Source organism: Melopsittacus undulatus, chromosome 3 (genome assembly GCF_012275295.1).
Source record: "Melopsittacus undulatus isolate bMelUnd1 chromosome 3, bMelUnd1.mat.Z, whole genome shotgun sequence".
In the NCBI taxonomy this organism is placed as follows: domain Eukaryota; kingdom Metazoa; phylum Chordata; class Aves; order Psittaciformes; family Psittaculidae; genus Melopsittacus; species Melopsittacus undulatus.
The window spans coordinates 109,184,615-109,328,793 of record NC_047529.1 but is presented as its reverse complement, the minus strand read 5'-3'; the positions used below and the strand labels follow the sequence as shown (position 1 = coordinate 109,328,793).

Here is a 144,179-nt window from a genome sequence, read left to right as displayed (position 1 = left end):
TTTTGTACTTCTCATTCCTGAAGCATTTCCCTGTCTCATGTTGATGAAGCCATTGCACACGACGATTTCTGTATCAGAAGTCTTGTCTGAAGGCTCTGTATTTTGGAGTCATCAGTGGAGATGGAGATCGTGGCACTGTACAAAAGAGATGATACTTGTCACAAAGAACTTACTCTCCAAAGAGAGACGACAGAGGAAGAATAGGGGGAGGATTCGAAATGAGTTGACTACTTCAGGGTTGCACAGTTTGGTGACAAGACCAGAGGCAGAAGAGTGGTTATTCTGATTTCCAGCCCAGCAATCTGCTCTTTCTCCTGGGCAACCTTTTGCTGTTGCAATGCTTACGGGGTGTTAATGGTATTGAAGCTAACTATGGGACTTGGCATTTTTAACTAGTGGGAGCTTTACATGTAGGCACACACCCCACTGAATTCAGTCATCCCCAGCGGCATTTCCCCCCTCCCAGCCCTAAGACAGCTTGGAGGGCACCCAGCTAGTGAGTGTAAGGTGACCTTCACAGCAGAAACGTGATATAAGCAATGGGAAAGGAGGTGGGCCCAGCTCTTGTGAAATCCGGCTGTTGGAAACACCTTCACGTCTTGCAACACAAAATCAAAAAACTCTTTGTCTTAAAGATTTAAGACTTAGCCATAGGAAGAACTGTATTTATCTCATGTTAATCACCTAGGCAACTGGGAAAGCAGAAGAGAGCTTCGTTTTCTGGTGGGTTTTATAATCTGCCAGTTCTTTCAAACGCCTTTTTCCGGCACATCAGAAACACACGTGGTTCTGCTGCAAATTTGCATTCTTTAAGAAGAACAAATTATATCCATAAACCCTCAGTTTGGGCTTCTAGCTTTTCCTTTCCCTTAGGCACTGTGTGCCTGTGTGTCCAGGTAGTTATCTAATGGCCCAGGATCCGCATTAGAAATAAAGCCTCCCTCTTCGTTTTAGTTTCTCCTCCCTAGGATCCTGCCATTGTGGGAGCAAGGATTTGATAGAGACCATAGTCAAGGAATGGGCTGGGAACTGCTCTTTTCTTTCCCAGTGAGCAGGGAACAGCTAAAAGCCCCTTGCTCCAAGTCTGAAAGGTGTTGTGCAGGATATACCCTGAGAAACGAAATAACACCGTGCATACACAAACCTGAAGCTTGTGCTATAACCCTGCAACCCAGTAAGTGAAAACCAATCCAGCCTGCCACGGGGTCTTGGAAGATACGGGTCTCACCTTGTACCTTTCTCATGGGCTCCATCAGGAAGGAGGCAGGAAGGCTGTGTCTCTTAGCAAGGTTGTGTTTTTCCAAGCTGGAATCCAGGCTTATTTTTGTAAATACACGTTAGCATTAGCATCTGCTGTTTTGCAGAAGCATCTGAAAAAGCAGAGATTGAAAATTCTGTTGAAACTGATCTTTTGTCAGAAAATGAGACCTTTAGAAGAGGAAATAATTCACAGACAGCTCCCACAATCCTAAGAAAAAAAAGATTCATTTTCATTTGATTGTTCCTATTCTCGTCCAGATTGCTTTGCTTCTGATAGATTTTGATAGCTTTTCAGAGGTTTCTTTATTTCCTAAATGGAAAAAACCCTCCATCTTGGATGGTCCTTTCCTAGAAGAAAAACATGTTTTTGGTAACGTCTTTATTTACATTGTTTCGAAACCTATTTTCCCTGAAAGGAAATGTTTATGAGGTTTGGCTTTTCTCCCTATATTTCCTAGGCAGCATCGCTGGTGCTTTGCTTTGCCTGCCGAAGCCCAACATGAACTCCGAATTATTGGTCTTATTAGAATCAGCTCAACAAATCTGGGTTTTCTGGCCCATTCACAGCTGTGCCAAGGGGGTGTGAAACCCTCCTATTCCATTTGGGCAACATTTCTAAGAACTTCCCACTGACTTCGCAAAGTTATAAATAATTATGCAAAAGGCACAGAGATCTGGAGAAAGGAGCCAAGTTTATGAGGCCCAGAAACCGAGGGAATTAGGAATTTTTCCACCCACTTGGATGCGTTTTGGTTTAAACACTCAAAAGTCAGACTCATCTGAACACGCTGAACGAATGGAAAAGTTATGAAGACCACATGATACACTTCACTCTACAGAGGGTACTGAAGGAGGCAGAGAGAAGGAAAAGCATGGTCGGGTTCACTACCAACCTCTTTTGCAAAGGAGCACAAACCAAGCAAGAACAAGAAGGAAATGAGCAACCTCTATAACCCTTTTAAATGGGATAAATTCATGGTGAAGGTGAAGGGGAAGCGGTGTCTCCCTCAGCTCCCAAGGCAGAAGAGAGCAGAGAGCACAACCTGAAGAGTGTAGTGGTGTGGGGGGTGCCAGAACCTGCCTCAATATATATGGACAGAAAGCAAACCCTCATAGATCCAACAGGCAGGCTGCAAGGAGAGTTTTTGTCCAAGGTCATGCAGCAGCAGTAAAGGGGGAAAACCTGAAAACTTGGAAAAATAAGAAAGTGAAATGAAGTAGTTTTAATGTTTCATATATTTACAATGACTAGAAGGTAGAGATATACTGCTTACACACTAAGATGGAATTGAAGATGAAACATTAAAGGCTCACTATTGGTTATTATCAATAATTAGAATTAATGAATGAAATTCCTAATCACACTGCATCTGCCTTTCAATTATAACAAGGATCGTGACACAGGATAAAGCCATGTGATTGCCAGCACATGACAGCTCTAGGAAGTACTGGAATCCAATTATTTGCCTGTGGAACCATTCACTAGTATTTTAAAACAGATAAATAAGAATGCCATCTATTCATAGAATCCCAGAATGGTTTGGGTTGGAGGGCACCTTTAAGCTCATCTAGATCCAACTCATGGGCAGGGACACCTTCCACCAGACCAGCTTGCTCCAAGCCCCATCCAGCCTGGCCTTGAACACTGCCAGGGATGGGGCAGCCACAGCTTCTCTGGGCACCCTGTGCCAGGGCCTCAGCACCCTCAGAGGGAAGAATTTCTTCCTCATGTCTCATCTCAATCTCCCCTCTGTCAGGTTAAAGCCATTCCCCCTTGTGCTGTCCCTACAGGCTCTTGTCAGAAACCCCTCTCCAGATTTCTTGCAGCCCCTTGAGGCACTGGAAGCTGCTCTAAGCTCTCCCTGGAGCCTTCTCTTCTCCAGGCTGAACCAGTCCAGCTTTCTCAGCCTGCTTTCATTAAAAAGGATGAGCTCTCAGGAGCCTGATATAAGCCTCAGGACTATGAATATGAAAGGAAGTTGTGTGCTCAGAGCAACTATCATCTCCAAACAGACTTGCTGAACCTGGGCCCAGAAATTATGAATAATCGTGAAGTTGTATGTGCAAAGAAAGACAGTGACAATAGCAGACAGAAAGTGTTAAGGTGGTGGAATAAAGGAAAAGGAAGTTTGAATAAAAGGGGGGAATTTGGCAAGGAGAAAGTTTCTGTGGCATTGGGAGCTAGCAGCACTGGGGCATCTCTCAGGCTTTGAAGGAATAAAAGAAGCTAAATGGATGCAATATGAGACAGAAGCCATATGTTGTTATTTCCGCTCCCCCCCGCAAAAGACATACTCTCTAAAGTCCTGATTGGGGAATGGGTTGTAAATCACAGAAGAGGCAGGATGCAAAATTCAGTAATTTCCATTAACTGACTCTAGGCTAAAACCTAATTGATAAAAAAGGTGGTTTGGGGCAGTCTGTTAGCTTCTGCTCTGCTGTTCGTCAGTCTCACAAGTTCGTAACAGAGTACAAGGCAGTAAGATACCCAGCTGTCTATTAATAATTGATTTAACGTAACACATGAAGTGTGTGTTATCTGTTTCCTTGCCCTTCCATTTAATATAATCCATGAATCACAATGACCAGTAAAGAGGCTGATTGACCGCACCAGGCTAACTATTTTCCTAACTCCAGCTGCTGACTTGCATTTAAGAAACCTAAATGTCTACTAAATACTTTGTGGTTATAACAGGGATGCTGTGGGATACAATTAGTCAGCTGAGTAAGGTAATGTTTGCTTTTGGATCAGAGCTTGTAACTCTTCATTCTACTATTTCAAGTAGTCCCAAGGCTGCCCAACATTATATACCAAAATAATTGTTGTCAAACATAGAACTCTCTGGTTTTGGCCCAGTGTCTGGTTCCTTCCAGAACAAAGGAAAGGTTTAACTTGCAAGCAGAAGCTCATTTTACTCTCAACAATCTGCTATAGGTATCAGAACCATGGTATCTATCTACCCCACAATCACAAAATACATCCTATTTTCAGTACCTTTTCAAGGTAAGAAACTACTACTCTTTCTCTTTTACTAACAGGGAAATAAGGCACTGAGAGTGTATGGAGAACCTGGCTTTGCTAGGGGGTTTAATTGTACCATTTCAGGCACTTCTGCTTGTGAACATATGTGTGTTTTTCACCAATGCCAAGATTTTCACACAGTGAGTGTCACTTCCTTTGTTAGCTCCAAATGTGCAAAGGTTGAAAGGGCATCTTTCCTAGTGAAAACTCCTTCAAGAACTTCAATAAATCATTCAAACTTCTGGTTGAAAATGTTTCCTTTCACACACTTCTAAGTGCCAAACACAGGCCCGTCTGGAATCATTATTAATTCTGTTGAACTGTTTAATTCCAAGTGTTGGGTTGTGGGTTTTTTTTTAAGGAAAGACTTGATTCAGTATTTCATAACCATAATTGGAACAGTGCATTAATACTCAACAGCTCATTTCTTTATTCCAGGAAATGGCAAGCAACTCATCTTGTACTCAATCCGTTTAAGCAGTTACATTAGTAGAGTGATGCTGAGAAATCCTGTTCCTGGTAGCTATTCCCTCAAGTTTAATTCTTCTTATACATTTATTCTCCATACAATAAAATAGTCTTTGGGGGCTTAAGAAAGCTTCTTAAACAGTTTGGAGGACCTTTCGATGCATGCTTCTTTGGGCACATCAGTCAGAGAATTAGAAGAATAGATGCCCAAGCGAAGTGCAAAGTATATTCCTTCAGGGACAAGATCACATCAAAATGGTTTTCTGGTTCTTCATCAGGAATGAACTACTAAATTCAGCTTGCAAGTGACATCCCATTCACATTTCAAAAAAGAAAACCAAAAAAACCAGTTGGTGCTTTTGTGTAAATCTGCCTACCTACCTTATTTTTGCATTAAACATTACCTCTAGCATTTATATGCACATGTTTAATGGAGGGGAACTGATAAATCTTGCTGTCATTGATATCAATGGCACAATTCCCATTGACTCAAATTTAGGTCAGCTTGGAGCTTCTCTGAGTACTTCTCCATATGTAAGTGGTGTGGCACATAATTAGACTGTATGTTTGGCTCTTTGACAGTTGCACTGAAGAGCAGTCATGTCTTCATATGTATGTGGGGCTGCATAGTCCATTCAGTACAGCCAGGTAGACCCCATGCAGATTAAAGCATCAGGTCTACATCCCTAGAAGCAGATGATTCATGTTCAGCTGCAGAGATCTGTAGGTATGGAACCAGCTACTTTTTAGAGTGCTGCAATTATAAATTCATAGCCAGACTGTCATGATACAAATTGGTCTCAGCACTCATTTCTTTGGCAAAACTCCCATTCTTTGGATGCCTTTCTGTTGGAATTTACTGAGACATGAAAGATATCCAAAATACAGATAAGAGGAGTACTTTTCCAAGTGCAAAATTCACTAGAAGTTTTCATCATAAAACAAGCCAGAAGGGACCTTTCATGTCTCTGGTCCATACCCCTGCTCAAAGTAGTGTCAGCTTTGGGGTGAGGTGAGTGACCCCTGAGGAACACCCCTAGTAACAACCACTCACTAGATAGATTTAGACCTGGTGCATGCTATTGTTTGAGCCCTGTGGTCCAGCCTAGTAACAATCACTCACTACTTCAACTTGGACCTGCTGCATGCTGTTCTTTGAGCCCTATGGTCCAGCCAACTTTCCGTTCATCTTGCCATTCTCCTGCTTGGTCCTCATGTCTCCAGCTCAGCACCCAGAATACTACTGAAAACAGCCAAAAACCTTGTTAAAGTCCAGGTAAATGACACCCAGTATTCCTCACTGCCTGCTGAGACAGCCATTTCCCACTGGGACTGCACATGGGCATCATTGCCCATAGTGGTGTCCAGTGTTTGTCACAGAGACCATGTGAAAGGATCCTAAGGAAACTGGTTTCCTGCATCAGCTGATATAGCTATGAGGACTTGATTGAATACCAATGCCAAGAGATAACAGCAAAATAAATTCTGTTTGAAAATACTGCTGCAAAGTTATCATATCCATAGAGAAAGGTTTGATGTATTACTAATCAGCTTCCCTGGAATATTCCTATAATTGTTACGGTTCCTTAGGCACAAGGAAATAATTTTCTGGATTTGGATCACTATGTTAGTTAGTCTGACAAGCCCCAAATAAAGTAAAATTTCACACATCAATGATTAGCATATTTGCCTATGAAACAGTGTGCAGAATTCATGCAAAATCAACAGCTTATTCAAGTAAATACATATTCATAATTATTCTATGTGAAATATTGCTTTCTGAGTTTATTCACTGAATACTAACTACATTCCTAACAAATACATACCAAAATAACAGCTCTCCTGTTACTATGGAGAGCGAGAGGAGAAAGTACAGCGCTTGAAGACTAATTGTAAAATCTTTGGAGTAAGAACAAAATAGTGTGATTCCTCATATACAGCAATAGTAATATAGCAGCCCAATTCAAAGTTTTTGAGAGACAATGGAAAGCTGCTGATAAGTTGGTCAGAGATATACCAAAATGTTGTTTTATGGGAGGGACATTTCCCATGATTCTGAGATAAAAGAAGGGAAAGTGTAATTCTCTGCTGAAGTTAAACAAAAGGAGGATGGCCAGCGGGTAAAGGGAGGTGATCCATTCCCTCTTCTGTGCTCTTGTGAGAGCCCCCTGAAGTCCTGCATCCAGCTCTGGGGCCCCCAACACACGAGGGACATGGAGCTGTTGGAGCAAGTCCAGAGGAGGCCACAGAGATGCTCTGAGGGCTGGAGCACCTCTGCTACAGAGACAGGCTGAGAGAGCTGGGCCTGTTCAGCCTGGAGAAGAGAAAGCTCCAGGGAGATCTTAGAGCAGCTTCCAGTGCCTAAAGCGGCTACAAGAAATCTGGAGAGGGGCTTTTGACAAGGGCCTGTAGGGACAGGACTAGGGGGAATGGCTTTAACCTGACAGAGGGGAGACTGAGATGAGACATTAGGGAGAAATTCTTCCCTGTGAGGGTGCTGAGGCACTGGCACAGGGTGCCCAGAGAAGCTGTGGCTGCCCCATCCCTGGCAGTGTTCAAGGCCAGGTTGGATGGGGCTTGGGACAACCTGGTCTAGTGGAAGGTGTCTGTGCCTGTGGCAGGAGGCTGGAACAGGATGAGCCTTAAGGTCCCTCCCAACCCAACCCAGTCTGGGGTTCTGTCAGTCTATAAGTATGCTACATCTTAATTGATACTAGCTTGCTGGAAACAACCATTGCTGTCATAGCCAATCCTTTTACTTCTCCTGCAGCCCAGCTAGCACAACCAAGCATGAATACATAACCTTGACAGCATCAGTATGCACATGTGTGCATATACACACCTGCAGACACACAGCCATTTGACTCCTTATCTCCATAATGCGATTTGCTTGTAGCAAGCAGAATCGCTCCATTCCACCCCTCTGATGCACTGGAAAGAACCTGCATTTCATGTTTTATTACCAGGGATGTAGAAAATCTAGACTGTAAATCACATTGATCAGAGAGCCAATAAGGCAAAGAGCGCTCCCTGCAATATGGAGCCTGCAGAAGCGTTGCCAAGTAGTGACTGCAGCACTGCCAAGTGTCACTGCAGCGAGGCACAGAGAGACTCAATACTGCGTTAAATCAAGCATGGGGCATGCTGCATTTCATAATGCAGCTAAAAATAATATTTTATAGTTTAGCATCCTTTTTGCCAAAGATTGCTAAGCACTTTGCACAAATTAATGATGTTCAGGTTGCAAGCACCCATATGTGGTAGTTTTCCATATGGCAAAGGGGCTTTTTGATTCCTAATAGTGAGCTGCGCTCATTATTATGCAGCAGACTTTTTGTTTCTGTACACCAGGCTTGGGTTCTTACAAGGATGTGATTATACTTGCCTAAATGGAGATTCTGGTGACAAGATAATTTACAATGCTCTGTTGAATAATCATGGAGCCAAGGTCAGGGAAACCATTGATGTAGCATAGTCAGGGCAGTTGTAAATAAACCACGCATCACAGAAGGGTTCACTCTCAGTGAGAGCAGACAGACAAGAAAGAACTGAAAGGAAAGAACCTCCAGCACTCTCATCACGGTAAAATCTTATTTCCCATCCTTGTCTCCATAGATCCTGTGGTTGCCTCATTAAAGAAGGAGGTGTAACTATCAATCTAATCTCACTTGTTCTCCAATTTACCATAATTTCCACACTTGAGAGGCCGGTGAAATGGAACAGTACTACTACAGTTTGCCATTCATCAGCATGAAGCAGAACAACTCAGGGAATTGGGCTAAAAATAACTAAGAAGCAGGATCAGGTGCTGTGCACATGCATCTGTGTCTTTAGACAGGCATGCAGGCATATGAGCATTTACTGGAGATAGCAACAGTAGCATAGGGGAAGATGAGCACCACCAGTAATTCATACGCACCTCAGCATATGAGTGCTTGCAGATGTACTCCCAGTATACTTATTAAAGAGGGGGAAAAGCCCAAGAAAAGTGCATTAAAATTATGCTATCAACAAAATCAGATTTTTAAACAAATACAAGCACCAAAATGATACAATCTGCAGTGTTGCAGGAACCACTCAGGAGCTGCCAGGGCAACTCCAGAATCCCAGACTGGTTTGGGTTGGAAGGGACCTAAAGCTCCTCTTGTTCCAACCCCCTGCCATGGGCAGGGACACCTTCCACCAGACCAGGTTGCTCCAAGCCCCATCCAGCCTGGCCTTGAACACTGCCAGGGATGGGGTATTCATTTGTATTTCCATTACTTTGCACTTGTGCATTAACACCAGAGCTTTTCAGAAAGTATCAGAGCAACTTTTGTACCTTTTCCATACAAGCGTGCTGGGAATGAAGCACAGGGCTGCTGCTGGGGTAGCTGCTTGGCATAGCATGGATGCAGCTGGTCCAGAACCTCCTGGGAAAGACAGACTGCTCAGGCACACAGATATCCTGGATCATCAGAGCTGTTTCACTCAGATGAGATAGCTGAGAAGGAAGATGTACCTGGGGGGCAGGTGTAGGATGAAGGATTGAACTAAATAAGTGACTAAATAAGTGACTATTCCTTGAGGAACCAGCTATCCAGCAGAACAATTTCTGAGAAAGATTTCCCAACATTACTACTAGTTAGACTAAACATACAGTTTCTTGCTGTGTTCCAGGAGCTATCCTTAGCTCCTCTAAAAAGGATATAGAGAAGTGATAACGGCCCAAATCCTCAAGCCAGTGTAAATGAGTGCTATTTGCTTGACTCTGCTGGAAAACCCACTCTTTATTTCAGTTAAAAGAACTAACTCACAGTATCTTAATATGCATTTATGTTAACATTTGCACCTTGCAGGGCTAGGTAGATTGCACTGTTGGTAGAAGTCAAACTAAATATCACTTCCAAAATCCAAGGGACTTAACTGGAAACTGCATTCAGATTGACCAGCTGACAACATGTGGAACCTCTCTAGAGAAGCCTTCCCACCTTAAGCACCTCCTTGCAATTAATCTTGAGAAACTGAACATGAGCTGGCTTCAGTGTGTCCTCACAGCCCAGAAAGCCAATTGTATCCTGGGCTGCCTCAAAAGGAATGTGACCAGCAGGTTGAAGGAGGTGATCCTGCCCCTCTACTCTGCTCTCGTGAGACCTCACTTGGAGTATTGTGTGCAGTTCTAGTGTCCTCAACATAAAAAGGACATGGAACTGTTGGAACAAGTCCAGAGGAGGCCATGAGGATGATCAGGGGACTGGAGCACCTCCTGTATGGAGACAGGCTGAGAAAGTTGGGGCTGTTCAGCCTGGAGAAGGCTGCATGGAGACCTCATAGCAGCCTTCCAGTATCTGAAGGGGGCCTACAGGGATGCTGGGGAGGGGTCTTCATGTGGGGCTGTAGTGATAGGACAAGGGGTAATGGGTTAAAACTTAAACAGCAGAGGTTTAGATTGGATATAAGGAAGAAATTCTTTCCTGTTAGGGTGGTGAGGCACTGGAATGGGTTGCCCAGGGAGGTAGTGAATGCTCCATCCCTGGCAGTGTTCAAGACCAGGTTGGATGAAGCCTTGGGTGATATGGTTTAGTGGGAGGTGTCCCTGCCCATGGCAGAGGGCTGGAACTAGATGATCTTAAGGTCCTTTCCAACCCTAACTATTCTGATTCTATTATTCTAATCTTTCAGAGAGACAACATACATATCTATTTTTAAAAGCTGCATTTTTAAGCACATATACGTTAATGAACAGAGGAAAATGAACAAACCAGCATCTTCAAGCACTGCAAGCACAGGGAAAGAAAACATAGGGAAGCCAAGACCCTTCAAAGACCACGGCTATAGCCCCTCTCTGCCACATTGCCTCCTGGCAACAAGAGTGAATCCAGCCCCAGCATCCAGCCTCCATGCCAATCACTCTGGAGTGTTATTAAGATGCATAGCACCATGGCAGGATTCAAATCAATGTTTCTTTCCTGCACGTTGGAGTGGGATAAGGTAGCAAAGGTTCATACAAAAAGTGAGTGAGCTGCCTAGTAATGATGGGGTTTTGCATCACACAAGCTTAAAATATAGTCTGGAATGAAGAATGTGTGCATTATTGCCTTTCACACTGTATCTGATCTTGCACTGCTATATGACTTGAGTATCTGGCAGAATTTGAGATCATTTCACAAAGACTTGTCATCCTCCTTCACCAGATCACTCTCTGTAAGACATGATGGAGGGGGAGTTGGAATATATCATATTAGAATGAATATAAATGGTAATGATCATGCTCCTCCACAACACTTCCACTCTAAGGAATCAGTTAATTAACCCTGAAATGAGCAGGCTTGCCAGTCAGGAATACAGCAGTTGAATTGATAACAGCTTCCTGACCCCTCCTTCTCAAGGACAAGATTCAGTAACCCTTATTTATGTTAAACATTAGCTTATCCTGTGAGGAAGCTCCAGAAATCAATAGGGATTGCACTACACAAGTACGACTGGCAGAACCTGATACCAATTATAAACTTAGATTGGCCCTCAGCTGGCTATTTCTGTCTGATTCTTTCCTTTTTACTTTGTCTTTCCACATTCCTCCTCCTCCATGTCTGCACTTCTTATAGAAAGCATTTGAATGGTTACTTTCCATCTCTTTAATCCAGAAAGTATGAATCTTGCTTGTTAAGGGAAGGTAATGTTTGACAAAACTTGGCAGATTTGAGTGTATTTCTAAACCTGGAAGGAGCCCAGCCTTTTTGACAAAATGGAAGCAACAATTTGTGGCTTTTAAATGTGAAGTGGTTTATTTCTTCTTGAAGAGTGTAGCTGAAATCACTAGAGAAAGCATTAAGGGAAGCAATCTGGACTTAAATAAAAGGAGATCTAAGATCTGCACATTTTGTTTCTTGTACCAAAGTGTGTGGGGGAAGAGATGGATAGAAACAAGGGGATGTATTTTCCATTTGCATTTCCTTTTCCCCAGTATTCCCAGAAGCAGAACAGACTGTAGCTGGGTAGAGGAACCAAAAACCTAAAGATACTGGTAAAGAGAAGAATACCCGTGTGATGTAGAAGGGAGGTGGGGGAGAAAAATCCTCAAGCCTTTTATTTTGAGACAGCTCAAAGCTAAATTACATCTTGCTGGGTAGGGAAAGCTTGTCCCTGGAGAAGTGCTGCTTAGGTTTCTGTGTCTCCTTTATGATCTGGCCTCCTATGTTGGACTCCTTCTCCTATAATATCACTGCCACATGTCACCTGCAGCAATAGGCAGCAACCTCCTTGCCTCAGCCAAGACAGTAAAGCCCATTTTACTGTTGGAACAGTAGCTTGGACAGGGAAACTGGAGGGCTCCTCATTGGCCTCACAGGGAAGCTACTCAACCATCATTCTTTTGGTTAGCTCCATGCACTGAAGGACAGGAACCTGAGGTTAGGCAACCCTAAAAGCAAGCCATTTTTTAAAGTCACCTGAAGAAACAGTTGTTAAGTGTATCAAGAGTTGTTCATGTGGCAGAAACTGCATTTTTGGTCAAAAGCATTTGTTTTAATGGGAAATTTAGAAGCAAGCCTACTTTTGCTGCAAAAAAAAACCCCAAAAGGTCCAAAAACCCTCCTTACTGGGATCTCAGCAGTGAAATCACACAGAAATCATCCTTCCAATACTGACGTGCATAACAGATACCAACAGCATAATAGATACCAATGTTTTCTGCTACAGAATGACTATCGTTCACTCTTTCTCAAAGCCAAGTGACAGATTGTGCTGGAATTAGTTGGGAGGCATTGCTACCTTGAAGCGATGTTAGTGTCTGACTTTGTAACAGCGACTAGTTTTAAGTCTCTATTTACTCCCAGCTTAGTAGGTACTCTTCTGTACCAATTAGATGCTCCCAGATTTTTTCTTTTAGGTTGTTTTCACATCAGACACTGCCTGACTGCCTGGAACTATTGGATACCTAGCAAGTTAAAAGCCCCAAAGAGCTGTGTCTGGCTCTGGTGTTGTTTTCTGCTCATGTCCTAAAGCCACGTCATGTTGAAGTAAGGCACACAGCATCTCTCCCATCCTCCTTCTTCAACAGTGTCCTGGTTTCCATGGAAAAGAAAACCTGGGGCATACATTGAGAGGGAATTACAGCATGGTCAAAGAGGTCCCTAAGGCAGATGAGGGGAGCAGTAGGTCTGCAGGCACCTGCCTGGCTGTTGAGACAGAGCTAGCAAGTCAGGAGTGTCTTACTCTTTCTGTATGTACAGACAAGATTTATTGCTTAGTGGAGTATTGCCTCTGGGGTTGGAATTGGATTTCTCCCCAACTGTTACTTCATTCCACGTCCCTTTCAAGCTCCTCTTCCATGCAAAAGATTTTAGAAGGAAATGCCACTGGATTACACAGCTGCTGTCTGCCCGGGCTGTAAATGTGCCAATTTGCATCAGCCTGTAGGCAGTGCTGAGAACAGGCTGGAAGGGACTGCAGCCTTCCTCTGCTACTAGTAGCATCTTACTTGCAAATCTGAAGCAACTGAAGGGAAAAGGTACAGCAGAACTAGAGAAAGCCAGGTCTGTGCTACCAACAAAAAATGAATCCTTTTTTCTTCTGAGAAAAGCATGTGTGAAACACAGTGTTCTCGAGGGATGCCCTGAAAGGTGTCAGCATGAAGCTACCGTGATCAATGGAAGAAAAATGAAGTTCACAAAGTAAAAATGTCCTTGTTTGTGCAACTGATCAGGCTGGGATTGAAAACTGCTGAGACAAACCCGTCACTAAATACACTGAAAACATTTTGAAGATATATGGAAACAACATCAGTGTAGTATGAGAAAGCTGAATCATATCCTTGTTTTGCAGACACAAATAATTTGGACTAGAAACCAAATGCAGAAATGCTGGTCAAAAATGAAGCTCTAAAGCTTTGCAGTTACCTTTTGTGTTAATAGATAAACAGGCATATCATTATCAAGATTAGCAGAATGGTTAGAGTTGGATGTGACCTTAACACTCATCCAGTTCCAAACCCCTGCAGGGACACCTTCCACTAGAGCAGGTTGCTCCAAGCCCCATCCAACCTGGCCTTGAACACTGCCAGGGATGGGGCAGCCACAGCTTCTCTGGGCACCCTGTGCCAGGGCCTCAGCACCCTCACAGGGAAGATTTTCCTCCTAATGTCTCATCTCAATCTCCCCTCTGTCAGGTTAAACCCATTCCCCCTTGTCCTGTCCCTACAGCCCTTGTCAAAAGCCCCTTTCCAGATTTCTTGAGCCCCTTTAGGCACTGGAGCTGCTCTAAGTTCTCCCCTTAAGGAGCCTTCTCTTCTCCAGCCTGAACCAGCCCAGCTCTCTCAGCCTGTCTCCAGAGCAGAGGGGCTGTTATGGGAAGCATCACCACGTAGCATCACCATAAAATTTCCTAATATTAACTTCACAGTGTGCAAGAAGGTTTTCAACTTTTACAGAGACCTGCTATCTTGCTGTTCAGTCTTTGGGTTATGCAAGGACTTTGTACCCTGGCAGACTCAGAAGAGGAGGAGGCAACGTGAACAGCCTGAAAACTGGCTGTCTGCCTTGCTTCTCGTTAAATCAGTTCTGGTGTTAAGAGCTGTCTCTTGGGAACCAGACAGAGATGTCACAGTAGGATTCCTATATGAAGGGACTGCCTTGCATGTTGGCTGCACATCCTCATTTTGGGACTGGTATATATGTGTGAATAAGGCGACTCAAATTTAGAATACTCTCAGACTTCTTTTAGGCCCCGAAGAAAGACATAAGCATCTGCTAGTGATGCATAGAGCACACAGATGTTAGAAGACAAGTAAACAAAACCTTAATTTACTGTCATTTACCCTTCTTAGTATGAGAGACTTTAAAAGGGTAGAGTACATGAAAAACACTGTGTGTTCAGTGCTTCCTTAGAGGAAGGTAATAAACCCTTCAGCTACATCCTCTGTTAAACCAAGTTAGTAAAGTGTAAGATTATTTAGTAACCATTATTTTAGAGGTGCCAACCCTTGCTGAATGGTAACTACAATTATTTCAAGGCATTGCTAAGTACTTTTATCAACAATACCATGGTTGCAATGTTGACTGCCCAGGGGTGCCTCACTCCTCATGGTTATGTGCTTCATTTCAATTGGCACATTTGAGGAGCTCAGTGTTGAGTATCACAATCTGAGCCTAAGGCACTTAGAAGGTCTTAACTAGTAAATTAACAAAACATCCCTGTTTTCAAATGGCTGTGTAAGAGGAGAAAAAGACTCTTGAGTTAACACTTAAACACTTAAGTAAAGATCATACAGACTTTTAAAAGAAATAAACTTGGACAGCTGTGCTATGATTACCTTGTGGGATTCATCAAAAGCCTGTTTGACATTCAAGTAAGTTCTTGTTTCTGGTGGCAAGAAAGAAAGTGTGTACTTTGAAGAAATTACAGGATTTAGAAATGAAAATGAAAGATTCACAGCTATACTGTTGTGAATCCTCTGCTCCCTCTGCCCTCTTATAAACTGGAAATACTATGATAAGAGGTACAGTGGCCTCTGAGGTACTGCACAGACAGAAATGAGCAAGTTAATAGGGGAAGCACCGAATTAGAAACCTGAAAGAGAAGAATGAAAGAACGATTATTATATCACTTGTCAGCACAGCATTAGAGTCCAACTTCATCCTTTTTTCATAGGGCTACTTCTTTCACAGACCTGTGCAGCCCATTAAAGACTCCATTATTCACCCACCAACAACATGCAAGGTCTAAAAATTATTTCATGAACAATGGAAGTTCCTAAGGATTTGTATCTTACATCTCTCCCCCTCATCCTAACTGGACATAACTTTTCTCTGTAGCCCATTCTGTGAGTGGGACTGAGCAGAGTGCCACCCCTGCTGCTGAACAGCCTCATAGCTGCTTCATAGGCATTTCTGCAGCCAAGACACACCTAATCCTTGTGCTTGCTTAAATACATAAGTGAATAGGGTTTGTACCATGTAAGCTGCCCTTCTTATTGCCCTGGCTCTCCCTGCCAGTCATCCCATGATATCATGTAAGATCAGCTAGAAATGTCCACTACAGCTTTAGGAGGAGCATTTCAGCTTGGACAAAGCTCTGAAGAGAGCTTATGAGAGTCTTCCAATACCTAAAGGAGGCCTACAAAAAAACTGAAGAGGCGCTTTGGACAAGGGCCTGTAGAGACAGGACAAGGGGAATGGCTTTAAACTGACAGAGGAGAGATTGAGATAAGAAATTCTTCCCTGTGAGGGTGCTGAGGCACTGGCACAGGGAGCCCAGGGAAGCTGTGGCTGCCCCATCCCTGGCAGTGTTCAAGGCCAGGTTGGATGGGGCTTGGAGCAACCTGGTCTGGTGGAAGGTGCCCCTGCCCTCGGCAGGGGGTTGGAACTGGATGAGCTTTAAGGTCCCTTCCAACCCAAATCAGTCTGGGATTCTAGCATTTTGCTCCTCAGTTACCAATCAGCAGCATTCAGACTTACAGTGATGCCAGGTCAGAACCTGACACATCTGGAGCAAATGCTTACAAGCGTTAAAGATGTCATTAGCCATTCAGACTTATTCCTCTTGGGCTTCCATTTGTTCTCAAATATCTACCAGCAATATACAAGAGTCTCTCATTCCATATGTGGGCTGTAGGAGGTAATGCTCAAATACTATGATGAAGATAATCTAAAAATACATAGTCTGAGTAGGTTAGACTAAAACACTGATGAAGATGTTTTGGGAGATGAGCCTTTTACTTGGAACTTTCACCTTAGTGTGGCAGGGATTGAGATTTTTCATTCTCTTGGACTATTATAAATCCTGCCTTTTCCCTGGACAAAAAGATGGATTGCGAGCAGTATCTGTGGGTGAAAAATGCAAGACTGAAGGTCATGGAACATGTTCTGCTTTTTATCAGCTTATTATGCAAGTTTTATATTTAGGTTTGTGCTGGTTGTATGCCTGGGAAAGATACATTTTATAAATAAAATAATCAGAAAAAAAACCCCAACATATTGCAATAAATCTTCACCTGTTACATTCAGGCAAACTTTCTGTAGGAACAAGTAATCACATTCTCAGTGGATTTCAAGAAGCTGACTTTGACCTTTAGAACCAATTTTAGGTGTAAAGAAATGTTGAAGCTAGACACATTAAATACTGAGGTGGTCAGATATTGCAGTTACCAGACTGACTGGTACAATATATAGGTATCAGAAACCAATAGGATTTTCCCCTTTCTTTTCAGATCATACCGATTTGCATTGTCTGACTTCTTGCTCTAAAATTTAACTGGAGATGAAGCTTAGTCAAAAGCCACTCTTATCAGAATGAATTCCAAGTGGTTTAGAAGATGGTTTCATACCCAAGTACCTCCATTTCATCAAGCACTCTTTTCCAGTAGTAAGAGATTGAATTTTAAGTTAATTAAAAACATCAAACAAGATTCCAATGGGTTTGATTTTCTTTCACAAGACTTGATCTGCACTTCACAATTTCTGGCACTTCTCCCTGCAAAAGCAATGAGTCACATCCCTGTTGTCATGCTGCACTGAGGGACTGGATAAGCAAAGCCTTGTAGTTACAAAGGGGTGGTCAACTAATCTCTAGTTCTACCTGTATGATCCTACTTGATTTACCAATGGCTGCTCCCTTAGATATCTGTTCAACCTGTTTGAATCAGCTCATTGGAAACCTAATTCTTGGCACTATTAGAAACAAACTAAAACTAAACCAAAAACAAAAGGAAGAAGCAGATAAGTGGAAGAAAAGTGATCAAAGACAAAATATCTGTTCTGTACTAGTTAATCCAGTTTTATCTTGCGTTTTGTCACTGCATACCTCTCATAATTACCCCCATTTTTTTTCTTTCTTCTTCTTTTATTTTTACAGGGGCTGTGCAGATTGATCCAGAAGGTCTCTATTTTGTATGCCATTAAGAAAGTATTATCTGCTCATTCTGACAGCGGATCTATGACAAGAAATCAGCTGTTACTGTTCTTCTCTCTTCCTCTCAGGTTCAGAAGGAAATGTGTCACTTGAAACATCCTCATTTCAAATTTCAGAATTCTCCTTTACACCTGACATTATCACACACATTCTTGCCCCCCAAAAGAAAAGAATCCCAGGCTTATTTTTAACATCTTTCATCCAGCCTACGCTTCAATAAAGATGAAATATTGTCTCTTCAACTTTTATGCCTGGAACACATCTATACAACAGGAGAGTGCAGTAACAGAGGTGCTACAGCAAGGAGGTTAAATACCCACAGATGCCATAGTTAAGGCACCCAACACTTCTTTTTATGTGGGGATGTTCCAAAAGGAGTATTTTGTACTTTGGGAAGACTCTTATCTGTGTGATCTGAATTAATCCTCTCTTATACCACATCCTGTAATTTGTCTTTCCATGCTTTCCATTTCTTCTGCTGAAAGAGTTTCCTTGAGAATCACATTAAGTCTTGTTTCTTTACTGCTTATCAAGGCCACTCTCTCTCTTGGAAGCAAAATACCGCAGCAAAATTCTCCAACTCATTCACTTTTAGATCCAGGATCCACGTGGGCATCAATTTCCAAAGATAAAACCTCCTTTAAAGCACGGTTTTTAATCCCCTGGACTGACAGTGGGAAATCAAACGCTGCTCAGCACAGCCTCCTGGCTTCTCTCCAGCTCTCAGCTACATCTTGCAATTGTAGGGCCTCCAGAACAGCCACAACCATGCAGAGCTACACTTCTTCCCATCTCTAGCCCTCTGCAACAACACCACTCCATCGGGTCCTTATTCACTTCAGTGTGACATCCCTCCCTAGATGTTCTGATACCTCAAGCTTCATCTCTGTCTATCAAGAAAGACTTCAAAGCAGTGCTGGGGTCAGGGTTCAGATCCTTCTCTGGATAAACAAAAGAAGATTCTAAGTGTAGCTTAAGAGGAATGAGGCAAATCAACTGACTGCATTTTGTCAAGGAGAATGAGCTATGCACAGGCTATCCAATACACAAATCACTTTAAACAATTTGCAAGGCATATTGACTCCATGTTCTTTTAGGAGGTGCTCTGAAGGATTTTAGGTAGACACTTATAGAGGAATTGTACCTAACAGGAAACAAAGCACTCACTAATACACTAAAGGACTACAAAAGAAATATAAACACTTCCTTACTGGAGGGAATTTCCTTCATTTTCCTGAAATGCCAAAATTTCAACGTGCAAAAGGATTTCTACAGCACAAGCAAAGCCAACAACAGTAGGGTAGCTTAAATCACTACTTCAGAATCATGGAATCCATCATGGTAAGAAGTACTGTTATACAAAACAGCAGGAAAGAAAAATGTTGCAGAAAAGGAAGAAGAACACATAAAACTAAATATTAGCCATCTACATTAGTTCATTGATGAGTTCCAGCAATTAACACACAGCAATACCAGTGAGAATTCCTCCTCTATAGCCAATCTTGAGAACATAATGAGAGCTGACCAACTTCCCATACCATGACCAGACCACACAATTATCCCTTGTGCCTGGATAAGACAGAGCAAGAGCACTACAAAATATCCTGAAGGATGCCAAGATGTTCAAAGGATGTTTGCCACTTTGTCAAATGGAAAGCAGCAGAGGCAAAAGGGCAGGGGATACAAGCCAGATCTGAGATAGCTGGGAAAAAAGGCTGGTATGAAGTTTCTCAATGGTCCTTCTGATGCCATGTGCTTACAAACATAATAACCTGAATTCCTTGGAAAAAATTCCCTTGACTTCATGCCAATCTGCATTAATAACATTAAATCTTGTTTTGAAACCAAGGAGGTTATATAGGGTAAGGGCATAAACTGACTCCCCACTCAAGGAGATGTTTACAGTTCTCCAGAATAACACAAATACAGCTTTTACTCTTTAAACTTGACATTAATGCTAAACTATTCCTCTTTCCACACTATTACAACTTGTTTTGTTATTAGTAGTAACAGGGACTGCTAGTGCAGTAGTGCCTCAAGATCTTAACTGAGATCAGTCCTATTGTGCTACTTACCTCACAAACACCTAAGAATATGAAACTTGCAGACTCCTCCTACCCACTAGCTCAGCTCTCAGAAGACAAAGCAATCAAGTGATAGGAGGAGACCAGAACACCCAAAAGATGGGAAGGGAATCAGGCAAAGGTCACATCTCATAGCTGGAAAGAAAAGCAAAATGAGGCACTGGGCTGGATGCTTGCCAGTGCCAGCCTGCGTGAGCAGCAGCCGAGCCCAGGCTGATTCACAGTGGCACCCTGGTGATACTTTCCAGAGATCTGACTCTGGAAAGGTTGGCTCTTTCAAAGCAAAACTTGCACAGAATTGCCAGATTTCCTGCCCATACTTTCATTTTGTGGTGTGGGCATTTACTGGCTTCCAACAGGTAGCACACGTCACCTGAACAGCCTGATTAAATTTTTACACTGATGCCTGGTAGAACATTGCTTTTCCCCTCTATTCTGTTCTGGTGAGACACCCCTCCCCTCCCCATGGTCATGTATCCAGCTCTGGGGCCCCCAACACAAGAGGGACATGGAGCTCTTGGAGCAAGTCCTGAGGAGGCCACAGAGATGCTCTGAGGGCTGGAGCAGCTCTGCTATGGAGCCATGCTGAGAGAGCTGGACTGGTGCAGCCTGGAGAAGGCTCCTGAAGGGGAGAACTTAGAGCAGCTTCCAGTGCCTAAAGGGGCTACAAGCAAGCTCAGGAGGGACTTTTGACAAGGGCCTGTAGGGACAGGACAAGGGGGAATGGCTTTAACCTGACAGAGGGGAGATTGAGATGAGACATTAGGAGGAAAATCTTCCCTGTGAGGGTGCTGAGGCCCTGGCACAGGGTGCCCAGAGAAGCTGTGGCTGCCCCATCCCTGGCAGTGTTCAAGGCCAGGTTGGACAGGGCTTGGAGCAACCTGGTCTAGTGGAAGGTGTCCCTGCCTGTGGCAGGGGGTTGGAAATGGATGAACTTTAAGGTACCTTCCAATCCAAACCAGTCTGTGATTCTAGGAATGTGAGCCTATGGTACAGCTAATGAGAACAGCCTTGTTTGTTTTAATTCACGCATCCTCAGTTTTCTCCTGTTATAGGCAATTATTTGACACAGCCAAACAACTTGGTCTCCTAAGCTCCAGCTGAAGGCAACGAATGCCCAGTGCAAAATACAAAAGTATGCTTGATTGGAGAAGCTACAGCCCAAACATCAGTCTCTCATCTGAAGGGATTGCAAGGCACTTTCCAAGACCAGTGAAAAGCTCCACTCAGCTGTGGGAGGCTGGGAGATGGCAGCCGGGCTGACAACTGGCACATCCTCACTGCAGAAGGATGGGCAGGTGGAAATTTCAGTCAAGGATATGAAAACAAATCCTTGTTGCTACCAAGAGTCATAAAATCTGAAGCGAATCAAGGGAGAACAAACAGGGTTTGTGCTCTTTTTTTTAATCCGAGAGAATTTCAGCTGCTTCTTGCCTATAAAATACATGGAAAGAAACTCAAACACTCTGGAACAAGTTAAAATAGACACATTTCAGAGAATCTAAATGCTACAATATTGTCAATCCCTCCCCCCCCCCCAAAAAAAAGGGAAAATTGTGAAATTTTAAAGAGGAGTCAATTATTTTTCCCTTGGGTTTTCTTTGGCACACTGCACTCACAGTTTCTAACTTCTCAACTGCAGATACCAGATCTTTTTTTCCTAGAAAACAGTATTTTAACATAATTAAATGATCATTGAAGCAAGAAGCTTAACAAAAACACCAACAATGAGACACCAATACTGGTGCTGCAAAAAACACTAACCCATTCCATCTGACTGTGCAGCATAAAAACAAAGGCCTCTGAACTGCTAACAACTTAAACCACAAATAGTAGGTTTTACTATTTAATATAATATACCACAAGAAAATTTATCACAACCGATTAGAGCTGGCATGAAAGTGTGCTTGGCTTCCACGGCATAAAGCCCAAGTGCACCCCTGAGAGGGGAAATCCTTGTGCCTGTGGAAAATAACTGCGAACTTTGCCCTGTGGTGAGTTTGCAAGAGACTGACACAGGAAAAAAGAAGTGACTGGAAAGGATCTGACTGGAAACACAATAGCAGACTTAAAAGGCTTTGATAAATGGAAAGTCATTCCAAGATTAGGGTCTCATTCAAAAAAATAACAAAGACATTCTCTGGTATGTGGCTGAAAATAGATTCCATATGAAAACGCTTAGCAGAGCTTATCAATATTTTTCATTCCCAGCCCTCTTGGAATAAATGTTTCCAAGAACAAAAACGGCATTTTAAAAACTTCCTGAAATTTACATGCAAAAGCTACACAATTAATGTTTTCATTTTTCAAACCAATGATGCAGATTTTAAGCTTTTGATGCTGCGATTCCTCCATGCTTTTTTTCCTTCCATCTGACTCCATCCTGTCCTCGCTTCTCATAAAAATACTACAAGCAAGGGAAAAGAAAACAACTTTCCTTGCCTGAAAGCTGAACTGAGTTAAACTCAGCCGATTCAAGTGTTCCAGAAGCTTTGTGGAAAACTTAGACAAAGCACCAAGAATTTTCAGACCATCAATGAATGTTTAAATCTCTCTTCTCAGGACGTACCTAAGATTTTGGCCTCTGTAAAGGACTGTTGCAGAGGGAATGTGTTTTCCTTTTCTAGGAAAAATACCGACAGAATGAAGCTGAATCAATTTTAAAAAGACAAAGCAAATATGTGAAAACTCAAAGTTGTCTCAGGTGCCTAACATCTGTTCATGGTACAGCACATACAAATTCATTTAACACTAAAAACACACCTGGGAAGAAGCTATTTGTTGACACATTAGATATTAAAGCCTTGCAGCACAGAGTTAAACTGCTTGCAAGTACAGGTTTAACACCACCACCACGTTTCTTAAGAGTCCATTAAGCTGGGAGCAGAGGTGGTTATAAATGGCAGAGGCACTCTCTCACTTCACAATTCTCAGCCCCAGAACTACTACTCACTCTCTCTAGAGCAGTCTTACTCTTAAAAAGTCACTCCAGTCCAAACGGGTAAGAGATGTTGCTGTCTAAGCTTTTTAACTCCCATACTTCCCTTCCAGAATAAACACCAGTTGAAATCTTCCACTCACACCCTGGCAAGAGGAAGGTAGAAGACCATGTAAGAGAGCACCACCTAGTGACTAACACCACAACAATATCACTGGTGGAAACCACATGAAGAAAAACAAATACCTAAGTTTTAATAGCAGTGTGCCACGTCCAGTTTATTTTTCTATTTTTTCCCTTCTTTTTCCCTTGGAGATGTCTCATTTTGACCAAATGTTAAGTCAAGAGGTGATTCCATACAAGTTCAAAACACTGAGTTTTGGCAAAACGTATCTTTTATGTTTTAAACCAGGTAAGTCTTCTATTAGAATTGGCACTTCAAATATGCAGTGTAGGAAACTGGGAATCCAAAACACCAAAAACTCAATTCTGCAATCATGACTCAAGTGAATAATCATGAGACATCTGTGGGACTACTTCCAGGAGTAGGAAAAGCAGCATATGTCTCAAAGTGCTTAGAGCAGTACAATTCTGCCAATTTTATCATGACTCTCTAATCTGCTGGTTGAAGCTGCAGCTTCTGGAGTCAAGTGCTTCATGTGAATCTGAAAAACAAATTTCTAACTCTTAAGTTCAGAGAAAAAAAAAACAACTTGGGGAAGTGTAAGACACATGAACTCCCCAAACTAGAAATCATCATGAGAAATAACACAGCCTATTTATAATCTGTTTGAATGCCACTGAGAAAGCATGAGCATGGTGTCTAGAGATAATACTGAGAGCAAACTCTCTGAACCTCACCCTTGGGTCCAGCAGCTGAGGAAATCAGCCTTTCAGGAAAGGCCACCACACCCAAGCTCCACTGGCTTGCTCTTCTGCTATTTCTGAATAGCCCATGCAAGAGGCTGGAAAAATAGTTCTGCATTATTCTGGAGAGGTGAGGGGATACTGACAAATCCTATTTACCTTCACAGGTCAAGTGTGGCAACTACAGGTAATTACAGTTGTATGAACTCATACAAGTTGTAACTAATGATGCATCTTCTTCAGCAGAGATGTAGCCTAACTTCATATACAGCTGCAAGGTCACTATGTACTGTATTACTCTTTGTACTTCCATTAAAAGATGCAAACTAACAAGCAGATCTAATTATGCACCTTGTTTCTTCCCATTTCCACAATGATCCCAAGTCTTCTGGGATAATGGAATGAGGCAACCTGAACTAGCAAACATTTCCTCTCCATTGTCTGAAGTCCAGCAGGTCATACTGTTGTAATATGCGATAGGAAACTTGTTTTACTGCGTTTCTTGTTGGTTTTCACCATTATGTGAATGCTTTGTGGCGGTTTACACCAGTTTGCATTCTTCAGCTGCAATTCAGCATGGCAACTAGACTGCATCTCCAAACAAAGGACTTCAGCAAACTGATGCCCATGGCAGCTCTGGAGGTTTGCTCTTGTGGGGGGAGTCAGCAGGTCTTCCTCCTAGTTGCTTCTGAAAGAATCTTTCTTTGCTTCACTTTCCTCTGTACTCTCTTTTGTTTGCCATTAAGGTCAAGTCTGTGATTTCTGCCTGCTCTGCCTGTTGCATTAGTGGCATCTGAAAGTGAAACTTCGGCTGGGAAATGTTCTGTGAATTTTTAAATACCACTATTGATTTCACATTACTTTCCTTTACAAACCAGGAAAAGCTCTTAGGAGAGATTGTAACAGCCAAGAAATATTTGACAGGTTGTTTAAAACCTACTGCCTGTAAACAGTATGATTCTTTTCCTTGGTTCTAAGTATATTCTTTAAACATACCTTATCTTTACTGATTAGTACTGTCCACCCTGAAGTTCATGGCACAAAACTGATCACATATTATCTGTAGCAGAGATAAGACTTCTTATAGAGAAGGTCTGGATATTTTGCCCAAAGCTTTTTTTCCCCTTTCCTTCAATGGCACATAATCAGAACATACTAATTTTGCCTCTACACCAGCCAACACCACTTCTGTAGCTTCCCTCTAAAGGCATCAAACCTGCAGAAGGGCAGATTCTTTCATGCAGGCAAACTTCTTGACTGTGAAGTCAGTTCATTTCACATCCTGTAAGTCTCCTTTTGGATACAGACTGACTGCTCTTTAGTGAATAACTTTTTAGTCATTCTTTGGCCTCAGAAAATTACCTTTGAAATGTTTTATGCAAGAGTATTCATTATGAACAATTAATGTACTGAAAACGTCAGCACCTCAAGAAGGTGTTATATAAAAGATGAGTAAATTTATGTTCACACATCAAACTTCCTGTACTTTTCATTCTTCTAAAATGTATGCTTTACACTGTAGTACAATAGCTTGTATGAATTTGATGACCCGAGTGGAACAATGTCAAAACTGCCGTAACTGTGTGTTTTAGAAAAGGAAAGCAATCACGTAAGGCTTTTTCCCTACCACTATTTTTAGGTAAGGCATCTGGCACCTTGGTAGCAATTTAAAGTACTTACACTGGAACATCTCCCTACATATTTTTTAGTCAGAAGCCGAAAAATGGTTATGAGGAAGATGCGGTCTACAGAAACATTCATGCTAAGCAAGAAAAGTCTTCTGTATCAACTGGGAGGTGAAAGGGTTGCTTGTACCCACTTAGCCTGACAGTTTTATTGAGTTTTATGATGTGGAATAATCTAAATACAAACCTCTTCAACTCCTCCCCTTGACATGTGGATCTTTGATTGCTTGCCTTCATTTAGAGAGGTTTAAGTCTTAAAAATGCTTCATGTTTCATGCTACAGTGCAAAGGCTCCAGAAAGTATTTTAATGATACTGCCAGCTAATTAAATCTAGGCGAAGCAGATTCTAATCTAATTTGTAGTACATGTAAAGTAACAGCATGGGCCACTTCAGTTGGTCTGCACTGCTGGAAGGGAGATCAGAACACAGGTCACTCTACATGACTTCCTGCAGTGACAGGTAGAACATACCTCACTTGCTACATCACAGCACCACACCTAGGAGAAAACAAGCAGAGAAGTTCAATGGCTGATTCCTCCTCAGCAAGAACAAAGTCCACCAATAAACAGAAGAACCTTCAGCTCTGAGCTCTCCCAGCCATCCATCAACTTCCTCCTCTGGTTTACTGCAGTCACTCTTCCAGAACACAAGTGTCACATTTTTACTTTTTTAAGGGGAGAGGCATAAGAAGGCTTGTACTCATGAGAAAAAGGTTTGTTGATTGGGCTTAATTTTTGGCTGACATTATTGTGAAGTTTAATACTGAATTAATAGTATCAATTTTAGACAAAAGTCATTAGAGCACAGACAGATTAAAGAAATAAAATGCCAGCTGTGTTTCTCTCATACACTACAATAAGGAAAACATTGTTGGAATAGATCTGTATTTCAACTCAATTATATTTGGCAGGTCAATTAGAATTGCTCATTAACTAATACAAATATTTCTTCTTTGAGTGTACTGTAATAATGGATCTTTTCAATTTTCATCTCACAATATGAGTGATGAACAGGATGATTCTAATTAAAACCAACACCAAGAATTCCATTCCCCAATCATCATCTTCTTATGTTCCCTCACTGACTAGTCTTCCACACCCCCAAAAAATTTGACTCGTAAGTCAGACTTACCTTCTTTCTCCCATACCTCACAGGTTGAGCATAGAAATAATATTTCTACATAGTCCAGAGTGTCTTGCAATAGAACACAGCTGTCAAGACAGGCAGCCAGGCTGCAGAAAGTCTGTGATGGGGATATGCACCCAGACATGTTCAGTGCTAGATCCCAGCACTGCACTGCCAAAACCTAACACTGCCAACTATTGGCTGCTGCAACTAACATCATGTTGGCATGGAGTTTTACTACAGAAAACTGAATCTCTTCCTTCATTTACTACTAATAAAATGCTCAAATCTTTTTTCTTTTTTTTTTGTGAACAAATATGCTAATCCATACTGAAAGTTGTTCACACAAGTAGTGGTATCAACACAGACGTAAGTCTAAAAAACCCCCAATCTGCATCAAAATGAGCCTGCTTTTGCCAGGCAACAATACAAGTTATTCACTGAATTACACACAGCAATAAGATCATCCGTTTGACAAAAAAGACAAAGATCAGCTGTTAAGAAACAAAGATTATAAAATAAACAATAAAAGTTGAACTTATTAACTTGTAGACAGCTAGCCTACCTATCTGAAACATGCACTTGACAACTATCAACAGCTTAGAGCACAGAGACATTGCTTCCCTTCATCCCATTCCCAATGGGAAAATTCTCTAAAATATTAGTTTGGTCTTGTCTTCCTCAAGTTTTCCTTGTAATTGTTGGCTAAGTGAGCCTTGAAAACACATGATAATCTTCATTCTCCATTTTCCTCTTCTGCTTTGCTGTAAAGAATGTCATGAAAACTTAAGCTGAGGAGCAAGAATATGCAAGACTTTCAGTGACAGTAAAAAGGAGTTGGTAGTACTAGACACAGACAAGTGGAGAAAAAAAAGACTTATTTCATATATTTAAACTAGTTGTTTCATAATATGTCCTTACAATAAATATGTATTCACCTATGCTATATAAATTTGAGGACTAGATCACACTGATGCTCATCACAGACAGTCAGTGAAGAGGATTTTACAGTGCTATTGATTTCATTTATACACAACCTTCTGAATGGATCTGTTCTCTACCTCTGCTTGTCAGCATAAAACTGATGAGATCAAGACATTAACTTGTAGGCAACTGGGAGAGCATTTCCATACACAGCACAGTTACCCTTTATCAGTTCATTTATGTGAATTCTTGGTTTTCTGTCCTTTGCATAATGAAAAGGTCATGTATCTTTTGGTATTTATGGTCACAAACTGGGTAATACATGGTCGAGACTGGAGAATACACACCTATAGGGCATATACCACACACTTGGCTAATGCAAGCATTCAGTTCCCTTTGACTGCCAAATCCTCAAGTCTTCCTCAAGGAAGCAGCCTCTCTCCCCTTGGCAAGCATAAACACCCATCATCTCCAGATTAGCTAGTTAGTGGCAAGTACATATTGAAGACTCTTTACAAAGATTGTCATCCTGAAAGCGAAGTAAACCAATATTCCATATAAAACAGCCTTTACTCAAAGTCCTAGAGTCTCAAGATGGACAGGGGTTAGACTAGATGGACTGAGACAGACTGCTTCAACCAGCAATGCCACAGTGAAAGGCATTGAGGACAGTATGACAGCTGACCTACTGAGGACAAGAGAACAGAGTTCAGATCTCATCAGAGAAGTAGGGTCATTGTGGAGACAAAACTGTCACAACTAAGCCTTTAACTGATGTGATAATGATGGGATAGGAAAATGACCTAGAATAACCTAGGATGACAGCCAAACAAAGATTCAAAAGTAGACACCTGCAGCGTGCTACCCTGAAAATGTATTTTCTCTGTTGTCCTTGGCAAAATATTTTCTGGTACTGATTAGCTGACCCTGGTAGCTGAGGTGTAGGAATGATTGCATGTAAAATGGAGAACAAATAGCAGCAAAAATGTCCCCACCGTGTGGATAACTGGAAAAAAACATGCAGCACTGGAGACAGTAATCCATAGATATTGACCTGTAAGACATTTCTTGCCAATCTATATGTCACTTGCCTTCACTGTGGAAGTCCAAAGCTCTGTGAAGCCAACAACCAACATCACCACCACGTGGCAGTGAAGAGAAATGAACTGCTTCAAGTCATCACACACTTTAAAGTCTCTACTGGTGTGATCCCAAGTTGGTCATCTTTCAAGTACATGCTGCCACTTACTTAAATAGATAGCTCAATCAAGAAACCTAACATGGTGCCTCAGCAGCAGCAAAAACAGATACTTCAGCATAGCAGCTATTGCTGAGAACATTCCAGTAAAACATATCTAAAGATGGTTTTCACCTAAGGCCCAGGGAAATGCTGAGGGCACGCTTTCACAATCACAGTAAGCCAATCTGTATGCAAGCTTCCTTCACTACACTGGGGCAATCCTTTCCCATCACTTCTCAGTGCTAACACTTGCACATGTGCCTGAAAAATAGCTGTGCTTTCAGCTGGATTAGTCTGCAGTCGGATTACCTCCTTGATCAGCCTAACTGTACCGCTGCATAAATGCTAGCTGACACAACAGGGGACAGGGTAAAGGCAGCAAGAAGATGCCTGGGAAGAGCAGGATTGTTTCTTAATAGCACCAACAGTTTAGACCCTAAGTACAAAACACTCCTCGAGACATTCAAAAACCCTTTCTAGGGAAATCTTTCAGTCACAGGATAACTAGGCATTTCCCACACACTCATTAGATAAACCACGACTGAGAAATCTGAGACTGAGATGGAGAGAAAGGACCTAGACCCCTCTCTTCTAGCTGCCCAACCTAGAAGGAGCAAACTTGAAAAACACATGCATATGACATGCTACACTTTTTCTGCATTCATGGAAATGAGATTTCACAACGTTTCTGTATTTAAAGAATGTGTGTAGAACAGGATATAGGTTTGGAGCAGGACATTTTAAAAGGCATTAGTCTACCAGACAGCAAAGCAAAAGCACTGTAGTATTCCTCATATTTTCCCTTTTTAGCATGAACACTTTCCCACCAGTCAACACAATCAGCTGTTAGTAGGGTAAAACTGTCAAATAATACAAATAGCACCCACACCCACCTGCTCTCACAATCTGAAGTGAAGGCAATTGTACCACATGTAGTCACATGCTTATGGAGAGACTAGAGACACTTTCAGTTTCTCATCTCCAGGACTGTAAGAAATACCGCTTCTCACTGCCAACCCTCCTCTGTATGGAGATACTGAATCCCATTAAGAAGCACCCTTTGGATGCTCTACAATGCTGCCAAGTTTGACACATCGAAAATGAAGACTGGGATTTCTCATGCTCGTTTCAGATTTAGCTGCTCATAATGAAGGTAAAGCAAAGTGTCCTTATCTGCTCCTGCCAATCTAGGCCTGTCTTGGACAAGCATCAAGGAGCACGAAAGCTTTGTAAAAATGGGAAGCTCAGAATCCCACTGAGAGATTTTGAAGGAAGAACCAAAAGCTTTCCTAAAGAAGCCATTTTTCTCTCTTTCCTAGGTCTAAATCTGGATGCTGGCCCTCATACAACTCCAGCCTCTTCGTATTAAATGACTGATTTTTCCGGTTGGTGGTATTGGATGTACTTCTTGTAAACCTCTCTCACTAGGGGCCTCAATTCATTATGTTGAAAGATGGGCTCAGGCTCTATCCTCACCAAGGCAATATAAGCAACACACATCAGCCATATCTGGGGGCAGGAAGCCCCAGCTTTAAAAACAGAACTTGTCATATGGACACACTGCTGATGCAATGAGCAAAACAAAAAGTAGACTCCAAGAAACAAAAATTGAGCCCAAGACAAATTTGAAACTAGAAACTAATAGAAACTAGAAATTAACTCATGTGGGAAAATTTCCTAAATCTGAGACACAGATTTGAGAGGAACTACAAGTGTAAGCATATAGCCCAAGCTTTTTAAACCTCTGTACAGTCACATTTGAAAAGGAGTCATGAGAAACAAACCTTGAGTGAATGACAACCACTGAGCCAAAATATTTCATTATTATGTCTAGACAGTTCAGGAGAATCATGCTATTTTGCCAGGTCCCCAATAAATTGGTGTGATTTATACCTAATACATTTTAATTCATTTTAGCAATGAAGTTCTGCATCAAGGAATAGGACTTGTTTGGGCTGGAAGGGGCCTTAAAGCTCATCCAGTTCCAACTCCCTGCCATGGTCAGGGACACCTTAAAATCATAGAATAGTTAGGGTCAGAAAGGACCTTAAGATCATCCAGTTCCAGACCCCTGCCATGGGCAGGGACACCTCACACCAAATCATGTCACCCAAGGCTCTGTCTAACCCTTCACTAGACCAGGTTGTTCCAAGCCCCATCCAACCTGACCTTGAACACTGCCAGGAATGGGGCAGCCACAGCTTCTCTGGGCAACCTGTGCCAGTGCCTCATCACTCTCACAGTAAAGAATTTCTTCTTAATGTCTACTCTAAATCTCCTCTCTGTCAGTTTAAAATCATTTCCCCTTGTCCTGTCACTACACATCTAAATTCAGTACAAGAGGACCAAGCCTGACAACTTCATTGGAGGACAGTGGGTATCACTGGGAAAACAAGGCTGAAAATATACAGTTCCACCTTCACATCAAGGATGGCATCCACACATTCCTCAACATAAATTCCTGTAATTGACCATAAGTTGGTCTGCACAGTGACATCTCTGCCCCAGTGCTATCTTAAAGTTGTCATTCAGGTTTCATCTCTAGTATAAGCTGTTGCTCCCATCACTCTGAGCTCCAGCCCTCTCAACACTCCTGATTTATAACCAGGATTGAACATATCATTTTCTCAAAATTTCATTGACACAAGGGTAGCTGCTGACCCCGTTCCTCAGATGTTCCCATGTACAGCACACTAAGCTACACAAGTGAGTGTGGTACCAACCCCTGCTGCAAGCAATCTTCTGACTCTCAGGTCCCAAGGGGTTAGACCCTGTGAGACAGCCCTGCAGCATCCACAGCTCAGTGGTAACAGCCCATAAGACCATGCTCCCCTCCTTGCTAGTCACCCAACAATAAAAAACTGGGTGCTTTTCCCATCATTTAACATTCCTCAGATGGAAAGAGCTTCATATCCCCTCTCCCTCCTCTGAAGATACTCCCAAAAAATCTAGAAGGCAGGTGATGGGCATATATATCCATCTGGTTTACACCAGGACAGACAATAATGCTTTAAAACTCAGACACTGTCCCTCCAGGGCTTTTTTTAGCAGTTAGCTTCATTTAAATTAAAAAAAAAGAGAAATGAAGTACCACTTGGGCTTCCAGAGAGCTTCTGTTAAAGCAGAATCAAAATTAACATGTTAGATAAACACGCTGTAATAGTCATGTGAACTTGCAGGAAACAACACACCTCTCCCCACCCTGAGGTCTTTCTTCTTTGTGCAGAAACCAGGTTGGTAGAGCAACAGAAAACATCACAGCCACAGACATTCACCCAAAAGGCAACCCACTAGGGTCAGCTAAGCATCAAGCTAGATTTCAAGAGACATGGATCCCAGGTAAATGAAGGGAAGATTTAAGTCTTTTCTGTAAGAGTGGGAAGATTTAGCTGCATTAGATGGGATGTAAAACACAACTAAGGAAGTCAGGGTCAGAGAAATCATAACAAAATGGCATTAATATTTGTGATGCAGAGTAAGCAGGTTCAACCAGTTTTAGATATTGCTCTTTCTGAAAGGCTCACTTCTAAGCTTGAGAAACAACCCTCCAGGTTTAAGAATTTAAAGTCAGTAGTCCACATTGGATTCAGTTTCGAATCTTCAATGAAGTATTCTTAGTCCAGGGATATCTTAACAGCTTAAAAGATGGTCAGAAATATGCAAAAGTCTTATGCCTCTGAAAGCAGTAATGTGACACTGGAGAAAAGCCTTAGATAAGAACTCCTGTACTCTGAGTTCTATCCCTGGCCCTGTCAATAGCCTGTAAATGCTCTTGGGCAAGTAATTTCAGCCTTTTTTTGCTTCACTTTCGTCTTTAAGGAGAGGGAGAGACATGTGGCTCCTTTGCAAACCACTTGAACTGATCAAAAAGCATGATAAAAACTGACTTCTTCTTGGTCAAACCCATGAGCTGTAGCTAAAGGCACTGCAGTGGGCTTTGCGTAACAAAGCGTAACAATGCTCTCAAAATGTTTCTTGTTCTCTCACAAACATTAGGAAGCAAAAGTAACTTACAGTACATTTTCCACTTAACTGCAAGCCAGCAATGTGGGGTTTCTTTCTTCAGGTTCTAATTTGCAGTTTCTGACCAATTTTAAAATAGAGCTTTAGGACATTATGTACAAGTTGAAGTCTGTTCTTTCTTACCTTTTGTGAACCTCTTAGAGACAATCCACAGATCACCATTCACTGAAATCTATTATCCACACTTGTTTTGATCAACTGTTAAATACTCGCATCCTCAGGACAAGTAAGGACCACAACTTACATGAAGCTGTCCCACATTCAAAGCATTTTTAACAGTCTCTGAAGCAAGGCTTTTCAGGTTACTAGCAGATACGTACATTAAAGGGAATAAAACAGTGTGCATTCCTGGAGATTACCCTGGCCAGAAGCAGTCTTGCTAACATTACAGCTTACGCTGCCCCACACCCATTTGCCAATCCTTCTTATTCCATGGTCCCACCATCTCGTCTCTCATCTGTTCTCTACTGAGACTCTAGAAAACGAATACTTACCTGTTCCACTATCTTTATCAGATCTTCAAGTCTTTAACTGCCTTTAGAGCAAGTCAGCTCCTCTCCCCTTGGGCCTCACAAAGAGATGGGAAGCCCTGTATCAGTATTTCCTCCACTACAACTCACAGTACTTCTGTGAAGCAGCCTCACTAGTTACAGAGCTTTTATTCTATGCTAACACATAATTAATAAGTTACTGTTATTATTGCTAAACACTCTGTGGCATCCTTTCCTCCACGAAGAAGGAAGGTGATCTCTTCAAAGCAGCAGTCAACTCTCCATTTACATACAGAGAATCAAGTATGATTAGTGTTTAAATACATATACATTGAAGTTCAGTGCAGCCTAGAAGATAGTCTCAATATGATGAGCTAGCACTTGACAACTCTGCCAAAATTGCTTATGCTGTAAATGCTCCAAGCAAACTACCTTTTTGTTCATAATGTGAAGTTGTTCATGGGTCACCAAGAGGTGATTTGTGGCCAACATAACCAGTCTAGCAAGCGTTTACATTGCAAACAATTATGCAAAAAAATCACAGTATAGTTTAGATCCACTTCCCACTCCCTCTCTTCCCAACTTAAATAAGGAAAAAGCTGTCTTGACAAAGGCAAACTTATCTTGCCAGTAGGAACTGCACCCACAGTCAGGAAAGGTTCATTAGCACATCACACAGGATGGCTTAATGCATCTCCACACAATGAAGCCTGATGTTAGTTTGGACTCCCAGTGTCATTTTCGTCATAGAACAGTTCTTTTCCCCTCTGAGGCTGTACAGAAACAGAGGCACACGATGGCTAAGTATAACTTTTTAAAGACTAACTTAGGAGACAACATGTTGGACCTGTTGTTTTCTCATATATTTCTCAGTTACAGCAAGTTTTGCCAGATTCCCACCATCATGTCCTTAACACAAGTTACTACCTTAAGGAGTTAATTACAATAAGCATTTTGTTTTGGGTTGTTTTTCTTTTTTTGGCCAAGTGGTCATTTAGGTTCAAACTAGTTCAAGACTTTTTAAGCAAGTCTAAAGCCTGCTTTGATTCAAGTTCTCAATAGAACTTCATTGAAGTATTAGACGCTTCAGATTCTTACATGTTTTAGATGACAATGAGCTCACCATCCATCTTGATCCTTGAACAGGTTTTCAAAGACTTAAGTGTACTAAAAATTTGGAGTACATCAATATTGAGCAATTTCAGGTAGCCTTGTGACACTAAAAATTCATTTGCTAGATCCTGGTTAAGAGCACAACTAGAACAACTGCACAGAAATGTAGTTAAGCTACTAAAATAATGTGTTTTAAGGACTGTAGGTTTTTAATGAAAAAGTGAAGGATTTAAGTGAAAAATCCTTAGCCATGACACTAAGTTCAGCAAAGTTCTTGGGTATGGTCAGTTTCCATTCAAGAGTTAAAGCAGTTTCACAATGCTGCTATCAGAAGAAAAATATTTTTATGATATGTACTTGCATAGTTCCATTTAGCACACTGGCCTGGTAATTGTTATGGAATCATAGAATAGTTAGAGTTGGAAAGGACCTTAAGATCTTCTAGCTCCAACCCCAATGCCATGGGCAGGGATACCTCATACTAAATCATGCCACTCAAGGATCAGTTCAGCCTGGCCTTGAACACTGCCAGTGATGGAGCCTTCAAAACCTCCCTGGGCAACCCATACAGTGCCTCACCACCCTCACAGTAAAGAATTTCTTCCTTATAGCCAATCTAAACTTCCCCTGTCAAAGTTTTAACCCGTTACCCCTTGTCCTATCACTACAGTCCCTAATGAAAAGTCTCTCCCCAGCATCCTTAACTGACAGAAACTGACCCCAAGCAGTAATGACAGTCTTTTTCCCTATGAGGTTCTTTTCACAAGGACTTACCTTTATTATTTCTTCTCCTGCTGCTAGAGATGTTAAGAATTAGCTATTCTCAGGAACAGAAAATAATCCTCCACTGTTCCTCTAGTCATTCTTCAAGGAAACAAAATACTAAGCCTAAGAAATGCTCCTTAACAGCTACTGTAAGCATTTTCATACATTTATTTCTGGTCCAATATGAATTTAAAAGTACAGTCTCACTATCATTTACTTTAGAGGAACAAACATAAGTGGTTTTAAAGTGTTGTTTCTTTTTTTTAAGCTGTCATTTTCTATAGTTATGCCTTCATCAGCTTTCAACAAGCTCCTGCCTAATGTATTTTTAATTACAACTATTTATTTACATTTCATACCAGATAACACACTTTTGATTCTCAGAAGCAGACAAAGCTCTAGTTCCACATATTCCAAATGGTCATTTTAAGCAGGACTACACACAAACCCACCTTTAAAGCATTAGAAGCAGGCTCCAAAGCAAACCTGTAAAAAGACCTTCCTTAGTGCTTGGGTCTTGCCATCTATTTTATTAAGTCATTTTGGTGAAGTAAAAAGAGCACAGCTAACTTCAGCCAGTGACCTGAAAGCAGAAAAATGATTAAGCACCAATATGACAAACCTAATAAAGCAGGAAAAGCTTCAACCATCTTGCTTGCCCAAGACAGGATAACACTGACCAAAGAATAGATGGTTTCCTTGAGTGAAAAAGTTGTTACCGACCAGTGAAGAAACAAACAGTCAGTACACATACACGGAGGAGACCAGTACACCCTGCCCAAGGCGTCCCACGGCTGACCCCCACTCGAGGCCGGCTATCCGTCACACAGAGAGGCAGTGTCACCTGCCCCCCGGAGCAAACACGGCCTCACAGAGGTCTGCGACCACTCGAGGCCCACCACGCTCCCTCTGCTGCCGGCCGGCTATCCGCGGAGGTCTCGGCGGCACCCGTGGTGCAGACCCACCCGTGACAGGCACCCGAGCCACCCTCACAGAGCCCGCTCCCGCCGCCTGCCGGCCCGCCCCTCGGCCTCAGGCGGATCCGGTGGAGCGGGGCCCTACCAGGCCCAGGCCCCAGCCCCAGCTCCGCGGCTTCACCTCACGCCCCCAGCAGACACCGCCATTGCCGCCCGCCTCGCCCCACACAGCACAGCCCCCCCGCGCCCTCCGCCCCGACCCTTATATCCTGCTCCGCCACCCCACCCCGCGCCGCGCCGCTCGCCCGCCCCTCCCCACCCCGCTCCTTATAGAAGCGGCGCGGGGATTGGTAGCTCAACCGCGGGCTGGCTGTGTGGGAAGCGGTGATTGGCGGAGTGCGGCCACCAGCGGCTGCCTCCCTGTGAGTGTGTGTCTCTGGCAGTGTCAATGGCTCCTCCTGCCACGGAGCAGCGACGGGCTTGAGACGGGCAGGACCACGGGGCTCCTTTAAGAGAGGGATTTTCGGGGGGGCTGGGGACGGGGGCCGCGGCGCGATCGTGCCCCACAGCCAGCGCTCGGGAGAGCCAGCGGCCGGCGGCTCCTCTGCCTCTCGAGTGAGCCGGCGAGGAGGCGGCAGCGGCGGGACCCGCGCCTGGAGACTCCCCCCCCTCCTTCCCTGCTGCCCGCTGCTGTGAGGCGTCCGCCCCGGGGCTTCCTCCTTTCCCCCCTGTCCCCGACGAGGCACCGGTTGCCGGAGGATTCCCCCCCTCCCCTCCCGCCACCCACACGAGTCGGCAAATGAACTCGGTCCGAGCCGCCAACAGGAGACCCAGGCGAGTGTCCAGGCCGCGCCCGGTGCAGCAGCAGCAGGAGAGGAACAACGCCGCCGCCGCCGCCGGGGATCGGGGTAAGCCAGGCGCCGCCGCGCCGAGCGGGGGCCTGCGCGGGGTCTGCTGGCGGCGCGGGGCCCCGCCGCGCCCGGCCGGGCACTGGCAGGAAAAGCCCAGGCTGCTTCACCCCCTGGCTCCCGCTCAGGCCGCGCTTTGTTTGGCTTGGGCTCTGCCCCGATTCGGGGCCGCCGGGCCCTGCCGCCGAGCGGGAGGGAGGCGGGGGCTCGGCCCCTTCCCTGTCCCTGCTCCCACGCCCGCTGGGGAGGGAGGGAGGGAGCCGATCGCCACCGGCCCCCTCGGGAGCGGAAAGGGGCGAACGCCCCCCACCCTTCCCGAACTCCCCGCCCCGTCCCCGGGGGCTGCGGGGAAGTCAGCCGGTGCCTCCCTGCGGGGAGCGGCAAGCTGGGCCCCGAGGCCCGCGGTGGGGAGAGAAGGCGAGGGGGGAGCGGCGCCCGTGGGTCTGCGGGCTGGGGAGGGGGCTGCAGCCTGCGCCGGCACCTTCCTCACTGCCGTCGGCGAAATGGTGTCCGGGGGCGGCGGCCCGGGTCTCGCCGGGCCCCGCGGCCCGCCGCGCCGCGCAATGTTTGCTGCGCAGTTCAGCGCCCGGGCTTCGGTTACAGCACCCGGCGGGGGGGCTTGGGCCACGGCTGATCGGCCATTTATTTACCTCAGCAACCACCCCCGTCTCCCCTCGCCGCGGCCCCGGGGCGGCCTGAACGGAGCTGGGGGCTGCGGCCCCCGGCGCCTCAGCGCGGCCCGCCGGGTCCGCCCGCGCCGGTGGGGCTGGGGCCTAGCGTAAAAATGTTGACAATTCGGAGCTAATGGGGGAAAAGCACCATTGTCTGAGGGGATGAGGAAGCGGCGAGGTGTGATCTCTCCCCGAATGGAGCCCGGGTTGCCAGTGCTGGGGTACGGGGGGGTGGTATGCAGAGGCTGGCGGCCCCTCAGCCCTGGCTCCGATGGCTCTCGGGGGTGCGATGTGCGTGTGCTCCCTCTTGTACAGGGCTGGCTTTTTTCTTTTTTTTTTGAAGGCGAGATGGGGGTGGGATTGGAGGAGACATTTTGCATGTCTTATCTGGTGGATTGGATTTTAATTTTTCATGCATTCGCTGTCACAACTCTGGCATGATGAAGGAGACTGATCTGTGGTGCAGTTTTAAGGTGTACAAATGTCTTTTTAAAATTAAACAAAAAAAGAAAAGGAACAAAAAACCCGCCTTCATTGTCATCTGAATGTCTTTTGTTTGAGTATCTAGGATATCACATCGAGAATGAGGTATTTTAACTACGGAGATGCATCGTGACAAACGTTTTAGTGCGTTTTAAGCCATCAAAACATTTTCAGCGAATGAAGTAAAGAAAATTTAATCTGAGAAAGTATTTTTAATTCTCCATTCCTTCCCCCCCCCCGGTCCCCTCCCTCCTCTTCCTTCCCCCCCCTCCATTGGTCAGAGCAAAGAATGTTACCCAGACCAGATTGCTGTGTATATAACCAGAGGATGTGATGTCTTATGCCCAATTATGGGTCTTGTGTAAACCTTCCAAAATCTTCAGTAATTATATAATTAAAATGACTTCTCTGGTATATTGACATTTAAAAATTAAATTAAAAAAAAACAAAACCAACACACCAAAACCCACAACAAAAATAAAACCCCAAAAGAACTTCTCCCTCTCAATGACATGCACTGAGGATTTTCATCATCAGTGTTCCATATACAGAATATAGGCACTCTTTTCAACCCCCCAGTTTACTTTTAAACAGATGAAAATATAACTTCTAAAAGGCATCCGGAAAGGTGTGCTTATGGATAAAATGCTATGATTATTCAGTTTTACATTGGATGGCTTGTCTCAAGCTGTTCATATGTTACTAATTTGCTAAAGATACAGACAGAAACTTTTTTTTTCTCTCTTAAAATATGAGGCTGCAGTTTATTTGTGTTATTCTGGTGCTTTGTGGAACTCTATATTCACCTAATTTTATGATATTTTTACACTGATCATTGCCATCTACCACTCGACGGTGACAAAATATTATTACAAAATCAAGCTCCACAGATTGCAGGAATTATGGATGTTTTTTCTTGCGTTTTGAAGGTCAGTTGCATTAGGTCTGACTTGCTCAGAAACGTATCAAACAGCATGAGGATCTTTTGTCATTAGCATTACATCTGCATTTGGGGTGTCTCTAGTGCAGTTCCTATTCCTGGCTCAGAACTTCCAAGATCTGATCCACTACATCTGGAAACTAATGCCAGTTTTGCCTGTGACTTTGAGTGCTTTGTGCAGGGCTGTTACTGTAAAGGATGATGAATAATGCTACTAAATTATAAGCCAATATATTAGGATTAGACTGTACCACACAAGTCAGTGGTGACTTTTTTCACCTTTATTCCCAAGCAATGTAGGTCATCTTAAAATAAGGCTGCACAAAAATGCAGTGTAAGTTACTAGGAAATGGTTTCAATTAAACTCAGATTTAAATCTGTTAAAAAAAAAAGTTACTAGATGATGTGAGTGCAGCTGTGATTAAATGAAGAAAAAATATTATTTATTATTAATTTCTTTCCTCCATATTACGGCATAGCACTTGTAAGTACAGATGTCATTGAATGGAATTGATAATGTAGAACATAGTTAATCTTTGGAACTTCTTGTTGTTTCATATCATGGAAGTAGATTGCTTAGTAAAAGGTGTACTAGGTCTTGAGGTTTATTTATTATTTAATGCTGCATAAATACAGTGTTTTGCAACTGTGTAACAGCTGTTATGTTTTCACCACTGGGTAAAAATTGAGTTATGAGTCCTGTTATTAATAAATAGATCACTAGGAAAAAAATGATTTTATAAAAGTCATGAAAGGGCTTAAGTATTCCTTATAAGGGTTTTAAGCATAAAAAGCTGTGGTTTATACTGTCAAGCAATTCTGATTTTAATGTATTTTACATATGTAGTATGAGAAGATCTCATGAATGTATAATCATGGTATCTATATTATACATTGATAAACAGTGATTGTGTCCCTGTGATTGCAGATAACAAATTTTTCTCTCTCAAACTCACTGTGTTGTACAGGCAAGATGAGATGTCATCGGGATATACTTCCCAAGATGTTTTGCCTTATGTTCTGCTGTTCACACCTCCCTCCATCTAAATTAGCCACTCTTGCTACACTATGCCATTTCTGTTTTACCTTCTCCCTCCTGATCTCTCCCCAGTCACCAGTGGGGTTGACAGTGGTTTATTCTGTGGTTTTGGAATTCTGCATGGAGGTTGCAGAATAGATGGGTCCTTTCATTTTCTCTGGGACAATGGTCTACCCAAAAGAAATCTGGACTGCATGATGTCTGTGTTTAAATATTCCTGTGTTTGCTTATAGTGCTATTTTATTTTTCCCCTTGAGCATCCAGGTTTGGCTGCGGCTTTAGGAAGAAGACAAGGTTAGGCAGTTATTCAAATAAATAAATAAATAAAAATCCTGTCCAGAGTGCAGCTAAAACTGGCAACCTCAGAGCTGTCACACACGATTTTATTTTTTCTTGTTCCTGTTCTCAAAATAAGAACTACATAAGTGCCTGTGTGCTGCTTTTTAACATCAGAACATTACTGGATATGCTACTAATGAGGTTCTGCACTTTATGTCCAGTATTAAGTGCTTTTAGGATGGGATCCTGTGTAGTGTTAAGTACCGAATGTATAGCACCATGGCAGCTGCGTTTGTCACAATCCTGTGTGTTCCTTTTATGTGGTGTCCATGTGACAAGGCAGGGAACTGGCTCCCGAGCTGCCTGTGCCAAACACTAACTGCTTGCCTTTTTTTTTTTTTCCCAGGTTGATTTTTGGACAAGTGCCGGTTATAATGGGAGGGATAACACTGAATGCCTGTGGGTGTGGTGGGACTGGCAGCTCCAGTTTAGATTGGGTTAAGCTGGGTCAATACTTTTGGAGTTGGAGCATATTTAATACATACATAGAAACCTACCTTGCAAGTCTGTTTTTCCCCCCTAGTCTGTCTTCCAAAGAAAACAAGACTTGCACTGTCTGTCACTCTGCAGCCTCTGAACTTGCTAGCTCATTTCAACCCCATTTGACAAAGGGGTGTGAAATTTTTAAGTTTTGTGGAAATTATTGGCAGGGCATAGAAAGAAGACAATGAGAGAAAGACATTTCTAACTTACACTCTCTATCCATGCCAAGAAGCAGAGACCAGCTGGCCTGTCAGCACACAAGGTAATTGAATTAGTCATTTGTCTGTAGAGGGCTCCAAGTACTGAGAGAAAGAGTAGGTTAGGCTGTGTAAGACAAAAACATGTAGAAACTAAGCTCAAGTAGATTCCTTGCTCACAAGGCTTGAATTTTGTAATGTGGAGATAAATATCTCAGAAAAGTTAAAGAGTCTTTATTTGGCGCTATTTCAAGTACATGTGTGTAAGCATGTGCATGATTATATTTATTTTTATTATACGCAACAAAATGCTTATATTGGCATATGTTGGGCTGTAACAGTAACTGAATTAAACAACTCTTATTCTGAAGCAAATGCCCAGACTTGCATCAAAATAACTAAATTGGTTTCAGTTTTTATAGGATCATCCCTTATGGCAAGAAGTCAAAAAGTCAGGCATCAGTTGTTCCAGGTGGAAAGAAATACAATTCAGGCTTTTCTGTATTACTTAATAGAGAGTCCAGGGTTGGGAAGAGATATATTTACATACAGATGTGTAATCTCTGTTTCTGTAATGAAAAGTTTCCAAAGTCTGCCTTACAGATAAAAGTTCAAAATCTATAAACTTGGTACTTCAAGAACAACTTCTATTGATCAGAGCTGGATTCCACATCATGAGTACAAAAGAGTGTCCACGTATTTCTGTTGTCCTTCATGTAGAATAACTGCCTAAATTTATGCTAAAGCTTTCTCTTTGATTTGGAGAGATCAAAATCAAGTGTATTTATTCTTGCTACACACAGTAATGTTCATTGCCCATAGTTTTAGTATATTTTGGTAATTCATAAGACTTGGTTTTCCAGAAGTACCAAATATTTTTTATTTTTTAATTCAGTTAATGTGTTAAAAAAAAACTTTGAGCCCAATGGTTTAAGGAGAGAGGTAATGAAGCCTCATACATCTGTCTGATGGATCTGTTTGATATATATATACATACATATATATATATATATATACACAGAAGGTTATGCCCCTCTCCTGCTCAGGTGCTTCCTGGAAAGATCACAGGTAGACTGAGGCTGCCCAACGTGTGTCAGGCTTTTACTGCAGGTGTGCAGGGCATTAAGCATAATAAACATTATGTGCGCTGGGTATGCAAGATTTAATGTCTACACATAGGATTGGAGCTCTGTGAATGCTTTGTCAGCCCATCAGCTGCCTGGGAATGTCAGGCTTGTGCAGCTTGCTTTACATCGGCAGTTTCCTCACCAGCATGGTAAATCTGGTGTGGCTGGCAAGTACTGAATTGGCAGTGCCTGTGCAGAGCGACTGCTGTGTGCATGTGTATGTGTCCAGCACAATGATTCTGTACACACACATAGTGGGATCATCACAGGGGCTGGCACAACTCATTTGGCCAATCCTCCAGACTGGGTTCCTTCTAGAAGGGGAACGAGTATGCAGGTGTATTGAAATGTGGGTCACCTGTGGCAGCCCTTAAATTTCCCCTTGCAGCTTGTGGCTGTGAAGCATTTGGTTTGTTAGGGAGAGGAGGTAGTGTGGTTCTCTAAGATATCTAGATGTGCTGATTAAATGGGTTTAGCCTTATGTATTATAAACAGATAGTGTTGGAAAAGTAAATCAGACCTGGGCAATCTGTAGACAATAAAAGCAAAAACGAGAGGAAAACATGACTGAACTAACAGGAATTGAGAAAATGAAAGGTTTGTTCAGTTGACTTTGTCGTTTCCTAATCCACTAGTGTTTTCTGGTTGTTAAGTGCTTCTGTTTGTTTCTTGCTGATGTGGTGTTTCTCTGTTTAGCACTTGAATAGGAGGGGAAACATACTTGGTGATTTTTTTTTATCATTGTTCATGATGTTAAGCTATAGTATCTGTATACAGTCTGAGTCATTTTTTTATTATTGTTCATGGTATTAAGTTATAATATCTGTATATAGCCTGGGATGTTTGATTAAATGAGCAGGGGGAAAGAAAGCAAACTAAAACATGCAGTTAAATTACAAAACATCTATAAAAATTCTGCTTTTATGATAGATTTTTACTTTAAAAAAAGGACTTAAATTCTTGTGAGGAGAGTGAGATCTAGATGTAGGTTCTAAAGTAAAGATGATATGCTAGAGTTACCTTCTACTATTTTAAATTGTACTTCCTACTGGAAAGTGTAGTGGACTTCTTTTGACGTGATTAAAATCTCTGAATCCAGAATACTTCTTAAAAGAAAGCTCACACAGTGGTTACTGTGGTTCTTCTCAATAACTAAGGTTTGCTGGTTATACTGCTGCTTGTTTCTAAGATGTTGTTCATCCATATGTAGAAGCTGGGAGGACTCAGACAGGCAACAAAAGACCACTTGCAAACCATGTGGTTCTTCTAGGAGGCTTTTGGGGACTATTTTTTATGCTGTCCTCTGAGATACTTCCTTCAGTTGTATTTTGACAAGTAATTTTAGAGCCTGGCTGGTAGAGGAAGGGGTCATCCCATTATTTCTGCCTCTAGCCCCATGTTCTTATCCGCAGCCTTGTAACTCCCTGAAGCAGATCACCAGGGAAACTGAGCTTCTAAAGTGATCTGAATCTTGCTTGTTTAGTGCTTTGAACTAGTAAACTGCAGAGTTTAGTGAGTGTGTAAGGAGGTGGTCATCAGGTACACAGCAGGGAGTGGAAGTGGGACTGCTTGTCCTTGCAGATAACCCTTAGATCAGCTTAGCTGTTGCATGAGGCTGAAGCCTTGCACAGTGACTCGCAATGCTCCTGTCCATTTGAGAGGAGCTCACAAAATGTTGCCGTGGCTCTGTTCTACTAGATGTGCTATGATACGTACAATGAATCCTGCTGTTTGTTGTAACAGAAACCTGCAGTTTCCACTTGGTTGCCAGGTTTGCTGGGTCCCTCCTGATGTCTTAAATGTGAGAGCTCAGGCACTGCTTTTTTCTAGAAGCTGGAACTGAAGCCTAGAAATGTTGCTGGGGCTCCTAGGTTTGTTTCTGTTAAGCAGCTGTATTTTCTTAAATCTGCTTAGTTTATTCTGCAGAAGGCTATGGATATATTGTTCCAGTGCATGTCAGATATTACTAGTGTTCCAATGTCAAAATAATAATAGTGTTTATCATCTTGTGCAACCGGCTTTGTGTTCCAAAAACCTGATTCAGCTCTACCAGGTAAGTGCCAGTCTAGTTGTCATTAGAAATTGTATAAAGTTTTTGCTCAGTTTTTGTCCTGCTAGACTTTGTTGAGCATAGGTAGGTGTTTGGATGAGGGTTGGTTGTTTGATGTTGGGTTTTGTAATTATTAGTGAAAATTGATTTTAAGAGTTAAACATTTTATCAGATTCTGCTGTTGGGCAGGGAAGATAGTGGGGGTGAACAGTGAAAGTATATGTAGGTTGTTCTATCTGTAAGTCACTGAAAGTATAGACCTCCTTATATTCCAGATAACTCCTTAGTTTTTAGCTCCCAAACACAGCATAAAGAAATAAGTATGCCTGGGAATGAGATTTAGAAGAAAAACCTTGGGTTTTGCTTTACTGTGAATTGCCATTACAAAGAAAAACCAAGAGCCATACTTGGAATTATTATACTTGTTTTAAATAACCACTGTCCAGACCAGCAGAAGAGCTGATTTTGCAGTCTCATGGTCATGCTTCATGCATGCCTTTATACCAAAGGACTAGTTAGCATTAATAGGTCATGTTACAGTAGCTATTTCCTTTTGGTAGTCCTGGTTTGTAGTATTTGGAAACAGCCTGTTTACCTTAAGAGCTTTGATTTGTGAGTTCCCTTCTGTTGCCTCGTTTTCAGCTTACACATCTAGAAGTAAAGGTTGGAGGGCTTAGTCTTCTTGATTTCTGGATAGGAATGAGTTTCAGCTGTACAGCCAGTCTAAATTTCAAGCTATCTTTGTATTTGGACTGATTATTGTGGGATGACAGGTTACCATATGTCAGCTGATCTGTGGTATCTGATTCACAGTAATTGTTCATGTGTATGCCCTTAGCCTGTGGCAAATGGAAGGTAATTTGAGTTAGCTTGACCCTCTTTCATTACACTCTTTCAAGGCACTCCCTTCTGCACATGGATTGTTAGACCTGCTGGAGTGCCTTGGCTAAAACAATAATGCAGTTTCTGTCCCCAAGCTAGTTTGGGTGTATCTCTACAACAGCAAGATGAGGACTTCACCACAGTTTCCTGTATTGTTGCTTGTTTGAGTCTATACCTTGTTGAAGGAAGGATTACTACAAAGATGCTACCCTGAAAATCAGTCAGATGTTGCAATTGCCAGGTGTGTTTTTCTGCAGCAGAACTTAATGAAAGCTTCATTAGTGCATTTTAAAACACCACAAGTAAGTAATTTATTTCACAATATCTACATATAAGTGGGTTTTACTTTGAGTTCTTCCAGGAGATGCTTGGTAGTTAAAATCATTCTAACCCTGCTGTAATGCTTCTGGATGTTCTGATTCAAAGCACACTGAAATCCCAGCCAGCTGGAAGATTCCTGTTGACCACAAATGGCACTTGAATTTGATCTGAAAAGATGTGGAAGGTAAAACAATTGATTTCCTTTTTAGTGCTTAGTTCTTATTTGCAATTTGATTTTTGTGACAGTAAATACATAGCTATTCAGTCTGGTTCATCAATAGGTATTAAAAATCTAAAATACTTCTTGAATGCATATGGAAAAGTACTTTTCAGTAGTTGGATATTGCTGCCTTGTTTTGGTGTCTTGCTGAATTTCTGAGGTTTCCAAAGAGAAACTCAGAACTGCCTCTTGAGTCTACCTCACTTCCCCTTCTCCCACAGCTGAATCTTGTTAATTAATTGCTGCACTACTGATCATGTGTGTATATGACAAATAAATAAAGCTTCTTCCCCACGTTTCATTCCTATTTGGCCAGTGAATATTTAGGAGGTATTGGGGGCAATTTGCACTTCCCCAAGCCTCTTGTACTTGGGAAAGTGAGTGGAAAAGTGTGACTTTTTTCTTTCTTGAAGTTCAGATTCCTTCAGACATAGGTTTGGTGCAGATTTGCTGTAGTCCTTTGAGAAATAAATAGTTGTGAAAGTTTGTCAGCATACCTTTTGTGAAAACTTAATGCTGCAGAAACATAGGAAAGCTTATGGTTTTAGTAATTATTCTAAGAGCAGAGGGCAGCTCCTGTTGGAGTCCGGAGGAGGGCATGAAGATGCTCAGAGGGCTAGAGCACCTCTCCTGTGAAGAGAGGCTGAGGGAGTTGGGCTTCTTCAGCCTGAAGAAGATCTCTGGGGAGATAGTAGAGCAGCTTCCACTACCTGAAGGGGGGCTACAAGAAATGTGGAGAAGGACTTTTTACAACAGCATGTAGTGAGAGATCAAGGTTTAATGGATTTAAACTGAAATAGCATATATTTAAATTAGATATTGGGAAGTTCCTTACTGTGAGAGTGGTGAGACACTGACACAGGCTGTCCAGAGATGCTGCGGCTGCCCCATCCCTGAAAGTGTTCAAGGCCAGGATGGACAGGGCTTTGATCAACCTTATCTAGTGGAAGTTGCCTCTGCCCATGGCAGGGGGTTGGAACTTGATGATAGTTAAGGTCCCTTCCTACCCAAACCAGTCTATGATTCTATGAAAATGGCTGCTTTGTGGCCAAATAAGCATTTTTCTGACTATTAGGAAAGCAAGAAACCAGAGAGATGACCCAAATGCTATTGGGTCATCAGTTTAAATTGTGTGTAGTAGCTCTTCAAATTACTGGTTGCTATTTCCTTAAGTTGTTGCTGTCTTAAAGGAGGAAGGATAATAACTTTGTTTAGATGGTTGTTATGTTAGTCTATAGCAAGATGTGACACTTCACCTTTCTCTGAAGATAGCAAGATCACTGACCATCTCTTTTGGGAGAAAGGTTCTGTCCCTTCACCTTCTTCAGCAGTCACTGAGCATCAATTACTCAAAGTAAACCAGAGTTTACTCTGGAATTTCACTCCATTTTGACCTGTACTGACAGCAGCTGCCCAAGTCAAGAGCAGGGACAGTTGAGCTCCATCCTTTGCGACCTCGGAAGCTGCAAGACTGAAGGTCTAAGGGTGATTGCAGTATATAAAAATGAGTAGTGCTTTTTCCAGCACAGGGGAATTGTTTTATTCACATCCATTTGGTGCTTCCTCTCTGATTCTGTTTTTAAGTCTCTACAAAGCTATATAGTAATTGAGTATGTAAGGGATGTGATGCAGATGGTTGTTTAGAGAACCTCCCTCAACGCAAGTTGTGCAGGCGTTTGGCTAGCTAAGCATCAATGGGAAGGCAGGAGAGAAGTGCTTTGGGCTACTCTTGCTGTCTGTATGATTAGAAGAAGAATGGCTGTGATTGTGATAATGGGTAATACCTGAATGATTTTGGGTGCCCCTTGATAATGAGTTTAGACCCTTTTGTATCTTGTGGAATTTAGCAGCAGCTGCTTCTTGATCAGTAGCTTGTGATCAGCAATCTGCTGATATGCTTGACAGCATCAGTGTGGATGCTTGCTCTTGTCAAATTTTACTTTAATTTAAAAGGTTTAAGTAACTGTAAAAGGCACACCTGAACAGGTTCAGTGGGTGTCTAATGCAGCTCTGTTCTCAAATAAAGTCCATGTTGATGTGATGCTGGATTTCCTATTTTGTCTAAGTAACATTTGGGCAGCCGACTTTAAGTGTTAACGTGCGTATTAAATATCAGAAAGGTGAATGTATTTTGATCTCAGTTAAAGACAAAATAACATTAATATGTAATCTTAAAGGAAAATATTGGTCAGGCTAATGTTGAAATAAACACATTATCTCTTAAGGGCTTTTTGCTTTAGTACAGATGTTAGCTATAGCTTCCAAAATATATAGGCTGAAAATAAAAAAGTGAGTATAAAGGAAGTGTTAAGTTAAAGATTAACTTAATGGCCCCATCCCTGTCAGTGTTCAAGGCCAGGCTGGAAAAGGCTTGGAGCAATCCAGTCTAGTGGAAGGTGTCCCTGCCTGTTGCAGGGCGTTGGAACTAGATAGGCTTTTAGGTCTTTTCCAACCCAAATCATTCCATGACTCAATGAAATGTAAAAATGTGGGAGGAAAGAAGAAGAGAAAATGAATGTTAAACCAAATTTTATTAGACAATTTTAATATTGGTATGTGATAGTCTAGTTTAAGATCTGTTTCAACATTCACCTAATTTTTTAGCCTGTGTCTTTGTGGACAAGTTTTCCAAGAAACTGGAGATCTGAGTATGTACTCTGCTGTGAGTTGCTCTTATGCTGATAAAACACAGTGGAAGTTGAAAGAAGGTGGTGTATGAAAAAAAAAAAAAACCAACAGATTTTTACCTGTTTGAAAGGCCTATCAAGCAATACCTACCATTCACTGGTGCTGCAAGAGTGGATTCGTTACTGTGCTCCTGGATAAATCCTAGCAGACTGACTGCATAGTTTGTTTCATTTATTTCAGTCACCTTAATGGCCAAGATCTTAAAGAGCACTAGGAGCTGCTGATGTAATATTTCTTGTGTGTAAGATTTAGAAAAGTTAAGCAGTTGTGTGAAGTCAGGAACAGTAGCTCAAACACTGAACAGGCTGAAATCCTGGTGAGTTTGGCACAGTGATTTCAGACTAAATATAGTTTGGGTGCCACCTTCCTTAGCAGCAGCATTGGACTCCAGCATTCCTCTGGACAACCACTGTTGGCAAACAGATAGTCTGTTGAAGTAGTACTGTAATGGTTGGGGAGGGCAGAAATATTCAACTGGTTTTGTCACTTGAGTGGTAGAAATAATTACTGCTTTCAACATGAGCAAGTTTTAAATGGTAAGAAAAACTGAAGAAATGTTCTGTTTTAGTGTCTTTGTGTTGTTTTGATGTAGATGTAGTCATTAAAAGGATGTGTATATCCTGTATGTTAAAAATTCATTATGATTTTTTCTTAAGATTTGTGTGTAGGATCCTGTTGCCAGAAAGGCTGTATTTTTCAGTAATAGAAATGTTGTGTGTGCATTATGGAGGTTGGGGGAACTGCTTGAGCCTCATGAAGTTTTCTTTTGTAAGATTTCTGGGTTATATTTCGTCTTCCCCCAAATTCTTCATTACTGCAGAAGTGACTGAATATATTACCAAAAAGGAATTTTAATACCTCTAGTATATGAAATTGAAATATGGTTTAAGAAAGGGGCAAAGAGGGGTAGATCAGAATAACAAGATTTGAGAACTTGGTACCCCCAAATCCTGCTTGTGTTGAATTTGTAGTTTAGTTTAAAAAAATGAACAAAAATTAAAATGGAACAAAAGAAACCCAATGCCTTTTTTATTAATACAGGTAAGTGATACCTTTCCTCTCAAGGTATGCCTCTTCCTCTTCCCCATCAGGTATTTTTCATGTATGTGGAAACAACAATCTTCTCTATCAGTTTCTCCAAACTTTGCTGGCAGTCTCTCCATGTAGATGAAATTTCTGTTAGTAAGAGTCTCTGTAAAAGGCTTAATCTTTGGGGTTTAAATTAAATAAGAAATTACTTTTTTAGTGACTTTTATTGTAAAAATATTCACATATGTGTGCATGTTTAACTTTTTTTTTTTTTCCCCCAGAGGAGTAATTTGGTAATTCTTTGTTTATTCTTTCAGTGTTTCTGGTAAGGGTAATGCAGTGGGTGGAGTGAGGCAAAGGAGCAGTTTTTACTCCAGAAGGTTCCCGAGTTGGACTTATGCAGCCTGGAGAAGAGAAGGATCAGGGAAGACCTTACAGCGGCTTCCAGTGCCTAAACGGCCTGCCAAGAAATGTGAAGAGGGACTTTTGACAAGGGAATGTAGGGACAGGACAAGGGGAATGGCTTTAACCTGACAGAGGGGAGACTGAGATGAGACCTTAGGAAGAAATTCTTGCCTGTGAGAGTGCTGATGCACTGGCACAGGGTGCCCAGAGAAGCTGTGGCTGCCCCATCCCTGGCAGTGTTCAAGGCAACGTGGTCTGGTGGAAGGTGTCCCTGTCTGTGGCAGGGGCTTGGAATTAAATGAGCTTTTAAGGTCCCTTCCTACACAAAGCAGTCTGTGATTCTATGGCTTACTGACCTCGCAAAAATCCTTTTTTTTTTTTTATAGGTTAGGAGTTAACTTTGGAAAGAGCTGATCGGGCATTCAGTGATGTAAAAAGATCCCCATAAGTGCACTCAACTTTAATCCTTCCCTTCCCCTTTAAGGTCTTGCATTGGGGTTGCAGTAAGTGTGGGGAAATGTCTCTTGCCCTGCCATTTCTTACAGTGATTCTAGTGATGTACTGGTAAAGGATCCCCTTTGTCTTACCAATTTCAATATTTACCTTAAATCACTTTTGTGTCTCGTAGGCTGTCAGTGGTTTCTATAGCTGTCTTCCTTGCACACCTGAGGATTAGCAGAGTGCTGTTGTTCTGACACCAGTGGTGGGAAATGAAAGTGTAAAGAAGTGATGCGACTTGCCCAAAGTCGCCAGGGCATGGGTTCACCCCTGGTTTAAGCAGTGTAATTGCAGATGGCCATCAGAAGGGATTTTTCTCACTGGTGCTTTGCTTCTTCCTTCCTGGGGTGGAAGTATCGTGCTCTTAAATTGGTTTAATTTTATCATGGAACCACATCTGTTGCAAAGCACAGAACTGAACATGATGCTCTTGGGTTCCTGTGGTTGGTAGGCTAGTTTTAAGCTATGCAGTCTCTCTTTTCTGGACTTATTTTAGTACTCAGCTAGTCCCAAGATAAAAACTGCTTGGTTGAATAGGGAGTTGTTCTCTGTTATCATTTGTCCTGTGCTCCCAGCTGATACCTGTTCAAGGTGAGGGTCACTGAACAGCTCAAAACACAGTTGCGGTGGTGTTTTAATCTTTCAGGGCAACATATTAAGGAAAATGGGAATTGCAGTTGGCTGACTTAATTATGCTGGGCTGAAAACTGGAGCTGTTCTTGAATTGCCATGTGAGCTGTGCAGCCATCTGTCATTGGGGCAACAACTTGTGTTATAAGGGGCAGCTGGCAGGGTTGAGGCTGGCTTCAGCTGGCAGACTTAAGGGTTTTTAATTTGCCACTGTGTGTCAGTCAGAGCCCTTATTTGTGGGTAAGGAAGAGAGTGAGGGTTGTCTTAATTGTTTGTGCAATTAACTTAAAAAATCCCAAGAGGAGCAATGGGCATTTCTGTGAGAATAAATTGCATTTCTCTAACTTGCATTCTGTCTCCTTGAAGACTATTTCTTGTGGTTTTGGGATACAGCACGAATGTTACAGCTGTGAAGGTGAAGGTGTGCTTGTGGGTGCACTGAACCATACATGCGGCACAAGAAAATTACACATTTTTACTAAAATGCAGTGTTATATTGTGAAAACACAAATAGTGAAGGAAGTAGATGGAGAGATAACCTACAGAAAGGATTATGTGGAAGATTCAAATGTTGAGATTTTGCTCTAGTCCTTTAGAAACTTTATTTTACAGGCTGCTAAGTGAGGACATGGGAACTCTTAATACTTCAGTTGATCATAAGGACACGCTGCTGTGAGCAGAGAGCAGAAAAAAACACTAATAACACCATTTTATCTGGGGAAGACTGTGGGTTTATGAAAGGTAATTGTTGAGAAAAAGTAGTTGGAGAAAACCCTGCAGTTGGTAGTCACAATATATGGCTTTTAGTTTGAAATACTTTTGAGTTTTTTTGTTGCGAGAGGGGTTACTGTTCCCTCTCTTGGCTGGCTTTCTTGGTTTGGTTTCATTCAATACCAGGCAGGAATTGATAGGTTACTAGTTTGGGGAAGTCTAGGGCATCCCAGGATGGCATTTTACATTTACTCTTGCGTAGGTCTGACTGCTGATACTTGTTCATCCCATACAGCCAGCTGATACGCTGGTGGTAGAGAGTAGGAGGCAGCACTGCTTTAATAATGGATTCTTAGTCCTCAGTCTGGTCTGGTGCAGGTGATACTCTGCTTTAACTTAAACCAGTTGCTGGCTGCTCTACAAGGACCTTTATAAAGACTGTGATAGCTTGGTGTATGTGTGCTCTGTCCACTTCTCCCCGTGCTTCTAGCATATCCAGTAGCCCAGAGATCATTAAAAGGCACAGGTGTAAGTTTGTGCTGTTAAAAGACACTGGTTTGGGCTTGAAGTCTAAGTGTTGATTGTGCCTTTCCAGTGTTTAAAAATAATTGGTAGGGCCCCCCAGCTGTTAAGGTTGGTGTCTTATGAACACGCAGTAGGATATGTCTGAAGCATCTCCTCATTTTACTATATGTAGCACAGGAATTAATTTTTTCTGTAGAGCTTTCCTACATAAATCATGTCATTTGCCAGGTGAAAGCAAATTTTTGATGGGAGACTTTTAATCTTTGTTTTCAGATGTGATGGAAACATTTGTCCTTAATTGCTTCAGTTTTCCAGGAAATTATATTTAGTTCTCTGTACTCTTCTGAAAAATAGAGTTGATTTAAAAAAAAAAATACAGTGATGTGGAATAAAATTTTACAATTGTGAGGACCAGAAAGGGCATTGGCAAACTCTTGCACTCACTTATAATGGCAAAATGAAGTTCAGTGGCACTTTCAAAATTACTTCCAGTGTAATGTTTTCTGATAAAATACTGACAGCACCAGACAAATCCTTTGAGTGTTCAAGTCCATGATTTAGCTGCTTTGGTTTTGATCTTTGCTATGGCACCACACTTCATGATGGATGCATTAGAAACAGCTTTATGGTGGCAACCATGGTGTCTTGTCTCAGGCAGTCCCATTGCAGGGCTGTGGAGTCCTGGTATTTTTTTGTTAACTTGTGTTTTGATGCACATCGGTCTCCTGTCTCTGTGGTGATGAGTGGGGAGGATGGGACAGTGGCACAACTTTTTCCTTCCCTTCTCTTTATCTCAAGTGTCTTTACAGTGAGCAACACTAGTTCACAGTAAGGTTTTGTTTGACAGATCTCTTTACTCAAGATGTCTGCAGCTCTGTGTTTCTCCAGGGGCACCAAACCAGATCTTTTTTGGTGCTTATCATAGGCAACTTGATTGCTCTCTCTGTTGGTTCTAGTTTTCCCTTTTTAGGTTTTTCTTCCATTCCCAACAGTGTTGTATATGAAGGTTTGCAGATCTTAGCCATAGTTCATAACTTTTTATTAAAAGAAAGCTTCTGTCCTTTCCCATTTGTTCTCTAAAAACCACAAAATATGTTTTTTAAAGGCTTTTTTTCTTTAGCCTAAAAATCTAAGCTGAAGTAGTCAAACTGGATTTTGTTTTTTGAAACCCATGTGACTTCTTTTATTGTACTTTTTAAGTTTGAGGGCACTAGCTCTCAAGTGTGGAATGTGATTAACAGATTTCTCAACCTGTTACGTTATCTTGCAGCTCTTCACTTTGTCTGGAGGAATGCTGACATTTTGCGACTAATATGTGGCACCATGTATAGTGTAAATGGTTCTCACCCTTGGAATATAGGAGAGTTTGCTGTAATAAAGGATGGTTTTAGTCTTTTACCTAACTGCTGCTCTTAAAGTCTTGTTAGCATAATGCTGGCTTGTGTATGCTTAATTATATGTATTCAACACTTTACTGCCTGGCAGTAAATCTGGGCTGAGCTCTAAATATGACTTTTACTCTCCTAGTCTAGGTTGTTATAAATGTTTAATGTTTAATTTTTTTTCAGTCAGGTAACTGCGTTTGACTAATACACTTGATCCAGAAAGTATCTCATGTTATTGCTGTCTGCTTTACTTAGGAGCAGATGGGAGCCATGGTATATCTGAATTGCTTCTCTGTATGTTTAATTAGAAGTAATAGGTATGTATTGCTTAAAGGAGCTGTCAGCCTCTTTCCTGTGTGTGAGGCATAGAGTAGCTTGTGGAGTGTTTCTCTACATGGTGCTTATGTATGTGCTGCTTTGTTGTTGAGTAGTATGGGCTGCTGCATTGCCCACACCTCAATTAAGGTGTTAGTATGGCATATAGCTGTTATCTTAGCACTGGTAGAACTCTATCTCTAGGTGTGGGAAGGTTGGTATTGGGAAGAATGTATGAATAACAGTTCCTTTAGCCAAAACTACAGAAGTTACTAGAAAATGGGAGTTTATAAGTTTGAGTAATTAATTTCCTTCCACCCCCACTCAGGAGAATCGGACTGTGTATTGAACAAAGAAAAGTGATAACTTCTCTTCCTTCTAGAACTTTATTTTAATTGTGATAAGTGTGGAGGTCCAATATTTGTTTTCTTGTTGTTATTATTATTATAACCTAAACTCTGAATAGTTACTATTGGGTTTTCTTTGTTGTTGTGGTTGGTTGGTTTGAGGTTTTTGTGTGTTTTGGTGGTTGTTTTTGGATTTTTTTTTCTTCCAACTTACTATATCTGATATTAATCTTGCACAAGAATTTAGGCATCACTTTCTCCTTAGCATGAGAAGAGATGTCACAGCATATGTATTGATGATGGATTCCCTTGACTCTGTTGGGTTGCTTGCTTGCTTGACTCCTCCTGTTTCATATTCCCCTCCACTATTGTATTTGGTTTTGTTGTTTTTATTGTTATAGCTGTCTTACTTTTCATGTACTCTATGTGCCCACTCAGCGAAAGTAGGTGGATACTTGGAAACTCAAAATCAAATGCTCTGTGCAAGTGAGGCAGATGCAAAAAAGACTCAAGGCTTCTGTTCCCAGCTGTGTCTACAGAGATTAGTGCCTGTAAGGAGGGAGAGGTTTATAAACTTTGCAATTAAGGATGGAGGAGAATCAAGTGCAAGTAAGTGTCCTGACTCAAGACCAGGGATCTTGTCCTGCAGCCTTTTTCAGTCCTTAACTGAACAACCAGATGTAGGAATCTCAAGCTCACCTGGAGAAGTCTGTTTTGTGGTCAAAAAGTGGAGGTAACTTGGGAATTGGGTGTATCCTAGTGAGGGATAGAAATGCAAACACAATCTGATGAAGAGGAAGAAGCAGAGATGATCTTAGTAGGGGCTTGTATTGTTGTTATTGATGGGTGGGTGAAGGCTGCATGGATCAAGCTTCCTCAAGAAGGAACTGAAAGGGGAGAGTCTTCCAGAAGGGTGGATAGTGTTCTGAAGTGTGTTTATTTCTTTGTTTAAATGATTAGAAAGGCAAGTCATGTTTGAATAGGTACCATACACTGGAGAATTGTGCTGTGAAGGCTTCATCCTCTCATTTGTGCTTTATGCTGTAAACTTTGTGAAATATTTGGGAACCAGCCATAGCTGCTGTGGATTAACTTCAGAATGGTGAGACATGATGCATGCTGAAAGTTAATATTTTAAAGGATTATTATTAAAATCTGTATTCTGTGTAAAATAGTAACGATTACATGTGAATAATTTCCTTTAAATAATATACTGTCACTTTAGTATAAAATGTTTATTCCATCTCTAAAATAGGAACAGGGTTTTTTTAAGTAGTCATAGTTTGAGAGTAAATATTTCAAGAATTAATCTGACAGTTTTTTAGAATGCATCTTCAGACAATTTTAATGGCTTTGTTGAGCATGAGATAAGAAAGGTGGCTCATACTCCACGTGCTGAACCAAAGTACAGGGGAAACATGGCAGAATGCAGTGCAGCTGTAGAATGTCCTTGATACATGTTAGAACACTTAGAATATTCCAGTTCTGGAAAACCAAATAATGATTTAAGGATGCTGTTCTGGATGGAATATAATTAATGGTTGGAATATAATTAATTGTATATTTTAGTTCAGTGGAGGAAAGCATCTACTTGTTTAGTAGGCTGTGTTTATGACCTGTGTGGCATATGTTGAGTGCACACAGTATATTTTACTTGCTAAATCCTGAGCATTCAAAACATGTTTTTAAAGAACAACTTGTGCAAGATTCTTTTCTGTTGAGTTTTCAGTGATATTGAATCTGTCTGTGGCTATGCTTGCTCTTCAAATACAACATAACAGGCTAAATGAATGTAGTTGTGTCATTGGGCTTTTTACGCTTTTAAATGTATGTACTATACATTCTGCATGGATAAGATTATTGTGATCTGTTCTACTGAAGTTGCACTCCAGACTCCTGTGATAGGCTTTGGTCTGCTGAGAAAGTGGATGTAGCTTATGGAGTTAGCTGTGTAAAAGATAGTACCATGGGTTTGTAGATGCTTTGCATGCAAGGTTTTCCTCTAGGAAGACTTAAGATAACCTCTCTTCAAGGTGAAAATGCCAGATGGTCAATAAAACCTTCTTGTCTCTAGAAGCAATGGTTAGTACAGGGTTAGGGCTGAATTGTTGGCACTGACTGTTGTTCCTTCAAGCATTGCAGATCTCTGGAATCAAATTATGCAGGAAAAGTGAAAACACAGGAGCAGAATGGATGCACTCTGACTCTTCTTGGTACTTAGGATTCTTTCTCTTCTGTTATCTAGTATCTGCATCCTACATGCATAGCTCTTACTTTGTAACAGAGGCCTTGAACGTTCCTTCACCAGAGACAGAATCTTCTAGAAGTCTTCCAAGAAGCTGAGATAAAAAGTGGAATTTCTTTTTTTTTATTATTTTTTTTCCTCTAGAAATGTTTCTGGAAATGTTTTCTTTTTTTAATACTTTGAAAACATGAGAGGTGACTGTTAATGGAAATAAGTCTTTGGTGATACCCTGGCTTTATTTACCTTTTATTTTCTCATTATAACTGGACACTTCCAACCACCATAGTATTTTCCCAGATGTCCTGGGTTCAGCAGTAGCAGTCATTTTCTCAATTTCAGTAGCTGGTGCAGTGTTGTGTTTCTGACTTTCAGCCTGGGAACAACACTGATAACAGCAATGTTTTTAGTTGTTGCTAAGTGATGCTTACTCTAAGGACTTTTTGAATCTCATACTCTGCCAGGGAGGAGGGGAAGCTGGGAGGAAGCAGAGGCAGGATACCTGACCCAAGCTAACCAAAGCGGTATTCCATACCATAGCAGGTCATGCCCAGGATGTAGAACTGGGGGCAGTTACCTGGGAGGGCTAGATGGCTGCTCATCATATGGGCTGGGTATGAGTTGGCGGCGGGTGGGGAGCAGTTGTATTCTCTTCCCTTGTTATTTCCCTTACATTTTTATTACTTGTGGTAGCAGCAGTGGTTTGTGTTATACCTTAGTTACTGGACTGTTCATACCTCAACCCGTGGGAGTTTCATTCTTTTGATTCTATTCCTCATCCTTCCAGGAGTGGGGAGAGGAAGAAGGGGTGGGGAGTGGGTGAGTGGCTGCGTGGTTCTGAGTTACCAACTGGGCTTAAACCATGACACCAGAATATCACTGCAGATAGTGCAGTACACCTGTCTGCTACTAGTGTGTCTGTCAACTGGAGATAAAGATTTATTCCATCATAGTTCAGGCTCTGGCCTGTTTCTCATCATCGTGCCTGTATAAGAAATCCAGACAGCGCTGGTGTGAAATAAGTCACTGGCTGTTAAGTATTCCACTTCAGATATAGCAGTCTGATTTGATGTCAGGCTTCACAGTTTTTTAAGTCATGGTTTGACTGATGCACTGAAGTCTCTTTGTGTTCCTTACTTGTTAGTCATCAATGGTGGCATATGCTCTGACATCTGGGGGGGAAAGAAGTACTGTCAGCCAGCTACTGTACGATGCCAGGGTTCTTCAAGGTGTAATCTGTATTTCAAAGTAGCCTGCCTTCCAGCCTTGCTGACTGGAAACCTTAGGCTTCACAGGGTTGGAATAATGCCCACTTCTCCAGCCCCTGCTTGGGAGCATAGGGAAGCCATGGACTGCGTGTTTTCTTCACAAGTTGAATTGTTTTCCCCAGACCTTCAGGGGGTGGTGTGTTTCTGAAATGTATGCTTGTGTGGCATCAAAATGCTTTTGCTATCTTTGAGGTGGAGGGAAAAGGTGGCCATTCTGTCAGAATGTCAGTTGCACAGTAGTGAGTGTGACTGTAGTGTTTGCAATTTCAGTAAAGAAAAACATGGGATAAGTGTGGTTAATGAAATCAAGGACTTTTGCTACTGAATTGATTTCGTAAGCACGAGCACAAGCTGAAGTAGTTCAGATCAAACATTGGAAGGTGTAGTTCACTAAATACTCCCTTACTGTCATCAGCAGTTTTCAGTCATATTTAAATTCAAAGGAGTTCATAGAAAATACTTAAATTCTATCCCTGCTGTATAGCAGTGATGTCTGAAAGAAGCAGCAATTGAAAGAATATAAGCAGCAATGTCTTTTAAACCCTCCCCACCTCCTTCTGGAAGACATTACTCATTTGTGTGCTTGTGAGTCAGGTAGAGTAGTTGAGATGGGAGCAGCCAGTTCTGGCTTGGCTCCATCAGTTTCAAGCATGTCTTTGAGAGAGGAGTTCTTAAACTGTGTGGCCATCATCCCAAATGATCAACTAGGAGAAGAGATGGCCCCAAGCAAGCAGGCGGGGACAGAGAGGTGTGAATGTTGTTCGCATAACCCCGAAATACTGCACACCCAATATGCAGGTGTAAGCCTGTGTGAAAACTAACTCAGCATGATTATTTTTTGTGTTTTCCTGTTCTGATCTTGCTTGCAACCATGTCCATGAGCTCTTCAGGGTGAGTTTGGGTTCCACCCCTGCTTTAAGTGCTTGAAGTAACTAACTTGGCTTTGTCTCCGGTGCTGTTGCAAATCAACAGCAGTGAAACAACTGAATAGTTTACAAGAGTGTTGGATTGGAAAATTCAGAACAGGTGAAACCGATAGGATGATTTGCTGAAGGAAACTGAACCCAAGATGATGATGATCACAGAAAACAGGGCCAGGAAAACAAATTCAGTTTGCTGGTGTTACACAACCGTCTCGGTGCAGCAGGTAGATTCATTAGTTTGAGATTTGTTAATTTGAGATCATGCTTTGTAAGGGGGTGTGACTGCGTGTGGCTGTGCTTTGAGCAAATTGACTGTAATTCACAGTGAAGGTGTAGGAGGGTGAATATATTATTACTGTTTTTCTGACTGGTGTGTTCTGGCTGGTGTGATCTTGTCTAGCAGGTGAGTTTTTCTGTCTTCTTGCACACTTCGGTTTACAGTTGCAAAGATCCCTGAAACCATGAATTGACACAGTAGAACCTCTTTATTTATTTTTTTAAAAAACTATGGGCCTAAAACAATAACATGGAAAAAGAATGAATTCTGTCTTTGTATCAGGAGGATATTTACAGAATTGCATGAGATGGTGTACAGTAGTTTCCTTAATGAAAGATGTTTGGACAGAGATGTTATTTTGAAGTCCACCCTTAAGTACGTAGAACTTCCAAGTCAACTACATCACCCATCCTGGCACAAATAGAAACGACTGGAAGAGGACAAGATTGTGATAGGAAGAGAGCAAAGGTGGACGGTAGTGGGAGAGCTTGGTGTGCACAGCCCAGGGATACGTGCCTGATGATATTCTGAGCCCCTCCTCAGATCACTGTGTCTAAGGCTTTACTTCTGAACAGGGATGTGCCCACCCTAGCCCTTGATTGCGAAATCTTAATTCTTTTAAAGAAGATCTGTTGGATGTCTTGGACATTGTCTTGCTTTTTCTCACCTCTAGTGCTAAGGGATAAATCTCTTCCTATATGTCTGTAATAAAAGCTTTTATTTTAGTTATAACCAAGTTTGACCAATATAAATTTGATCACAGGGTGAGGCAGCAGTTTCTTTGTTTCTGTGTGCCTGTCTTCATGCATCAACTTTGAGATTGCCCTCATCTGTGGTTTTGCTGGGTTTTTTTTTCTCCCTGTAGATAAAATTACATAGAAAGTGATGTTTTGATCAGTTACTCATCAGCATTCAATCTTGTAAAAAGGTTGCTACTACTCTGAAGTAGCTTTTTGTTACAAATAACTCATCAGTTGCTAGTCCTGTAGCTGTTATTAAATAAACACAGTGTGTTTGTAAAGGCTTGGTGATGTTTCACTTGCCTGGTCAAGTGTGTGTAAGTACCTTATGTTTGACAGCCTAACTCCTGGTCAGGATGTTTGGTGTATTTTTCCCCTCAAACCTCTGGACCAGGAAGATGATGAAATGAAACTGGGTCTAACACTTGGGAAGGAATGAGGTAATGAGTATGAGTTTGTGTAATTGCAGAACACCTTAACAAGTTGTATTTTAGTACTTTTAATGAAATCTTTCAGTTGTTGTGCTGAGAATGTTTTGATTTAACTCAAAATATTCTTTTTATTCCTTCATAGTAGGTTTCTTGCTGATGAAATATATTTGGTACAGATTCTTTGATTGCTTAACATAGCTTGCCAGTGTAAAAAATACCCATGTTTATATAGTAGTGTAAGCTGTATAGTGACTATGGCTGGTCTTCCAAAACATCATGATGTTAGGATAGGATTTTTGGATGTGTGGAGTACTCAGGAGAGTGAAAATGGGCTGAGGTTTTCAAGATGTTAAAGTACTACAAACTTCTGTTTCATAACAAAGCATTCCTTTTGTCAAAGCAGTTGAACTGGAGCTACAGTGTACTAGCAAGACATGTAATAGGAAACCTGGATGATAAACACTTAGTCTTGATATGTGCAGCAAAAGTGGGAGAGCTGTTACCTGCCTGGTGAGAATGCTGGAGTCAAGCAATGAAGGAATTGTTCTCTGATGGCACCCTCTCCCTTTGCTGAATGTGTGAGGAGCCTCGGCTCCTAACTTGGGTCACCCTTCCAAAATGGATGGAACAGCCATTTGAGCTGATCTTTTGCTTATTGTCTTATTTTAGCTCTAATAAGCCATAATTAGCAAAGCCGTGGCTGCCTTGAAAATGCTTGGATGCTCTCTACAAACTCTCCAGACAACCTCTGCCAGTGCTCAGCCATCCTTGGAGCAGAAAACCAAGTCTCCTTAAGTTCACATGGAATTTTTTTTCTTTCCTGATGTTCTTCCAGTATTTAAATGTTTTCTCACCTTATTTGTATGGAGCTGTAAGCGAAGGGAAATTTTGCAGTGCTTTGGGCCAAGAAAAAGTCTTTATTTTACATTATGGTTGAGCAGTTTGTCCTCCAGAAGAGATGATTATCTATAAGATTAGTTGTCATACATAGCTTATCTGCAGGTTCGTTAGCCATCTCTTGCTTGTAATGTGATGTTAATACTCTACATCCTTAAAAGGCTGTGGGAATAAAACCAAATGACCTAAAAAACACAATGAATTAATGCTGTAAGTGGCAGGCCTCTTCAACTGAGGTATTGCGACTGACCTAGTCCGTTGACGTACTAAGTAAAATTAGTTTGGCCAAATTAGAGGTTTTTCTTTCATGGTGGATCAGTGTGTGTGGAAGCGTTCCAGGGCTGTACACCCATGACTCTTCTCTTACATGACTCTTTATTATTTATACTTATATCAAAATTGTCTGCAGAAGAACACTGTGTGTCTTGACAGCTATGCAGATGCAGACAGCTGCATTTTTATTCTGTATGTGTGTGTTTAACTTCTCATCAATACTAAGAAGTACTGAAAGGGACAGGGTAGACCTGTGTAGGCTTGTTGGGAGCAGGGGGATAGAGAAGGAGTCAGCACTAGTTATGGGGTGGAGAGGAACCTCCCCATGAGGCAGCTGCCTTGGGAAATCTTGTAGTATACTCTAATCAGTCTTTTCCCACCTTTTTTTTCCCAGAGAAGCTGTGGCTGCCCCATCCCTGGCAGCATTCAAGCCAGGTTGGATGGGGCTTGGAGCAACCTGGTGTAGTGGAAGATGTCCCTGCCTATGGCAGGGGGTTGGAACTAAATGGGCTTTTAAGGTCTCTTACAACCCAAACCAGTTTGTGATTTTATCAAACACAGGCAAATAATCAGAAAAGGACTTTAATGATTCAGGCTTTTTCTGTACGTATTTTGTCTACAGACTCTTCAGTGTCTTGTTCTTTAAATACCCTGCTTTGTGCGTATGCCTCAGAGAAAATACCTGAGGCAGATGTGTAGTTATTGAGCTATCCATACATGAAAAGACAAGTTGCTTATTAAGATGATCAGTTTTTTAGATAAACTTTATTTTTTTGGCCTGGTAATAAAGGACACTACTTCTTCCTCATAAAGCCTCTTAAGATCCTTGTGGCCTTCTGGTCATTTTCCATTATCATTTCAGTCTGTATCTTAATGACTTACAACACGGGATTACTGTGAATAGTGCAGGGCTTTTAGAGTCTGGAAGGTGCTGAGTTACTGGACCCTTTCTCTAACCGTACCATTTTCTCATTCCTTTTGTTGCATATGTTCAAGCAGTTTTTACAGTTAATGCATATTATTTAAAAATAGAAATTTGCCATCCTGAAGCATGACAAATTATAGGGAATTTGTAGGAGTGTGGTGGCTCAGGATTTCAAAAAGGATATGGAATAAATGACAAAGAACCATTCTATCTGGTCTTAAAATGGATGAATATCCAGAACTGTGGGAATGAAACAAAATGGGAGTTTAGGTGCATGAGAAGGAGGACCTGTCTAAGAAAAGGAAAAGTTAAGGATTCTGCTGTAAGTACAGAGAAAGACTGAACATAAAAGGCAGTGGAGAGAGGAAAAAATAACTCTGTTGAATACTTTCACCACTTTCCTGTGGATGTTTTGCAGTATGAAAAATTATTAGTTCCTCTCCATTTTGTGATTTAAGCCTGCTCTCAGGTAACCAAGCTTACACTGCCTGCTTGAACTTTATTGTCTCAGTGTTCTTCAGAAGAAACTTGAAAGGCAAATAGCAAGCAGCTTCTTTATTTGGGGTGGGGATAAGAATGTAAAATACTTCTTTCTTGTATCTTTTTTTTTAAAGATGGTGTTTCCAGATTGTTTAGTAAAACAGACCTTTAGCCACATCTGCACTATGAGAAAAATAGTTGAGAGATGCTGAGAAAAAAGCTAGATTTGATTTATTTATTTTAAATGAAATTGTGAGTGGTTGAAAACATTAAGATACAGGGCATCATCTGCAGTTTTAAACTTGAAAGCATTGGCTGCAAACGCAGCTCAGTTTGGAAGCTCTTAAATGAAGCTGCTGTCAGGTTTTACTTCAGAATCTCGGTGAAAAATGTAGCTGCAATTAACATAATTAGTTGCCAGAAGATATAATTGACAGCCAAATACGCTGATATTTGCCCTCCACCTCCACACACACCTTAGCAGTTGCAGCTGCTGGTGTTTTAGTCTGAGTTTTGTTAAAAACAGAGTTCCTGTGTCAAAATCAGTTGTTATGTCTTAAAAATGTATTTTTTATGAAGTTCAAATGCCCTTAAATGTTTATGTAAACTTGTGTAAGAGCTCGTCACACTGAGATGACAGTGTTAATAGACTATACTAATGGAAATGTAATAGCTACTTGAAAAAAGCTTTTAGAAGTTCATTGATGCAGCATCTTATGCATGATACTGCTTTTATAGGTAAAAATACATGATGAGGCTGCATCTGATAGCATGCTTCCATTGAAGCCGAAAACAGGACACTTAAAACTAGGTGAGTGCTGTAGAGTGCTGGTTTATGAAGTGCAGTTGAATGGGCTGGGTAACTAATGTGTATAGAACTTGCACAGTGTTTAGGTTTAAAATAAGAAGTATGTGTCTTCAAAAATAAGCATAGTTTTATGAAAGTTCTGTTTAGAAGGAGGGAAAGAAACAACAAAGGTAAAAACCTGGATTAATATAGCAAAATAGTCATTTGGTTTTCTAATAAAAATCAGAATGTAATTTTTCTCCTCACCCTCCAGATATCTAAGAGTAGTAACTGCTGGATTGGGGTGCTTAGGAAATTCTTACTCTATAGGGCATGGTAAGAGCAAAGTATCCACCCTGTGCGGCAATTGCCTTGGACATATAATACAAAACATTCTTTCCATCTTTCTTGATGCTTGTTCTGTAACACAGGTTGGTGATCTTAGTCTTGCAATGCATGAAGGGGGGGGCCTACAAGAAACCTGGAGAGGGGCTTTTGACAAGGGCCTGTAGGGACAGGACAAGGGGGAATGGCTTTAACCTGACAGAGGGGAGACTGAGATGAGACATGAGGAAGAAATTATTCTCTGTGAGGGCACTGAGGCCCTGGCACAGGGTGCCCAGAGAAGCTGTGGCTGCCCCATCTTGGCAGTTTTTAAGGCCAGGGTGGATGGGGCTTGGAGCAACCTGGTCTAGTGGAAGGTGTCCCTGCCTGTGGCAGGGGGTTGGAACTGGATGATCTCTTAAGGTCCTTTCCAACCCAAACCATTCTGTGATTAAAATCAGACAGTTGTGTTCTTCCAATTTGTATTTATATAATGTATTAATATTTTAAAACTTGGTAGAAACACAATTCAGTCTGATTTTGCAGAGTAGAAGGTTTGGATATGGGTAGTTGCCCTCCATATAGGGCAACTTTCCTTTTGTTCTCAAAGCAGCTTGGGTTTAGGTAGTCCATTGGCCCTTAGTACTATGATATTTGGTGTTGATACCAGCTTTTTATTTTTACTGTAGCTCTTAACCAATTTAGATTTCAGTCAGAAGTTACCTGCTGCATTAGTGTTTGAGTCTGATGTCAGGTTTCTTAACCCATCTTAATCACATACATGCTGGCAAAGTAATGAGTAACAAAGCATTTTTATCTTCACACCCTGACAATGCTTGCTTATAGTTCCACACACTATTTTCTCACAGTCATTTCCCTGAAGCTAAACAGACCCATGCTTTCCTACTCTTGTCAGGCACTTTGGAGTTGGTAATTCAAGTAATAGAATATTAGGAACAGTCATTTAGAAATCATTACTTACTCTGAAAAGCTAAGTGTGTCTCGGTGCATGCAAACCTTGCCACAGTTAGTCTTGTTAATTCTGCCTTATTACAAAGTATGTTAGAGCCAATATACTTTGGACTGATCAAGGACAATAAATGTGTGCTTTCTTTTTTGATGTGCACATGTTTTTGGCACATCATGTTTAATAGCCTTGCTAAAAGGTAGTGTAAATATGTACTGCAATAGGGAGTTTGTCTTTTTGGTGAATAGAATGGTATTTTGGAGGGACCTAATGAGCTAGGTTTTTCTCTCTTCAGTCTGTAGTGTATTGGAGTTTTCAGTTTACTGTTGCTAGTCACATTGTTGATATGGTGGCAGTTGACATGGTGTCATTTCATGGTTGGGGGTGAGTATTGTTTGGTTTTGGTTTTTTTCTTTGTTGTGTTTTTGCTATCTGTAATATTTCAAAAATATTTAAGCTTGTAGTACTTGGGCAGGAGGAGAACGTGGCATATGTACTTAATATCATGGTAATAGTAAGATAGGAGAAATAGCCGAAAGAGGTAGCAGAATTCATATTTACCTTTTGCAACTCAGTTATCTTTTTCTAGTGACATTCTCTTGGATATCCAAAATTGTGAGTATTAGCTCCAGGTGTGTTTTCCTCCCAGGTGTCTGTCAAAGTTAAAGCCAAGTTTTTTGCCTCTGGACTGCTTGGTCTGCTGCTTCCTAGACTAATGACTGGTGTAAACTGCCACTGCAGCTGAGTAACTTGAAAACTTTGCTTGGACAGTATGTATTTTATAGAATCCCGGACTGGTTTGGGTTGAAATGGACCTTAAAGCTCATCCAGTTCCAAGGTCTGCCACAGGCAGGGACACCTTCCACTAGACCAGGTTGCTCCAAGCCCCATCCAACCTGGCCTTGAACACTGCCAGGGATGGGGCAGCCACAGCTCCTCTGGGCACCCTGTGCCAGGGCCTCAGCACCCTCACAGGGAAGAATTTCATCCTAATGTCTCATCTCAATCTCCCCTCTGTCAGGTTAAAGCCATTCCCCCTTGTCCTGTCCCTACAGGCCCTTGTCAAAAGCCCCTGTCCAGATTTCTTGTCAGCCCCTTTAGGTGCTGGAAGCTGCTCTAAGGTCTCCCTGGAGCCTTCTCTTCTCCAGGCTGAACAAGCCCAGCTCTCTCAGCCTGGTTTCATAGCAGAGGTGCTTCAGCCCTTGAAGCACCACATCCCTTTTGGGTTGCAGCCCCAGAGCTGGATGCAGGACTGGTATGTGTCTCACCAGAACAGAGTGTAGGGGGAGAATTCCCCCCCTTGATTTGCCCGTCTATTCCAATTTTCTCCAAAAAACCCCTATGCTTTGTAGTCTGTTGGCTCGTATTGTTTCTGAAGGCTATGACCAAGTGTTATCTAGGATCTATGAAAAAAAAAGAATCAAAGGTTTGCTTGATGATCCTCTATTTTCCTAGTTACAATAAATCCTATACAGTTCTCAAGTTAATGGTTCCTATTTCTTGATTACTATTATTTTTCTTAATGTATATATTTTCTGATGTAGCGTAATAGTAGGATACAGAAAGATGAATGACAGCCAAACCCAGGAAGCTCTAAAGTACTGTTAATGTACTTTTTCTTCCTCTTGATTCTTTCTTGGAGGAAGTAATACTGACTGTACCCCCTCAACCCCCACCACAGAAAGAACACTCTGGCCTTTCATCTTGTTGCCTTTTTTCCCACCTTAAGTTTTTGTCACTGCAAGGTAGGTGTGTGACTGCATTTCCTTATTAAGATTGGCATTTCTAACTCTTAATTCTGGTGAACCTTACAAAATTCCTGGTTTAGTATATCAAAGCTGCTCCTTGACATAACTAGGTTCCAGTTGGTCCAATGTGTTGATAGATGTCAGTCGTTTCTGATGTCAAGTCCATAGAAGGCAGATGGCTTTGCATGGCAAGTATCTCCAAATCTGCTCCTACTCTTAGTAGCAAGAGATATATTATACTTTTTCCTTTTCTGCCTGTGTTACAACAGTGCTCTGCAGATGTGGCTTATGGCAGAGAAATCTGTGGGAAGCTTTCATTTCCTGAAAAATTGGTGAAATGATTGTGCCCCGAAATTGTTTTACAGGAGTTAGGCTTGAATAGCTGCAAAAGTGTTTAGTCATAATGAGACTTGTAGCTATGTGGGTTGTTTCATTATACACACTTTGCTGTCCTTTCAAAGGAAGCCATGTTTCTTTTAGCTTCCCATGCATCACAGAAAATCTCTGCAACTGGTTATGGACCATAGAAAATTTGAAATGTAAATTGTAGATGCATTAAAATAAATCTCTGCATTCTCACTGAATTTACTCATTTCTATACTGTGGGTTCCCCCTACCCCCCCCTTTTTTTTTCTTCTTTTTTTCCAGTTACCATAAACTCAGCCAGATTGAAAATAATTGTCATGCTTATTCTTTAGTTCCAGCAGTGCTAAAGGCAGTTACTCATGTAGGATGAGATTAGGCTGAAATAACTGCCACCAGAAGTTAATAAAACCAGGAATTTAGAAACTTCTGATTCATTCTCTTTGGAGTTCACTAGTATCAAGAATATCCAGACTTACTCTAATTAAAGAATGCAAGCTTTCTGCTTCATAGCTCAGCTACTCTCTGCTTATTAGAAATAATCTGTCCTCACAAATATCTGTTTATTTTACATATGGTAGCTATGACATTTTTCTTAGGACAAAAATGTTATCTAGCCTGAGCCAGGCTGTCAGACAAGATGGAAATACCAGTTTGCCTTAATGGTTATTCCATAGAACTAATTTACTTAATTGTCCCAGCTGACCCCAGCCAGCATCTGCCCTCTTGCCAGTACATAAGGTTTGGAGGCTGTTTTTCATCCTGTCAGTGTCCAGCCTTTTTACAAACAGCACAGTTGATCAGGAACATCTTTCTGCTCAATTGTAATGCAGAATAAAATGGGAATATTTGAACCTCTTACAGTGAGTTTTTATTGTTGTCACTGGCTATGTTCTTCTAACGAGCTAGAAGGTCATAAACTCAGAGAATGGTTTGGTTTGGATTGGAAGGGACCTTAAAGCTCATTCAGTTCCAACCCTCTGCCACAGGCAGGGACACCTTTCACTAGACCAGGTTGCTCCAAGCCCCTGTGTCCAACCTGGCCTTGAACACTGCCAGGGATGGGGCAGCCACAGCTTCTCTGGGCACCCTGTGCCAGGGCCTCAGCACCCTCACAGGGAAGAAATTTTGCTCTAATCTTTATCTAATCTGAAGCTACCCTCTGTCATCTTAAAGCCCTTAAAGTTGGTGTGCTTCAGCCAAAGAGTGGGATGAACTTCAAAACTGGTAACCCAGCTGCTCTAATAAATGAAGTGATATGACCAGGTAGAAATTTTAATTATACAGGTCCTAGTTGGAAACTTGAGTTAGTAGGCAGAATAGATGGAATAAGTATTCCATCTATTGTGTAGAACAAATCAGTTTGTGGTAATAAAGTCTATTTTCTTTGGTATCACTTTAATGTAATAGGAAATGTAATGAGAAAAGGCTCTTAAATATTCCATATTCCTGAACCTTTAAAATCTAATTGGTCAGCTTTTTAATTGTAGCATCAAGGAATCATGCAGCAAGGCTACAGCTTTGAGAGTATTGCTTTATTTAAGTGAGGAATGCACCCCAAAGCAGATCCTTGTGCCTTCTCAGTGAAAGCTTGGCAGAGCAGGAGTCAAGCTGCCTGTTGAGCAAGAAGGGAAATTCTCTTAATCAAACACTTGCAAAGCAGCCACCTGGAAATTTGTTTATTAGTTTGCTTAATGTTATAGATGATGTTGTAATACAGTATCATCAGTTTGGGAAAACAGGATAATCTATAAAAAAACAACAAAGGAATAAAACTGTATCCTCATTCTAGTGCACTGGAACCAGTGTTTGAAACATGCTGGTGCTGATTGTTAGAGCTGCTTATTTGGAGAAAATAGATATTTTTTCCTCCCTTTCTGAGTTAGCTAACAAGTAGCTCAAGCAGGCAGTACTTGCACAGTTCTTCTGTATGTCTAATAAAAATGTGCATGTTAATGTATTCTTTATTTTTAGGAATGCCGTCTTTAACATGGTGTTCAGTACCTCGGTTGGAAAAGAAGCTAGAATTTTTCATCAAATCCTAGTTATCACTTTCTGCTCCTGGCTTCTGAAAAGGAAAATAGGAGCTGTGTGTATCTAATGTTCACACATGGTTTTTGTGCTAGATAGTTTTAGACTATGAACTCCCTAGTGAAGGAGGTTGAGATGAGAGTTGCTGTTTGTGATGGTTGATCATTTTTAAAGAAATATAGCTGGGAACAAGGTTTGGGCTTGCAGCCAGTTTATCTTTCGCAGTTGTCTCCTTTCACTCCCTGTCTGCTTTGTGCCAGCTCTAAGAACTGAAGCTTTTGCCTTGTGTATATGAGCTGTATTTTAGCATGTAGTATTTGGAGGGTGCTGGCTGACCTGACAGACCTTTGAGGCAGCGTATTCTCTCCCATCTGATTTGGGTGACCTATGTGAGGCTGCTGTAATGGGATTCACAATGTGCTGAGGAGGAGAAAAGATCAGATTCTTAGATAAAAGTTGATTTCCATTGGATCTGAAGAGTAACACAAAAATAATGTGAACCTTAAGAAACTCTGTGTAGATAAAAGGAGTAATTAATGTGCTCCTTATAGAAAATACATCTAAAACTAACATGAGCTTTTGAGCAAATACAGATAGAGTTGAGCATCAGATCTATTCTTGTTCTTTTTAGGCCATCGTAACTGCATGACCTATTTCCAGAGAATAATAAGCTGTCTCATTTGGGTATCTCTGCTTAAAAGCTGAAAATGCATATTCCAAAAAGGTGCTGTTTGAGTTCTGGTGAATGTGTGTGTGTGTTGTTTCTTTTGCTCTATACAAATACAGAGACTTTTAGCTTAAAGCATAATTATTTATTTTTTCAATCAAAAAAGAAACAACTTCAATGCAGGAAAAATTCTAGATATTCAACATCTTGTTTCTCAAGTAAACCATTACAAATTACAGTAAGCTTGCATAATGTTATATATCTTCAGTTTATTATCAGTGAGAAATGATATGTATATTTAAAATACTCTAGTAGTCTGTAATGGTTATTGTGTCTAGTTCTTGCTTCCCAGAAGGCAGAATCTCTTTATTCCATATGGTGTTCAGTAAGTCTGATCCTCTGTAGTCTTCAGGCATACATTTTTAATGTTAGGCCTGTCCCCTTTCCAAACTGCCTGCTTCTCTGAGTGGAGAGCTGTCTCTCAATCTTTCTAGCCAGGTCTCTTCCAGTTCCCAACAGCCTTGACTCCTGTCAGAGATTAATCCTTCTTGTTGACCTGTGCCATCAGAAGCTTACAGAAATACCACCTCTTAGATTTTTGTCTTTGTGAGTCAAGCTGCTTTGGATATTGCTTGGAAAATACTGCAAAGTTTCTTTCCATGATGATAATTAAAATGTATTATGGTATTTATTAAAGTCTTTTTCATGCTAGTAGTAGGCAAGTTTGCAGCTACTTCGTGTTTTAATACCAATTTTTCATAAGCATTAAACATGAAATGAAGACAGTTGCTGTGTATGTGCCTTTTGTTTCTGGGGGATGGGTCTCAGGATTTTGGGGTTTTTTTGAAGTCCACCTTGGGGAAATAGAACTTGACAATGAAAGAGCACCAAAGCACTCTTGCCTTTAGGACATGTTGGTTCTGGGCTTGGTGAACTTTGTATGTCATCTTCCTCAGTTTGAGTTGTTTGGGGATTGCTTTTTGGGGGCATGAGGGTGGTGTTCCTAGCTCTAGTGGCTTTCTCTATATAGAGATAATCAGCTTTCAAGAGAAAATGGTCTCTGTTCAAAAGCAACCTGCCATCTGTAATCTAAACTGCTGAAATTTTTAATGCTGCTCTGAATCAATGGGAAAGCTTCTACTAGTGGGAGAAACTTCTTGCTCTGAGACAAGGAGTAAAATGTACCATTTCTATGTTCAGTGTCTTTCAGGCTTTGTCACTGTATCTGCTTTTAAGCCTCAGCCACTTGTTAGGAGTGTTTGCAAGGACATAGAATGAGTGTCAGTCACACCATTGATGCATACATTTATTTAACAGCTCACTCCCAGAGATTTTGCTGCTTAAAGAAAAATGGTGGGTGTGGGTGTATTATCCTTTGGGTTTGGGTTGACAGTTTGTTACGGAGATGTCTATGTTCTTGCAGTTACTGTATGTGCAAATTCAGAGCTCCTGCCTTGCATTCCTGTTCCGTAAATTATTTTGCCTTTGTTGCTATCTCTTTTGTATGTACTTTCCTTTTCTACTCACTTAAATTTGTGTTGTCTGTTCTGCTCCTTTCCAATTTTAAGCTAATCCAGCAGTGAGGTAGTTGGAGCTGTCATCTCACGGGTTGGCAGTATGCCTTACCCATGGTTTGCCAAATGCATGGCAAGATTTCCTCTACCCAAAGCAACTGAGCTGGATCAGCTCACATTTTGGTTCCATTTATCAGATATTCTTCTTGTTATGAAGATGGACAGTGTTGGTACTTTTTTTTTGCCTTGATAGTTTATTATTTCCCAAACTGCTCCAGTTCTACTTAAGACACTGTATCATGAACTCCTTACTGTTGAAATTTGTTTGATAGGCAAGATGAATCTTTGTTCAGATAGGTTCAATATGGGTTAATTTTGTTTTTCAGAGGTTTTCTAGGACCTACTTCCAATTTGCTAAGGATTTCTCTATTTTAAAACTGGTTATGTTTCTCACCATTTTCTTTCCCCAGTCTGCAGGAATAATCCCAGTACTGTGCCTGTTTGGGAATACTGCTGCCCCCAGCATTTTGCATCTCTGGACTATTTGGTTTTGGTGTGTTTCTCCTACCCCATTTTGGGAAGATACAGAAAAACAGCACAAAAAAGTGAAATTACTGTGTTAAAACTGGTTAAATTCTACAGATTAGTCCTTGAAACCCTCATTTTTTTTATTTTTTCTTCTTTTTTTTTCTGTTAAGAGTGTATTGGGGGGGTGGGGGTGTATTAAATACATCTTTTTTTTCTCCAAGCTTTTTATTAGCCTTATTTCTTCATGTCAGTCATCATTAATATGTAAGACTCCTTTTGGAAATGCTATCTGAACATGTGTCAAGTAGAAGTAAAACCACATGCACATGTGTTTTGTAGAGAAGATAGTGTGGATGTGATCGACCTTTTGATCTGTGCATGTGTATATATATATTTAAATTATTTTGGCAGTCCTTTGTCACTCTTCCATAACTTACAGTCTCTTCACAGAACAAAGTTAATGATGTACTCTTTATCCTACACACTTAAAAGTAGAGACTCGCATAGTATTTGTGGAAATGCAGGACTGTTGCTTATAGCAGTGGACAGAGTGGCAGATTAATCTCATTTTTCTTTTCCTCCTGGAAGTATTTGTGCTTGCAAGTCTTTTGTTGGTGTTAAAACTTGTACTGTTATGGGTCAGGTTTCATGAGCTGTTTTGAAGTATCAAGTCAGATACTTACTAAATTATTTAGGTTTGACCTGTCAGTATCATTATGTTTTTAATTTTCAAGAAACATGATTTTGCTTGAAATTGGTTTATCTTACTATGCATTATAATTGGTGTAAAATATTCAGGTAAACGTTGATTTGAGAGCAGACTTAGCTTAATTTAATCTCTTAAAACCTGCAAATGTGTTGACTTGGTTAAAGCTGTGACAGCATTTGGCAGTCATTTCAGCAGGTGTTTGTATGAGGATATTAACATGACACACACTCCTCCAAATTTGTTTATTGACTTTAATACTTCTACCATCAATAGATGTGATTATAATGCCTCTCATTTGTGTTATTAGATGTAGTAGCTGATACTGTTATGCTTTATAACCGGGTTTTCCAAAATATTTTTGAGGCATTGAGGTTCTGTATTTTAAAGTTGATTTTTCTATTTCAGAGCAAGCATGTGTCTGTTACGTGAGAGTGTTTTTAGGGAAGGATTTTCAGGATTCAGCTGGTGGAGTTCTCAAGTCTATTTTGAGTGTTGCCAGGTTGCTTGCTTAGGGAAAGGTAATGCGAAGTCTTCAGGAAATAGTGTATTCTGAGAAGTACTTATCTCAAAGCCAGTGTTGGAGCTGTTGAGTCTGTTCTGGGCTTACAGGGTGGAGCATCTGGAAGGCTAAAAGCAAGCACCAAGGCTGCTTCTGTGAGAGATTACTTTAAACTCCTGGCTTTCCTGATAGTGTTTCATTTGACAGTGACTACAAAGGCCACATTTGGAAAAACATTATCAGTTGTTAATGGCCCTGAAGTGTTCTAAATCTATGCAGGAGCTGGTCAGTCCCTCCAAGGTGTAGCTGCTGATGAGAAAGAAGTCATCTAACTTGCCCGAGTCTCCTTATCCTTTCCTAGCCATGAAATTACATGTGTGCAATTAGCAGGTTTAGACAGGGCCAGGCTGGGTGGAAGCTTTTGGTTCCTAAGGCACTTTCCTCCCCATGAGCCACACTCATGATACGTGAGCCGTTTTCATGATATGTTCCCTGGTGCCTCCAGGCCAGCACTGCTCAGTGGTGATGGGCACCTTGGCACATGTGTGCCCTGGGCACCCTTCTGCTTCCTGCCTGCTACATGGATTTGTACTTTCCCCCACTGCCCTTCTCTGATCTTTTTTGCCACTCAATGGAGAAAAAGAACTTTAATTCTTTGGATACTTGCTGTGAATCTGAGTGAATTGTGTGCATATCCCTGAATGTCATCTGTGCTTGAAAAGTGATCTTCAAGTGGGACTCCTGCCATCCTCACAAATCCACTGCAAGAAAATGAATACATTTCTTTTGTGCTTAGCTAGTCCTTCAGTGTTTCAGCCAAACTGACCTTTACTTCCATTTTCCCCCACAGGCTTCTGCCTTGTCTTTCCAGCAGTAGTATGTTTTGTCCTTGGTTGCCTCCATGGGTTTACTTCTAAAGACCTGACTGGGGTTTGTCTCTGCCCTTTTCATCACCTATCAAGGGATCAGAATTCTGTCCTTTGATTTATTTCTTTTCTTCCTCCTATTTGCTTTGCTTTTGCCGTGTTTCATGTGGCAATTCTGAGCTATTGTACTGACCATCCAGAACGGGGTGGGGAGCTGTCATTTTGTATCTTAATGCAAAATAGGAGAAAAAGCTTAAGGGCAGGACACTGAAAATCCCTGAGTACCATGCTTCTGGGGATAGTAACAGCAGAAATCACAATTATTGTATCAGATATTAAATAGATGTGAGGGGTGAGAAGTAGATATGTGCTGCAGTGTTCTGATGCTTTGCTATCAGACAGCCTTGCTGCTGGTGGTGTCTGCCTGCATTCCTTGTGGTGGGGCCCACCTCGAGCCCTGCCCTGGTTTCAGCTGTAACAGTTATTTTTCCTCCCAGTAGCTGGTGCAGGGCTGTGTTTTGACTTTAGTCTGAGAACAGTACTGATAGCACACCAGTGTTTTAGTTGTTGATAAGTTATGCTTACTCTGATCAAGGACTCTTCAGTTTCTCATGCCCTGCCAGTGAGGAGGGGCACAAGAAGCTGGGAGGGAGCAGAGACAAGACACCTGACCCAAACTAGCCAAAGGGGTATTCCATACTACAGCACATCATGCCCAGTATATAAGCCAGGGGAGTCACCCAGAAGGGACCATGCTGCTGGGGTAGGTCTGGGCATCTATCGGCGATGTGGTGAGCAGTTGTATTGTGCATTACTTGTGTTTTCTGAGCTTTCGTTTCTTCTCTTGTTGTTTCCTATTACTATCATTATTGTTATTGTTGGTATTCTTTCTTTTATTCTTTAATTATTAAACTGTTCTTAACGTGGGGGATTTACATTCTTTCAATTCTCCTCCTCATTCCTCCTGGGGGGGTGAGTGAGTGACTGCATGGTGCTGATTTAACAGCTGGGTTTAAACTGTGACAGACCCAAGGCTCCTTTTCTGCCCTGACGTATAAGGGAAGGCTGGGAACTCTCCTGTAGCACTTTCTCTCTTCTGTCTGCTGATATCTTGTTAAATTGTTCAGGTACTTTTGACAGGCAGGTAAAATTAGGTAACTGAATTGTGGGTGTACAGCGGGTCTGCTCTGGGGTCAGTAACCTTCCACAGGTGTGCGATGCCAGTGCTGGACCAGGCACTTCTTAACAGGAAAACGCACTGCAGTTCCTTTATCACTGTCCTCTAGTTTTTTTCTGTAATGCATAAATATTTTGCCTTCATAGGCAGAGAAATACTGAGATGCTAGTGAGGCACATCATGTCTATAGAAGACAAGGGAGAGGGAGAGTGAGCTAGCTTCTAGCTGAAGTTACAGAGGTTGCCTCTCTTATTTTAAGAGAGCGGTGGCTTTTTGGTACAAGTTTAATAGTTCACTTCTGTCCTTAAATCTTGTGCTGTTGCTGCAGAAGGGGTAGAGGGGTGGTGGTTCATTCCCAGTCGTGTGGTCTTGTCCCCTCCTTGCACAGAGCAGGAGTAGCTGCTGAGCTGGCTGAAGGCTGATCATGGAGGTTTTCAGGTGGATTAATGAGCTGATGACGCTCTCCTAGATTGTCCTGAGCTGACTGTGTGAAGTGGCACACGTGCCACCAGCTAACTCCATCCTTTTACCAGCTTCTGTCATCTATTTAGATGTCCTGGCAGTGTTCATGATATAAGGCATTTATAAATACCTGCTGAGGTAGATGATAAATTTGGACCAGAAAAGAGCAGGAGGACACTGGAATAGCTTTTTCTTCGGAATTTTGTTGGTTAGCTGTCACAGATATAGCAGCTTGGGCTGTGATGGCATGCATCCTGTATAAATGCAGTGGTTTATAATTTATGTCAAAGCTCACCCCCTCCCAACAAAACAACCCACAGGAAAATAATGATATTGGGATCATGACACGCATCTGTAAAAGTTTTAAAACTGCTTTCATTTGTGTTTTTAAACAGACTGGTTTAATATTTGAAGGATAGAGGGGTTTATGGGGGGGTGTTGTTGGTTTGGTGTGGTGTTTACATCTGTCTCTTCACTGAAATACATTCAGGAAAACTGCTTACTGAATGGTATCACTTTTCTGGCTATCACTTTTACATCATTGAAATGAATTAAAAAAACCCTTATTCACCACACTTTCTGCACTTTTTGGTGGGGTGCAATTTTTGTTAGTTTTTAAGGGTTTGGAGAAAATACAGTCTTTTACAGCATAATTTAGATAAACAGAGTGCATGTGTTTAAAGCTGTCTCCATTTTACAGAAGCATTTGTATGCTGGCCTAGGCTATTCCTGAAATGTTTGGGGAAAATTCTGCCTTGAGTTTTGTACGAAATGCTGTGTTTACTAAAGGATTTCTTGATAACACCTGGTTAATAATTGAAGCTCCAGCATTCCTGGTTATGCTGGTAGCGTTAGGTCAAAAATTTGAGGTGATGAGGTTATGGAATTAGCACAGTGAGTACAAAGCGCATGCTTGCGGAGAAACTGAAAGCCTAGGTTTTTGTGGGGGTTTTTTTTTGGTGGTTTTGGGTTTTTTGAGTGGCTTTTGGTATAGCTGCTGTGTACATATGAGAACAGAAGTTACTTCATGTATACTTTCTCATGTAATTTTATGTATGCTGTGTATATGTTCTGATTTCCCCACACTCCCCACCAAAAGCTCTCTGAGCTCTAGCACTACTACTGACTGGATGCCTATATCTGAAAATTTCTGTAGCCTTTTTCTGGTATAACTCAAAACTTCAATCCCAATTGGCAAATTCTCTTTTTTTCTGTTGACAGATGATGATGTACCTGCAGATATGGTTGCAGAAGAATCAGGTCCTGGTGCACAAAATAGTCCATACCAACTTCGCAGAAAAACTCTTCTACCTAAAAGAACAGCTTGCCCTACAAAGAGCAGCATGGAGGTAACTTGTTTGATTTTTAATTGTAAAGTAAATCTTACTGGTTTAAGAACAGCAAGAACAGTACTTTTCACAAGCTACCTAATGATTGAACTGATTCTTATTTATTTCATTAAAGGGTGCCTCCACTTCAGCTACTGAAAACTTTGGTCACCGAGCTAAACGTGCAAGAGTATCTGGAAAGTCCCAGGATTTATCAGGTAAGAACTTTTTGTAGAAAAAAGGGGGTGGAGAAGGAGGGGTGGAGACATCATTTAACTTCACACACCCACAAACCACCCCCAAACTTAGATTTCCTTTCTGTCCTCCAACCAAGAAACAGCAGTGAAAAAACAGCTGCAGACTTGTTCTGAACTTCAGACTTGGAAGGATGAATTTAACCTGATATTTAGAATCTGATCCTTCAGTCTGGCATAGAATCATAGAATAGTTAGGATTGGAAAGGACCTCAAGATCATCTAGTTCCAACCCCCCTGCCATGGGCATGTTGCAGGCATGTTGGTTTGGGGTTTTTTGGTTTTGTTCTGGTTTTGTTTGGGTTTTTTATTCTCCTTGGAATGCTGTGTAGATGTATCCAAGCTGCTGTTAGAAGCAGTAATGCTGCAGTGGTGCAGTACTCTGACTAGGCGTATTTACTGTTTCTCATGTTGATGTATTGTTCCAGTATATTGTTTAGAGGTAGTGTCAGTGTGTCATTAGAGCACCTAATTGTGGAGAGAGGAAGAGAATTTATGTGTGCTTGTAAGTAAAAAAAATTACACATACTTATAGGTACTAACAAATGTATGTGTACATTGTATAATAAACACATATGTGCAGTACATGTGTATAGAATTGTGTGTGAACATGCACATACGTATATTTATACACACACACACACACACATATATATATATAGACATACATACCCTACTTGTTTTCTTTTTCTGCATCATTTTTTCAGTCTCTGTTTCTTTTTGTCTCCTGGCACACTCTTTAGTTCCAGGAGGTCTGCTGTCATTCTTCCCTGGAAAATCAACACCAGCTCTTGCAAACTCCCATTGATGTGGTTTCTGTTGCTTTTCTTGTTTGTCATATTGGGGTTTTGTTTGTTTGTTTAGGGCTTTTTTTTTGTTTTTAGTCCATGTCTCCCTTAACTTTGTGAATTAAAACTGAGCAGCTGGCACAAGGCTTTGGTCCATTTTGATTGCTTCTGTTGAAGTCTGTTCTTTCTGGCTTCTCACCTTCTCCACAGTGTAGATTTTCCCTTTCAAGCCCCCCATTAACTCTTATAATTTCCGCAACTGTTTAAGAATCATTTGATGTCAGATTCACATCCTTGGAACAACCAGAACAAACTGAACGCCAGCCTGTGCCATTCTACTTACAGTTTCATTTCCTGATTTGATATCTGAAGCCGTGTGCAAACTCATCTTGTCATAGACTCAGTTTCTCTTGCTAGTTCTTAGGGTTTTTTTCAAAGTCATTCACTTTTCATGTTTTCTTCCGTATGCTTGTACTTGCCTTCTTGCTTCAGAGAAGGTATGTGATTTGACTTCTGTGGTATAAATTACAGGATGAAAGACACTGATTTCCAAAGGAGTTCTCCATGCTTTGACTGCACATTCGTTTTGTTATATTCTTGAGTTCATGTGAGGAAAGACTGGGGGGGCTTCTCCATCATGGAAGTACCAGAAGAATTGTAATCAATGATTTTATTATTGTACTTTTAAAGTTGTATTCAAACCAATTGCAATCTAACAAGAGTGTTCTTCTTAACCCATTTTCTATTAATCTCCTTCCCGGTATGAAGGATGGTTATTTTTTATTTTCCCAATTGAGTTCCAGAAGTAATTTTCTAGATTTGTACAGGTATTGATTGCAGTGAGATTTCCCCATACACACACAGTTTTTGTTAGCATCGATAATGATAGCTGTTGTGACTGAGTTGTAAGCATGAGACTTTCTGGATTGCTATCAGTGGAGATTGTATATTGTCATCTGGAACATATAGCTGCTTTTTTCAGAACTGTAGGTGAAATGAAAGCGTGGGATTAGAAACACAGGATCGTGTTGGTGGAGAACCATTCCTTCTCACATGGACTCTGAGTTGAAAATTTGGGTGGAAATGAAAGGAGAAATGGAGTCAGTTCATTTCCAACTGGAGTGGAGCCAGTAGCTGGAAAAACAGAAGACTATTGCTTATTTTAGTACTGATCTCAGAATTACTGCTGCTGAGAGAGAGTTGCCATTTCAAATTGTAAGGGGGGAAAAAAAACAGTCTCTGATACTGTCACAAAGAACACATTAGAATTTTGAAATATTGATGTATTTTTTTTCCTACCATTTTGCAGCTCTGCCCTGTGACGGGCACCAAGTTCTTCAATCCCGAGACAGATTAGTGAATATACAAGAATCTTGATGGGAAAGCAACACGTAGAAATGTAGAAAATAGAAATTTTAGAATACAAAAAATACAGAAACCAAAAATTTAGTCAGGAAATAGATATGATGGAGCTGTGCTGCTTGCATCACAGCTGACTGGTAAACTTCCAAAGTCAGCATTTGTTAGACATCTGTAGAAAACATTTACAGCATTTAGATCTCATTGATCCAAATATTTGTTTCATATGCTAATACCGTATTTATTGATTTACAGAAAGATTGCAATTCACTACACTCTGACAGTTTCCTTACATTACCTCAACTGTAAATGTATGCTTCTGCTTACTGGGATATTTCAGTCTTCACTGCCACTTGTCATGTCATTCTAATCCAGGGTTTTAATCATTTGATGTACTCTTCCTTTTTGTTTATTACTGCGTAGGTTCCTTCCTCTCTTGCTTTAAGATCACTACATTTGCATAACCATTTTATACTGGGCAGTTCTTGCAGACTTAACCATCTTTGGCAGGCTTCAGTTCAGAGATGATTTCTTCCTTTTCTCTGAACTACAGAGTTTCAGAAGGTACTGAGAACCCTGAGTTACTGGGTCACTCAGTGGTTATTCTGTACAGTAGATACATGCACTGCTCGTAGGTCACAGAACTTACTGCCTTTTAAATTTATATTTTTCTTTTCCTGTTGATTTATCAGGTATTTTTCCCAAGAATACTGCATGCTATATTTTCTGACATATTTCTACTTCTTAATAAGAAAGTATTTTCACTAAATGCCTTCTTATGGAACAAAAGCTGTTTGTCTCCATCTTCTCCATTAAAATTGACATAAAAGTTACCACTACAAGGTATAACTTACAATTTGGGTTTCATGGATGGCATTCTTTGTCTTTGTACAAAGAAGGTAATTAGCTTTCAGGCAGCTTTTTCTCCACTTTGTCTTGGTATTACTGTCACTAGTTTCTGTTTATTAAATGGTCAGAATTGAACTGAATTGACTTCACACATATCCTGTGGAAACAGAATGACATAATCGGTTGTGGTTCTAATTTTCAGTTATCTAGTATATTAGCATTTTATTAAAATCATAAATAGTTCAACTGTTAGCATCTGTTAGGGCAAAGATAAAGATTGGTGAATTTGGTTTTATTTTTATTCTTATCTATTTTCAGCACTTGGAAAACTGACAATTTTTTATTATTAATTTTTTTAAGTAAGAATATGCATTTGTATGTATTTAACCTTCACCTTGTCAATAGCCGTAAATCTGTCAGGAGTAGCAGCACATAAAAGCTTCTGATTTGATGACCACAGAAATGTTTAAACCATTTTGGCTTATTTTCGTAAATTGAGAGGAAGAACATGTTGAATGCATCCTGGCTTTGACAGATTACGGAAAGACACCCAAAAGGTGACAGTGAATTCATAAAACAAAAGCGTGGCTGTCTTAGACCCGGGGGGTATTCAAGACTTCACATTAAGAGGCAAATTACCTTTTTTTTCAAATGATACTGGAGAATTCTACCTAGTAATCACTGTATCAGTGATTTGAGTGGAGAAATCTTAAATCAGCCCCTGCTTCTGAATTGAGTAGAAGGGCAGTTTCAATCCCTCTTTTCTATGGATTTTGGATAAAGGTGGGTTAGGATAGCAAACACCTCTAAAATCACTGTCTTAATTTTGCAAGCAGAGCCTAGGCTTCCAAATAAATACAATTCAAAAACTTGCTGGGTTTGGGAGACCTTGTTCTGGCTTGATCTTTCTATTTATTATAATTGAAGAAGGTTTTTGGCACTTACAAGGTTAGTCTCTACTCTTTGTTGTAAGGAAACGCATCTGGATTTCAATTTCTGTCTTGAGATAGGGCCTAGAGACTATGAACTGCTGAGTAGTGGGGGGCATTACACTAGTGAACTTCCCCCTTCAATTAAAGAATAATCGAGGTCCTAACATATATAAACTTAAAGAAAGAAAAGTTTCTGCAGTTCATTTAGGAAAGTAACTGGATGTCTTGGGAAGATCAGATTGTATGCCTCAGGGGTTTGTGCGTTAAAAGGAGAAGACAGGTTGTGGAAGGCTGTAAGGATTTACTGCCTTGCATTCACAGTATCGCATTTCAGCTTGTGAGACAGTAGAAGACTGTATCTCCACATCGACTTGGAAAGCTACCGGAAAAAGATGAATTCAGAAGGAATGTCCAATTATCCTGTTACGCATATCAAGGGTTATTAGGACTGTATAATGAATTGCTGCTCCCTGTTTGACACAGGAAAGAACCTTTATTATCTCCAGTGGAAAAGGACCTTTTAAAGCCGGCATTGACCATGTGCACAAGACTTTTTTGGTGATGCCCAGCCATGCTCACCTCGTGAACTCCTGGTATATGGTCCCCAGACTTTGGGCTCTTCAGGTGTCTGTTGAGCCTGAGGTCTTTCCAGACCACTTGCTCTTTATTCATTTTGCTAACTTGCTGTCTTCAGTCTGGCTTGTTAGATCCTGAAGGGAACCATCTTTGCCAGTTTCTGGGCATTCGTTCCTGTATCCTTTCTTGTGCTAACACTTCTGTAGCTTGCAGTGAACCACAACAAGGAGCTGATCCATAAAAGAATTAGTTTAGATGGGTAAGGATGAGGAAAAAAATAGATCTGTTTTACTCTGCCATGGTCAGTGCTGCCAACTTAAAGGGTACTTCAGGAACTCATAGCTGTGGGCATGTGGAATAGTGACTCTCATCCTTTTTGTACAGTGTAGCTTTTTGTTGAAGTGGCCTGTACCTATAGCTTACAACTGTAAGATATATAACTGTTGAGAGCAGCTATCAGTCCATTAAATAAATGCCCTTGTAACAGCATAGAGGAAATCAGTGTTTGTGAATCACCAAGGTGATGCTTGTACAATGTATCTTGTACATGTACAATGTATCTGTATTCAAGTGTCACCAATGTGATATTTGCACAAAGCAAGAAGAGGTTATGTAAAAGTCACTACAAAGTCAAATATTTCAGCATTTCTGCTAACTGCTCTGACTGCAGATATAAGCACAAAACCTTGCCAAACCAGCTATAATCAGTTAGTCTATAGTACACAGGTTCTGGTGATGTGGTCTACAGACCACAGCTCGGCATCTTCATAACAACCACCATTCTGGTCTGTGTGTTTCATATCTTCACTCTCTTCTAGTTGGAAATAACATGAGTATTCATGCTCATTTGTCGAAGGAAGACTTGGGGCTTATCTTTTTTTTTGTGTGTGTGGAATCTCATATGGAAACTGTTTTCAGAATGTTTATTTCCTCAAATCTAGTAAGTTATCTTTTTGAGGGTCACTTTAGTAGTCTGTGAAAGCCAGAATCACAATTCTGTTGCTCCCTAGGTTCAGATGTTCTAGGAAAAACTGAATAATGCAAAGGGCATTACATGGATGTAATTGCATTATGAATGTTGCAGGAGCTTTTAATGCCTTCCATACAAATCCTCTGAACTTTGGAAGCTGTTCTGAATGGTTTTGCCTAAAAAAGGATCCTAAAGACAACAAAACAAATGACCTGTGCAGAGAGACCTCTGCTGCTGTGAGGATACCTGCCACAGAGGGGTCTTGGGAGAATACGAACTGCAAATGGGGGTTTCCCTGTATGAGCTCTCATATTTAGAGCATGCATGTGCCTAAGAGCAGGGGTTTAACAAAGCACACTCACATTGCCACAAGATACAGGAACAGTTTCCTCGGACCTCTCTCAGGACATACATCTGGCAAGGCTAATGCTGCTTCTGGCTTGGATTTTCCTTTTTAAAAGAGAGTATAAATGGGAGTAGGTGGAAGGAGGATATTTGAACTGTTGCTGGCTACTGGTTTCCTGCATCCCAAAAGATGTTCTCTTTCCTTATATGCACTGCGGGAGAAAAGGAGATTTTACTAGTAGCTTTTTGAGATGGTCACTATTTCTGGGTAAATTCCTTTGTGTTTGAAGACATTTGCAGAGATTTTGATGTTGGGATTAATTCTTATTGTTGTTATTATTGTCACAACAAAGCTAATAGTGAGAAGCCAGTATATCTGGAACATATACATTAGCCTTCTTAATGTCTGCCATTGTATGCACATTGATTCCTCCAATAGGAAAGGTGAAGTAAGCATTTTTGAAAGAGGAAGACTATAATTTCTACCTGAATCCAGAGTCAAGTGTTTGCCTCTTTTATGCCTTAGCTTTACATGAAAATATACTTCAGAAATCAAAAAAAGCTGCTTTGAGGTTGTTGATGTTTAAAACGGGAATCTTTCAGATGACATATTGGTGATCTGGTTTAGTCAGAATTTGGGCTGATTAAATATGTCAATAATCTTACATCGATTACTGTTCATTAGCAGCACCTGCAGAGCAGTATCTTCAGGAGAAGTTGCCAGATGAAGTGGTTCTAAAGATCTTCTCCTACCTGCTAGAGCAGGATCTCTGTAGAGCAGCTTGTGTGTGTAAACGCTTCAGTGAGCTGGCTAATGATCCCATTTTGTGGTAAGTGAAATGCTATTGCTCATTATCTTGAGGAAAAACTAGATGTGCAGCATGAAATGTCAGTACAATAGAGAAATTGAAATGTTGGTTGCAATTAGCTGATATAAAGCCAATTGTATTTTAATACCTCTGGCTTACTTCAGTGTTATTTGTAACGTAGGAATGTCTGGTTATCTGTGTGAAGCAGTAAAACTTTTATTTCTCTTGTAGTGTAGATACTAGTTAAATAATGGCTGTCTTAAAAATCAGTGAGGCATTCCTTCAGTAACCACATCTTTGCTTCTTCCCCCCTCTTTAACCTTTTTCAGGCTTCTGTGGGAATGGTGTGATGCAGAAGAATCAACACATTCCTTAATGTTAGATGCAAGTTTTGCCTGGTGTTACTTAGATGGCTTGTTTGGTTTGCTTTGGTTTAATAATTGGATACACAGACTGGTTCTCCCCCATATGAATCCATCTTGCCCATGGGTTATTGAGAGCTTGGAGAAATGGGATCTAAATTTATATTTTTTTACAAAAGAAAAATTAACACCTGTTTCTTGACCTTTTATTTTTATTAAGAATAAGACTTTAAGAATAAAATTTCAATATAACATAGCAAAAATGCCTTCCTCCCCACCCCCTTCTCTCTTTTCTCTCTTACTGTCCTAAAGACAGTTTTGGGTATGTCTTGTCAGATGAATTACAATTACTGAGATTCAGTGCCATCCTGTAAGTCTGGGCTTAATATCAGCAGGCTCAGGCTCTGCTATTATTTGTATTCTGGCACTAATCAAAAGAAACCAATTGCTGTGTGCTATTTTCTTCTTTTTAAGCTACTGTAATGTGTCCACTGATGAACTCTTTTTGGAATACAGTGCATAGTTTGTTCTCTGTGAATACATCGTATTTTTTTTCCAGCCTTTTTTTGGCAAGGTGAGAAGAGGTGACATGTTTTGTATTAAGTTTTGTTGTTCTTATGCTACTAGCTTTTCCAAGTGTTAAAGTAATGCTGAAATTAATATGCAGTTAGAATCTGATTTCTCAAACAGTGTAACTAGCTGCTGAAGTTTCTCCATGGCAATTACATATTGAGAATTCTTCTGCTTGGATCATGAAACACATGCCAGGATTTTTCTTAGAAATGCACAGAAGTTGGTCTAACACGAAAAAACAATGTTTTTGAAGTGTTTGGTAGTGATCTTGGTCAAATTTACTGTCACAGACTGGCAAATACTGTTGAGAAAACCCAGTTTTTAACATTTGATGTATATATTAAAGCAGAATAGTAATCAGAAATATACTAATTTTCTTTTCTGCTTGACACTTCTGCTCAGGAAAAGATTGTATATGGAAGTATTTGAGTACACTCGTCCCATGATGCATCCTGAACCTGGAAAATTTTATCAGATTAATCCAGAAGAATATGAACATCCAAATCCCTGGAAAGAAAGCTTTCAGCAACTGGTAACAGTAGCATTCATTTATATTCCGATTTTAAAATGGTTTATACAAGTAAGAACCCCAACTTTTGAAATGTGGCTGATTAATAGTAATGATTTCAACTTTAGTCTTTAAAATGTTGGGACTGAGGCGGTAGGGAGAGATTCTTGTATTGTGTTATGCAATAGGGGGATATCTAAAGTTATTTCATGGTTTGAGGCACACTTTAGGGAGAGACACATCACGGTAAAGTGGAGCACTTGAGCATCCAGCTCTTCTATTTTATGTCTTCCTCATGTTTTGCATCACTGAAATTTTGTGGAAGAGATTGTCATGGCCTGTGGCTTGCAAATAAACTTTGAATATATTGTTGCTGTCATACATTACTGAACTAGTGTGTGTGCTGGTTGTCAGATTTGTATGCATTCCCTAGTAAACCAAACAGTATATTGATAATATCATTTAGGCTTAAATAGCGATTTACAGCTGATGTGACTGGAGCTGAACAAGTTACCTTTAAGACACGTGATTGAACCTTCAGTCCAAAGTCTCAAAGGTATTGTAAAAATGGCTTGGCGTAATATCTGAAAAACATAAGTAAGGGAAATATGTATCCAGGTGAGTGTGTTATAAAATTCTATGTGTGATTGGTTAGTAAAATTCTGAAGCTTGTTGAGGGCGAGGTTCATTCTGTACTCCATCAAAAGTGAAGGAATAGCATTCTTTTTCCTTTGCCATAGAATTGTAGTTTGTTTTGTGGCAAGCTGCTAGAAAATCAAAAGATGAACATAAGAACATCTGCTGTGGAGCAGATAAGGTACAAGAGGCTTTTCAGTCACTTCAGAGGCTTGTGGCTATGTAAGTAGGTTAGCTTCTTGGCTTAGTCAGTCACTTAGGCTCAGACTTTTTCTGATGGTGCCATTTCAAACTGAGTGCCTAATATGGGAGGTCAGAATACGATCCTTAGTCCCTGGAACAAACTGATACCAGCAAATGGCTTGTGAATTAGGGAATTAGTAGATCTCTTGTCTGTGCATTCAGATCCACCTGTCTGCAAGCTTATAAACTATTTTCCTTTTTTCAGTACAAAGGAGCACATGTAAAGCCAGGTTTTGCTGAACACTTCTACAGTAATCCTGCGAGATACAAAGGAAGAGAAAATATGTTGGTATGTTTCTAAAGCAGTTGTTAAGAATATTTCTGTATTTTTGCATAGATACTTCCCTATAAACCTGTTCTTTTTCTTCTAGTATTATGATACTATTGAAGATGCTCTTGGTGGAGTTCAAGAAGCTCATTTTGATGGTCTTATCTTTGTTCACTCTGGTATATATACTGATGAATGGATATATATAGAATCTCCAATCACCATGATCGGTGCAGGTATTTAATCTTTGTCTCAAAGTATGCCTTGTGTTAATTATAACCTTAATTACAAAGTTATTCTGGTTTATTAAATATCCAGTATAAATGCCCATCTTTTTTCATCAGCCTAATAAGTATTTTCTGTACAAGTGTCACAAACTAAAAGGTAGCTGATGCTTCAGATTGAAGTACCATTGTCTGTGTGTTAGTTCTTGGAATAATTTATTTACTGTTTTGTTTCATTAGGATTAAAAAATGAATTTGTCAGGAAGTATACTCAGTTACATGGCTGCAGTTGAAATTTTCAGGTGGCTCTTATGAAATTTGTTTATATATAACCTATCTCCAGAGTAGAATCCAGCAGTGGGAGCAAGCCGAAATTAGTATCTGTCCCATTTTCCTTCAGCATCTTAATTCCATCTCAAGGAAGGAAATGAGAGCATCCAGCAGAAAGATTCTGAGACAGGAAGTTCTTTTCTCTGTTCTCCACCACAAAGGAGAACCTTTGTGGAGAAGGAAGTGTGACTTTTGGAATAGGAAAGCTTTAGGAAGCTGGTATAGGCTAATACATTTGGATGCAAATTGTGGTGCTTGTGGAGCTGTCTGCTTTTTCTGTCCCCACTCTGAGCATGCTAATCCCCAGTAGCATGATAGCATGGTAACAATTTCAGCTGTCTTAATGTCTGGTACACACCTAATTTAAGGGTTCTTAGACCTCTTGCTCCTGTGGTAACCTAAAAGTTATTTTGCTCCCTGCTTTTTCTGAGATTCTGTCTGGGTTGGGGTTTTTTGTTCAGTTAGGGTTTATGTGAGGTGGTGTGTTTCTTTTTGTGGGGTTTGGGGGTGTTGTTTGTGAGGGTTTTGTTGGGTTTTACTTGGTTTTTGTTTCTTCCAAGTCCCTCTTTTCAGGTATCTATCTGTTCTGAATACCAGCTGCTTTGTTCTTCAGCAAGCTTATTCTGGCACTTGCCTGAGGTTCACAGCCTTGGCAGCAAGAACAGTTTTGAGCAATGCAGTCAGATTGTTCCAGTGTTAGCCTTAAAACTTGTCCCTGCAGATCTGCAAGGTGCAGCTGTGTTGGTGCGTTAGTTTATCAGTTCATGACTGCATTTCTGAAGCTCATATCCTGAACTTCCCTGCTTACAGTGCTTTGGTTTGTGCTGTGGAGGCATTTTGGAGCACAAACTGGATTCCTTTTGGATGAGAGTAATCTGAGACATGTTCCTGGAATACTCTTATTGCTCTCTAGTAGTTGGGGTGCATTCAGTCAGAGGGACCAGGCTAGGACTTGTCCAAAGTCAGTGTCTCTTCTACCCTCCCTGTCCTGCAACGCATGTGGTGTGAGTGTCTGACCCACAGCACTACTTCACTCTGTAGTGGCTCTCCTGTCATGCTGCAGTGGTTCCTAATGCAGACGTGGCCTTAGACAAATAACAAAATAACCCCAGCATCTGTTTTCAGATGACAGTTATAGATGCCAGTACAAACAGGGCAAGTTGTATTCCTGAAGTGCTTAAAAATCCAGAAGAAACTGGATCAGCACTGACCTAGGATATAAAATTTCTCTATTACTTCATGAAACTTGAAACTACATCTTTGATATCTGGTTGAACTGCTGCATGTTCTCGGGCTCCTTTTAAGTTTTGAAAGGCCCTCTGCTTTCTCTTCCACTGGAATTAACTAAGCTATTCAGAAAAACAGCTATTTTAACTACAGTTCTTTAAAAGCAAGAGATCTGCATTGTGTATTTTTGTAACAGAATAGCTATCTTGGGGAACAAAACCTCCAAGAGGAATCCAGAAATGCTAGATGTATTTATATTTCAGTTTCTGGCACTGCTGACTCTTCACTTCCTCAGACTTTCTCCACTGAATGGTGAGTGACATTGTAGAGGGAGTCAATTTTCATTTGTCTGGAAAAGAAAACAAATTAAAGTGAACCACTAAGCCTTGGAGAACTTCCTCTTCTCTGTTCAGTCTGGCATGCTTTTCAGAATGGTGGGATTAAGGCAGCACCAAATCTCTCTGCAGTTCTACTCAGATTTCTTTAATAGTTTCTTCTGCTGACCTCTGAAGAAGCACATTATTAGAAATTGAGTTTTGCATACCTTGAGCTTTCATAAAGCTTCTGCTTTCTCATATTAGCAGAAATGTTCTTGCAGAATAATGCCTGTTATTCTGGGTTTGTTCTATTGAAATTTGGGGTTATTTATTTCTTTCCTTTAATACGTAAGGTGTCAGATTGCTACAGGAATAGAAGCCTTACATGGAGAGCTTCTCTCATTCTAGATACAGCCTCTCATCTAATAACTGAGTTTCAGCAGTTGTACTGACACGTGTCCTGATCTGAGAATCTTTACTAAAAAGGTGTTTCCTGTGTTTTTGGAGGACACAGATTTCATTTCCCCCGCTTTATTTTCCATTTGATTTCAATAACGTGCAAGTGAAAAAGGGATTATCAAAGGATTTTCTAAACAAGAAATAAAAATACTAAAAACAATTAGAAGACTTACTGTAGTTTTAAAAGTAGAAAAATCTAAAATGAAGACTGTCATAATTAGGTGTATTTCTTACTTTTGAGTGCCAGAGAACTTTCATATGCCTGAACTTTAAATGTCTGCTGTGCATCTTTGAATAGAAAATTGCATTTTAGTCTAGTTTAGAGCTGTGTTCTTCACTGTAGATTTTACAGCCTGCAAGATCTAGAAGGGCCTCTGCATTTTTTTGCCTGATAGGATTGAAGAGGGTCACAACTGTTTTCTGCAGAAGCTAGTTATTTTTCTGTTAATGCACAGGAAAGTGAAATTGTTCTATCCTTTTTGAGGAATAGAAGAATTTAGAGGCAACGTCCAGTTAATTTTTAATTCTTTAGGTAGTCCCTTATTACATGTTTTCTGTTGAATTATTTCTAGTGTGAAGTGAATAGCGGTATGAAGCAGAGCTAGACTACCTTAAAATATTTGCAGCAATGCAGTAATGAAAGCAGAGATCTGCCTTTTAGATAGCGAGAACAAGTTGGATAATGATGTAAATGTTGCTTCATTCTGGCTGGCACCTTTCTGCTCGAGTGATAAAGAACAGGACATACCACTTGTCTGTTGACACTACAGAAAACAGAAAAATATCTGCTCAAGAGAAATCCTGTGTGTGGGCTCTTCAATAAAATACAGAGTTAAGGGTAAATAGCTGGTCACATTTACATTGGTGTGTCTCAAGCTGGGAATGCTTGAAAATTGCTATCAGATAAGTTACCTGCTATAATATTTTTACATTTCATATATTGAGGAAGGCTTCTTCTGGCTTGCATATTTAATGTGCAGTTTTAAATCAAGCTACCTTGCTTGTGAACGAGTATCATTGAATTTATACTGATGTGAGGCTGTTGTTACCTTGTGCTCCCTCTTCTGGCTGTTGCATACCAATGTCAACATTTCCTTCCTTTGGATTAAAGAAAGAATAGAGCAAAGCCTGCTATTAATACAGGAAATCAAATCACAGATCATGGGAACTTGCAGAGGGACCACTTTGAAACCTTCTGTACATTCAAAAGTATAGTTCAATCTAATTTTGTGAGATTTTTCTTCTAAAGAATGAGGATATCAATTCAAAACTCCTGAATCTTACATTTGAGGAGTATGGGGAGGTCAGTTGTAGGTCATGGGCAGATTCCTGAGTAGTTCTTTAAATTGATTCAGTTTAGTTTTGGAATGTATGTATTTAGCTTTTATTAAAGGGTGTAGAGTACCAAAGAAATTGAACTTAGTAATAGAATTACAGTGCCTCTAGACTGTTATCCATGTTTAAATTGATAATTCAGTTTGTCATAAAGAGTAGCCAGAACTAGCTCTGTACAAGAGATTTATCTCCTGGTACTAGATACTAAATTGGTGCAGGATTGTCTTAGACTAGTTTCTTCATTGTCTTTGAAACTTTGTTTTAAGGTTTTTCTGACAAGAAGACTATTTATGTGCCAGAAATACTGGGTTTTTTTTTCCTTCGTTGTTGTGGACAGAATCTGTAACTCTTGAGGATCTCTTTTCAGTGGCATAAACTGAGACTTAATAAATGTCTTCTTTACAGCACCCGGAAAAGTAGCAGATAAAGTTATAATAGAAAACACTAGAGATTCCACCTTCGTTTTTATGGAGGGTTCTGAAGATGCCTATGTTGGATATATGACAATCAGGGTAAGAATCTCAGATGTCAGCAGAGCTCTCAATAATCTCATTTTCATGTCTGTGCAGTGAAATAAATGCTACATTGTTGTGTTGTCTTCCTTTTTCAGTTCAACCCTGATGACAAATCTGCTCAGCACCACAATGCACATCACTGCTTAGAGATCACCGTGAACTGCAGCCCAATTATAGATCACTGTATTATTCGAAGTACTTGTACGGGTTAGTGGGCTTTTTATTGTTTGGCATTAACACTGTGTTTCAAGTTCCCAAACTAACGAGGGCACACAGAAGCAGCACACAAATCGATTATGATCACTATTGCAACAGTTCATTTTTTGATGCAGGTATTTAATACAAGTCTTGCAAGCAGTTCTTGTCTGGAAATGATGTTACTAGAGGGACTACTTTGCATCCAAGACCTTTGTGATAGTCTGTACTTGGTCTTCTCTTTGAATGAGTTTGGGCTCTGGGCAGTTAAAAACCTGAAAAGTGACAGTTCATATAAACTTACCTGGTTCTGACATGAATACAGTTGTAGCTGGCAGGAGAGAGCATTTGAAGAGGGCACACATGGGACTTTCATGTTAGGTTCATTGTAATATACACTATTTGGTTTGATGGCATGAAACAATCATGAGCTGTAACTGCTACGTTCAATTTCCTGTCAAGAGTGGAATGATTCAACATACTCAGTGTATGAGTTCCCATACAGGCAGAAGAAGTGCAGTGTGGAAAGTTAGACTCATTTCACCCTCTGAGATAATAAGGAATTTATACCGCCTGAACAGGAAAACATTGGTAGTTCAGATTCAGGAAAGAAACAGTTAGACAGTGGTAGGAAGGCTGGGTGGCAGTTCAGTCATTTGGCAGGAGGACATGGCATTTGGCAGTCAACTGCATGCACAACATGGCAAGCTTTAATGGGTTTGAACACAACCAGATGAAATGGATTTAAAGTGAGAAAGAAGAGGTACAGGATAATTAAAGTACTGATTCTTTGCATGGAAATGGCAATATGAACTTTACCCAAGTTCAGGTAGTGAAATGGAGTGGATCAACATAGCAGGCTGTGCGTAAAGGTTAACATAGCTCAACATAGAGGGAAGACAACAAAAGAGATCATCACTGAGATAATAAACCCTACACTTCTCTGGTGTGAAATTTGGAGGAGGAAATGCTGCCAGGAACTGTAAAAAGAATGGTGGAAGGACATCTCTTCTGTTCCTTGCAGAGGAAGATGTGCTCTTTCCTGGAGGTTTCAGGCTATAAACTACACTTTTGGTCAAGGCAGCTCTGTGCCTTGAATCGCCATCTGTTCTATTGGAGGCATAACAGCTAATATGCAAAAGTGCTAAAAAAGAGGAACAAAGGACAGCTAGCTGCTCTCAGTATCTTGAGTTCTTTATTTAATCTCAAATACTGGGAAATTGAAGTATACGGAGAAATGCATACTATTGGTTCCTATCTATCAATATTGGAGACCCTGATAACAAATGAGAAGAATTAGTTTCTTGGATCACATTCAGCTTCGTGAGAAAAGGAGTTTGAAGAGCTGCATGGCTTCATATTGAAACATGTGCTTACAGACAAGCTAGTAGTAGGTCCTGATGTTTTTGTGAAAATTGTTTATCAAAATTAAGCTTTGATTAATTTGTTTTTGGGTTTTTTTTCCATGACCATGTCATTATAGAAGACTAATTCTGAGAATTCTGGATTTTTGCCTGCCTAAGTACTCCGGATTTCTGAATGTTTGCTGCATTGAATTATTGCTCTTCTCCAAAAATCATAATTTCAGGTCCATTTTGGAGGCTGTGTGTAGGCTGTACTATCATCACATATTGATTATTAATCTATATTGATTTTTTTAATCCTACCAAGCCTTGCTCTGACCTACTCAGGAAGTACTGAGTGCCTGTAAAAAGGGAAGAAGAATGGCACCCTGCCAGAAAGGCTGTTTCTAGTGCCATCTCTGAAGTATTGATCCATAAGCATTCACAATTTTCTAGCACAGGCTTGATACCCTTCCTGTAGACCTGCAAATTGCATTAAAGCACATTTTTACATTGGTGTATATAATATGAAAAGATGTGAGCTGTATGTAGTATGGGAAGATGTGAGCTGTCTAAGTATCAGTGCCTTGCTAGTCCAAAGCATCTTTGAAATACTACTAAATAAAGTTTAAATGTGTAGTTTAAATGCAAGATACTGAATCTAGAGGTTCTGTTGCTTCTGTTGGAGAAGAAATCTGTATTAGTCCTCACCTGGACAGATAAAAGTAGTGGATGGCAATGTGCCTTTTCCTTTTTTTGTTTTTCCCCGAAGTATTGCTTAGGTGTCTGCAATCATTATATTGAGTAAACAAAATAAAGCCTAAACCAGTAATACATGTGTTTGGTATTCTAAAAGGACCAGTTTCACATGATCAATAATAAAGTCCAGTTGAAGTGAGTCAGAATACAGATTGCTTTCATTTAAATAAGCAAAATGTGAGGGAGGAATGATGTCAGCACACCCCACCAGGAAACTGTGGGACACCACCAACACACATACACCCCCTGCTACACACACTCCAACAAAATACCCTTCCTACCCCCTTAGAAGAGCTTGATAAACAAGACAAGATCTAACGTCTGTCTTGAAGAAACTGCTTGTGTCTTAACTTGAGAAACAAAGGGAGTGAGAGCAGTGATGCTCATCCATCAAAGAACAGAAGAATTTGAATGGCAAAGTGTTGTGTAACTTTTGTTCCATATTTAATGAGAATAGGCAGGAATGATAAATGTGCTCATACCCTAGAGGGATAATGAAATATGTTCCACTCTTGACAGTAACGGTGGCTAAGGTTAAACAGCTGTAAAAAAAGACATTCTAAATGATGCAGGAGTTTAGAAAGAGCTGGCCAAGAAATCTTCTGGGCTCTTATTATGTATCAACAATAACTTGAAACCTGGGTGCGATGGTGTGTGTCGTAAGGTGGAGAACAGCAGCATGGGGGAGATTAAGAGGGATGAAGTATGGCAGGTGGTTCTGCTTACTACTCCTGTGTAGGATAAAGAGGTAGTAAAATTTAGAACTGAAAAAACCTCGTGTATTTACAGCAAGTTATAATGGTTACATCACACAATCAGCATTTTTGATGACTGACTGACTAAAAGAAGGTAGCAGTCCTGGTATGATTGCATACATCCTTGAAAAATACTTGACTTCAGTGTATAGTGCCTTAAGAGATTGGAGATTCACAGAATTACCAGATTAAATAGACGAAAAATACTTTCAGGGTAAATTTAAATGGCTTTTTTTGTGCCTGTTTCAAAGATGGCTTCTTGACTTTAAGCCATTTGTCAGTGGCTTACAGAGAAGAAATAAAATGCATACTGATGAGCTTGTAGACAATAAAGACTTATGGCTGAGGGTATCTAAATAACCAGGAGTATATGTTGCTGCCTTTTTGGAAGGTATTCTCTCAAATAATATTCACATTACTGTGAATAAGAATGAAGTCAGTTATATGCATAACTTGATTTTATTCCTGGTTTTGAGGGATAAATCTCTCCTGCAAAGCTGGAGAATCTAGAGAAAAGCTTAAAGAGTTGTGGGTAAAGATCTATATATGAGCCCTCCTGTAGTTAAGTGGCTAAAAGAAGTGATGTGAATCTTAGTTGCACCAGTGGGAATACTGAGCAGAAGTAGAGAGACTGTATTGCGCCTCTGCTTAGTCCTGCTTCAGAGTAAAGTGCTCTTCCCTTGTGTCCATAGCAACATGTGGAAAATTTAGAAACAGTTCCATGAAAAGTCCTTAAAGCAGAAAAATGCGGTTGTCATGAAAAACATACTGACTGCAATTTGTGACTTGCATCAAGGAGAAGGCTGAAGGACTAAATTGCTTGCACTAAATACGTACATGCATTGGGCATGGCGTATGCTAGTATAGAGAGCCAGGAGCTGGGTACTAAAGCTAGAGGAATTCAGATGACCAATTAAAATGGACATTAACAAGGTAGCAACCCTGTCACCAGCTATTAAGCTTTATGGTGGTTTCTCAGTTGTTGGAAATGCTCAAATCAAAATTAAATGTGTTTCTAAAAGATACGCACTGAAGTTCAAGCTACTAGAACTGAAGCAGGAATTAATTCAGGGAATCATTATAGATTGTATTATTCATAAGGTCAGACTTGACAATCAAAATAATTTTGTTAGGATTAAAAAAAACCCTCTGTAAATGAGTCTATGAATTATTAAAGCACAGTCTTTGTGGTTCTGTGCTAGAAGGTAATATGAAAACTGACTAATAGAGCATGTACTGGCTTGCTTATGTAGTAATGTTTAATTGTGGGTAATGTGTGTGTTAAGTAGGCCAGATACCCCAGGATGACCTTTCTGAAATCACTATGAATCTGCAGTTTGGTTTTAGTGGCTGTAGAATTTCGTGTTTTCTTATTTGATGGAGTTCAGGGAATTGAGCTGACCTGATGAAGCCTTAAGCAGTTTGAGTCCTTGATGCCTGCAGAGAGTTTGTTTTCTGGGTGATGGTATGGTAGCTAAAATGATCCAAGGAGCCTTGTAATTCAGCTGGGAAGAGATTTCTTGGTTTCTGGTGTGTATGTAGTTTTGTACTCAAGATTGTGTTGTTTGTATCCTACTCATTTTTAGGTAGTCTTTGTATGCTACAGCAGTACTATTTGTTTGGGCTCTTGGAATTACGGGGTTAGGAAAATTTGAAGGGAAGTAAAGTAAGGCAGTAAATACAGAGTTTTATTGTGTTTTGTTGTCCTTTGGTGTGAACAGTCAGTATACAGTCAGCCTAGCTAACATAGAGAAATAAGTGAGTGATAATTGTTATAAGCATGAATTAGTATATAAACTATTGTCTATTCTGGCAGTCATATGCAGGTGCCCCTTGCAGAGGGATTTTAAAGCAGTTCCTTCCTCGGTTTTTGCCTCTGCAAGATGATGACATGTGTTTTCTGCCTGTGGCTTGCAGTGCTTTGGCGCTGTGCACGCCGAGTCCTTTTGAAATACCAGTTCACACTAACTTTTCTTGCAAAAGCACTGCCAGACTATTTATAAATACACTCTGCTTTGAAGCTATGGTAACTGTGCTGTTTTCTTCCAGTTGGCTCTGCAGTATGTGTTAGCGGCCAAGGAGCTTGTCCTACTATTAAACACTGTAACATCAGCGACTGTGAAAATGTTGGACTTTACATTACAGACCATGCACAGGTATTTTTCAGTATCAGTTTCTTTACTCTGATAAAATTGTTTGCTACCATCCTTGATTCCTGTTTTAATTTCCATCTTTATTTCCTAGGGAATATATGAGGACAATGAGATCTCCAATAATGCGTTAGCAGGGATTTGGGTTAAAAACCATGGAAATCCCATTATCAGACGGAATCACATTCACCATGGACGTGATGTTGGCGTTTTCACTTTTGACCATGGCATGGTAACGTACCTGTTTTCCTTTGAAGAAAGAAATATAGATGTTGCATAGCTGATTTTCCCTGTCATTGAAGAAAGGTTCAAAAAAGATGCTTTTACATGTGAACAGGTATTTTAAAATATGCCTACTGTTCTCTTACCCTTCAGTGGATACCTCCACTTTAAAGACATTATTAGCTGAAAGAGGTTTAAGAAAGGGTTTTGCAGTTAATTGGCAGCCTGTTACATCAAATTATGTTACAGTGACAAAATACCTCTTGAAATAGGATGTAAATGGTGGGCTTACATTTACACTATCACTGCATTCCTTTTTCTTTGAAACAGAATGAAAAATAAGGTGCTAGAAGATATAAAAATGAACTAAAATGCTCTGTGGAATCTTAGTCTTATTTCCACATTAAATCTCAAACAGGGTATGTCCAGCTTCTTTGGGAAGAAGACTTTTCTAGAATGGAGTTATACTGGAATTTTAACACAGAGTTTCCTTGCAGAATTCAGGCCTTCTTCCATAAAAAATGTTTTGTTTTGTTTTGTTTTTTTTTCCTGTGGGTTGGAGGTGGTAAGTTCCATGTACCAGTAAAGCAGCGAGTAATGACTTTGCATAGCCCTTGAAATAAACAGGTTATTCTGTCACTGAAATGTATTATTGTTATTATTATTAACATTATTATTATTATTCTTCCCTGGAATTGTTCAAGGCCAGGTTGGACAGGGCTTGAAGGACAGGGTTGCTACCTGGTCTAGTGGAAGATGTCCTTGCCTGTGGCAGGGGGTTGGAACTTTGAGGCTGGAACTTTTGTATGGTCTTCAAGGTCCCTTCCAACCCAAACCATTCTATGCTTTTATTTGCTGATATGTTTTAGGGTAATATTGTGCATGTCATCTGACAGTGCCAAATCATTGTTTTTCCTGCTTGAATGACAAAGTCCCAGTTCCCTCCACCCAGCTGGCAAAAATTAGTGGTTTTCTTCTAGTTACTGTTAAAATGGCAGAACTTTAAGGATGCTTTCCATAGAGTACAACAGCTCTTGGTTCTCAGGTCTAAGAAATCATGAAAGGAAGGTGAGAGACTGGCATGTCTGAGTCAAGAGCTGCTGGTCAAAGTAAAGGGCAAGAAGGAAATGCATCGGCAGTGGAAGCAGGGACCAGTATCCTGGGAAGAGTATAGGGACTCTGCCTGGTTGACCTCAGGGATGGAGTCAGGAAGTCCAAGGCGCAGATGGAGCTGAGCTTGGCAAGGGATGCAGAGAATAAGATTGGCTTCTACAGGTACATCTGCCAGTAAATGAAGGTCAAAGAAAACGTATCCCCTCAATAAGCAAGTCTGTCAAACTGGTAACAACAGATGAGGAGAAGGCTGAGGTACTCAACTATTTTACCTCAGTCTTCACTGGCATCCTCTCTTCCCACACCTCTCAAGTGGATGGACTGGGGAGCAAAGTCCCTCCCACTGTGAAAGAAAACAAGGTTTGTGACCATCTAAGGAACTGGAACATATGTAAGTCTATGGGACCTGATGAGATGCATCTCAGAGTCCTGAGAGAATTTGCTGGAGTAGTTGTCAAGCCACTCTCTGTGATATTTGAGAAGCCCTTGCAGTCAGGTGAATTCCCTGTGACTGGAAAAAGGGAAACATTGCAGCCATTTTTAAAAAGGCTAAAAGGAGGACCCTGGGAGCTGCCAACCTGCCAGCCTCACCTCTGTGCCTGGGAAGATGATGGAACAGATCCTCCTAGAGGATATACTAAGGCATATGGAGGACAGAAGAGTGATTCAAGACAGTCAGTATGGCTTCACTAAGGGCAGGTCCTGCCTGACCAACCTAGTGGCCTTCTGTGATGGAGTGACTACATCAGTGGACAAGGGTAGAGCTACACATGTCATCTACAACATTATCTACTATAAGACATCTTCATCACCAGACTGGAGATGAGGATGAGGAATTGGTTGGATAGTTGCATTCAGAGGGCATGGGTTAATGGCATCTAGATGGAGATAAGTAGCAAGTGGTGTCCTTCAGGGGTCTGCATTGGAACCAGTACTGTTTAATATCTTCATCAATGACATGGTGGGATTGAGTGCACATTTAGCAAGCTTGGAGATAACACAAAGCCGAGTGGTGCAGTTGTTGAACCCAAGGGATGGGATGCTATCCAGAGGGAGCTGGACAAGGTTGAGAAGTGTACCCATGTGAATTTTAACAAGGCCAAGAGAAAGGTCCTGTACCTGGGTTGGAGGAACCCCTGGTATCAGTACAGGCTTGGGGATGAAGGGATTGAGAGAAGCCCTGAGGAGACGGATTTGTGTTTACTAGCGGATAAAGGGCTCAACATGACCCAGCAGTGTGTGCTGTCAGCCCAGAACTGTATGCTGGGCCACATCAAAAAAAGTGTGGCCAGCAGGAGGTGATTCTGCCCCTCCAGATCTCATGAGAACTCACCTGCAGTGCTGCATCCAGCTCTGGAGTCCTCAGGATAAGAAAGAAATGGACTTGTTGGAGTGGGTCCAGAGGAGTCCGCAAAGTTAGTCAGAGGGCTGGAGCACCTCTCCTGTGAGGAAAGGCTGAGAAAGCTGGGCTTTTTCAGCCTGGAGAAGGTGCAGGGAAACCTTATTGCAGCCTTTTAGTACTTAAGATAGGTTTATAGGAAGATGGGGACAAACCACAGAAGGGCCTGTTGTGGTAGGACTTGGGGGGATGGCTTTAAACTAAAAGAGGGGAAATTGAGACTGGATGTAAGTGAGAATTTTTTATGATGAGGGTGGTGAAACATTGGAACAGGTTTCCCAGGGAAGTGGTGCCCCATCTCTGGAAACATTCAGGATCAAGTTGCAAGGGGCTCTGAGCAACCTGCTCTAGTTGAAGACGTCCCTGCTCATTGTAGCGGAGGCTGGGGGGTTTGAACTGATACCACAGAATTTTATTATCTTGCTGTAGTTGTTGGGTGCTGCAGGACATGGATTGCTTATACCTTTGGTGATAGGGAATAATAAACTATATTGTTAGTTGCTTTGGAGGTTTTACTTCTAAAGGCGCTGTAGATAAATAGGAACCTCTTCAGTGCTGTGCTGCTGCTGTAATGAAAATCTCAGTGTAACAGACTTGATCTGAGAACACTGCTAAGAATGAGGTCAACCAAACCATTGCAGGTTTCACGTACTCTGGGAGCATATTCCCCTCCCTGCGTTTTGGTTGTAGCCTTGCTTCCTGACACACTTCTGGTTTAGGTATGGCTAAGTTCATGCTAGGCATGTTCTTTGGCAAGTCCACCATAATCAGACCTGTGCTAATGTTATATCCACAGATGTTCTTCATAAGTAAATGTCATCTAAGTAGTTTTGCTGGTAGATAGTACTTATTCCCTGAGAAAGAGAAGTAATACTTGTAAAAATGCAAGCATTAGCCAATAATGGCTTAGACTAGCTGAGAAAGATGAGTCCCAAATCACACTTCTGCAGACATAGCTTGAGTGTAGACTGGACTTCTGTTCTCTCATTTCAGTTTTCTCACTTTTTATCATCTGACCTTTGGAACCACTGTTCTTTATGTATCCCTCATGTATTCCATCTTACTGTCACCACTCCTTTCCCCCCAGAAAACTTAGCTTGTTCAGAGATCTGACTGCAGCAAACATTAATTTCAAACTTAGTCATCCGGTGTTTGCTCCAAGGAAACTATAGCTCACCATTTTGCAGTAATGTTATTCCTAAATAAAATGTTTATTAATTCAGGTATTAAATTGCTTTAGCTTTCCTACTGAACTTCTACATCAGGATTTTCTACAGTGTGTTATGTGTTGGGGGACTGTTGATTAAGTCTCAGATGCCTGTTGAATAGAATAATAATCTTTCGTAATAAGACATTCCTTTGGGGAAATAAATTTCCATAATTTTGATGAATGATTAATGCAATTATAGCTAATACATAATATAGCAAGGCTTTCAGGGAAGAGGAAGAAGAGGAGCAGCTGGTTTTTAAAGACCAATATTTTTAGCCCTGACTGGGTGAATTTAGGTGCACTAAATTGTGGATCTTTTTTTCCCATTGGTGTCTTCCTTCCCTTGTAAGTACTTCTTCTATTGCTTTAGTTCTAACCCAGATCTGGTTAAGTTCCTGATGAGTATTTGCAGGCTAGAAAGAGAAAATCCACTGTGGATAGAATCTAGTGAGGCTTTTGTCCCTACTACTGTACATGTAGTTGTTTGGCTATTTTACAAAGAGTGGTGTCAACTTAAGATGTTATGTCTTTGTTTTACATTATCTCATTGTCTGGACACTGTCACTGCCTTGTTTAAGCTGTATTGTATAAGCACTCCTAATCAGCTTCAGTGGATACTTAGATCCCTGCACCCCTCCAAGACTTAAACAGGCTCAAAACATGGATGAAGTTATTCAAGCTACAGACAACTGGTAAAGGAGCGTGCTTCAGTAACTCCTGGAGGGAAGATGTCTGTATGCTTGAGGGTTAATTGGAAAGCCTGGCTAGGAGCTGCTTCTTGTTGTAAGCACTGAAGTATAAATATTAAATATGTGAGCATTGAAATATTAAAAAATTAAAAAGCCAGACTGAATTCACTTGATTAATTTTAAATACAAGTGTATTTGAACTGGTTTTTTTACCAGTGGAATGCCCGTTCCAATGCTGTGATCAGTGTGATAGCACAAGCAAAATGGCATAGAAATAAATGTTTCCTTTTTGTTTAAAGGAAACACTAACACATTAAAGAGAACATGTGAGTAATATTTCTCAGCTGCAAAAATTAATGAAACCTTTCTTAGTCATAAAGTCCTTTGAAAGATTTCCCCCTCTGCTTCCATCTCCAAGTCTTCTTTTGGCAGTGTCCTCTGTTCTGTATCATGCTGGTGATGAAGTTGATGAGATGACATCATTGGCAGTATTTACATCCTCTTTGAGTGACGTGGTGTCCTTCAGATACAAATGCTACATATCTAAACAAAATCATGGATTTTCTGTGTTCACTTCTCTCACTTTCCTTCTGTTATTTTTGGGGGTGGCTTTTTTTCCCCCGTTGCTTGTGACTGTGAAGTGGGATAAGTACATTCCAGTGCTGAATTCCTGGCCTACACGTTCTTTTCCCGTGGGTTTCTGTGCTGGAGTGCTGCCTTTGAAAGGTTCAGGAGTGCTTTGTTTTTCAGTTTCATGCTCTCAGACTACTCTTTGTGTTTGGATACTTGTAGAAACTTCACCTCTTATTTCTAAACTGGCAGTCTTCTGACGTTTGCCTTTGTGCTTGTGCCAAACATTGAACAAGCCGGCATCAACACTGCATTGGCAGCCCTCAGTGCCCTGCACTGACCTCTTGTGCCAGCTGCCTAAGATAAGTTAGAAACATTTGTCATAAATTGTATTTAGTGGTTGTATGCAAGCATCAGAGGAGTGCCAATTTATTATAAGAGTGAGTATAGTTTTATAGTTTAAAGCTGAGAGGCATTACACTTGCTCAGCCTGGAGAAAAGAAGGCTCCAGGGAGACCTTAGGGCAGGTCCCGTTGCCTAAAAGGGCTGACAAGAAATCTGAAGAGGGACTTTTTACAAAAACATGTAGGGACAGGACAAGGGGAAACGGCTTTAACCTGTCAGAGGGGAGATTGAGATGAGACATTAGGGAGAAATTCTTCCCTGTGAGGGTGCTGAGGTGCTGGCACAGGGTGCCCAGAGAAGCTGTGGCTGCCCCATCCCTGGCAGTGCCCAAGGCCAGGTTAGATGGGGCTTGGAGCAACCTGGTCTAGTGGAAGGTGTCCCTGCCCCTGGCAGTGGGTTGGAACAGGATGAGCTTTAAGGTCCCTTCCAACCCAAACTAGTTTGGGAATCTATGAATTAACACCTGTGGATGGTGTTCAGACATGGTCTCAACAACTGCAGAAGTACAGTGGTTTTAACTGCATCAGCTCAAGGTCAGCAGTTCAGCTTAAGCTGACCCTGCATGAGGTGGACTGGACTTTTTAATGCAGTTTCTCCTTATGAATATTGAATGGTATAGCATCCTACCTCGCAGAAAGCCTTGACTTTCTGACCCAGTGTTCAGTCTTATTGGGGAATCTGAGGTATAGATTGATTTTTTTTTAGTTCTGCTAAACTTCTGAGGAGCATTTCCTTCACAGAACCTTACAGCAAATTCTGTTTCTACTCAATCAGCAGTCCTATGTTTTTCCAGAAGGTGGAAAGCAATAACTTTGAAGGCTCCATTTTCTATTTTCTGATGAAATTAAACTTGTACTCTGCTGCCAGGTGATGTTATGGTATTCTGGGGCTTAGTGGCAGAGTACAGTTCATGTACAGGTACTTCTGTTCCTCTCTGAAGTTGCGTATTATGTAGATACACTGCAACAGAAGCAAAGGAGCCTTCTTTTTCTTCTACTTAATTTCCAAGCGAGTTTAAAGGTTACACAGTGTATGCATTGTTTTCAAGAGTTAAAAGGATTTCTTGCATATTTTCTTACTGTTAAATAACAGTGCTTGCTGAAGCTTGCAGAGATGTTGCTGACCACATGATAAAATCTCTGCTTGTTTGCAACTTGACATGGAATCCGAAACGGCTGTGATGAAGCACATCTGAAATACCTCTTCTCCTTCATCATGTTGCTGTAGTCACAACATATTTGGCACTCAAGGGGAAGATGATATGTGAAGTAATTAAAAAGATACTAAACCAAGTATAGTAATACTTTAATTGAAATGATATATTCCATTAAGAGGATTAAGCTCTGTACTGAATAGTTGTATTACTTAAGTTTCTCTGAAGGCTTCATTTTAAGTGATAATGAGGACAAGGAAGTGGTTCCTTTTGGGATAAGAAGTCCCAGAGGCTGCCTGTTGACAGGAAGGTGTGTTTCTGAGATCCCCTTTAGATTCCCCTGTCTCTCTGAAAACATCTTGACTCACTCTGAAGAAATCTAATCCTAAATCCTTGAAGAAAATACTTCCTGGATATTTACAGAAAGTAGATTTTTTCAATTCCATTTTGTTTTATTTATCTCCCAGAGGGGCCTGGGGAGTGAAGCTGTGCACACTGATAGTATGCTTTTTGGAGCGTGTTTAATCAATGCACTGCCTTCCCTGGCTGCAGTCCTCAAAGCAGGAAGAAGTGCCTACTGCCTTGATTTCCTCATTGAGCTGTATGTATATCTGCTTGTTTGTAATCCAGATACGTTTGATGAATTCCCTTAGCAATACTGTCCCACAACACGTAAGTAAGAGTGCATTCTCCCTAGGTTGGCAGTAACTTGAGTAATTCCTGGGTGGTAGGTAGTAGAAACTCCAGGACTGATGTGCTTTTGGTTGTAGGTCATGTGAGTACAAACACTGGAATCCAGTTACACTGAGCAGTAGGAGGAATTGTGCTTTTCTTGGAGTTTGTAAGTAAAACAAGCTTCACAATTAGCAAGACTAAGTAACCAACTGAAGTGGCTACAGAAGAAACATTATTCAGGCAAGATGCCTATGAGGGTGTCAGACACCTTTCCTTTTCAGTGAGATGTTTTACACATGTTACCAGTTCAGTAAACATAGCTAATCTTTTGCATCATGAGGACTGATAATGCTAAAACTGTGGCTGGAATCATACAGATAGTTTATACTATAGATGTCTGTCCCTCTGTGCTCTACAAAACCATCTAGGAGAGAAGTAAGATTGGTTTATGATGGTTTTCAGCTGTGTGTTGTTGGATGTAGGAACAGTGCAGTTTTGTTGGTTGTCAGCAGCAGGGTAGTGCTCTGAATGTCACATGTGCTGCTTTTGGTCTTGCTCTCCACCACTGCCTGCTGGAGATAGTCTGGGTTAGAGCTTTCTAGAACTTGCATCCAAGCCATCCACAAGTTAAAACAGATTCCTTAGTGATTATCCACCATCTCCAATAAGGGGTGCTTCCTCTCTTTCAGTTCCGTTTCTCTTCTTTTAGTTGGAAAAAATGGGCATATAATACCATTAAAGTTCACCTCAAGGAATAAGTTGAGTTTTAGTATCAAAGTGTTCCAAAACTGTGTCAGGAAAATGGTCTGCCATTTGCCAGATGAATTTTCAGATGAACCAGTTCTTGATGCTGCTATACGAGTGCTTGTTGGCATGGCAGAAGGAGCATGCCCAGGGTGGCTTTGTGGAACATCTTTTTGTCTTTTCTCTTCATAGCTATGGGGTTTTTATAAAGCCTTTGTTCAAATACAGTTTTGGTGTAAGCCTACTATTACTATTGCAGTTTCTAAATGGAAGTGTGCAGCCTTTTGAAAAGGGTGAGCTGGGGGGGAACTTTACCAGTTGGTTGCTCAGACCAGTCCAGCCCTGGAAAAACTACTCCCACATCCACATGTATTTATTCTGACTAGTTATTTCAAAGAAATTTAGAAGACTGTTAACTACATCAATCATATTCTTATCAAGTAAGTATGGTTCTGAGTTTGAAAATACGTAGGTAGTCTTGCCATAGCACTGTCTTTTTCATATAAAGCCTGTGGGCTTTATGGGCTTTGAAAGGAGCCTGATCCTTAGGAGCTGCTAAGGAAACCTGACATTCAGTCCTCTTTGAGATGGCATATCCAGAGTTGCCTTTTTTTCTTGGTATCCCGTGGATAGTAATAAACAGCAATGCGAACACAGTGTCTTTGAAACACTTGTTTTAGAGGAGGGAAAAAGTAACTAGCTATGTAAGTATTTATGTATTGTAATTTTTGGTACTGTTTTCTTTTAAATGAGGATTGTATTTAGAGGGGAGGGTAAGGAATAGCCTTAATTTTTAAAAGGACTTTTAAAGGAAACTGCCTTTTTTGTGTGTGTGTTTTAAGGGTTATTTTGAAAGCTGCAACATCCACAGAAACAGGATAGCAGGTTTTGAAGTGAAAGCGTATGCCAACCCTACAGTAGTTCGGTGTGAAATACATCACGGCCAGACTGGAGGAATCTATGTTCATGAAAAAGGAAGAGGACAATTCATCGAGAACAAAATCTATGCAAACAACTTTGCAGGTGTTTGGATTACCTCAAACAGTGACCCAACAATAAGGTAATTTTTTTTCCTCATTGATGTTTTGTTACTTGGAAGAAGAGATTAGATGGGAAAAGAGCAATTTTATGTCATTTAATTATTATTTCATTTGTTATTGGGTTCAGACTTAAACAGAAGAGATTTAGGTTACATATAAGGAAGAAGTTCCTTACTGAGAGCGGTGAGGCCCTGGCACAGGTTGTCCAAAAAAGCTGTGGCTGTGCCATCCCTGGAAGTGTTCAAGGCCAGGCTGAATGGGGCTTGAAGCAGCCTGGTCCAGTGGGAGGTGTCCTTGCCCGTGGCAGGGGGTTGGAACTAGATGATCTTAAAGTCCTTTCCAAGCCAAACCACTCTATAATTCGATTTATAATGAACTGAAAGTACTTTTTTATATGTATGAAAATGAAATTGCTGTCTTGTGTTCGGTTGAACTGCATTTTTAATTTGCATGTATACTTGGAAGTATGTAGTTCTTCAAGCAACAGACCATAAATTTTCCATTTTAAATCTGACTGTTGTACGCTCCTAGGCACTATATACCTGTGTACACTGTATTATAATAATTTCATAATGTGGATACTTCTGTTTCTTAGGGGGAATGCAATTTTTAATGGGAATCAAGGTGGTGTTTATATCTTTGGTGATGGAAGAGGCCTTATTGAAGGAAATGACATTTATGGTAAGCTGATTTGCTTATTACTTCTTGAATTCTGAGCCAAATCAGTACACAAGTTGTCTGAAATAACATTTTTTGTTAACAGGTAATGCATTAGCAGGAATACAGATTCGAACAAACAGCTGTCCCATAGTTCGACACAACAAGATTCATGATGGTCAACATGGTGGAATTTATGTAGTGAGTATTACCTACAAGCAGGCATACAACCTTGTTTTCCTCTTCATATCAAGGTTGGGAAAGGGTGCTCTGTAAAATGTTTGATTGTATTTCCAATGACTGAAGTTCTTATGTTATAAACTAGGTTAATCCTAATAGACTGAAGGTGATGCTGATACTTAAAAGAATGTCACTAAATTATTTTAGAGTAAAAGGTGTAAAATTGGATGATGACAGAATCTCACCATTTCTTGGTTAAAAGCTTTTTAAAGGCTTAGTGTTCATAGCAGATTGTCATTATTTAAGAAAATAGACATCTGTTCAACTCTTTTGGAGTGTAATGTATTTATTGCTGTCCTCAGAAAATACTTGGGTTTTGCCTTCAGGATGCTATACATTGCAATTGCTGTATGATCCTGTACTGTAAAAGGGAGGAATAAAGTGCAATTCCCAGTGTGTGCAAGGGCTCTGCTAACTGAACTGAAGAAGCTGTCAGGTTACCATAAGCCATATCAGACTTTGAGAGATAATTTGTCCATCTTTCTACCAGAAGTTACCTGGGATTCAGCTGATGATGCAGGTGTGCAGCTTCATCTGTTCATTCTGTAAATCCAACCAGAACAGATTACCCTGTCCAAAAATACGCTGCTTTACTTTTAAGTTACCTTGAGAGACATGTCAGTTTTTTGTCAGTCTGGTGGATAGGGCTGGCTGTAGGTTTATGTGCTAGGGGCCATAGCTTTCATCAGGTATGGCACTGGAGTGGTGCTTTTCCTACCAGCAGCTTGGAGAGATTTACAAAGATTACTGCAGAGTCCTGAGATCACTGAATCACTGAATGGGCTGGGTCAAAAGGGACATTAAAGCTCTCATCCAGTTCCAACCCTTGCCACAGGCAGGGACACCTTCCACTAGACCAGCTTGCTCCAAGCCACGTCCAACCTGGCCTTGAACACTGCCAGAGATGGGGCAGCCACAGCTTCTCTGTGCACGCTGTGCCAGGGCCTCAGCACCCTCACAGGGAAGAATTTCTTCCTAAGGTCTCATCTCAATCTCCCCTCTGTCTGTTTAAAGCCATTCCCACTTGTCCTTTCCCTACAGCCCCTTGTCAAAAGCCCTTCTCCAGATTTCTTGTAGGCCCCTGTTAGGTACTGGAAGAATGTTACAAGGTCTCCCTGGAGCCTTCTCTTCTCCAGGCTGAACAAGCCCAAGATACAATGATTTACATGCAGAGTGGTCTTTGTTTCATGGCAAACATTCAGCATCATGATGTGCTGTTACTAAAAAATAGTACTCAAAAAAGAATTACTTTGCTGTGGTAAAGAAGGCATGTTGTGGAGGGATGGGAGCAGCCAGGAAAACAGTATTGGCCATTGGCAGATTATCTCAACTCTGAAACTGTCTTGTATTTAGCATGAAAAAGGACAAGGTGTGATTGAGGAAAACGAAGTTTACAGCAATACTTTGGCTGGAGTCTGGGTGACAACAGGAAGCACTCCAGTCTTGAGGAGAAACAGAATACACAGTGGGAAACAAGTGAGTGTTGCTCTGTGGCTACAAGGGGGCCACTGAGGATAAAGTTCTTTTGTGTTTTTATACTTCATACTTTGGAATTAATAATGTAATTCTCGATGTACTAGGTTGGAGTTTATTTTTATGACAATGGACACGGCGTTTTAGAAGACAATGACATCTATAACCACATGTACTCAGGGGTCCAGATAAGGTAAAGTGTATGCTGGTTTGACGTCAAAACAGATGTGGCTTGTTTTGTGCTCTTCTGTGCCTTTTTAACTGTTCTTGCATTCCTGTTTCTAAAAATAACTGTTTTGGAAATCCAGTATGTCTGAGTACCCTCTGCTTCAACTTAGAAAACAGTTCTGCTATTATAATAGCTTGGATGTTGAATAGAATGTGTGGTCCTTGAAGTCTGTAGAGCTAAAATACATCTTCATGCTTGGAAATAACTCTATTTTAGTAAAAGATTTTTAAGCAACAAGATGTATGAGGCACTTCTTTAGAGGTGTTCTAAACACTGGGAGACGGTAACGTGTTTTACATGACTTGTTGCTTACATTTCTCTCTAGAACTGGAAGCAACCCCAAAATCAGACGCAACAAGATCTGGGGTGGTCAGAATGGTGGTATTCTTGTCTATAATTCTGGTAGGTTTGTTTTTCACATTTATCCAGAACTGTTCATGTTTTGCAATATTACCTTTTCCCATTTATTATCCTTTTTGATTTTATTTTTTTTCCACCCTTCCTTCAATTTTAGGGCTTGGATTTATAGAAGACAATGAGATTTTTGATAATGCAATGGCTGGTGTATGGATTAAAACAGACAGTAATCCTACACTAAGAAGAAATAAAATCCATGATGGAAGAGATGGAGGCATCTGTATATTTAATGGGGGAAGAGGTAGTTTTTTCCCTTACTGTGGCATATACTGAATATTCTGGATAAGAGTTTCATTTCAGATTAAGCAGTGTCCTTTTGAAAGTGCTCTTTAGAAACCTATCTCTCACCTTCTGAAGTAGTGAAATAGTTACAATGAACATACACTGGTGCTTTTTAGCCTTAATTACCACTAATACTGAAATCTGTGGGAAGCAGAGGTAATGAATCTCATCTAAGATGACTGTTGGATTGCTGCTTGGGGCAGTTCTTTTATCTCATCTGCTTTTGTAAGCTTTGCCATTTGACTGAAAGACAGTATTTAATTCAAGTCATACAGCCAAAATCTTACATCTGAACAGATCAGATTCAGTCAGTATCAAAGGTTTATGGGGGGATGAGGGGGTGGTGGTGGTGTGAAAGTAAAGATGCATCTTCCAGGATGTATACTTGTAAACTTACAAGTGGTCCTCCTCTGAAATCCCCTGCTGACTGTTGTGTGTCCTGATACCAGATTCTGATGTTTTGTAGACAATCACTTGCTGTCAATGAGCTTTAGTTTTAAGTTAAACACTTTAAAGAAACCCTGTCCTGCAGTAACAAAAATGCAAGTTAAGCCTTGCTTTTGGCAGGCTGCTCCTTCTAGAAGACAAGAACAGAAAGGTGTTAGAAAAATGGAAGAAAACTTCGGGAAGTGTAAAGACTTAAGTTTTTCCCCATTTTTTCCGTAACGGTGCATATGATCCCAAATTCTATCTGTGTGCTGAAAAAAATACATAGTTATATACTGAGGATCACTTAAATTTGTCTTGCTAACTTCATTGCTACTGGTGGGTATTCCCCAAATGAAAAGTATTAGCAGGGTGATGATACACAAGATCTTTTGTAAGCACTTCACAGGATGGTGCTGGTAAGGAAATGTTAACAAGCTCCAATGTGGTGTTTGGTCTGTCATAGGTCTCCTGGAAGAGAACGATATCTTCAGGAATGCTCAAGCTGGTGTTCTTATCAGCACCAACAGCCACCCTGTGCTAAGGAAAAACCGAATATTTGATGGATTTGCTGCAGGTTTGTGTTGTTTAAATCAAGTCTTGAAGTGTTAGAGCTTAAGAGTAAGCTCTTCACAAAGCTAACGCTGACATTGTTTACCCCACAGTACTGAGGGATTTTATCAGAGATTGGGGATATCCTTCTGTATGTTCTAGAAATCATTTCAGAATTGTAGCCAGAATATCTTTACAGCAGCCTCTGGAATTCCTGGATGGAGAGCAGCACATGTTCTGCTTCTCATTTGTCTGTGAAATACTTTCTCATTATTTTCCTTTAGAAGTAATTGAGGAAGCTATCTAGAGCATATTAGTAGCAGATTTGCTGGATGTCAGTTTGAATATTTTATCAGTGCTTTAAAACATTAGAAACAGCAAATAGACATTTTAAAGAGCTCTGAATTACATCTTGAGTTCAACTTTCTCACTCCACAAACATGAAAAATTAATAAAATGAGCATTTCTTACTCCAAAAGAGATGAGGAATGTTTGGTAGTGATTTTTATGCAGTTTGCTGTTTAATGGTTGCAGTTCCATACGTTTTCCATTCCAACTAAATTTGCATTCTTGAGTTTTCTCCCATCTTTCTTTCAGAAGAAGGAAGTTTCTGAGAAGAGCCTCTAAAGGTGTTGTTTCAGTGTGGTGGGGGGGAAGGATAGGTTGCTGTCAAGAGCAGTCCTGGACAAATGACTTGGAAGACACAGGTTACAGATAAAAGCTGAGATTTAAAGAAATGAATTTTAGGTTACCCATCTTAAGAACTTTCTTTTTTCAAAGATACTCTAAGAAGGGTAAGGTATGTGCACAAGAAGTTTCAGATATACATGAAGATGACAGCTTTAAGCATCCAAAAATCATATCCCTCTTGAAAATACACAGTCATAATGCTGTTTTATTATCGCATAAAGTAATAATGTATTGTTACGGCCAGACAGCACACATGCCAGCTGTAATGGATGTAATGGAAGTATATGAGCCTCATTTTTATAGCAGATGACAACCTAATTTCCAGCTGTGTAAGTTTCCTTTTTCCCCCAGAGTTTATGAGGGTTAAAAAAAAATGAGCCAAGTACAGATCATGATAAGAGGCACAAATGCACAATCACTGAGGTTTAACTTTCCCACTTTCTTTTTTTCTCTTCCCCTGACCCAATAAAGGTATTGAAATAACAAATCACGCAACTGCAACGTTAGAAGGCAATCAGATTTTCAACAACCGCTTTGGAGGTTTATTTCTTGCGTCTGGTGTCAATGTCACAATGAAAGGTGAGCCTGAGCCCTCGCTGATTGGCTTTGTTCACTTTGCAGGTTTTAATTTGCTGCTGGGTTTGGGGTTTACCATGCCGTTCTTTTCACCATTTCTGGCTCAGGTCTGGTAGCACTTTAAGCTGAGTTGACACCAAGAGTTTCAGCTGAAGGTAATGAGCCAATAACTTAAGTTACTGGGTCTAAAAATCTAAGATAGCTTTAGACAAAGGCAAGTTAAGGTTCATATATCAGAGTTCTGTTATTAGCTCTGTTATTAGCTCTGTTTCTGAGCTGGGTACTGTACTTTGGGCCATCTCAAATTCCAAGTTAGTAGAATGACAAGTCCTTTGTTGCATATCTGAAAGCAAGTGTCCAGCACAGAAGCATGTCTCACTTGGCTTTTAGGATCTAAAGGCATGAATACAATCCCAAATCCCTTTTTTCAGAAAACAGGAACAGTTTGCATACATAAAACTCTCATGTGTAGTTGGGTAGTGCGCATGAGACAAGATCCTCTTGGAGGAGATTGGAATGATGGTTTGAATGACAGGCAGCTCCAGGAGGTTATTCTAGAAGAAAAAGGTTTGGTTTGCAGAGTTTTCACCCACTTGGCTGTACTTTATCTCCTTTAGTCCACATAAATATGAGCTCTGGCTCCCTGCTTCACAGCCCCTGGGCTTGCCAGCTGCATCACTCAGCACTGCGATGCCACTGAAGCAGACAAAACTAGTTTGAGGGGCACTTTGGGACGTGACAGAAGATCTAGTAGGTGAATAACAGAGAGGATTGTGAAATTCACAGTGCCTTGGACACGTCTTTTAAATGCTGGAGTGGTCAGACCAAATTCCCACATTTCCTGCTTTCTAAGGGATGTGTTGAAAGTCCTTAGGGTAGTCAAGAGGCTTTCCAATGTTCAGATTTCAGACTTCTCAAAAGAAGACCTCATCCTGAGAGGAAGGATTCTTTCTCTGTAACCATTAATTCACAGATTAGTTCACAGAGTATTTAAATGAAGGCTGGTCAGGTATTTTATGCAATGTATGCAAGAGTCCTGGTTAAGGAGTGCACTGCAGTCTTTGTGCATCTGTCTTCTAACGTGGCATGGAGGATTTGATATACTTCAGTGCCAAAACTAAACCAGTTATTGATCCAGGTGTGATTGGTTCTTGGCTTTGTTTCCCCCCCTAACAGATAACAAAATAATGAACAATCAAGATGCCATAGAAAAAGCTGTCAGTAGAGGCCAGTGTTTATATAAGATATCCAGTTACACCAGCTACCCGATGCATGACTTCTACAGGTAAAGGGTTTTTTTCTATTGCCTACAGCCAGGTTTTCACATAAACACTATTTCTCTTATACTAAAACCCCTAAAACAGTTGCCATGTGTCTGTTAGCACATAGATGCGTGCTCTTCCTCAGCTGCAATAGACGAGGATTAAACAAGCTCCCATTGTCATAAAACTCTAGAACAGCTTGGGTTGGAAGGGACCTTAAAGCTAATGCAGTTCCAACACCCTGTCATAGGCAGGGACACCCTCCACTAGACCAGATTTCTCCAAAGCCTGTCCAACCTGGCCTTGAACACTGCCAGGGATGGGGCAGCCACAGCTTCTCTGGGCACCCTGTGCCAGGGCCTCAGCACCTTCACAGGGAAGAATTTCTTCCTAATGTCTCATCTAAATCAGTTTAAAGCCATTCCCCCTTGTCCTGTCCCTATGTGCCCTTGTCAGAAGTCCCTCCCCAGATTTCTTGTAGGCCCAAGCAGTCCTCCCCTGTATATGTTTCTCTTAGCATTGTTCTGCCCCTAGATGTTCCCACTACACTTCACTCAGGCTCACCCCTTTTTGATTTGTGCTTAATGTGATGTTTCCCTTCAGATGTCACACCTGTAACACCACGGACCGCAATGCCATATGCGTGAACTGCATTAAGAAGTGCCATCAAGGACATGATGTAGAATTCATTAGACATGATAGGTATGTTCTGGGCAAGTACTTTGAGCTGTTTGGACAGTGCAAGTGCAGGAAGAATTAAAGAGCTATCTCTCATTGCAGGTTTTTCTGTGACTGTGGTGCTGGAACACTGTCCAATCCCTGTACGCTTGCTGGAGAGCCTACACATGATACAGACACACTATATGACTCTGCTCCACCTATAGAATCCAATACATTGCAGCACAACTGAATTCCTTTCAGAAAGCAAGTCCTGCCATTCGAATAGCATAACTGTTCAAACCTTTTCTTTGGAGGAAGTTACACTTGCCCATTTCTGCAGAAAGACACTGTGTTAAAGCGGATGTGTGAGGTGTTGACACTATGGAGCTCAACCTACCAAAAAAGAAAGTGGCAATATGTTGACTCAGGATAACAGAACTGGGCGTTTTAGCATTACTGTGTAAAACAAAGACTTTGAAGGGACAGAAGTGAAGAAAAAAAATAAGCTGCAATTTTGTACAGATACCAACTTCTGAAAGCTGGTGTTTTTACAAGTAGCATTGAAGCGCAGTCCAATTTGCAGTAGTACTATTCTGTAGACAAGCAGCATTCTTTGTTGCTGCCTTTATGGACATGGGTACCAATTGCTTTTGTAACATGGTAAAAAAAATGTGAGCTAGCACTTCTGCATTTCTTTTGATTTTTTTAACATTTATTCAGATTGAGAAATATGAGTTTAATGCTTTAATCTCATGTAGTTTGTTTCTAATTTCAAGCAAAAAAAAATCTTATTGTACTTGAATGTGTCCTGTTTTGTTAGCACACCTAGACTTGCTGTAACTGTACTCATGTCCCAGTATGTACGTTCTTTCTATGAAAGAGAAAACACTAATCTTAAATTATATCCAGCAATTTTTCTGGTGTCCTCCGAAGTTAGAATAATCTCCTTCCCTGCCCCAGCAATAGTCTGTACTCAAACCACCCTAACAAAGAAGAGAAGAGCGAGTGTTTTAATGAGACTTCCTAGACTATAATGCACTATAAAACAAAGTACCCACGTAACTAAGTTTTATGAAAGAAATTTTACTATGTTTTAAAGTACACAGTAGAAAGTCTCCTCAAAACAGTCTTGTATTTTACTCTGTTCATAGTTTTTTTTGAACAGTCTCGGACATTACTTAACCTGCTGGAAATCACAGCAATTTCCTGCTCTAATGAAGCTGAGACAAGTATATATACAGCCCTATCCAGTTTCATAGCTTTTTTCCATTTATGTGTATTGGTGACAGTGGGTAATCAACAGCCTGAAAGTGTATGCATGTACCATAACATCTAGACTTAATATATTGTGGAGTACTCAATAACCATTATGTAGAGGGTAGGTAAGAATTAAAGGGTTTAATTTCCTAGGAAAGACAATGGAAAAATGGTCATTTTTAAAAAATAAAGTTTATTAGATCATAACGTTGTCTGATACCAGCTTTTTTTGAGAAGTCAGCAGTCCAAAGCCACTTGGGTCCTTACAGGTGGTTGATCATAGTGGTAAGTTTCTGAACAGCGTTTCCATCCCTCACTGCACCATCCACCACCAGGCACAGGTACCTGAGAGAGATCAGAGTCAGCTTTACTGAATGCAGATGCTTAAACCTCCCTCGCACTGCCTTAGGGGACACAGATGCCATCCTGTGTCTGGTATAAAGCTGTTCAATTCCCAGACACCCCTATGCAAATACAGCTCTGAGTCCTAGAGACTAGCAGGGGCTTAAAATACCACATTACTCATCATATCTGCCCTTGTGTAAGTCAGGCTTCAGTACTTCCTGACGGCTGGTGAAGCACATTTGATACTCGGAGTTCTAACTGCCCCCTCTGGTGTGAGGCTATGAGCAAAAGCTCCTAAGATGGATGCCTGCTAAGCAGTGCATGACTTCTAACAGAGAAACCAAGGCCTTACCTGAATACTCTCAGTGACATGGTCATTCTTTCAAACTCCTTTGCTTTTCTGTGCCCCTTCTGAATAACTTCCTCTGGAATATCAGCTAGTCTTGCTGCATTGAAGCCATAGCTCTTTGGACATGCTCCTTCAGTGAACTTGTACAGGAACGTGATTGTTTCCTGGCTTGGATCCTCACTCTCATTTTCAACCATACATGCCTAGAAAGAGTAAGTTACAAGTCAATGTGTGTAATGGTTTATGTGTTTAGGTAACTGTCACATCCTTTCCTCCTGGTGACTGGGCAGAGGAATGCAAGGCAGCAGAGATAAAGCAAAACCCCACACCTCAGTGGTCCCAACATCACACCTACCATGTGCCCCAGGCGCACAGCCACATTGTGTGCATGGTCCTCCACCAGTGAATGGTAGTGGGTGGAGAACAGGGTCCGGCACTTGATCTTCTCTGCAAGCTCCTTCACAACCGCACTGGCTATAGCTGTTCCATCAAAAGTAGCTGTGCCTCTGCCTGTAGGAACAAGAGTGGCAAAGTGAACTCAATGTTCACCCTTAATTGTTCAGATTAAAGAACTGCAGGAAAGATAATTTTCTAAAGGCAAATACAACACATTGTTTGCCATCTATCAAAGAATCAGAATGGGTTGAGAGGGGACCTTAAAGCTCTTCTGATTCCAAGCCCCTGCCAGGGGCAGGGACACCTTCCACCAGACCAGGTTGCTCCAAGCCCCTGTGTCCAACCTGGCCTTGAACACTGCCAGGGATGGGGCAGCCACAGCTTCTCTGGGCACCCTGTGCCAGCGCCTCAGCACCCTCACAGGGAAGAATTTCTTCCTAATGTCTCATCTCAATCTCCCCTCTTGTCAGGTTAAAGCCATTCCCCTTGTCCTGTCCCTACAGGCCCTTGCAAAAAGTCCCTCTTCAGATTTCTTGTAGGCCAAGGCATAAACTTGCCCTATCAGTTTGTGGTGTTTCCCTCCCTCCTTGCTGTGTGGAAGATGGACAAACAGCAGTGAGTGGTGACAGCCACCAGCCTCAGCATGAAGTGATTTGTCCAGTGACAATCCCACTCTCTTCCACACTGTAGAAAATGACATTTCTTCTCTCTTGAGACTTGCCTAATGGCTTGCTCGAGGTTTGCTGCAAGTAATCATCCAAAGGAAAGCAGGAAACTCAGCTAGAAATAGGCTTATAATGACTTGGGGGTGGAAGGTGGGGCATTAGGTCTAAGGGCACCCAAGAAGCATGTTTTGGAGAGAATTACATGGATCCTGACCAGCAAGACATTGGGAGCATTATGGTAAAATGGCCCTTGTTTTCTTGGTTGTCATTCAGACAGACCAACAACCTTACTGACAGATGGAAACTAAAACTGAAGGTTAAAGGCTATTACAAGACAGACTGATTACCCAGTTCATCCACAAGAACAAGGGAGTGCTCTGTTGCATGCTGGAGAATGCTGGAAGTCTCACTTAATTCAACGAAGAAGGTACTTTCACCTATAAAAGAAATGATAAAAGCCATACCATGAAGTAGGCAAAGATCTGAAAACCACAACTAAATCCTCATTTAAGCTGCACTAGAATCTTGATCAAGCTAAAATGAAACTTGACAGCAAACTGAAGATGAACAAAAACATAAAGCTGCTTTTTTTCCAGCACAAAAACAGTCTCCATTTGCCAGAAAAAGGCAGGTTTTGGTTAAGAGTGCAGGCATTGGCACAAATACAGTTAAGTTTCAGGACACCTCATCTCTCTACTTTTAACTTCACTGGTCAGATGTACCAGCTGGACAAAGGGCATGAAGGGTACAAGATGGGGAGACTCTTTGTGCTCTTTAAAGTGCACAAGGCAGGCCCAAGGTGTGTGGCCTTTCACTGTGAAAAAAGCAAGCAGCAAAGCTTAGAAAGAGACTTACGAGACCAGACTTACTGGTTTGGTTGTTGATATCATCAGGTAATTAATTATTCAGGTAACTGATACTCACATGTACCCTACTTGAGTGAAGTATGGCAAAAGAAACAGACTCCTGCTAAGGACGGAACATCTCTGGGGAAATCATCAACCCAGGTAATATGAAGCCTGAAATTTAGACCTGAAATTGTTCTTTAGCAGCTCACGAGCAGCAGCACACAATTACTCAGACCCTGGCATGTGATAAATCCACATGCATAAAGTCCAGAGTTACTGGTGCTTTGTAGGGTTCATTCCAAATAACCACACACACAGTAGCAGTTAATATAACTTCAGAGCAAACAAGAATTTACTTCCTGTACTCATGCTGCATGAGCACTACTAAGCTCAAACCTACGTTTTTCAACATGAGTTATTAAGCAGCAATCCTGATTTTCTGCATTAATTTCAAGAAATTCCCAGGATTGAGTATGTTCTTAACAATATTTAGGAATAACCATTTATTCTCCTTAGAAAATAAACTCATAAAATCACACAGGTAAGTAAAAAATGCTGTTACTTAACATTTCATTCACAAAAGTCCTGTTGACTTCCATTACAAAGTGGCTGCCATGGGAAGTACAGAAACAAATCCTCTACAACAGCTACCTGCACATCACTGTCCTATTCCAGAATACTTGGAAAAAGATACCTATGTAAGTAGAACACAATCAACTCTACACTATTCAGAAAGATATTCCTTAGACTTGCACCCAGGTGGAAGGCAGGCGTTAATATTAAAACTCATTGAAAAGTGATCATATGGGTCTGTCGGACATAACAGAGGACAAGCACATGAAACATACCATTGTACAGCCCTGGTTCTACTCTAATCAACAGCTAACGTTGCCCGGCTCTCTCTGCAAAATCAACAGACGATCCCTTTCCACTTGCCACTCAGAGCAAGGAAAGAAACTCCCTCCTTGGCAAAGGCCCTGTGGAGAGCTGGATTTCAGCCACTCACCTGACATAATCCTGTCCGAGGCACCAAGCCTCGTGAACACTCTGTCAATCGGTGTCAGCCTGCAGACCTCAGCAGGTACATAGCATCCCAGTTGAGCCATTATAGCCAGGAGACCAGCCTGCAGAACAAACATGGAAACATTCACGTGTGCTTGGAGCTTCGGCTCAACACAGAGAACAAGGGAATGAGACTCTATACTCCCTAAAACAAAAGCTGGAGTACATAAAATTCCTACTGTTTTAACAGCTCCAGACTGCAGCACTGTAATCCCAAATAAGAGTAAACTGAAAGCCTTAAAAATACAAGTTGTCACAGCAAGCACTGCTTATAAAGCAAACTCCCTGTTGCTTTCACAGTTGCTGCTGATCCCTATTTTCACCTAGTTCTACCTGCAGAAGCATCTTCTCCCAGATGATACCAAATCCTGGATATGGATATGGCCACTTGGAAAAGAGAAAAGATATTCTACTGCTTTTTCCCCCCTCACTGAAGTAGAATCTATCTAAATCTATCTACTATCTAAACATGGGCATTTTCTATCACATTATACTTTGTTTTCGCACTGCACACCCTGAAGACCACTAGCAGGACCTCCTCTGACATTTATAAACAGTCAAGTCACGCTATTCCTTTATGCAAAACACAGATGTACTCTGCAACATTCCATGTCAATAGACCATCACCTGTCTCATGAGCGTAGATTTGCCACCCATATTTGGGCCAGTTACTAAGACACAGGAAGCTTCATTACTGCCATCTTCATCTTTGCTGCCTATCACGATGTCATTAGGAATGAAATCATCCCCAAAGAAAGTTTTTGTAATGCATGGATGGCGTGAATTTCTCAGTTCCAGGAAGGGAGGAGCACTATCCTCAGGCAGCAGAATTACAGGTCGGCACAGTGGTCCATCACCATCTTGACTGTAGTTAGCGAGGGAAATCAAGACATCTATAAGATGAAGAGAAATTCCAGTAAGTCACACTTTCACCTTTCCTTATTCATTCACTGGAATGCATTTACTCATTCAATAGCGTTTTCGCAAACACCATGTTCTATTTCATTTTCCTGGTAAGGAAAACACCCAGGGAAGGCCTCCAGAACAAATAAAAGGTGAGCATATTCACAATGTCTTTCCTCATCCCTTCCACATTCCTGATGATGTCAGATTAAAAGTCCTCCCCTCTAACGTGTAATTTACAAGTCTTTAAAATCCACACCATTTCACTTCAAAAGCTGCTTTGTTCAGCGTGCATGTTTTAACATGTATGTTAAAACTACTACTTTCTTGTACTGCTTTAATTTAGAACAAGGTAAGTAAAGAGAAAACCAGGATGAACTTACAACCATTAACGCTGTGTTGGCCCTGCAGAAAGCAGCAGCACAACCCCCTCAGCTAGCCTGGCTCTACAGTTCTAAAAGCCAATTGCCTACCAAATGGGACTGTGTTATGTGATTTTAGAGACTTCAGCTACACAGATTACAGCTGCCTCCCTCTCCACCTCTACTCTACCCAGCCCTGGCAGTGTGGCTGCTGTGACTGCCTCCCAGCTCTCCCAGACCACTCAGAGAATCCACTCCCAGACGATGCTCCCTCCCTCTCCAACTCTCCTCCATTTTCTGCCCTAGTGGCATTCAGAGAGTGCTTTCATTTTTCCCTGGAACAAAGACATCCCAGAGTGCCTCACACTAGCAGAGAATTCACAGTACAGAGTATGCCAGTCCTGAGAAGGGAATAGAGGTGACTGTCTTACCCCAGAAATATAAGGAACATTTTGGGAAGTCTTTCTACTCAATGACCTTCTTCAAGGCAGTGACAATGACCACATTATTTTTAAAGGCTGCTGGGAAAGGACAGGATTCTTTCCCTCTCCTCCACTGAGACCCCTCCCTTGTAGTTCTGCATCCAGCTCTGGGGGCAACAACACAAGAGGGACCTGGAGCTGTTGGAGCAAGTCCAGAGGAGACCAGAGAGATTCTCTGAGGGTGCTGAGGTGCTGGCACAGGGTGCCCAGAGAAGCTGTGGCTGCCCCATCCCTGGCAGTGTTCAAGGCCAGGCTGGATGGGTCTTGGAGCAACCTGGTCTAGTGGAAGGTGTTCCTGCCCGTGGCTGGGGGCCAGAACTGGGTGAGCTTTAAGGTCATTTCCAACCCAAACCAGTCTGGGATGCTATGAAAGCAACCTGCTCAGATAGAAAGGAGGTGACTAGCAGGTCAGACTTTGTTACCTCCACCTGCATCACTGTCTTCGCTTATAAGAATCTACCAAGCCATACCTAAGTATTCCCAAAGCAGTGAGAGACCCTCCAGGTTATGCTGAGCTGTGAGAAATCTCAGCTGCACACAACAGAAGGAAGATCTTGCACACGTGAAGACCCAGCAACTGCCATTTACCAACCAGCAGGAAACAGGTGATCACTGATAGTTATCAATGTTTTACCAAAATCAGAGCTTTTAAACTACAGACTAAGCGCTGGCAATGAGCCCTTTTTGCTTACCCAGGTGATATTTCATCATTTGCTATACAAGTCAATGGGTTCTTTGTTGTATGTCAAAAAGAAGACGAGCTCTTACCTAACACAGCAATGCACTCCACAGCTGTGTGCCAGTCCTTGCTGTTCTTGTCGAAGTTGTAAAACAAGCGCCTCATACAGTCCTTCAGTGCCGCATCTCGGCGCTCTTCAGCATTAACCATTGCAGCCAGCATCTTCTCAATCTCCTTGGTCCAGTAACGTTTATATCCCTTCCTGCTTGACTTCAACTCATATTCCTCAGGCAACTTCCGTGATACCACACTTTCCGGTATCTCCATTTGGTATCGGTTTTTGCCTGTCCCCCAGTACAGCACAGATTTGAATCCAAGCAGTTTGCGTTGCTTATCCAGGTACTTCTGAAGTTCTTCCTCAACAGCTTTAATATCCTGTAGTGCTTTGTCATAATCAGGGTCAAAACCTGCCTTCGGAGTAATCACTCCTGTCTTTCGAGCCTGGTTATGATCAAAAGCAGTATCCCACCTTTTAAGCTCAGCACTCAAGTCTGGGAAGCGGCCGTCTGGGTTTTTGTCTTTGCGGGTGACCAGCTGCTTAAGGACTTTAGACTTGAAGTCACTGGCACTTCCTTCCATGCCATCGACAATTTCACTCATGACTTTAAACCCCTCCAGTGCAGACAAGAAGTCAGCAATCTTCTTCTTGCTGTATTTGATCTCTTCATAGAAGACGGCCCTGCTGTCAGGGTGGGTCTGGCTTTTAAGTGGCGACCCAATGCTGTGAATTTTGCTGAGCAGCCTTTCGAGGTCAGGCAGTTTCTTCAGGTGCTCACTAACTTCAGACATTTTATCTGGCACTGCCAGAAGGTCCTCAACAGCATCCAAACGTTCATTGATGGATTTCGGATTACAAAGGGGAGCGCAGAGCCACTGCTTCAGGAGGCGCTTCCCAAATGGTGTACAACAAGAATCAATCCTCTCCAACAAAGTACCTTCTGTGGTTCCATTGGTTCCGTTCTGCAGCACTTCCAAGTTCATCAGGGTGACTCCATCCAGCACCATCCGCTGGTCAGTTTTGGCAAAGAAACTACTTGGCCTCATTGTTTTTGCAGTGTCAATATCCACAGGGATATACTCCTCAAAGTCTGCCAGCGATAACAGCTCCTGATCAATCAGGCATCTTTTCAGATAGAAGACACATCCCCCAAGAGCTGACAAAGCTAATTCACTGTTCTCCCCAGGAGTTAATCCCAGAGAGTCACTCTCTGAAGTCAGAGATTTGATTACAGAGGGCAAAGAACATCCATTTTCAGAGTTCTCATTCTCCTTGAAATATCCTTCTTCAAGAAGGACTTTTAGTGTTTTAGATGCATTCCAGAACTGGGAACCAGAGATCAGCCCTTCCTGAATGCAAGAAATAAGTGAGCCCTTCAGTATCTTTTGTGTTTCCACAGAGAGGTTCCCCTTCTCATACAGTACTTGCACGGGAGTGTAATGTGCTACTAAAGTCCTAAACCTCGAACAGTGCCGATCATCCGAGAACTGGCCAACATAGAACTTCCCCACCGATGTGTCAACAAAGCAGACCCCATAAACACGCTGTCCAGAGGAGTCTTCCTTCTCCTTCACACACAGAAGGTATTTGTTATGGCTCTCAGAGGGATCACAGTCCATGATGCTGTAAGTCTTAGTTCCTTTGGTGATGATTCTGCAGATCTCACGGCGTACAACCTTGTCGAACCTTGTCGGGTGGGCCATTGACTTGTAGCGTGCCTCCATCATCTCTGGAGTTTCTGTTTGCTCCACACGGGCTACCTTGTAGCCTTTCTGCACCAGAACATCACAGAACCTGCCAAATGCAATTTCTGGAAACCCTGAATGTGCCCAAGTCCCCTTCATAAAGATCAGGCCCAGCTCATTCACACCAGTGACTGCATCCATGTGGTACAATTCATAGAATTTTCCAACTTTGTAGAAGATCACAGCATCAAAGTTCTGACTTTTCAGCTGCCACCACCTCCGCATCCCTGGTGTGCACTTGTTGAGATAGTCCTCAGGTACATATAGAGTGCAGGGGTCGTAATCAGGGTCATTCTGCCGCCTCCTGTGCGCATCTTTCCTTTTCCCTTCCTGCAGCCAGTCAAGCTTCTCATGCTCCCACACTGCGAAGCCACTGTTCCCTCCACTGCAAGCAGCTGCTTGAGATTCAAAACTCTCAGGTGCTGCAAATGATGTCAGCTTAGACTTAGCTTCTAAAGAAACCGTTGTTGCTATTTTGGGCGTTTCAGAACGTTCATTTTCTAAGCTGCTCCTTTTAGCAGGCTTGTTACTCTGTCTTCTCTTGCGTTTAGAAGGGACTTTGATGGGACTTTCTGCAACACTCTCTGCATCTGTCCCCACGTCAGTAGATTCATTTTCATCCACCCCACTGCTAGCTTCCTCGCTGCTTGCTGTATCTTTCACATCAGGCTTGAACTCTTCATCGGAGCAATCGTGATCACTGTCAGAATCCAACACTCTTCTTCTTTTGGTTTTTACAGCACCTTCACCGGTCATTACTCGCTTATTACTCTTCACATCCTCTTCACTATCATGGTCATCACTGTTGCCTGATGCACTTTCATTCATCTGCTGGGAAGATACATTATTTTACCTAAAGAAAATTCTGGCTACAAAGTAAAGTACTGCTTCTGCAAAAAAGAAGTGAAAAAATGTGCAACTTATGCAGTAGCTGTGATATTTCAAGAGACAGTAAGAGCCACAACCAATCCTGTTTACCTTCACAGAACTTACTCCCTTGCATAAGTAACTGCTACCAGGCACTGACATAATTACTCCTCTCTGTATTCTTTACAGCTTCATTCACTACTTTGCATAAGTGATGCACCGATGCACAAAACATTTAAAGTGGACAAAAGCCATATGCTACATGAAATTTGGTACTAGCCTATATAAGCTTTGACCACAGTGATTTGGTTTGGATTTTAGGGGTTATTTTGTGGGTTTGTTTGTTTGTTTGTTTTTTGTTCTGGTGATGGTGGTGGTGTGTTTGTTTTGTGGGTTCTTTTTAGTTAACTACCTATTTCCACCCACAAACATACTACCTTGTAGTAACCTTCAAGAAGATCATGTGTGTGTGTAGGAGACAGAAAATAAACTCCATTATTTGCCTTTATTTGCCTTTTCAGGCTGAAACTTCAAGAACTCCAGCACCAGTGCTGAAGAAAACCAGCACTGGAGGGACTACCAAGAGTTCAACGGTCAAGTGACAGTGCCCACTGCACAGTTGCCACAAAGTGCTTGGAATGACATCTGTCCCTTGGAGCAATATCACATTGGAGAAAGAATAGGTGGGCCATGCTGACAGAGGAGGTAAGAGAAACCACTATCCCATTAACAGTTTCTTCATATCATTCACACACAAAGAGTTGTGGTCAACAGTTCAATGTCCATCTGGAGACCAGTAACAAGTGGTGTCCCTCAGGGATCGGTGTTGGGACCGGTCTTGTTTAATATTTTTGTCGCTGACATGTACAGTGGGATTCAGTGTGCCCTCAGCAAGTTTGCCAATGACACCAAGCTGTGTGGTTCTGTTGATACACTGGAGGGAAGGAATGCCATCCAGAGGGACCTTGACACACTTGTGAGGTGGGCTGATGCCACCCTCATGAAGTTTAACCATGCCAAGTGCAAGGTCCTACACCTGGGTGGGAGCAATCCAAGGCACAGTGACAGGCTGGGCAGAGAACAGATTCAGAGCAGCCCTGCGGAGAAGGACTTGGGGGTGTTGGTCAATGAGAAAATGAACATGAGCCAGCAGTGTGTGCTTGCAGCCCAGAAAGCCAACCATATAATCTGGTGTTCTCAACATAAAAAGGACATGGAACTGTTGGAACAAGTCCAGAGGAGGCCATGAGGATGATCAGGGGACTGGAGCACCTCCCATATGAAGACAGGCTGAGAAAGTTGGGGCTGTTCAGCCTGGAGAAGAGAAGGCTGCTTGGAGACCTCATAGCAGCCTTCCAGTATCTGAAGGGGGCCTACAGGGATGCTGGGGAGGGACTCTTCATTAGGGACTGTAGTGATAGGACAAGGGGTAACGGATCGAAACTTAAACAGCAGAGGTCTAGATTGGATATAAGGAGGAAATTCTTTACTGTTAGGGTGGTGAGGCACTGGAATGGGTTGCCCAGGGAAGTTGTGAATGCTCCATCCCTGGCAGTGTTTAAGGCCAGGTTGGATGAAGCCTTGGGTGCCACGGTTTAGTGTGAGATGTCCCTGCCCATGGCAGGGGGGTTGGAACTAGATGATCTTGAGGTCCTTTCCAACCCTAATTATTCTATGATTCTATGAAGAGTTAGAGAAGTTAAGTAGCTTATAAAGTCAGTCCTTACCTCACAGAACACCAGAGAGATTTTAGACTTGTCTCTCCAGCTAGATACTCCATGCTTAGTTCCAAAAGATAGGTTCTAAGTTCTAGCACCATCTCTTAAAATGACATCAAGAAAGAAAAATTTTACCTCCATTTCCTCTTCTTCCTCATCCTCCTCTGTTTCTGAAGGTTCATTGCATACTGCCAGCTCAAGCCGCTTAGTCTTATCTTTATTCATTGCACTGTCTGCTAGCACCATTGCTCTTTTAATTTCAGGCTTTGCACTGTAGAACATACCACCCTTCAGTGCCTCCACATCTGATGAACCTGTAAAACCACAAATAACTTGTTCAGAAACTGAAGTTAGTCTAGCATTCAGTTATTGTTCATACTTCACTTTTAAACGTATTCAGACAACTAGTACAGTTACCTAATATTTGGTGTTGTTACCAGTCATTTCCACATCTTAAACATTCATTCAGCCCAGTAAGTGCCCCTAGAGAAAGTATAACCACTCACAAACAAAATGACTGCCTCATACATGAACACCTGAAGAATCGCTTCTATTTCTGTAACTCATTACCACGTCTGAATACTTCCAAGCTGAGCACTAAACACCCTCACACTAACTATAGTTACTACTGAAAAGTAACACTGTATACCAGCAATGCAGCAGACCTGACTGAGGCCACATAGCTATTTTAGCAGTGATAGGCAAGTTCAGCCATAAAACTGTCTTCCAGTTATGGCTGTCAGTCATCTGTGACAGGCCCTTTGGCTAAAGCTCTACTGGCTGTTCAAAGTGTAAGTGCAGCAAGGCCCAACATCAACCAGATTAACTGCATATCAGTTACACTGCCACTTCACCTGACACTGCAGTGTATCAAGCAAAGCCTGCTATTAATAACTGCACTATCCCCTCATCCTCTTACATATCCCTTGAACACCATAGCTCCTCCTTCCACTACCTGTGCATAAACACAAAGTCAGACTGATTTCTAGAAAGGGTCCCCAAAGATGCTGAAATTCAACTTCATAAAACAACAGAATGGTTTGGGTTGAAAGGGACCTGAAAGATTGCTCAGTTCAAACCTTGTCATGGGCAGGGACACCTTCCACTAGACTAGGTTGCTCAAAGCCCCTTCCAACCTTGAACTCTGCCAGGGATGGGAGTTTTCATCATAAACAACAGGGTATTACACAGTTCAGATCTTAATGCAATGCTCAAAATACAAATCATATACATACTGTATTATGTACCTGAATACATAATACAAGAAAAAAGGACATAAGAGTAGACTACAGATGGGGAGAGGTGATCCCTTTCTCTGTTCTTGCTGAGTATAGCTGGCTTCATGTGACACTAGGATCTGCTTGAATATGTCCTCTTGTGAATCCCTTCACAAGCAGGAGGCCAACTGCCTCAGAAACGAGCCAAACAGAATTCCCTCTCACATTCATTTCCTTGAGCTTGCAGTAGCAAAGCACTGAGTTACAAGTAGCTGCTTCTACAAGCACAAACGCAACACATTAGGAAACCAGATCTCCATTTCGGTTTTGCAAATTAACTGAGACAACCTAAAAATATTGTGTGTTTAATACTGGCAATTTAACAATGGCAGGGAAAAAAAATCATATAATTTAATTGCATTCTCAAGTGTAACTCCACCTCTTGCATGCCCAACTGTTACAAGTCTAGCCCTCCCGCTGTCTCTATATATTCAGTTACACACAATAACCCTGTGTAGGAAACTTATTTTCTTACCCAAAGACTCCAAAACTCTTACTTTGTATATAAAGATGCTTTTTGTCCAAATCTAAAAGCAAATCATGTCCTTCAAATATTACTCTGTTCTGCATTAACCATGTTTCTTACAGATAGGCCTGTGTTTCTGTGCCTGAAAGTTCTGAACACTTCTGTTCTGCAATTTTCTTTTGGCAAGCAGATCAATTTCCTTACCTGTATTTGCTCCTAAGTGCTCCTAAGATGTTATAATATACTTGGTTCTTTTAAAACACCTTCAGGAAAGATACGTACAAACGAGGGACCAATTCCCTTGTGCTAAATTATGCTAACACTTCTGGTAATAACATTACCATTTTAAATTAAACTAACTATGGCTTAAGTGCAGTACATTTAAGTATTAACAAGCCAAAAAACACGACTACATGATCACAAAATGGAACTGATTTGTGAAGAGAAATAAACTCTTTAAATACAGTTATTTCACTGCATCATAAGCAAATCTATAGTATATAAAAAATACTGTACTATGCCTAAAGCACTTGTTGGAGTATCAAGACTACAGCACATTGATTTACACAAAATAGTTTTCGGCAACACCAGAATTCCAAAACAGGGGGAAAACAGATCTTGATTATTAATAAGGTGAGATTTATTATGATGTTTTAATTCTTGATGACATTTGCCTTTCTTTAGTTAGCCAAATCATTTCTTCAGTATGACAAGCACCAAGTCTGCTGTGTAACAACAAGCACTACCCTAACAAAGTTGCATATTTTATTAACAAAACTGTACTACATACCTTAAAAGAAATAATGGCACAGTAGAATTGATTTTAGTAAACTGACACCCTGTGCCTAGTGTTTCGATTCTGGACAAACTGCAGGTCCCAAATAGCTGCTTAAAAACTGTGTTTGGCATTGCTAATATTGTAAGGATTTCTGGGCTAAAAATTGAAATAGTGGATTTATCTTTTATAGCTTGTTTTACATTGATGGGAGAGAGCACAAAACATGCTTTCCCACTCAATACTCATCTTGGTTTTGCTGCTTTTTCTGCATGGGCAATAACTTATTTTCCCAAAGCAAGTGGCCTATTTCCATTTCAGAAAGTTCTATTTATATCTCTTACCTTTATACGGCTTCAGATACTTTATACTGACCCATCCCCTCGTAGGGCTGTCATCAAAAAACTGTACATGGACACGAGTGGATTTCCCTTTTCCTCTGACTATCGTTCTTTCAGTTGGATGGTTGTATATGAGACATGGCCACCACGGATAACCTTCCATCTTGGCCCAGACCAGGTCACCAGGTGAATACTCGCAGGAGACACTGCAGAGACAACAGATGTGTAATGTAAGGCACATAAACACCTAAAACAGCTGTCTTCATAAACATAACTGCACACTGCTTCCAAGCAGCTTGCCCTCCAACACCCTGGAATGCTCCCATGTGGTATGACCTGGATTATACAGTCTTCCTATACCACCACCAAACAATTTTTTGGGTTTGCTCCTCCAAGTCCTACTGGATCCCCACTGAGACAGACCTTTACAGTCACAGACAACTGGCTGAGGTTGGGGAGCAGGGCCACCTAGAGCCATGTGTAACCAGATTCTTAGTGTCTGTTACCCCTTCTTAAGGGAAGCAGCTCACTTAAGGGTGGGGAAGAGAGCAACTGGATCCAACCAGGCATTAAAACAAAACACTGCAGACTGTGTATTATGAATCATGAACCTACATGACAGGTTTTCTTGCAGAGACTAATTCTGAAGAGAGCACCTAAATGAAATTAGTGTGATTTAACAAAAGCCCTCAAGCCACAAAAAAAATAATTGAATAAATAAAACTGTCTCCACCGCAAAGCACTTGATCCAGCTTTTACTTGCTTTCTCCTCCTCCAAGACTTCACCCCAGTCACTGCCACACTACCACTGATGGCCAGGGGCATCCCTACAGCCTGCAGCCAAACAGTGACACTGATCAGGCTGAAGAGAGTCCAGAGAAGGGCCACAGGGCTGACTCAAGGGCTGGGCAGATGTGGGGGAGCTGGGTTTGTTCAGCCTGGAGAAAAGAAGGCTCAGGGGAGACTTTATCACCGTGTGCTGGTATATAAAGGGTGGCTATAAAGAAGATGGAGACTCCCTTCTTACCAAGGGTCACACAGAAACGACAAGGGGTGATGGGGACAAGTTACTCCTGAGGAGATTCCAATTGGACATGATGAAAATTTTTCACAGGGATAACTATAAGGCATTGGAATAATTTCCCCAGGGAAGTGGTGGATTACATAACATTGGATACTTTAAAGGCTCAGCTGGATAGGGAGCTGGGACATCTGGTCTAGGTCATGCTTTGCCTAGAAAAGTTGGACCAGAGGATCCTTGGGGTCACTTCCAACCTTAAGTGACCGTGATTCTATTACACTCATTTCCACAGCACTTGGGACACCTGTGATACGGAATTAACGGGAGACTTGGGCAGTACTGAAAGAATGTATTTCAACCCGGCAGACCCACAACAGGGCCAGACCCGCTCTGTGCGGATGTCGGCGTTATCCCGCCCTGCCTGGACACACACGCTGGATGCATTGTGTGTGTGTGTGTGTGTGTGTGTTCATACATACCTATACACAGAAGCACCTTCCGGCGGTTCCTACCGAGGGCCGGCCCCGCGCCGTGAGGCTCGCTGCGAACCGGCCCCTGCTCCGCCTCAGGAAGGCCCCAGCAGGCCCAATGCCCGGCGGGTGGCCACTGTCTCCCGGTGGGAAGGGAGAGGCGAACGGACACCGGCGGCCCCGAGGGGCCCCACTCCAAAAGCCACCCACTCCCCGCTCGCAACGGGCCGCGCGTTGCCGCTCTGCCCCCATGCAGGCCTCGGCCCCGCGGCCTGCTCTGCCCCCGCCGCTTACCCGTGCGCCTTGGCGGCCGCACCGTCCCCATCGCCCTTCTTCCCCGGCTCCTTGCGCCGGGCCGCCGCTCTGCCCGCTGTGCCGTTGCTCGCCTCGGTGGCCGTGGGCTCGCAGCCATTCTGCTCCCCCGAAGAGCGGCGGCGAGAGCCGTTACCGGCCTCTGTGGGGGGCGGGACCGGTGCTGGTGACGGGGCCGCTTTCTGCGGGGTGAAGAACCGGAGCAGAGTGCTCTGGCGAGACATGGCCGCGGCGGGAAACGCGGCCCGCACACTGCGCGCCAAAGCCGCCACAGCCCGCCCGGGCCTGGGCGTGCCCGGCCCCGCTCCGCCCCTCCGGGAACCGCCCCGAGCCGCCCCAGGCCTGCCTGCCTCAGCCCCGGGACCGGATAAGGGCCTGCAGGGGCAGGACAAGGGAATGGCTTTAACCTGACAGAGGGGAGATTGAGATGAGACATTAGGGAGAAATTGTTCCCTGTGAGGGGGCTGAGGCCCTGGCACAGGGTGCCCAGAGAAGCTGTGGCTGCCCCATCCCTGGCAGTGTTCAAGGCCAGGTTGGACACAGGGGCTTGGAGCAACCTGGTCTAGTGGAAGGTGTCCCTGCCCATGGCAGGGGTTGGAACTGGATGAGCTTTAAGGTCCCTTCCAACCCAAACCAGTCTGGGATTGTATGAGATTCAGAGAAAAATCATTTACTGACACAAGATGTCTGTTAGTACAGCTTTTTCTTTCACTAAAATTGTGGCTTACTATCTCAAGCCAAAAATTCCCCTCACAGTTCAGTTCAGCATAACTGAGCCAAATAGGCCCGAGGAGCGCTTCCACTGCCGCTTTAAAAAGATGGAGCTGCAAGGCAGGGATGTGACCACGAGAGGTCACACAAACCCAGACAATACTGTTCCTACTGAATGAGTTATTTCGGTTTACTTTCAAAGCGTATTTTCCACCTAATTTACCATCTCTTGCTTTCACCTACAGTCCGATGCATCCTCAGGGACATACACCTCAAGCTGGAGTAGAAAAATGAATAAGTTTAGCTTGCTGAGAATAGTCACGGGGATTATTGTCCCCAGTTCAGTAACAGGACAAGGAGGGATGGCTTTAAGAGGGTAGAATTAGATTAGCATTAGGGGAAAAATCTTTAATATGAAGGTGCTGAGGCGCTGGCACAGGGTGCCCAGAGAAGCTGTGGCTGCCCCATCCCTGGCAGTGTTCAAGGCCAGGTTGGACACAGGGGCTTGGAGCAACCTGGTCTAGTGGAAGGTGTCCCTGCCCATGGCGGGGGGTTGGAGCTGGATGAGCTTTAGTGTCCCTTCCAACCCAAACCATTTAATGACTCTATCTGTCTGTCTGTATGTCTACCTACCTATCTATCTAAATATATAAAACACACAGGCGTATCATCTGAAAGAAATCATCTGGAAATACTTTCTTAACAGCCTCCTCAAAGTCGCTGGCACATCAACACATGCCTCTGGTTTTAAGTGGACAGCCAGGGTTGGTCTCCCACCCATGTTAGTGCATGTGACTGTGAACTGTGTGAGGGAATAAGTGAATGCAGTGTGCAATAAGTCCCTTGTTATTAATAACAGATTAATAAAAGGCTATCTAATAAATACTGATGCTCCAACCCTGTGACCATCTTTGTGCTCTCCTCTGGGTCACGTTCCTCTTGTGTTGGGGATACATGCATGGATAGGTAAGCAGATAGATAGATAGATAGATAGATCTTGTAGGTCCACATATGCAGCAGCCTTCTGGGATGTAGCCTGGGTTGAACAACCTGTGGTTGACGCTAGTGGATTTGGACAGCTTTGGCACAGTCCCACTGTTCATTGTTTCTTGTGGGTTCAGCAGGACTGCTGGTCTCTGGAGCTTATCCGTTCTTGGCAGACCCCCTCGTGCTACTGCTTGGCAAGTGCTTTCCTGCTCGTCAGCCAGCTGTTTTCTCCATGCACACACATGCCTGGAGAGCTGTTCACACATGCTCACACAGAGGGGGCTTTTATGACATGGTCTTCAGTTTCTCCCCAGTAAAATACATCATTCTACTTGGTTTTCTACCAGTCACAGCAGGGGAGGTTATAGAATAATTAAAACATGAAAGTTTTGAAGTTGTTTGATAAAAGGTGATGTGACTGAAAACATTATAAACAACTCTGTCCTAGCCCCTTTCTTTTAGTATCCTCTTTCAAAGACAAAACCGTAGGGAATTGTTAAGTTGCTGTAGTGCAGACTTTACACTAAGCTCAGTTGAACACCAAAAAGCACTGTATTTTCTTCATTCTTTTCCTCCCTCTCCCCCTGCCAATGCATGCGCGAATACTCCCACACAGCCTTCAACTGTTCTTTTTAGCTCCCTAAGTGGTTCTGAACATTTTCCATTATAGAAACACTGGAAATGGCAAGGATTTGGCTTTTTTCAAGACAATATCTCTGAATTTTTGAAACCAAAACAACTTTGGATAAATGTTGCTATACTAGATCACACAGTACCTCTCTACAGCTGATACGGAAAAGGGTAATGGACTGCTCTTGATGGTGGAGCAGGATCCAAGAGCTAGCTTGCAATGCAGTGACTCTCTGCAGTGCCTAGGCTTTCCTCTAAAGTTGAGAATTAATAATTTCTATCTTATTGAATGCTGGAACAAGAAAAATGCTAACCAGGTAATTTTGAGGTCTTCCTGGAAAAATGAAATAATGCAAATCGATAAGGATATATAGAAAACAACAGAAAAGCAAAGTAGACTTGAGGCCAGGTGCCTGGTTGTGTATCGTCTCTAGTGTTTGCTGTCTCTCATATTCTTTGCAAGAAACATTTGACAGGAAGGGTCATTCCTCAGGTGAGGGATTTTGTACTTGAAGTTGCCAGGTACAGCAAAGAGCAAACTGGTGACGCTTAGGTAGCAGCAGGATCTACTGATCAAGCTTCCTTTGATGTAGCCCAGGACATAGTTGGTTTCTGCACAATGCCAGGTCATGGGGAGCTTCTTGTCAACCAACATCCCAAGTCCTTCTCCTTAGAACTGCTCTCAATTCCTTCATCCTCATCCTCCAGCCTGTATTGATACTGAGGATTACCCCAGCTCAGGTGCAGGACTTTGCACTTATACTCATTGAACTTCATGAAGTTCACACGGGCATAACTCTCAAGCCTATCCAGGTCCCTCTGGATGGCATCCCTTCCCTCCAGTGTGTCCACCACACAGCTGGTGTTGACTGCAAGCTTGCTGAGGGTGCACTTGATGTCATTGCTGAAGTTATTAAATACTATTGATCCCAATCCAGACCCTTGAGGGGACACCACCCATTACTGATTTCCACTTGGACATTCAATTGTGTGGGCAGAGGAGGGTGCTGGTAACCACAACAGTCCCAGCAGGGAAAGGGGGTCAATCAGATACAAAGGTCCATCCAGGAGGCTGACCATGGTAACAAACCTTTGAAAGCTTTTCAGGCAAAACTTGCTTAAGCATTAGCAAAAGAGCTGTATCTATGATAGTTAATGTCAGGAGCAGTCTGGGAAATCTCACTTTCATGGATGTTTATGCTACAAGATATGTGTTCTTCCCCTCTTTATGTGTCTGCTGAGCACAGTAAAAAATTTGCCTTCCAGAAACAACAGAAAGCTTTTAAAGTAGGGTATTTTTCTTTCTGAACTAAACTATAATCTGTTTATTCCAGTATTCTGCAGTTGTCCCAGTGGGACAAATGTGACAATTTTTACTTTTCCTTTTTAGTATAACCCCATTTTTTGAAAATTTTTAATACCTTTTTATTTTCACTTTTTGCTGCAAAACATTACTATGGAGGAAGACTGTGAGTCTTAACTGTTATTTTAGGGCTGCTTCAAATACCCATTATCTCTATCAAAACCAAGTGAAATAACTCTGGCATGCATATAGCTTAATGGGGAATGGAAAGAAGACTCTACTTCTTCATTCAATAAATGCCCTTTCTCTGAGTTTGACTTGAGCTGCTTTTATACCCATTGAGTTGAGATGGTCAGAAGTGACCTTAAAGTAGTACTAACTGCCTTATGGGCTTTACCTTGGTGACAGAGGGAGCCAGACCAGTCTCAGATTGTGAGGTGGAACAATCTTCAGAAGTAGTTTCTTCATACTGAGGTAGACAGAACTGAACACAATGTTGACCTATCCCAGAAATATTCTCGAAGGAAAATTTAAGCACAAGATGGATGCTGTAAATAAGGTAATCAATGAAAGGTTGAGTTTTAGGGAAAATATGACCATGACAAAAATGGTAATGACAGCTTAGGTCATTCTGACCTAAATATAATTGATCTGGTAGGCTGGTAAAAAACCAGATAGCCTGATATACTAATTTTATGTGGGCTTGGATAAAGGAATATGTGAGGGTGTTGTAAAAGTGTGTTTAAAGGGCACTTTTCCCCCAGTGCTAAGTTTATCACTTCTCAGTTCCCTCCTCAGCATCAGCATACTTAAAAGGACCAAGTATGAATAGGAAAGTAAGTCAGAGTAAGTTCTTAACCCAATTACAGAACAATGGGCTACTGTTTTTTCAGGACCGTTTTTTCAGTGGCTCATTGTTCTGTAACTGGGTTAAGAAAGTACCTTCAGTTTAGTTACAGAAGGCAACTAATTTCCTCTTTGCTTGCTTATTGCATGTATGCAGACATACAGCTTCCTTGTACCAGTGTGAGAGGAGCTTGTATATCAGCAAGAAATGAAGCAAGAGATGCATGTTCATTTATTGTCCCTTTAATTACACGCTTTATGACTAAAACCTTTTTACTGTTTTTATTACATGACAAAGCAACAAAATGAGAGATGAAAATGTTAAGATTCCTGAATAAATGACATTTTAGGATGTTTTCTTTTAGCCTTCTTTCAGCTGTGTTCCTGAAGTGAAATGGCAGTTGCTGGAATGGTACATAGCAGAACTAGCAGAAACGAGTTCAAAAACCAAGAAAAGTCTAAACATAATTGATTCACAACCAAAACCGCACACAGCCTGCATCTCCAATTCAAATGTTCCTCATGTGATACAGTATAGATCTGACACAATAACAGAATGTCTCCAAACCCAGGAAATGTTCAAGGCCAGGTTGGACAGGGCATTGAGCAACCTGTTCTAGTGGAAGGTGTCCCTGCCCATGCGGTGGGGTTGGAACTGGATGAGCTTTACAGTCCCTTTCAAACCAAACCATTCTGTGATTCTGTGATTCTATGGACAAAAAAGGAAAAATAAAAAAGCAGGATACAAAAGAAAAATAGGCCAGGTGTGAAGACCATCAAACTCCTCCCCATGGTTCCATCCTGCTCCCACAGAGCAGGAACATTCATCTGTTGATTTTGTTGGTTTCAAGATGCTCCTGCTTTCTGAAGGTGTAGTAGCCACCCACAGTTCTCCTGCTTCCTGCCTTCTGCTCTATTGTGCTTCTATTAATAGTATGAACACTTGTGGGTTTTTTTGATGATACAGCTTAATAATTTCAATTTGCAAAGAAAAATTAACTCATAAATCCAGGAAGAAAACCCAACTGTAATCAGTCCACCCTGCATAGCACCAAGCATTGGATTTCCATGATTTGATCCCCATTTAGGTCAGATAATCTCTTGTGGAAAACAAACAGTTTTGATTTAAAGCTTTATGAAAGACAGACCATGGCAATGTCTGTGAGATATTTGCAGCTGTTGAGGAAGGGAACATAAATTTGAGTTGGATGGATAGGGTTAAGCAAGTTCAATTTTTTATCCCACCACTGAATTAGCAAATCAGTGTTGCAGAAAGAAAGTATTAGTAATTTGCATGACTGATGTTCCCTTACTTCAGAGATCTCACCTGTCACCACTGCTGATGGGTGAGAGCAGCAAAGGGAAAGCAGCCTGTTGGTGATGAACAAGTACAGTCACTGTTTGGAGAATTCATTCAGTTCTGCATTCCTGCCAGACACTGCTCAGAGAGCCAAAGGAACATTGGTTCCTACTAATTAAAATGCAAGGGAAAATAGAGAAGAGGCTTCTTGTTTTCCTTCTTAAATCTCTACCTTTGCTCTTTATGGGAAGCTGATCTACTGCCGAGTGACATTTGCACTAAATCTGGGAGATGTCTTCCAGAAGCTGTTTCTCAGATGAAGGTGCAGACTGGGACAAGGATGAGGTGACCTGAGATGAGGTGGTCTGTTCTGCTCTGACACAATACTTTGAGTTTCACACTGGAGGAGTGTTGTGCCCACTGAGCCCTGTGCACCCTGGATCCATCCCCTGATCGTCAGGGGTTCCCCTGAGATCCTCAGATCTCAGCTGATGACTGGTTTTCCTAATGTGAGAGCTGTAGTTTAGCTATGAATCTTTGCTGAATGAATATTCTTTTGTTAATAACCAGTCATCTTACTGGGAATTAATAGGTCCATCCCTGGCAGCGTTCAAGACAAGGTTGGGTGACGGTTTGAGCAGCGAGGTCCAGTGGAAGGTGTTCCTGCCCACGGCAGGTGGGATAGAAATAGATGACCTTTAAGGTCTCTTCCAGCCCAAACCAGTCTGTGATTCTATGATTAGAACTACTACCCTGAGCCTTTTTTTGCTGAATCTGTGAGAGGTCTTTTTCCTAAAGTTTGTGTTTTGTTAGCAGCTTTATGTAGGTTTACTTATAAAGTATGCATACATTGAGTTTGTGACAGTCAACAGTTGATTGATTGAAGTGAGTCTAGAAATTGATTTTCCCCATAACAGCCAGGTTAGTGCTTGTAAAGTAGCACAAAGGGCAAAGGGTCTGAGGCACCCACAATATGAATTCAGAGGTTCAGCAAGAGTTTGTTTCCTTGAAAATCACTGATGTACGCTTGTGGCTGCACTAGAGAGCTGTTTCAGTATACATTGCACTAACCTAGTAGCTTACACTTTAAGATGCTTCTGTTTTAGAGCACTGCTTTTTTAACATAGCTTGGTTTTCACTGTCACTTTATATTTAAACAGCCAGCATTGAGAGGCACATAACATGAAGCTTCCAGGGAGACAAGGCTTGAGATTTCTGAGATGGCAGTAAGGATCTCTCCTTCAGCTTGGTGAAACAAGCTCAGGACCCTCTCCCTAGTTACCTCCTGGGTTTTGCTGTTTACACCATCTTTCTTTCACATGTTGAGGATAAAAGGTTTCCTGTTCTTTTATATTTTCTATGAGCCTTCCTTTTCTCTACAGGCATCTCCGGTCCCTGCCAACAGCTCCCCTGGATGCTGGTTTTCTTTTCTTTCTCAGAAAGGGTGCTAATCTTATATGCTCCACCATGCTGCTGTTCAAAACTGACATACATAAAGGCAGTGTTATGCTGTAAAATGTTGATCTGTAGGTGGTTATCAGTCTGACCTCATTCCCCTCCTAGTTTCTACAAAGCTTTGATCACTATAACTGAACAGAAACAGCAACAAAACCCTGCAGACAAATGCCCCTGTGTTTGGCTAAAAGTCCAGTTCATTATTTTTTGATACTGCTCTAAAGCTTGAGAAAAATATTGTCAAAGCATCAAAGAATACAATCAGCACTGGTCTTCTACTGCATACCTAATGGTTACCACTGAAATCCCTTGCAGGTGTAATTGGTTTGGTTCACAGTTTTTTGCTGATAAGTTATACTGTATCCTGCAATTTCCTATTCTACTTGTTAAAAGAACGTAAAAATCCATTAAATGTACCTGATGGCATGCAGTTAAGGATGCTGAGGAACCAGCGAGGCAAGGAATGATAGAGGGACAATTTGCCTATTTAACAGAATTATTAGATATATTAGCTGGCACGCAAACCTTGGAGAGGCAGGGAATTTCAAGCTAAATGCATTTCAGGTAAGGACAAAGGTGTACCTTCAGAAATTATAGCTACTGCCAAATACACTAATTCTTACCATAGATCAGGCTCTAAAACTTTTCCCTTCTTAAGCAAGTTTCTATTTTAATTAAAAAAAAACAAACAACAAAAAAACCCCAAAAACAAATGCTAAGATTTATTGATATCTAAAATGGGCATCCTATATAACAGCATCCTTCACCCCTTCCTTTAATTGCCTTCTAAAGCCAACAATCCAGTCATGAGTCAGTGACAATCGTATCATGGAACCACGCAGCCCTACACTGCTGATCACAGTGGGACTTGATGCACCCCTGGTGGTCTGCACTGAGCAAATCCATTACTTTTTTTTACAGCAAATACTGCATTTTTAGGTTCACTGCAGAATTTTGTTCTCTGGTTTCTTGGAAGAGATATGCATAAGGCTTTTCACCAGGATGGAGCAGGTATCCTGCTCTGTGGAGGTGTAAGGAGGATGTGCAGCCAACCCACGTGTGCTCATCATGACCCTGACATTCAATCACCCCTTTGTGGCCATAGCAGGTCCCCCTCCTCAAATACTGGATGACTCTCTTGGTATTCTTCCTTATCCAAGGGCTTCCTATGTTGCCTATGGGTTTCCTACATTGCTCTGCAGAACCAAGTCCAACTAAAACTTAAGTTAGAACCTTGATGGGTGTTAAAAACTGATGGACATCACCTATATTCATTTTATGAGTAACACAGGTGTCAAAACCTATAAAGTAAGTAGTTCTGATTTTAAAGGGACACTGGAAAAGTTCATGGGTTTAGAGGCTTTTGACAAGTTGTTGTGAGATAATAATCCACCTCTGAACAGAACTGCTGTAGCCATGGATGATAAGCATCTTGCCTCTCTAACCTGTGAACTGTGATATTCATCAGAAATAGGGGTTCATTTGCCTGTGCCAGACAGAAAATATCTGTATTGCTCAGGCTGTAGGCTCTGGCATTTCCACAGATTTGCCACTGAGCATTGTCAAACATGTGAAAGGTTAGACTGGTTGCACAGCAAGCCTGCTATCAGTGCTGCGTGAACTTCAGAAGTCAAAGCTTCTAGCCGTGCCATTCATTCATGCATAATTTAAACAACAATCTCTACCACTAAATCTGACTTTTCTGCAGGGTTTCCAGGAGACAGTCTCATTTTACCCACCACCTTTTCATTACTGGGTTTTTTTGTTTCATATTTAATGGTCTTCTTGTTGACACATTCTATTTTCTTCATAGTTTCAGGAAGGTAACTTGTGTGGAAGACTCCCACATCATTGCTTGACTTGTCTATTACTATCTATCTTCAAAAATCTGCATTCATAGTAATAATACAGTGCAGCTTTTGTGCTAATAGAAGCACACCTAAATAATTTTCACTTGTCTTGGAGCATCTGCTATTTCCTCCCACATTCTTCCTTAAATCTTAACACAAGGTGTCTCAAAGAAAGCCCTGATTCATAGTTAAAGCAGCTCATCGAATTGGTACACTTTTTAAACACACTTCCAATGAATGGAAAATGCACTTCACTATTTCGGAGCAGATCTGTATTGGAAAATATACTAAACAGTTGAGGTATCATTTGTTCATTTTCTGGGTAAAGTTTCTGTTCACTGTCTTTTTCTCTCCCCTCAGGCTGTGCCTTACTTACCTCTCATTCCAGCTGGGCAGCACTTGCAATGGGGATGCATAATTTTAGACTAAACTCTTGAAACAGATGGCCCCATGTTTTTTGGTGAGGACAGCTGAACTCCTTTAGTATCTAATTTAAGGAAAAGCTGTGAGCTGACAGCAGACTTATGCTATGCTGCCAGCTTCAGGCATTAAAAAAATAACAGGTTTTCAAAATGTAATGAACTTTGCAATTTGCCTTGTGGTTTTCCAGCTCCGAGTGGTCTCATTTTCAAATATTTCTCTGGAAGGATGAAAGCTACGAACCTGCCTTCCTGTCAAATAACCCCCTTAAATCCTCATGTAACCCTGGGGACTTGGAAACTTGGGTTTCACAAGAAGCATCCTCCGTTGTGAATTTCACAGGGGAGAAACCTGGGACTTGCAGCTGAGAATACAAACAGGGGGCAGTTCTGCATCCTCACTGAAGTGCACCTGGTGTGTTTGCCCATGGCTATGTGCACATAGACACATGGTGCTGAATACAGAAAGCTGTCTTTCCTGAAGTGATCATCTTTCCAGCAGTGTATGAAGGGTAGTCCATTTTCATGAACTGCCCAATGAAAAAGGTAAAGTACCTGCTAGTAGGCAGGGAGAGTCTAAGGGGCTAAGCTGGACATCTTCTAATGGGCCTTGCTGGAGGGGTTGAAAATGGCACAAGAATGATGTACTCACAGTCACCTACCAGCTGGACATCACCTTCCACATCTGCTTCAGATGGAGGTGACCATGTGAAAACTTCAGTGCCAATTAATTCCACTGCAAAGTTAGACATGAGCACAAATCAGAGATGCTCACTGACATTGCAAAGATACAAAGGAGTAACACAGTGTTGCTCTGCCACGGAGAGACCAGGTAGTGACCTGCACAAGCACCACAGTCATTCCAGGTGTCTGCACAGGAAATGTAAATTTAAATCTTGGTTTCAGGTAAGAATAATATTCTGCTTAGAATAAATGCAAATTTCCATTCAGCCAGTTCCCACATCAGATCTTAGTGTGGTCCCCAGTCCTCAATAATTCGTTTCTACTCGATTAATTGAGAACAGACTAGATTTGTGTATCACAGGGGTGACAGGTCACACTGGTGTCTCACCACATTGAGACAGGGCAGGTGCAGAAGCAGTGATTTGCCCCATGGTCCCCAGCATTCTTCCTGTCATGGTTGTGTGGGTGGCGGGTGATGGTTAACAGCTTTCATGGTGTGAGTGCACTGTAATAAATGCAGCATCAGGACACCAAACCAGTGCCTTTTTGGGCTAGCAGTGCATTTTTCTCCACTTGGAAGATTTTATGGCGATGGTTGATGCTGTTGTCAGAAAAAAACATCTTGTCTGAGAGTTGCTGGGTTTTTCTCCTAGGAGAGAAAAAGAAAGGTACTTGAAAAAGGAGAAGAGCAGTCAATGGAAGCAGGAGGAAAAGGAAACCTAAAAGATGTGAGACTGTATCTGGGGACCTTCTGGAAGAACATTCCACTTCCTTAAGGCAACTCCCTGACTTAAAATGAGCTATAAGGCTCCAGCTGCACCTGAATCTGTTTTGGTGGAGTGTTTTGTCTTTCTGCCAGCTCTGCTATCTGAAATGAATTATATCTTCCTGACAGACTCTAGAAAATCCTAAAGCTATTTCTTACTGAGTCAAATATATTACTGTAAACTTTGGGATGGTTGGTTTTATTTAAAAGGACTGTTTCTTTTTTCTTATAGCCACACTGTAGAACCCTGCCAGAGACCAGCAACACCATCTAGGATACTGCAGTAGAGGGAGCCACATCATCATCATTCTTAAGTACATTGCACTTACCTTGCTTCCCTGTGAACACCTGTCAGCCAAATTAGCTCTTGCATGGGTAGGAAACAATCTATAGGAAGAAACACGTGTACTGAATGCTCAGGTCTCCTCCATCACTGTAAAGGACCAATTTATTTAACCAATACAGAGCTGTCCAGTAAGAAATATAATCAAAGGGGAAAGTTGGTACATGGAGCCCCATCCAAAAAGGGTTTATTCTGTGAGTTGGTTGTGGGTGACTTAGCCTCAGCTAACAGATTAGATACAGTTTTCAACTACTTTCCAGCAAAGTTGTTTTTACCTGAATGTGTGTGTCTGCTGCAGTGACCCAAGCTCTGAAGTAAAAGGAGTAACTGCAAGAGTACATAACATGTTTTGGGTTGGTTTCATTGTAGCACTTTTTCTGTTAATCTCTTACCTTCCAGTAACATGATGTTCTCTGTGTTAGGATGCTGGGTACCCCTGTGTGTTTCATGTAGGAATACAAATCAAAAGAAACAGCCTCATAAGAAAAGCAGTTCCTAACTCCAGATGCTAAAGGTTTAGCATTCTTTATTGTGAGGGTGGTGAGGTACTGGAATGAGCTGCCCAAGGAAGTTGTGAATGCTCCATCCCTGGCAGTGTTCAAGGCCATGTTGAACAGAGCCTTGGGTGGACACGGTCTATCTAGTGTGAGGTGTCCCTGCCCATGGCAGGGGGGTTAGAACTTGATGATCTTGAGGTCCTTTCCAACCCTAACTATGCTATGATTCTATCACCACCAGACTTTATTTTCTTTGACTGCAATTGTGACAGGTTAATACAATATTAATCACAACTTTATTACAACAGAAAGAGCAAATGAAGTTGAACATAGTTACTTGCTAAGTCTTGACCTCATAGGATTTTAGAAAAACGAATATATATATGTATATATGTATATATATATATAATGTTCAAGAGCCAGACTTGTAAAAGTATTTAAAGATCAAAGAAGGGTCAAATGGTACTTTCTCCTATCTGTATGTATCTGTTTCTTAAAGGGCTTCTTATAAGGCTGCCCACACACTCCTAGACATGGGGTTAGGCTTACATGTCATTCACATGGTTTTAAGTTGTACTTGGAGGGGTTTTACTACCGTGAAATAAGCACCTTGTAAAAACAGATGGCAGAATGTCGTTGTTTCAGCACTTTCTATTTTTTAATGTTGTTTTTATAATATTTGATGTCATTGCTGTTCAGTTTTGACTTTTGCTTAATGTATAGAATGGACTAATTTGTTTCAAATGGGATGGAGGAAGTATATTTACCTAACATCAAAAGTAAAACTGAGTTCAGCTTTCTGGGGTTTATGATTGACAGTCAGATAGGCTGGACCCAAGATGGTTATTTTACTTCTAAAGGGGAAAGAAAATATTTTGATTTTAAAAGTTAAATGAAGCCAACAGATTGTAACTGTATCCTAAGTGGTATATCAGATATGGAAACAAAAAGCTTAAATCACTGGGTCTCATACTACAGACTGAGGGTCTAGTGTTTGTTTGGATATATATTGAGGATATAGAGTTTGTGTATATTCTGATGACCTTGCTGTCATTTAAAAATAATTACTAGGTATGCATTGAACCTATTTTTTACAGTAGATTACTGCTAGAAAAATGTTACAGAATCATGTAGAACTGTATTTTCCTATACCTCTACATAAACCACTGAGACTACTGGATCTGGTTAGGTCATTGCTCATCATTTCCCCTCTTCCAGAGCTTTTGTCAAGTTAAAACAACAAAACTCCAGTAATACTGCAAGTTTTGTAACCTTTTGAGTCATTTGTAAAATGAAACAAAGCTCTAATCTGAGATCAATTTTTAGGAAAATTCCAGGATTGAATAGTATTGTAAAGAAATATGCAGGGGGCATCCCTTTTGTTGTTGGTTGTTTGTTCAAATCCTGCCACTAAGTGTATCAGTAGTAGGTTCTTATAAATGCTTTTCATTTTTGGCATGCTGAAATTGTCTTTTTCCCAGCTTATATATTGTGACAGCCTTAGCTTTTTGTCCCCACTTTCCTCAGTGCTGTTGGTCTTGGAGAAAGGCAGTCCTGTTCATATTTGAACTGTTGAACAGATCTCCAAACTTCTGTGTGATAAATAATTGCTCCCCAGCCAACACAAAAGATCTCTTTTTAATGTATTTTTAATAAGTAAAAATTAGATGATCATTCGTTTTGAACTGTGGACCAAGGTAACAGGGAAAAAACTGAAGATAGGAGAAATTCTGCCTGACTGATAAATTATATTCTCTGCATTTGCTAAGTAGTGTATTAACCATGCATATGCATTATTAAATTCTAAGAATACATCACTGGCATGTAAATTTCCCTCAGGCATGTGGTTAGAAACACTAAGTACCTGCACTCCTCTTTTGGAAGAATGATTCAGAGTTGATTATGATTTTACCCTGTGCAAATCCCCTTTCGGACTGACCTTTTGGTCTGCAAGTTGGCAGATAACCTTTTGTAATTCAGACCCCTAAGAGGTTAGAAGTAAAAATTATTGAAAGATGGATGCAATATGAGGCATATTCAGCAGTGACATGCTTAGGCCTTTTCAGATGTAAAGACAGGAAAGCACATATTTGTCCAGCTTCTTCCTTTCTTCTGATTTCATTTTAGAAAGTGCTCTGAGCTACCAAGGTACAAAATGCAGCTTGTCACGTACCTTCTGCTAGGAGATACATCATGTAGGAGGGGAATCTGGAGAAGCTGTGGTTGCCCCATCCCTGGCAGTGCTCAAGGCCAGGCTGGATACGGCTTGGAGCAACCTGGTCTAATGGAAGGTGTCCCTGCCCGTGGCAGGGGGTTGGAACTGGATGATCTCTATGGTCCTTTCCAACCCAAACCAGTCTGGGATTCTATGATTCTATTCCTTTCAGAGTGCAACCTGAGGAATAAAAGCATATTATTTAAAGGTGCTTCTAAATCTGAGGCCAAATTTTAAGTGTATTTAGTTCTTGTATAGTAGCTCTATATGCTGATATTTGGCAAGGACAAGGAGGACTTGATGAATTATAGGAAAGATTGCTAGTGGAAATTATACACTTATATTTTTGACAAGACTCCTCATGAAAAGCTGTTAAATTTCCATGGAATTGGAGGAAAGATCTGATCACAGAATAAGAAGAAAAAGAAAGGGCAAAACAGTCACTTTTCAGGGCAGAGAAAGGTCAACAGTCGTCTCTCTGGAACTGGATGTGAGGTTGATTTCATTCACCGTCTTAGTCAGCGACCTGGAGAGGGCGGCAGACAGTAAAATCACTACGTTTATGGAGATTAGCAGTCAAATGATGACGGGGAACTAAGTGAGGGGTTAAAAAGGTGGCAGATATGCTTCTGTGCAGATGAGAGTATAGTTACTATATCTAAGTCGTGCTTACATGATATTGAGCTCAAAACAGGCAGTTAGGACAGCTGGGAAAGAGCTCCTGCAGCCATCACTAGAGGTCACTGAAGTCATTGACTCAGTGCACAGCAGCAGCTGGAAAAGCATTGAAACACCTTGAGGGCACTATCTGATAGACAGCATCTCGGGGCCATCACAGAGACCATGGCAAACCCACATCTTGTGCCCTGTGTGCAGGCAGGTCTGGTCCTGTGCACCTCAATGTGGGCATGACATTTTCAAAGGATGGAGCCATTGCTTTTGCACAGAAAGACCAAAAAAGCTGCTGTTGTTTCGCGTAAAGAGGGAAAGGAAGAGCAGGATATAAATGAGATTTACAAGGTCACTGTAAGCTGAATAGGGACTTGTTGTTGTTCACCACATCCTTCAGTGTGAGAGCTGAGGGTAAGTCAATGAAACTAGTAGGAGATAGGTTTAAAAGAGATGAAAAATGTACTTGCTGTGGTTTAAGCCCAGCCGGCAGCCCAGAACCATGCTCACTCCCCCCGCCCCGCTTCATCCCCCCGCTCCCAGAGGGATGGGGAGGAGAATCAAAAGAATGTAACTCCCACGGGTTGAGATAAGATCAGTCCAGTAACTAAGGTATAACACAAATCACTGCTGCTACCACCAATAATAATTATAATAAGGGAAATAACAAGGGAAGAGAATACAACTGCTCACCACCCACCAGTCTATACCCAGCCTGACCTGAGCAATGATCTAGCTCTTCTGGGTAACTGCCCCCAGTTTCTATACTGGGCATGACATGCTGTGGTATAGAATACCTCTTTGGCTAGTTTGGGTCAGGTGTCCTGTCTCTGCTTCCTCCCAGCTTCCCCTCCTCCCTGGCAGAGCATGAGAGTCAGAAAGTCCTTGGTCAGAGTAAACATTACTCAGCAGC

General features: G+C 41.4%; 2 protein-coding genes and 1 long non-coding RNA gene across 7 annotated transcripts; 1 reads left to right on the top strand and 2 right to left on the bottom strand.

Moving 5' to 3' along the window:
- Positions 1-22,964: 22,964 nt before the first annotated feature.
- LOC117435951 (uncharacterized) lies at positions 22,965-36,037 on the bottom strand. Of its 3 annotated transcripts, XR_004549479.1 has the most exons (3): positions 35,991-36,037; positions 35,345-35,475; positions 22,965-27,100 (listed from the first exon to the last, which is right to left on the bottom strand). It is a non-coding gene; the product is annotated as an uncharacterized lncRNA (long non-coding RNA). The 3 variants fall into 3 exon arrangements; XR_004549478.1 differs by lacking the exon at positions 35,991-36,037 and having other exon boundaries at positions 35,345-35,979; XR_004549480.1 differs by lacking the exon at positions 35,991-36,037 and having other exon boundaries at positions 22,965-25,708; positions 35,345-35,979.
- Positions 36,038-36,231: 194 nt separating this feature from the next.
- On the top strand, positions 36,232-113,657 carry FBXO11 (F-box protein 11). 2 transcript variants are annotated; one of them, XM_034061209.1, is made up of 23 exons: positions 36,232-36,717; positions 76,322-76,449; positions 76,565-76,646; positions 83,190-83,331; positions 84,648-84,777; positions 85,838-85,921; positions 86,004-86,136; positions 90,198-90,304; positions 90,403-90,514; positions 95,409-95,515; positions 95,604-95,741; positions 104,532-104,749; positions 105,325-105,410; positions 105,493-105,587; positions 106,980-107,102; positions 107,207-107,292; positions 107,654-107,730; positions 107,843-107,986; positions 108,920-109,030; positions 110,167-110,274; positions 111,448-111,556; positions 112,137-112,235; positions 112,314-113,657. In XM_034061209.1, the coding sequence occupies exons 1-23, from the start codon at positions 36,609-36,611 to the stop codon at positions 112,441-112,443; spliced, it is 2,658 nt and encodes an 885-aa protein (XP_033917100.1). In that variant the 5' UTR covers positions 36,232-36,608; the 3' UTR covers positions 112,444-113,657. The 2 variants fall into 2 exon arrangements, with proteins under 2 accessions (XP_033917100.1, XP_033917099.1); XM_034061208.1 differs by having other exon boundaries at positions 83,187-83,331.
- On the bottom strand, positions 113,624-128,855 carry MSH6 (mutS homolog 6). 2 transcript variants are annotated; one of them, XM_034061206.1, is made up of 10 exons: positions 128,574-128,855; positions 126,792-126,994; positions 124,065-124,243; positions 119,631-122,175; positions 117,743-118,008; positions 117,060-117,177; positions 115,553-115,642; positions 114,500-114,654; positions 114,148-114,347; positions 113,624-113,795 (listed from the first exon to the last, which is right to left on the bottom strand). In XM_034061206.1, exons 1-10 carry the CDS (start codon positions 128,813-128,815, stop codon positions 113,714-113,716), a joined length of 4,080 nt encoding a protein of 1,359 aa, XP_033917097.1. In that variant the 5' UTR covers positions 128,816-128,855; the 3' UTR covers positions 113,624-113,713. The 2 variants fall into 2 exon arrangements, with proteins under 2 accessions (XP_033917097.1, XP_033917098.1); XM_034061207.1 differs by having other exon boundaries at positions 119,631-122,172.
- Positions 128,856-144,179: the final 15,324 nt, after the last annotated feature.

Coding starts and splice junctions, on each gene's coding strand:
- MSH6 (XM_034061206.1), bottom strand. CDS start 128,815: ATGTCTCGCCAGAGCACTCTGCTCCGGTTCTTCACCCCGCAGAAAGCG. Junction 118,009..119,630: donor GGAGTGCATTGCTGTGTTAG/GTAAGAGCTCGT, acceptor TTCATCTTATAG/ATGTCTTGATTTCCCTCGCT. Junction 114,348..114,499: donor CTGTGCGCCTGGGGCACATG/GTAGGTGTGATG, acceptor TACTCTTTCTAG/GCATGTATGGTTGAAAATGA.
- FBXO11 (XM_034061208.1), top strand. CDS start 36,609: ATGAACTCGGTCCGAGCCGCCAACAGGAGACCCAGGCGAGTGTCCAGG. Junction 95,516..95,603: donor ACATTACAGACCATGCACAG/GTATTTTTCAGT, acceptor TTTATTTCCTAG/GGAATATATGAGGACAATGA. Junction 111,557..112,136: donor CCGATGCATGACTTCTACAG/GTAAAGGGTTTT, acceptor GTTTCCCTTCAG/ATGTCACACCTGTAACACCA.